This window comes from Crinia signifera, chromosome 1 (assembly GCF_055691185.1).
Source record: "Crinia signifera chromosome 1, ASM5569118v1, whole genome shotgun sequence".
Taxonomy (NCBI): domain Eukaryota; kingdom Metazoa; phylum Chordata; class Amphibia; order Anura; family Myobatrachidae; genus Crinia; species Crinia signifera.
Window position 1 is genome coordinate 338,697,893 of NC_139217.1, and position 110,451 is coordinate 338,808,343.

The 110,451-nt window shown below is 43.0% G+C and overlaps 3 protein-coding genes across 3 annotated transcripts; 2 read left to right on the plus strand and 1 right to left on the minus strand.

The window, feature by feature from the left end:
* Positions 1-11,188: 11,188 nt before the first annotated feature.
* On the minus strand, positions 11,189-36,050 carry PLBD2 (phospholipase B domain containing 2). Its single transcript, XM_083145767.1, has 12 exons — positions 35,824-36,050; positions 31,072-31,165; positions 29,200-29,358; positions 26,618-26,718; positions 19,917-20,131; positions 19,083-19,177; positions 15,261-15,421; positions 14,794-14,889; positions 14,043-14,114; positions 13,714-13,866; positions 13,414-13,576; positions 11,189-11,733 (listed from the first exon to the last, which is right to left on the minus strand). Exons 1-12 carry the CDS (start codon positions 36,033-36,035, stop codon positions 11,566-11,568), a joined length of 1,689 nt encoding a protein of 562 aa, XP_083001893.1. The 5' UTR covers positions 36,036-36,050; the 3' UTR covers positions 11,189-11,565.
* Positions 36,051-36,299: 249 nt separating this feature from the next.
* Positions 36,300-90,576, plus strand: SLC8B1 (solute carrier family 8 member B1). The gene is made up of 17 exons (XM_083145759.1): positions 36,300-36,476; positions 40,630-40,687; positions 47,243-47,372; positions 62,894-63,046; positions 65,427-65,479; positions 72,772-72,829; positions 74,790-74,895; positions 75,065-75,232; positions 76,261-76,368; positions 78,519-78,575; positions 82,313-82,443; positions 82,528-82,669; positions 83,394-83,515; positions 83,665-83,818; positions 86,137-86,217; positions 87,387-87,451; positions 90,044-90,576. Exons 3-17 carry the CDS (start codon positions 47,244-47,246, stop codon positions 90,239-90,241), a joined length of 1,725 nt encoding a protein of 574 aa, XP_083001885.1. The 5' UTR covers positions 36,300-36,476; positions 40,630-40,687; position 47,243; the 3' UTR covers positions 90,242-90,576.
* Positions 90,577-94,911: 4,335 nt separating this feature from the next.
* FICD (FIC domain protein adenylyltransferase) lies at positions 94,912-103,735 on the plus strand. Its single transcript, XM_083145778.1, has 3 exons — positions 94,912-95,324; positions 95,737-96,067; positions 99,275-103,735. Exons 1-3 carry the CDS (start codon positions 95,307-95,309, stop codon positions 100,339-100,341), a joined length of 1,416 nt encoding a protein of 471 aa, XP_083001904.1. The 5' UTR covers positions 94,912-95,306; the 3' UTR covers positions 100,342-103,735.
* Positions 103,736-110,451: the final 6,716 nt, after the last annotated feature.

Below are 110,451 nucleotides of genomic sequence, written 5' to 3' on the forward strand. Positions count from 1 at the left end.
CTGAGCGGTACCAGGCAGAAGATCTCCTTTACCCTATTGCTGGTGTTATAAGGGCTCATGGGACAGAACTGACTAATCTGCAGTAACAGCAAGGTTCCAATGGAAGAGCTAAGGTCACACTTGGATTGCAGCAGGTAATTACATAAGAGTGTGTGTGTGTGTGTGTGTGTGTGTGTGTGTGTGTGTGTGTGTGTGTGTGTGTGTGTGTGTGTGTGTGTGTGTGTGTGTGTGTGTGTGTGTGTGTGTGTGTGTGTGTGTGTGTGTGTGTGTCTGGACTAACATCAATTTGTGATTTTATTTTGCCTAGGGTAAATTCAGTTTGGGGAACATCCTTAAGTAATGGGAGCTATCTCAGCTATTCAATTGTTTTGCCTATTGGGCAAGTGCTTCTGCTCACAACCTCCTGAGGTGACAAGCAGAAAAGCATGAAGTTGTGCTTGTGAACACACAATCTGCAGTTTCTGCAGCATGCCCAATAGTTCAAACCGGTACTTGTTTCCTAGAACGGCCACAACGATTTAGATCGTTGTGGTCGTAAGATAAAAAATCGGATCGATCGCGTCGCATACGATGCGACCGATCCGATCGACCGATTTTTCAGCCGATTTTTTTTTTTTCACCTGATTATTTTAGTGGGCTAGACCCCACGATAGACGTGAACCCGAAGCTTGGCGAGCGCAGCGAGCCCGCGAGGGGCGGCGGTGCGCGTCCTCCGACCTTTTCATTCCCCTACTATCCACTAGGGCGTGGAGTGAGAATAGAATAGTGTGGCGAGCGCAGCGAGCCACCGAGCCTGAAGCGTGGCGAGCGCAGCGAGCCCCGCGAGGGGACGCGTATAACTTCACAGGTATACGCGTCCGCTCGCCACGCTTCGGGCTCGGTGGCTCGCTACGCTCGCCACACTATTATATTCTCACTCCACGCCCTAGTGGATAGTAGGGGAATGAAAAGGTCGGAGGACGCGCACCGCCGCCCCTCGCGGGCTCGCTGCGCTCGCCACGCTTCGGGTTGACGTCTATCGTGGGGTCATGGCGGGCACATAAAAAATGTGAAATGGGTCATATTTGGCCATTTCACCTTTTTTATCATTTTACCCTATGTGAGATGGACTTAATCAAGTCCATCTCATCTTGTGCCATTATAATGGCACAAGACCGACGCGATCCTCCCGATTTCAATGTTAAAAAAATTTTTAACATTGAAGTCTATGGAAAAATCGGGTCAATCGGTCGGTCGCATCGCGGCCGATTTTAATTGGTCGCGACCGACCGATCGACCCGATTTCTGTCAATCAAAGTGAAAAAATTGTAAAAAATCGGCCACATCGTGAGGATCGTGTCCCTTAATTAAGAGCCACGATCACTCACGATTGTGGCCGTTCTAGGAAACAAGTACCTTCAAACCTGCTTAGTCACTTTATGTGGCTAAACCTGACCCATTTGAGGCAAAACAAGCAGCCATTAGTGAAAAATCAAAACAAGCAAATGGCTCTAGCCCATTATTTGTGAGCACACAAAAACAAATTGAATTATCCCCCAGAGTACATTTTAACCCCTTACCGACACAGCCTGTTTTTGCCTTCCTGACAGAGCCCTTTTTTTCAAATCTGACATGTATCACTTTATGTGGGAATAACTTTTTATTGCTTTTACTTATCCCAGTGATTTTGAGATTGTTTTCTCGTGACACATTGTACTTTAAGTTAGTGGTAAATTTTGGTCGATACAGTTTTTTTTGTGAAAAATACCAAAATGTCGTAAAAAAATTGAACATTTTGCAATTTGCAAAATGTTAAATTTTCTGCTTGTGAGACAAATAATCATACCACTCAAAATAGTTAATAACTAACATAGACCATATGTATACTTTATTATTACATCATTATTTCAACCTCCTTTAATTTTTTTGGACACTAGGGGGCAGCAGAGTCAAAATTTTACACATAACACAGTAAACGCTGCTTTTGGCTGTTCACGTTTGAACAGCCAATCGCAGCGATCGCCGATGGCATCGCTGCCCCCCCTGGGCAATGAGGGAAGATGTCTGCTGTCAGGGACAGCAGACATCGTCCCTCTGTCACCGCGTCTATAGACGCGGTGACAGTTTAAAAACATGACGTACATTTATGCCATGTGTCGAGAAGTACATCCCGACCATGACGTAAATGTACGTCAAATGTCGGGAAGGGGTTAAAGGAAATGTCACATGCACTGTTTTTTTGTAACTTAAATCAAAAAATATATATTAAAATGTATAAAAGACAAAGTACACCTGCTAGGGCAGCACGGACGGTGTTATGGTTAGCATTACTACCACACAGCACTGAGGTCATGGGTTTGATTCCCACCATGGTCCCAACGGTGTGGAGTTTATATATTCTCCCCTTACAGGGTGGAACAGAGTTCCAACACCTCTAATGGTGAGGCATAACTAGTTCAACCTCCACATTAGCCCTGCACAGTAATTCTAACACAAAAGCATTATAGGATACCAAAAATCCCATCAGAGTCCCTAGCACTGCCTAAAGGTCCCCATACATTAGTCCGACTTGTCCTCGGGACAAGTCGGACCCGATTTCCCCTGCAGCTCCCCGGGAGGGAGGACACACGATTAGGCACTTGATGTGCCAAGGTTTGTATATGATAAATCACATAGATTTATCATATGCAGTCCCCGGGGAGCTGCAGGAGGAGGAAGCCGGGCAGGGGCAGCAGCGGGAGGGGGAACCAGGCAGGAGGAAGCTGTTGCGGTGAGGTGACAGTGGGAACAGGGAGAACGTGGGATAGATAAATATGAGAACAGATGTACAAGTCAATAAAAAGCTTTGGGTTGAAAGGGTACAGAACACTAAACAAAAACTTTGAATTCTGTTAAAATGTTCTTTGTTCCCTCATAATGCCCAGTGTGGTCACATTAAACATGTCAATGTTACACAGCAGACCATGACATATCATTATACATATATGCAGTTCCGGAAGTGAACATGTACAAAGAGCAGAGTAACATTACCAAAAGTATCAAAGTAGAACAAAAAGAGGCATGGAGACATTAGTCGCATAAAAAAAAAATGACCTTTTAGAATCTTGCTTTCCCTTCAAGATCAGACATGTAGAATTGCTGACATAGTCCTCCGGGACAAAAAGGTTTTCCATTTTCAAGAAAATGACTAAAGAGTGTTACTCAAAAATGTGACAAGCAATGTTCACATGATTTCTAGAATAGAACAGTAAATAATATCTTTAAATAGGACTTTATCCAAGACCCATGGACAGATATGATTTCTGTGGAGGTGTCGAGGGTGGATGAGAAGTAGGGTGAGAAAAGTTCCCCTCAAAATGCTTTAGTGCAGGGGTGTCCAAACTTTTTGCGATGAGGGACAGTTTTGATGGTGAAAATGTGGGAGGCCGACCATTCAGTCTGACAATCTTTGAATCATTAAATCGCATCAGAATGGTCCCCCAGCCTACCCCTTCACTGTATATTCCCTAGACTGCCCCTTCCTTCTCTGTATTTCCTAGTGTTCATTCTAGCACCCACTATCTTTGAAAATCCATGCAGTTCCTCTTCCCTGCCTGGGGTGTCCCGGTCTGCTGTGGTGCTTCTAGCACAGTGTGGTCTGTATATCAGCATTGATATGCAAACCAGACCTGTGCTAGAAACCCCACAGCAGACAGCGACAACCCAGACAGGGAAGAGAAACTGCATGGATTGTCAAAGATAGCGGGTGCTAGAATGAACACTATTTCCTCCAGCTTGCCCCCCATTCACTGTATGTCCCCCACTCTGCCCCTTCACTGTATATATTTCCCTGCATGTCCCCCAGCCTGCTCCTCCTTCACTGTATGTTCCCTACTCTGCACCCATTCACTCTGTCCCCCCTTCTCTGAAGGTCCATCACTGCCTTCATTCACTGGATATCCCAAAGCCTGTCCAACAGTCTGCCCCCCCCCCCCTTCTCTGAATGTCCATCACTGCTTCCATTCACTGTATGTCACCCAGTCTGACCCTCCTTCACTGTATGTCCCCCACTCTGCCCCCCTGCCTTCCCCATCCCTTCCCTGTATGTTTCCCAGCCCCTTGTGTGAGCCAGAAGATGGAGAGGCAAAGCAGGAACTGCAAAGACAGGAGATGCTTGTGCTCCAACTGCCACCCTCCTCCATGTTACGGGAGCAAGCTTCCCCCTTGCAGCACCCCCTCCCCACACACTGCTGTCACTGATTATGGAGGAGGGTGATATACAATTGCAGCTGCAGGGGTTGGATGCATACCTCACCCGAAAAACACCAAACACATCTCACTGTGGCGGCCGGCACCTCCTCACTGCTGCAGACAGCAAGATAAAGGCATGCTTGCCGGGGCCCCACCTTTAGTGCTGTGTGTCCCGCATATCAGATGGCTGGAGACTGCGGGCCAACGGAAATGACAGCACGGGCCGCAATTGGCCCCTGGGCTGGACTTTGGGTATGCCTGCTTTAATGTATACCTGTATTTCTATGTCCTACAGGCAAGTCTGCTATGAAACAGAAGAATACTGCAAATGCAAAAAAAGCCTAATTCTTTCAATAGTGGGAATACTCTTGGTCACCAGCGCACTCACAGATTGCAGCCAGCCAGCCAGACCCCTTCCCCCGCACTTCCAGCCAGAAATGAACCTGGTGTGCTCTAGTAGCATGGAAAATAGTACTGCAGTCAGTGGTCATCTCTTGGGCTCAGGGATGCTCCAGTCATGAAATCAGGGTGTCCGTTCCAGGACAAATTAATGTAAATGAAAAGAGTAATAAAAAGTATACGTTAAAAACTTACCCAGCTTATATCATGGGTTGATTGATACAATCTGAGAAGTAGGATCCATTAGGGACATCACAATCAGAGTGCAATGGTGAACAGGCAGAATTAAAGACAATAAATTAGTAACAATACGAAGAGGAGATCCTAGAGAAATGTAAATTGAGAAAATACCTATATACAGAATAAAAAAAGTTGAGGCTGTTGGGAACAATCAGGCCTGGTGAAAGGGATACTAGGGTTACAGTTGTACCTAAATAGGCAGTGTAATTTTTGATGAAGAATAATCTCCACCAGGTTACACAGAATCCGGCGCTCAATAAAAATGTCAAATATATAATTAAATGCGCCAGAAGGTAATTCTGAATCATTCGTAAATCCTCTAACCAACTGCTGCATACATCCAGTGAGTTAACCTGGACTCACAGAGAAGAAAGACAGAACAAATACAATTGGATGTTAATGCGCTGTTGGGAGAGTACTTGCTGATTGTGTCTGCTGAGAAGAAAGGAGTTCGGACACTGCTGTAAATGTAGCAATTTTATAATAAAAATGAACAAAAAAAATATTCACAGAAAATTACAATACATATAATTATTTAAAAAATTGCATAAAGTATAAAATATAATACGTGTAACAGCCAATAAATGATGTAAATATCTGGATGATTATTCCATATAGAAAGGGAAATTCAATGGGGATCTCCTGTTGTTAATTATGCACCTGGTATCAGTGCTTTGATTTGCGGCAAATGAATAGAAATATATGCAAGTCCAAATATATAGTTTAGATGAATTGCAGACAGCCCGTCCTTCTTAGCATGTGAGCAAAACACGCAGATATTCTGTATATTGAAAGGGGCTGAGTTGCAGTATGTGAATCAGAACATGGACCTTGTGTCCACACTAACAATGTCAGTTGTGGTCAATATGCTCACTTACTGAGAGTTGAGTCCCGTCCTGGGTGAGCGGGATAAGGTGTTTGGTCCGTCGGCTGTTTGTAATGGTGAAAAGCCGGTAAATACCTTTGGTTTATAAGCTCGTTTCTAGGAGCCGCCACGCTCACGTTCCAGGGACCGGGCAGTGAGTCTTTCTGAAGTCGCTTGTGTCCGGTGCTCAGAAGCACTTCAGGGTAGACGCTCTGTGTATAGCGTAATGCAGCAGAGTTTGTTCAAACAGACAGGAGAACCACCATGAAGCAGGATTTTGCGTCAACGCGTTTCGTAACCCTTTGTGTACGGGGAACTTTTTCAAGACAGATACCACCTCCTGGTCTGGAGGCTATTTAAAGGCTGAGATAGCACACATGATTCTAAATTATCCAATTATTGGCTTAAATGCAATTGGGAAAAATTATTACATATAAAAATCAATCTACAGAGCAGTGTGTCCGATAATTATAATCCTGTACATCATTAACAATTCTATTTCTTTTTTTATTTAATTTCATAAATGGTGAAGTGACGTGGCACATATTTAATGAGATCCAAGTCTAAATACCACTCAATTAGTACACCTAATTCCTATCCATAAGTTATAGGGTCAGCAAGACTACTGGAATCATTTTAGACAGAGAGAGTAGCGTAACAGAGAAAATATACAATATTCAATGATGGTGGGAACATATTTGTATAATTGATTGCAATATATTCAGTTCAGATTTAAATATAGGGAAATGATTTATATTTTGGAATGTCTTGGTAAGAAAACATTTTGTATCAACTACAACCTACAACAGAAAGAAGAAAGAGAAAGATAGATAGATATATTTATATAGATAGTGAGAGATATATCTATATAGATAGTGAGAGATATATCTCTATCTATCTAGAAGTCGAACGGTCTCGCACTCTGGACGAGACAGGCCAACCACCGGGGTGCCTTCCTGAGTAAGGTATAACAATGGCTTTGGATCCACAACTGTGGAATCACGAGGCGTCTCTCGCTCTCTCTCTCTGCGTCTCTCTCTCGGATCTCATTAAATGTGCCACGTCACTTCACCATTTATGAAATAAATAAAAAAACAAATAGAATGGTTAATGATGTACAGGATTATAATTATCGGACACACTGAATAATCTTTCCCAATTGCATTTAAGCCAATAATTGGATAATTTAGAATCATGTGTGCTATCTCAGCCTTTAAATAGCCTCCAGACCAGGAGGTGGTATCTGTCTTGAAAAAGTTCCCCGTACACAAAGGGTTACGAGACGCGTTGACGCAAAATCCTGCTTCATGGTGGTTCTCCTGTCTGTTTGAACAAACTCTGCTGCATTACGCTATACACAGAGCGTCTACCCTGAAGTGCTTCTGAGCACCGGACACAAGCGACTTCAGAAAGACTCACTGCCCGGTCCCTGGAACGTGAGCGTGGCGGCTCCTAGAAACGAGCTTATAAACCAAAGGTATTTACCGGCTTTTCACCATTACAAACAGCCGACGGACCAAACACCTTATCCCGCTCACCCAGGACGGGACTCAACTCTCAGTAAGTGAGCATATTGACCACAACTGACATTGTTAGTGTGGACACAAGGTCCATGTTCTGATTCACATACTGCAACTCAGCCCCTTTCAATATACAGAATATCTGCGTGTTTTGCTCACATGCTAAGAAGGACGGGCTGTCTGCAATTCATCTAAAATATATATTTGGACTTACATATATTTCTATTCATTTGCCGCAAATCAAAGCACTGATACCAGGTGCATAATTAACAACAGGAGACCCCCATTGAATTTCCCTTTCTATATGAATAATCATCCAGATATTTACATCATTTATTGGCTCTTACACTTACTATATTTTATACAATTTTTTAAATAATTATATGTATTGTAATTTTCTGTGTATATTTTTTTGTTCATTTTTATTATAATGATTGCTACATTTACAGCAGTGTCCGAAATCATTTCTTCTCAGCAGACACAATCAGCAATTACTCTCCCAACAGTGCATTAACATCCAATTGTATTTGTTCTTACAGTTGTACCTGGCACCAACTAGGAGGGGCCCCAGTCACTGACTAGACAGACCAGTCGAGGTTCTGGATGCCGCAGTAGCCTCCTAAATTAAGTTTAATCTTTTTTAAATCGGTGCAGCAGCGTAACATTATGAAATCACACACAGCTAAATTCAGTGAAGCCGCAAAGGTGAGCAGCAGAAGACAGAAGGTCAGTGGGGCAGGAGCCCAAGAGACACTGTGGGTGCACTGCTGAAGCCAGAGAAGAAAAAGGGGATTGAGTTTGGGTTGGGGGCGTTAAGGTATTAAAATAAAAAAATAAAAGCTTGTGAGATCAAATGCGTTATTTGCTCCCACACACAGCCAGATTATCATTCCAACCAGCCAGATTGTTGGCTGGATCAAAATTGTTCTGATGTATGGCCAGCCTAAGACTGTAGGGAAAAAATTTACACTATTCATTACTACAACGAAGACTCAGTCTGAAGTCCTTTAAGAGTCACTTCAGGATGCTTAAAAAAAAAAAAAAAACATTCACAGACCACAATGATTCAGTCATTAAATGGAGACTTAAAATCACAATTTTTATTTTATTTACAAGCCTGCATGTTGCAAAAAACACTTTCAAAACCATAACATTTCATTTATTGAAACAAAAGCACAGTCTGTATGTAAAAAAAAGACAAGCAAGTATTGCCCAACTTTAGCAGCTTCAAAAACATACATTGCATAGATATGCAGCCCAGAGGCTGGACAGTGGACAGATGATGTAAGTACCTGTATCTTTTACGGGATTGCATTTTTTTTTTTTTGTGTGTGCAGAAAACAATGTGACCTTGTTTCCCAGGCCGGCAATGATTTGATAAGACTCGGTTCTTTCAACAGACAATAGGAATTCTCATATACAGTAAAAAGTTACCCATTTAGGAAATTAGTGTGCAGCATATGGAAACTTAATCAAATAATCTCTTATATGTAATCAAGATATTACCTACAAGAATAAGAAACTAAAACAGGTATAACCAAGCGCAGGGCACTAGTGATGGTCCCAGCTTCCGTTTATAAGGGATACTCAGCCCTCAGAAACACAAAAAACATACACACCAAGTAAACGGCGCTAATGGACCACACTATTTAGTATTCAAAAATGTACAAATTTATTAAAAATACATAATACAATTTAAACAATACCACCGGCCGGTAGAGCTACCAAAAACTGTGCACAGTAATTTCTGACCATAAAAATGATAAAATAAAAGAAAAAAAGGGGGGTAAGACTTCTTTCTTTAGGCTGCAGCATATAGAAAAATATCAATGTTCCATTATTATTAATCTGGGATTGCCGATTTATGCTAAGGCATATAATGGTTTTTGAGGCTAGATGGCTTTATTTCTCTCCTATTATGTCCACTTTAAACAGTCCCAGAAATCTTAAGAAACACTTTGGTGAACTTTGTTATTAGATATATTTAGCAAGCGTGTTAGTCATTCACACATACAGGCTTATTAGCCTTTAGAATTGCTCCAAACCGCAAGTGTTCAGCCAATCAAGCAAAGCAGCGTTTTCTTGAAAAAATAAATGATACTTATGCTTCCAAGCGAGTGCTTTCAAGCGAGTGCAGCACTTCAATGCCCACTATGGGGTGGGGGTTCGCTGACCTGAAGCGGGTCCCCAGCTGTTGGTCTTCCCTATGGTACAGCTTCTCTCTGGGACTCACAGCTCCGTCAGCTCCGTCAGTTCTCCCCGGCTCACGTGGTAATACTTGTTTGCGGAAGTCAAAGTGACGTTGGATGACGCGTTTCCCCGCCTGTTCCTAGTCAGCGGCTTCATCAGATGCTGACTAGGAACAGGCGGGGAAACGCGTCATCCAACGTCACTTTGACTTCCGCAAACAAGTATTACCACGTGAGCCGGGGAGAACTGACGGAGCTGACGGAGCTGTGAGTCCCAGAGAGAAGCTGTACCATAGGGAAGACCAACAGCTGGGGACCCGCTTCAGGTCAGCGAACCCCCACCCCATAGTGGGCATTGAAGTGCTGCACTCGCTTGAAAGCACTCGCTTGGAAGCATAAGTATCATTTATTTTTTCAAGAAAACGCTGCTTTGCTTGATTGGCTGAACACTTGCGGTTTGGAGCAATTCTAAAGGCTAATAAGCCTGTATGTGTGAATGACTAACACGCTTGCTAAATATATCTAATAACAAAGTTCACCAAAGTGTTTCTTAAGATTTCTGGGACTGTTTAAAGTGGACATAATAGGAGAGAAATAAAGCCATCTAGCCTCAAAAACCATTATATGCCTTAGCATAAATCGGCAATCCCAGATTAATAATAATGGAACATTGATATTTTTCTATATGCTGCAGCCTAAAGAAAGAAGTCTTACCCCCCTTTTTTTCTTTTATTTTATCATTTTTATGGTCAGAAATTACTGTGCACAGTTTTTGGTAGCTCTACCGGCCGGTGGTATTGTTTAAATTGTATTATGTATTTTTAATAAATTTGTACATTTTTGAATACTAAATAGTGTGGTCCATTAGCGCCGTTTACTTGGTGTGTAAGAATAAGAAACTACCCAACACAACAAACTATGATGACTACTTGTAACCTATAAAAAGTGCTAATGTAAAATGAGCCCCATTAATAGGCGGGATACTCCATAATTCACCAAGAATCAATGACACCACTGGAGGAACAAGTCCAGCTTAATTGCTTACGTCACTAAGTGCCTTAATAAAACACCCAGAACTCCAGATTTCCACAACATAGGAGAACTGAATGAGTCATTAGAACACATTTCAAAAACCAAAGCACTCCCCCTCCAGGACATCTCTTCTGCCTGGTACCAATGCTACACCTAACTGAAGTCTTTAAAGCAACTACTTCAGCCCTGATCACTGCAATTGTAAAGATAGGCTGTTTTTGGAGTGCAATAGCCACAACAGTTACCCTATGTTGTTGCTGTTACCTACAACAACTATGCTACAAGGGACACCCTATAAGCAAGGCTTCCTCCCTATCCCAACATTAAGTTTCTAGGAGTTTTGTTATTTTTTTTTTTTTTTTCAGAGAAAGAATGTGTGCAACTTTTTTTAAAAATGTTCCCCCCACTTTAAATTTTAAGCATTAGCTATTTGCATCTATACGTCATATTAGTACTAAGTTAGCCACAATTTGCTGTATTTAGCATGGTCTTGCAGCCTACATATAATAGTGTCCCCCCTCATCCCATTTGGAACAGCTCAGTTCTCCCATAATAATAAACCTTTGACACTGTGGCTTTAAATCCTCCAAATAGAAACCATGTTAAAGGTCCTATGCTACAGAACGTGCCATGTGTACTCAAGTACCATAAAAGTGCCAAATACAGTGAACAGAACCTCAGTACTATTACTGGGAATGGGGGGAATTTACTAAAAATTATATATAGAGTGGAAATGCTCTTTAAATGTTTTTATTGCAGGATAGTGATACTGTTCAGTGTCTTCAGCTACTGAGTGAATTGCCTCACTCTATACCAAGTTATTCATGAGCCACCACACACATTAACAAGTTATCTTTTAGCTCAAATTGCTAGCGCTAGGTTACCACACAGGCAAAATTAGTAGATGCTTGATTGCACACAAACCTCGATAGCGGTGTCAATTAACGTCATGCGCAATCATTTCCCTTTATCTAGTTAGTTCATCTCTTTTAAAAGCGTTCAAAATCACACAAATACCTTCGGCAAAACCATGGCCAAACACTGGAAACCATATTGAGATGGTCAATTGATACCACACTCCAGTCCATACTCCAGCACAAATATCAGCACCCTAATCCCAGCGGACAACAATGGGATTGAAATTCCAGAGGTCAGGGTGACCCATGTGCATGAGGTCGGTAAAAGGTGATGTGCTCCATTGAAATGGGGGAACCTGATCCCATGTAGGACCATTAACAGCCAACATTATATGACGCTTGGCAAATTCATAGCTAGTGACCTGTTGAGAGAAATTTAAAAAAGTTCATTGTAGTCTCCGCCGGAAATTACCACCATGTCAAATGTACAGATTAGGAATTTACACTATTGGTCTCAAGTTTGGAATATCTCCTTTTCATTGTAAACAAGTCAAGCCTGCTGAATGATCAAGATAGTACAAAGTGACAGAAGTAAAAAAAAAGTAAACTTTGGCAAAGACTGAAAAATAATGTCAATTTCAGAAAAGACATGTGACATTCTCTGTAGAAAGCATTAGTTATGCAGACACTAGGGTTTCCTGGTTACTGCTGGGGTGCGTTAGTACAGATACTGCCAATTACAGCAACTGTCAATTCCCCAATACCGATTCTCATTTTTGAATGGCAGACTAACACCCCTTTGCATTCCAGGAAAGTTGCAATTGTTTCAGTGCCATCTAGGAGGAGTGTACATAACTGACATAGGGGCAGATTTATTGGTACTTGTGTAGTATTACGGCTCCCACGATGGGCATCGTATAAGAAAAAAAAAATCGCATCGCATGCGATTTTTCACAAAAATCATTGACATATGTTAAAATCATGTTAAATGCACCCCAAAGGGCATTTGTTACTGTACCACCCCCACTATGAACGCCAACCCGAAGCGTGGCGAGCGCAGCGAGGCCGCGAGGGGCGGCAGTACGCGTCCTACGACCTTTTCATACCCCCACTATCCACGTCGGCGTAGAGTTGAGAATAGAAAGTGTGGCGAGCGCAGCGAGCCAGAAGCGCGGCGAGGGGAAACGGATAGCTGTGAATCCCGCGAGGGGACACGGATACCTGTGAAGTGGCTTTCACACTTTCTATTCTCAACTCCACGCCTGAAAAGGAGTTGTCTCAGTGATGTGAATAGGACACAAGCAGAATCTGCTGATTAAATGAGTATAGGGCATGTCAAAATGCCGAGTGTGACTGGTCCTGTATCTGCAATATGGTAGGTTACCAGGAAAAGCATTTCATATACATAAAAGGCCACCATTGCACACAGAATATACGCATGCTGCATATTTTAATCAGCAGAGTCTGCTTGTGTCCTATTAACCCTTGAATGCCAAGTGAATTGGTGTGAAAATTGCAAAGCAAACATTTATAATAATGACCTGTAATGTTTACCTTATATAGGAAATAGAATTTTTTTTTTTTTTTGCACAACACTTTTTATTAAATTTATATAACAAGTGTGAGCAATGCTGGCATATTTAGCCGATATTTTGTGTATCTCTCAGAGGAAAAAAAAATAAAAAAAGCATGATGTCCAAAGTTAGTAAATGTGGTCACGACTAGGTACAACCACAAGGGCCGCTCAGTGTCAAATTAGAAAAAGTAAAAGAAGTAAAAAGCTTGGGATTGCTACCAGGCAATCCCAGGAGAAAGCACTGGTGCGGGGTTATAGGGGAAAGGAGCCAGGCATGATGGGAAGCCTCAAAAGCTTTGAAGAATTGGTGCCCGGTCCTCTGGATCCGCCTACAACCCCGATATTAGCATGTGGGACAGAGGAACCCTGAAGAAGAACAGCAAAAAACATTTATATCAGGATTTCTTTGGTTGTAAATGTATTCCCAAAAACCATTGCATGGTATTATTGGTTGAACAGTTCCAATATCAGAACGTCTGTATTTTGTTTAAGAGTAAACTTTTAATTATTTTTAACCACTGCTCACCTTCATATCTGTGCCTCCATGTTGCCTCTGTCGCATTGCTCCAAATGGGTAAGTACCATTAGATGGGTTAAGGTCAGACCGAGCAGAGATAGCATTCTCCCCATTTTGCTTGGGATTACAGCTTGCACAGCGTGAGAGGGGGTCATGAAGGAAGTTATTGTATCTGAAACATAAAAAGGGCCATCAACATTCTCAGTAGTAGCTGTACTAAGTGATACACCACTGAAAGTCATAGGTGTACTTTATAAAAACAAAATATGTCACTAACTGCATAACAAGAGTTCAAAGGTTACATCTCACCTCATGAGCTTTACCATGGACGATAAATCCTGCACTAATGTCTGATTCCTGCGGAATATCAGGGCCCGGGGTGTTTTGGAATAACTAAACCAGTCTCCATATTGTTCCACAAGTTCAGGATGTCCACTTGCATTAAAAATCTCTGGGAAGTACCTACAAGAAGTGACCAGTCCAGAATAAAAATACAATGTCTGTTTCCTCTGCTTTATTAAGTTTCTCACTGAACCATGCTAGCACTAAATATATACTCCGAAGAGGCAGAACTAAATACCTTCCTTGGGCATACTTTGTGTGAACCAAAACACAATTACATGGCAGCAAATACTTACGGAACATTGTAACTGGCCCAGTATCCCGTTTGGTAAAGAAGATCAGATTTATCCTCTGCAATCACCATGCCTCTATAAAACAACAGAATGAATGCAAGAAAAATAAAAATTAAATCTTAGAGAAAGTACCTTCCAGCTTGAAGGCATAAAAAAAAATTAAAAAAAATTATTTCATGGGTTCGTTTTAAGCTTCCTGGATGGAGTAGTAGAAATAGTCACTCTTGTCTGAATAAACAGCCATAGCAAATTAACAAAGCAAAAAAAAAAATGGACAAAACCATGTGCACTGCAGGTGGGGCAGATGTAACATGTACAGAGAGAATTAGATTTGGTTGGGGTTTTACAGCAAAGTGAAATCTATATTGCAGTGTAAATATAAAGCAGTGAGTATTTTCCCTGCACATTACATCTGACGCCCCCCCCCCACATGGTTTTGTCCATTTGAGAAGCAATTTATCCTTTGCGAGTGAACCAGACTAAGGGCCACAGTGCAATGATCGTAAACATTTTAGTTCACAACGCATTGTATGTAATTCAAATCAATGTTTTTGTTAAAAAAAAAAAAATTCAACTAAAAGTTCAAAGTGTATAGCTCGAAACGCACCTAGCACACACCTCACCGTGCAAGCACCCTTAAACCTCCAAGAGACATACAAGGGGCAAGTGACAATAGACCAAGGAAGTGTTGCATCAGGATACTTGTTGCTTAAAAAAAAAAAAAGCAAAAACAAACCAACCAACAGTAACTCACGGAATCTGTTCTAGAACGGTGAGAAGTCCACTGGGTATCTCTGTTGATCCAGCATGAAATTTATTGTAATCCACTATCATCCACTGGTTATTGTATCTAAAAGAAGGATTTACATAAAAGATTGACAGTCTGAACTAAAAATAATAATAGCTCCAGTTTGGATATAGCAGGAAACTATGTTCAGGACTCTCCCTTGCAGGAGAACTTAAGTTTCCAGAACTTAACCTGGAGAGGTTGGGTGAAAGCTTAAGACTTCTCCCTTCTTTGGCAATAGGACTGACTGATGCAAAGGGATAGTTAATGCTAGTCACTTCACTTGTATGGAAAAAAAAAACGGGAATAGTAAAGGGCTGTTAGAGTACACATTTTCGTTCTACAATTAATCATTAGGAAAATAAAAATGTAAGCAAAAAAATACATCTTTGCATTTAATTAAAAGTAAGTCTAGTTACATATGCCTTTCTTACGTTCCACTATTAAACTTCTTGAAGGTATCCACCCAATCCTGTCCTCCTGTGGCCAATCTGTTTGCTACAATGTTTCGCAGCCACTCCATGACAGAGTTCTGTGGCTGAATGTGCTTCCAGAGATCTGGATTGTTGTTCCCAATTGTGGTCTCTAACGTAACCTGCAAAAAGGGGACATGTTATACATCTTTTGTACGAGGTTTGTGATCAGTAAAGCCAGCATAAAAGGCAAACACAAAAATAAACTCTTCTGAAAATCATGCTTTGAAAACAATGGAGGACCCAGCGTAAAGCCACTAGACCAGTGGTCTCCAACCTTTTTATGGGGACTGAGCTACTCAAGACAAAATAAACTGTCTGAAGCGTTAAAAAAAAAAAATCTGCATAATCATTGAAAAATGCCCTTTACGCATTATGCCACACACTGTAATGCCCCTGACACATTATGCCACATACCGTAATGCCCAAGACACAATATAACACACACTGCAATGTCCAATATCCTGCATGCATTCCTTCCAAAACTGGAGGTAGAGGAGAAGGAACATCGGTGTGTGCCGAAGGCACGTGCCCGAAATTAGGGTGCATGACTATTGTGGTACTCCTGTGAGGCCACATCTCTGAATAGACGCTGTGCCATATATGCACATGCCACCAGCAGTGCCAGTTACACAATTCCCCCAATACCCACAGGTATGCTATAAACACAATGCCCTCCAGCATTGCCAGATAAAAAAATGCCTGCCCGATTGTGGTGCCATTCTAAATAAATACTCGATCGGTACTCTGTGCACGCGCCAAAAAAAATGGGTGTAGCCACATGCGGTGAGGCCAATGAAAGTGGGGGTGTGATACACATACACCCCCAATAGTGCAGAGCCAGATATACAAATGCCCACATAGTGCCAGATATGCCCCCATTGTGCCAGCAGCAGCACAACTCATTGTTGCTCCTGCTGCTGTCGGGGGGAGGAGAGTCCGGTGTCCCCCTGCTGGCTGGCCTGGTGGTCTCTCCTCCTCCGCCGCCACTTCCCTTCTGAGGGTAGAAGAGCACAGCACATGGCGCATCTCTCCTTTCCCTCACTTCCCTGTGACTGGGTCATCAGAAAATCAAAGCACGTGGGCTGGCCTGTGAGCTTGGATTAATTGATTCACAGGGATACACAGTGAGGGGCAGGAGAGACATGCAATGTGCTCGCCTCTCCTCAGAAAGGAAGCAGTGGCGGGCGGCTGCAGTGATCAAGCACCCGGATCGCTGCCGTGGGTGACCACTGCTCTATGCCACTAGCATTAACAAGCAGGAATCTCTCTTCTCTGCCATGTGTCATATCTCCACCTCATCTAGGTTTTCTATTGATGTCAAATTGAATTCCATGCCAACATACAGTTGTAATGCCATTTATAAGAGCACCATATTATCCTAGCAAGTGCAAAGAATTACTACTGGGTTTATCAACTTACTGTATGCGGTTTTATAGTGCCAGGATTATTGTTTACATGCTTCTAAAAAGATATTTATATGAATCAGCCCTTATGCTCAACATTACTATATGTGTTTATTCCTGGCTTAGACTAAAGGCCCCCATACACTATGCGATTTGGGTACGATTTCACCCGATTCAGATGAATTGGGCTGTGAAAATCGGCCCAAATCGCATGTTTAGACATCCCGTCCTACCCGATGCGTGGTCCCGTGCACATTGGATCGGAGTCGAGCAGTCAGACCGGCTGCACATAAGATTTCCTAAATCTTATGTGCAGCCTCTGGGCTGGGGACACTGCACATAAGATTTCCTAAATCTTAAGTGCAGCCTCTGGGCTGGGGACACTGCGAGGGCAGTGAGAGGCGGGCAGTACCAGCAAGAGGGGGATGCCGGAGAGCCGGGTAGGGTCAGTGGCGGCAGATGTTGGGGATCTGCCGGGAGAGAGCCGGGCATGGTAAGCTGTCAAAAAGGCAGCAGGCGCGGGGGGGGGGGGGGGGGGGGGGAGGGGGGGGCTGGAGAGCCAGGCAGGGGACACAGAGGCAGAGAGCGGGGGGCCGTCTGTGAACCGGCAAGGGAATTGAGGGAGCTGGGCAGGAAGATCAGGGACTAGTCTCTGAGTCTGCAAGGAAAAAAAAACAATACAAATGAATGGGCAGCCAGTTATTGATTTGTATTGTTTTTTGTTTCTTGCAGACTCAGAGACTAGTCCCTGATCTTCCTGCCCAGCTCCCTCATTTCCGTCGCCGGTTCACCAACGGCCCGCGCGCGCGTTGCCTCTGTCCCCTGCCCGGCTCTCCAACCCTCCCCCCGCCTGCTGCCTTTTTGACAGCTTACCATGCCTGGCAGCTCCCCAGCATCTGCCGCCGCATATGATAAACCGCATGGCGATTTATCATATGCAAAACTTGGCTTAATACATCTGCCCCTATGTGCTTTCCATTGTCCCTGGGTAGGAGAACTTTCCTTTATCCCCAGTGGAAAACAGGGGAAAGGTCAATTAGTCGGCCAAGGCACTGCATATACTGCAAAAATACTGTACACTGTACAATTATCTGGGAGTTTCCCCAATACAAGGGAAATAGGCCAGATAGATGTATAGGGCACTTGTGTAGTTTCACGGCGCCAGCATGGCACCGTGCGTCTGAGTCCCCTTGCGGGCTCGGTGGCTCGCCACGCTATCTAAAATCAACTCCATGCCAACGTGAATAGTGGGGGTATGAACTATCCACGTTGGCATGGAGTTAAGTTACTTTATTTTAGATAGTTTGGCGAGCGTACCCAACCCGGAAGTTTGCGCCGTGAAACTACACAAGAACCATGTATAGTGTATACCCAGCTTTAGAACACATTCGCTACAAAGTACTCAATCACAATGAATATACAACACCTCAACATTGCCTAAATGTCAGGTTCTGTTCAGTCTGAACAAGTTACCTGATGTGCAGTACCAAACTAGAGATACCCAAAATCTTTTGCTTTACAGAGTTTCCCATCTAATGTGGCATGACACTTGAACCAAACTAGCTACCTGTGTGAAACTACACAAGAACCATGTATAGTGTATACCCAGCTTTAGAACACATTCGCTACAAAGTACTCAATCACAATGAATATACAACACCTCAACATTGCCTAAATGTCAGGTTCTGTTCAGTCTGAACAAGTTACCTGATGTGCAGTACCAAACTAGAGATACCCAAAATCTTTTGCTTTACAGAGTTTCCCATCTAATGTGGCATGACACTTGAACCAAACTAGCTACCTGTGAACCTGCAAAAATGTATCTTTCCAATGACCAATAACTAACCACTTTAGTTAGGATTGGATTATAATCTGCATGTAATAATGCCTGTCCAAGACTTATAAATCTTGAAACGGACAAAAAAAAAAAAAAAAAAACACTGTTGGCCAGACACGGTACTGTAGTCGAATCGGTTTGAGAAACAAATTTGACTGAACATTTTTGTCCATTTCCATGGATTTGTGAGCAAATTGCTGATTGTCCTGTGTTCCCATGCATAACCAGATTTTTGGTCCAATCAACCAACTAGTTGGTGGTTGGATGAAAATTGGTCTAACGAATGACCAGCATATCCTGCAACAAGGGCGGAGCTTCAGTAGAATGCGTATGTTCTGCTTATAATACAGGAGGTATTAGCGGGGTCTTAGTGACAGGTGAATGTCCACTGATTAGACAATATTAATGGATAGGATATTCAAGTAAATAAAATTATATTCATTTAAGCTACATATGGAGGTCAGTGCTAAGCAAATTCATACATAGTTTGCAGTGTGAAGATTACTTTTCTGGTATGGGTTGAAGGCCACAGATACTCACTAAACCACTGCTCAGCTGGTAGAAGTCATCACCAGAGAAGATGGCACCTGGGTAGGAGGAGAATGTCTGTACCCAGCCTGGTATCACAGTGCCCCCTGAGGACACAGATTAAGAAGACAAATACCCAATTAAAATAAAGTAGAAAAATAAACAAAAAAGTCCAACAAATCACAAACCCTTAGAGCAGGCATGTCCAAACTATGGCCCTCCAGCTGTTGTGAAACTAAAAGCCCCATCATGCTTTGCCACAGTTTTGCTATTAGGGAATGCTAAAACTATGGCAAAGCATGATGGGATGTGTAGTTTTACAGCTGGAGGGTCACAATTTGGACATGCCTGCCTTAAGGTGCCCACACACTAGAACGATTTTTTGGCCGATAAATCGGCCGATATATCGTACGATATTTACCGATAATCGGTCGAAAAATCGACCGATATCGGTCCGATGCGCGCTCCCGTGGATCTTTAGCTGAATCTTCTGATCTTACGTGCTTCACAAAAGATCAGAAGATTTAACAAAATATCCATAGGAACGCACACAGGATCTTAAGAAAAATCTTTGGTAAAGACAAGCGCTTGCCTGAAATCTTTGGTCCAGGGCGGACACAAGATTTGAAGGCTAATTTATGCGCACATCTTAAGATCGCAGATCTTTCTAGTGTGTGGGCATCTTTAGAGTAACACAACAGACAACCCCTAGTATTCCAACACCCACCAAAGTACTAGAGCTATCCTGCACCCTCCATACATGCAGCACATAGGGGTAATTATTGGTAAACTCAAAAGGAACAGCTGAGGAAAAAAAAAAAAAAAAAAAAAAAGTAATTTCTTCACCATTGGGAGATGTACGGAAGGGAAGGGTATACTTCTTGATTATACGTAGCATGGATTGGTAGGTGTTCCAAGTAACATGTGACACCAAGAGGTCTTTATTGCTTGGTAGAAGCTTAATGAGTGCTGAGCAAGACCCCGAACCAAGCTTTGTCGGAGCTTCTGAATTGTTGAGAGCAGCTTCCAGATCTTCTAAGTCACCCCCAAGCTGAAAGAGTCTGTACAGCAAAAAAATAAAAATTAAAAATAAATAAAAATATATCACACACATTTCGGATAACCAGCAGGATACAAACAGACCAAAGGTTACACTCAAGCATTGCTTACAAATATAGAACATTGTGTAGAGCGCTACTAACTTTGCAGAACCATCCAGAAATACAGTATGATAACACAAGGTGGCTTAGCTAGAAGTTTTAATTATAAATTCGTACAGGCTGGTATGGGTCATTGGGTCAGTCAAATTAAGGTCAACATGAATTGGGTCAACCACTGAAGGTTGACACAGAAAGTGGTCGACATGCCTAAGGTCAACACAAGAGTTAGGTCCACAGTGGTTTTTTCAACATTGACACTGTATCGGTGCACAGCGTGCGCTTGTCATGTTACTCTATTCTCCTTTAACACCCCCTAGTGGATGGTAGGGAATGAACTATCGCCTGCCAGCACATGTTGGCTCCAAAAACAATACCTCTGAAAGACCCATGTTGGCCCTTTGACTGTCGATCGAATGCTTGTGTCAACCTCTTACATGTGTGGACCCAATGTATATTGACCTTAAATTTTAATTATTTTTTTTTAAATACGGAGTTATGGTAGAATTACTATGGTTAACTCCTTTTCCTGGAGGTCCACAGGAGTCACATTGGGGTGTGCTGGTAGGTTGTGTCCAGAGCACCAACAGTTAAACTTTTAGTCCATGGATGCTCCGGTCCACCTCTTGCACTCAGTGTTGTAAATAAGCCCAAGGCAGGTGCCGGAAGACCGAATGACTCAAGAACACATTCTGTCACACGCACACAAAATTTACAACTGAGAATAAGTGAACCCAAAAGGCCAGGTGAGTTCAGGGTGGGCGTCCTGTGGACCTAGAGGAAAAGGAGTTAACCATGGTAAGTCTACCATAACGCAGTATTTCCTCTGCAGGGTCCACAGGAGTCACAATGGGAATGTTCCAAAGCAGTTATTTAAGGGAGGGAATGCTTGAGGGGAGAGAGGAGAACTCTGCACCTGAAAGAAGCATCCCAAGAAGCAAAGGCATAAAAATCGAAGGAAAGTATTTATTGATAACCAAGTGGTAGCTTTGCAGAGCTGTTCTGCCGAAGCTCTGCGGTGTGCTGCTCATGAAGGCCCTACTGACTGTGTAGAGTGGGCCGAAATGGAATCTGGAACTAGGAGTTACTCTCTTGTATAAGCTTCGAAGATTGTCATGCAAAGCCATCGAGCCAGCGTTTGTTTTGTAGCTGGCCATCCACGCTTGTAAAAGCCAAAAAGGACAAAACAGGGAATTTGTATGTCTAATAGATGTAGTGCGTTCTACATACATTTTGAGAGCCCGTACCACATCTATGGAGGAATCCCCAGCAGAGACGCTAGATGACAGAAAGGCTGGAATCACAATTTCCTCATTGAGGTGAAACTGATGCTGTGTACACACGGGTCTATATGATTGCTGGGGATATATTGCTAGCAATATATCCCCAGCAATCATATTGCTAGTGTCTCCTTTTCATCAGCGATGAAAAGGAGACACTGCTACGGGGCGGAGGCGGAGCGCAGCAGCAGGTGACGGGAGGGAGCAGCGTCGCAGGGCATGGGAGAACAGCGCTGATTTCTCCGGCGCTGACCTCCTGCCCGGCGATCGCTGGGGGAAGCCGCTGGTCGCAGGAGCATGCTCCTGCGACCAGCGACCATGAAGGGCTGGCCGCAGGAGCGTGCTCCCAGCCATCTATCGCCGGCTGCACATGAAGTCACTGGCAATATGGTGGCTGAGCGACCATTTTGCCAGCGATTTCATACATAATTGCACCCGTGTGTACGCACCTTTAGACACTACTTTAGGGAGATAGGGCGGTTCTACGGACAAGAAAGGGCTACGGTGATGAAAAATAAGGAATGGTGAACGGCAGGACAGAGCACTTAGATCAGAAACGCTACGTGCCAAAGCAATAGCCATAATAAACACTGTTTTAACAGTTAACAATTTACGATCAGCATCCTGCAGAGGCTCAAATGGAGGACCTTGCAATGCTATAAGTACTACACTTATGTGCAGGACAGGTGCCGGACGGCTCCCCGACAGTCGGGATTCCAACAGTCAATACTCCGACTGCTCCCTCGTGGGGGTCCACGACCACCATAGAGGGAGAATAACATAGGTGGCGAGCGCAGCTCGCCACCGTGCCCGCAGCATGGCGAGCGCAGCGAGCCCGCAAGGGGCTTCATTGCGCTCCCCACGCTGTGCAGTCGGGATTCCGACATCTGAGTAATGACTGTCGGAATCCCGACTGCCGGGTAATTATACCACACCCGTGCAGGACGGCCTAAAAGTACGCATCCGGCAAACAAGCAACTCTGCATTGAAACCAAAGAGACCAACACGAAACTTTGAGAGGATAAACGTAAGCCTAAATCCAAGCCGAACCGAAGAAACTCTAGAAGTCTGGAAACTGAACACTCGCAAATTATAAGCACAGTAGTGCACATCTGAAAATAGGCATGCCATACTCTAATATATGTGAGAAGAAACTGGTTTTGTTGCCTTAATTAAAGTCTGAACCACTGCTGAAAAGAAAACACAGTTAGCACTTAAGATGGATGACTCAAGAGCCAAGCAGTCAAAGCCAGATCTGGGTGTAGCAGGGCCCCTGAGACAGTAAGTCTGGCCGTAGAGTCAGTGGGAATGGATAGTCTACCGCGAGAGGCAGCAGATCTGCTTACCAATAGCGCCTGGGCCAAGCTGGCTCAATGAGAATTTGTTCTCCATCCTGCTTGAACTTGCGCAGGACTCTTGGTATTAGGGAGAAGGGGGGAAAAAAAGATACACTAGGTGAAAGGTCTACTGTATCGCTAGAGCATCGACAAAGGTCGCCAGGGAGTCTCTTGTCCTTGCTCCGGAGGTGGGAAGCTTGGTGTTGTGCCACAAGGAACACGTCTGGTAGACCCCATTTATCTACCATAAGCTGGAAGACTTCCGGATGAAGAGCCCAATCCCCCTGCATGGATATCATTCATTCTGTGGAAATCGGCTACCCAGCTGAGGACTCCTGGGATGAATATCGCGGAAATCGCCGGATGATGTACAATGAGTGTGCTCTCCACCATAACCCCTAGACTATGAGTTTTGCCTTGGTGATTTAAGTAGGCCACCACCGTAGCTTTGTCGGAATGAATCTGGACAAGACAGCTGTGAGGAACGTTCTGTGCCAACGTGAGAGCTCTGAAAATGGCACAGCTCTAACACGTTGATTGAAAGGGCGCTTTCCTAATGGGTTCAACGACCCTGAAACGTATGTCGACCTGTCACTGTGCCCCAGCAGCAAAGACTAATGTCTATGGTGAGGAGTACCCAGTTCGAAATCCAGAATGGGTAACACTTGTCGAGAGTCAACAGGCATAGCCACCACAGGAGGGACATCTGAACTGCTGGTGGAAGGACCATGGACTGAATCATGTGCTGTTGTCCACTCCATTTGGATAGTAGACACAGAAGACACAGAGTGGAACTGATCATATTGAAGGAATTTTCCTACGAATGGATTTGTAACACATCATGGGCCAAATGTAATAGGGTGAGAGTTTCAGAAAGCGAAAGATTTTTGGAGAGTTTTCCCATGTTTTTTAAAGCAGCAATCAACCTGGCAAAAATGAATGAAACTAACAGAGGAGGTGTATAAAATTTTTTATGTTTTTTAATAAATATTTTTGTTACCACATGTTTATATCAATATCTGTCGATTTGATGACCTTTTGATATAAAACCTGTAGGTGGTGGTTCATACTAAGCGCTCTCTATTACGGTCTACCCAATAAAAAAATATATATACATATTTTTGCCAAAATAACCTCAATGCTTCGTTTTCTTAGACTTGCTGAATACAACATTTTTGGCGCTTGTCACCCACAAACCAGCAATGGTTATGGAGGAAGCAAAAAAAAAAAAAAGGGAAATATTTAGACTCACTACCATGCCAGATTTGGAAGTGGAAGTAGAAGAGCAAGAGCAAAGCTCAACATACAACTGAGGACCATGTATTAAATAAACTTTAGAAAAAGTTTCTGCAACATTGCACTCACTGGGTAGAGGATACGGTGCAGTGATTAGCATTGTTTGTTCACATGAGGTGGCTATGGGTTCAATTCCAACCAGTGAACTGTATGTGTGGAAAGTTTTTAAGTTATCAACATGTTGGTGTATTTTCTCCGAGTGCTCCCACATATCAGACACCTAGAGCACTATTTGTGTGTGAATATTTTTGTAGGTCAAAATTAAAGCCCTTTGTTTCCAAAACTGTGCTAAAAGTCTGCTTAACGTTCACATTAATAAGGGTTATTAAGTAATTTTTTTTTTTTTATTGAATTCAATCTACGATGGGTTTCTAGGGCTAAAACACTAATTTACTAACACTTATTTTACTATTAGTAAATATTTGTTCAAGCCCTGGAAGTCCAAAACCGATTAAGGTAAATTTTGATATTGATCTGAAATATACAAAAGAAAAGAAATAAAAATTTACTTAACCCCTTCACGACATATGACGTATATATACGTCATATGGCCGTTGCGGGGGAATCAAGCCAGCTCACGGAGTGAGCTGGCTTGAAAGAGAGCAGGTAATGGCTGTATATTACAGCCAGGTCCCTGCTCTCACGGCCACGAGCGGCGAGTTCGCCGATCGTGGCCGTTTAACCCTTTAAGCACCGCGGGCAAAGCGCCCGCAGTGCTTAAATAGCTGATCGGAGGGGGGGCGCCCCCCTCCGGCGCCGATCGGGGCCCCCCGCAGCGAGATCGGAGGGTGCCGATCGGTTGCCATGGTAGCCAGGGGTCTAATGTAGACCCCTGTGCTGGCCGTATATGCATACCTATTACATCCTGCCTCAGGCAGGATGTAATAGGAAGTGCATAAAATCACTACGTTCAGCCATAGAGCTCTATGGCTGAACCTAGTACAGGCGATCGCGCCCCCTAGTGGTCAAGTACACTAGGGGGCCTTGTAGTAAAAGTAAAAAAAAAAAAAAAAAAAAAAGTTTAAAAATAAAAAAATATTAAAAGTTCAAATCACCCCCCTTTCCCCATTTCCCAAATAAAAATAAAAAATAAATAAAAAAAATAAACATATTTGGTATCGCCGCGTTCCTAAAAGTCCGATCTATTAAAATATAACATTAGTTATCCCGCACGGTTAAAGGCGTAAACGGAAAATAATCCCCAACGCCAAAACTACGTTTTTTGGTCGCATCGCGTACCCAAAAAAAAATAACTAAAAGAGATCAGAAAGTCGCCCATATCCCATAATGGTATTAATTAAAAAGTACACTTCAGCCCGCAAAAAATGAGCCCTCACCCAGGTCCGTAGGTGGAAAAATAAAAAAGTTATAAGCCGCAGAACATGGCGACGCAACGCAAATTAGAAAAACCGTAAAAGTTGCGATTTTTTTTTTTAGTGGTAAAACATAACGAAAACTATATAAGTTTGGTATCGCCAGAATCGTAACGACCCATAGAATAAAGATAACCCATCATTTTAAACGAACTATGAACTCCAAAAAAACCGTAACCAGCGCAAAATTGTGCAATGGCGGTTTTTTTTTTTTTTACCCCACATTGAATTATTTCCTGATTCCCCAGAATATTATACGGTATAGTAAATGGTACCATTACAAAGTACAACTTGTCCCGCAAAAAAAAAGCCCTCATGTGTCTATATAGCCGGAAAATTAAAAAAGTTACGCTTATTTGAACGCAAGGAGGAAAAAAAAAAAAAAAAAATACCTTAAAAGGCAATGTCGTGAAGGGGTTAAAATGAAAAAAATAAAATAAAAACCATTATATAGAACTTTTGTAAATATACCCCCAGAACAGTTACTTTTAATTTAAAAAAGTCTACACAATGAACTCTGTGTGGCGGCAGATCACTACAGTCATGGGGAAAAGTACATAGCTCATGTAAATGGAGAAGAAAAAAAAATAAAGTGTTTAGAAACTATTATATGCTCATCGTTGCTAGCGCACATTCTCTGCAGAGACTTGCTTAGAACAAAGCCAATGAAGAGGAACCTTTGAACTCCCTGTAGAAAGGTTAGTGAGTGCTAGTTGATCTTTTCTAGGAAAGTCATTTAGCTTCAACAGTTCTGCTAAACTTTTTAAAAGGGATTCTGCTAGACATAAAGAACAGTATACTGTAAATGTCCAACTCAACACAATTTCCTTAGGACAGCATCATATATATTCATACCCTCCAACATGACCCATTCTATTAGGTACAAAATGCTCTGCTTATGGACTTCTTCCTTCATTTAGGATTGCCTTCACCTTTGCTGGAACACCGTCATCATCACTGAACTAGTTAAAGACAGGTGATGACTGCAATTATCAATAAAGAAAGAAGTTCAGAAACAGTGCATTTTGTACCTAATGGAACCGGTCATGTTGGAGGGTAGGTATATTATTATAAGCAGGAAAACAAACGCTAGTGCAAACTTACAGGAAGCCAAAGGGACTGAGTGTGAACTTCTTTTGGGGAAAGGAGATGCGGCCACCATAGCTGTCCTCTAGGCCCTTTAGCTGCAGCAGTGCAAGTCGAACCTGAAACCATGTACAAATCTAGTCATTACCAAATACAACCTTAAGGTGCCCACACACTAGAACTATTTTTTGGCCGATTTGCGATAAATCAGCCGATATATAGCACGATATTTACCGATAATCGGTCGAAAACGCCCGATATCGGTCCGATGCGCGCTCCCGTGGATCTTTAGCTGAATCTTCTGATCTTACGTGCTGCACAAAAGATCAGAAGATTTATCAAAAGATCCATAGGAATGCACACGGGATCTTAAGAAAAATCTTTGGTAAAGATGTGCGCTTGCCTGAAATCTTTGGTCCAGGGTGGACCAAAGATTTGAAGGCTAATTTATGCGCACATCTTAAGATCGCAGATCTTTCGAGTGTGTGGGCACCTTAAGACTAAGCTCAGCGAGTTGTAACAAGGAATTACAATAATTATGTTTTTTTTTTTAGCAGATTATGGTCATCACAAAAAAAAAAAAAAGCCTATACAGTATGGTGGATTTTAGGGAAGTGAATAATAATAAGCTCATTTCCTTCTCAAACTCTATAACAAGGAATAGTGTCCAAAAAAGAGAGAAACATTATTTGAGTAGACTTGGCAGCTGTTTTTAGTGTCACTGCTAGATGATCAATAGAAGAACCCAAGGATCCACAGGCAGAGCATTTAATCACGAAGATCCATGCAAATCTATGAATTGGGCTTTTTCAGCAGCAGCCTTGCATAGAAAAGAATATTAAATTTAAGAAAAAAAATAAAAATACAAATACAAGTCTTCAGTGCTCTCATACCGAGGAAATAAATGGCTTCACAGACTACATACATTTTCTTAACAGGTGCTTATAGAAGACTACAGAAAAAGAAATGCTAACTATTCCAAAACCTAAGAAAAACTCCAGTCTGGTATCTGGTATAGACTGACTCATTATAGACAGTCATATGGACAACCACTATTGGTTGACAGTCAAAAGATCGACACACAATAGGTCAACATGCATTTTTATAGTAAATTTTCAGCCGACAGGCAGTATTTCATGCCCTACCAACCACTGGGGCCTGGAGGGAGACTAAAATAGTGTGCCGAGCACGAAGCATGGCAATCACAGTGATCCATGCAAGGGGACGGGGTACATTTAGACAGTGTCCATGTCGACATAGACACCCTAAAAACAATAAAAACTAATGTCGACCTTTTACCTGTCGACCTTGTGACCCTGTCAATCATGAGTCAGTCTATGATTTATACCATAACCCTCCAGTCTACTGTTTAATCTAAAATAGGTGATCTCATTTTCTGGGAGTGGTTTCAGGCTCCCTTATGGAAGGTTGTGTAATTAATACTCTTCATTCTCTTAAAAGAAGCAGTCACGGCCATTAATTTCATATTATCCACACAGTACACACCTTTATGGTTAAACTACACAGTTTATGCATGAGCGTTAATAGCGTCCAGACACATTTACTACTGAAAAGTCAAAATCCATTGTAGAGCTGTGGATTATGAAGGATTTACTTATGGAAAGCTGTGATGTTGTCTATGATCTGTGTACACACCTCAAGCTTTATATCTGTCCAACCTTGATGGTTGAAACAAAACATGGTAATGTAATGGGAGCAAATGATAAGAGCTTTTTGGCCTCCTTCCAAGTCAAAATAAAATGGGCACTACTTGCTGGGTACCAGGATTGGACATCACAATGATATTACACTTGCTTGACCTTGGTAACCTGGCCGTCAATTTCTGCCTCACAATCTTCCTGATGCTGCTGTTAGACAGGGCTCTGTAACATACACCCTATGACCATCAGACAACTAAACCTGCACTACCATTCCCAGGAGCAGGGGGACCATTTCTCAAATCTGGTACAGTCCCACCAAATTCAGGACGTAGTACTTCCCTACCATAACACTCGCCCGAAACATTATACCCAATACCCTATCCTCTCACTTGCCATAATCCCAGAGCCAAATATATTTACCCATACCACTAAACTAACCCCAATACCCTCACACCTAACGAAAATATATAACCATTTATAACCATTTTGCTGTAAACATTCACTATGTGCATCGCTATGGAATCCAGTGTTCCATATTAACACCCGGGATATGCACCTCGGCCAGCCTGCCACTCTGCTCCCTGCATATACTTACCCCTTCATGACATGGTCTTCCATCCAGGACTAAAAAAAAATTGCCTACTGAAGTGGGAGCAGTTGGAGATGCAGCTTCCACTGCACATGCATGCTAAAGACAGATTATATAATACTAATAATATTAAAGCATTGTAGAGGAGTAGAGGGGTAGTTCCCCCCAAATGCCCACTCCTCTGACAAGGAAATTATCCTATTGGCTATTGCGGCCATAGAGTTTGGAGAAGGAAATTCTAGTGGAAATGATGCAATTCTAGGGCAATGTCAGAATGATATGAATGCAATGCTATTGTTAACATTTTACTTTATGTGATCAACATTCTCCCTCACATATCCACACCTTACCTGGTGCCAGTACTCCTGGTCTTCACTTTTCTCCATCTGTTCCTGCATCCAGGCAAGGTTAGCCTGCAGGTAATTCCTCAACTTTTCACAGTATGGAGTTTTATACTTATAAGGGCCACAGTAATCAACCATTGTATTCATCCAGTGCATGTAGATAAGCTGCATAATAACAATTAATCATTGTTTAAAAAAAGGAGACAATAATACATATATACACATTATACTTTTTAACTTTGCAAAATCCTGGAGTGATATGTTGTGAATTATACCAATCAGTCTCTACCTGCCAATATAAATATATATATTTGTTTTTTTGTTTACTAGGCTGGGTACACACTAGCAGATGTACCTGCAGAACAATGTGTTCACCCAGCTGAGCTGTCAATTGCCACCGGCATTCGTGTGGGTGTAATGGATTTCACATATACACAGCACAATGAAATATGTTTAAATGTATTGGCCATTGGCTGTGCTGCACACAATATGTCTGAAGGACGCCATTCACAGACATATCATTGATATACACTGGCCCATCAATTGATCAGCCAATATTTCTGCCAGTTTGTACCTAGATTTAAAGTCTCTCCTATTATTTCCTAGTTAGTGAAAATCAGCTACAAGTCGGTGCAGTGATGGATGAAAATGCTCTAAGGTTCATGGTGGGAAATGAAACAAGGTGGACGTGGATTGAGAATTTATTTACTCATCTATCCTTTCTCACAGAGTAATGTACTTTTTAATCCTTGGCCCAGTCTAATTACATACACCAGTGCATGTCATGTGTATTGCTTTTTCATGTTATTAGGTATAATTTGCTCTTGCATTTACCTGCAATATTGTAGACATTGGAGATATACAGGCTATTGACTGTAGCAGGGCACCAGAAGCCATATAGTGTGTGACAGGAGGAGGAGGGAAAGCCTGGCAGCTGTGCTAGCTAAATTACCATTTGTATCACATGTGCCATTTCTATTGTGTAAGGTGTGATAGGTGTTGCTGGTAATGTAACAGAAAAATGCAGTGACTGGTAAGATAGTTAGCTGGCAGCCCAAGGTATTTATTTAGGTCATCAAGTGATCTAGCATATAATTAGTTTAAAACTCCTACAGCATGTACAATGGATTTCCACAGCACTACACTGACTGACAATTGTGAAATTTGTGGGTGGGACACAGTACGGTCTAGTTAACGACAGTGGTATGGCGTCATAGTACGGAGATTGCCATTTCAGGGTGCTGACTGCAAAAGGCTGCTGGATGATTTATGCTACCAGCTACCCTGTCCATGTGAGCATATTATTGTGGTGTGATTTTTTTTTTGTTTAATGTATATAGTCTAGTCTTCATGAGTGAATTGAATCCTACCAAGGGTAACCACCGTACCAGCTAAGGGTGGCATCCTCACATTGTGTATTTTGTAAAAGGTCCCCAAGCAATTTTTGGATAATAAACATGTCTGATCCAACATTGGCAAAACTCAAAACCACCCCCTTAGTAATAATGGTGTACAGTTTCTTAAAATCCAATGCACTGAACTGAGTTTTTTGTACTGTATATTTTTCTGGTAATGCAAGCCAGTTATTACATCAGGAGCCTGTATCCAGAATGATCTGTTCCCAAACACTAACCATGGGACCACCTGGGCACAACTGGTGGTATATTACTGGCAGGGTCTGTGAAAACCAAATCCAGAATCGCACAGGAGATACTGCATAGCTTTAGGTAATATGTGCTGGAACACAATCACCCACTGCTGCGAGCCTCAGTGCGAAGCCATGTGGTTATTAGTCACCAGGAGATGTGCTGTCATACATGGTAAACAAAGATATTTCAACATAAGCAACACAAGGAGCACAATGATCTCTACACTTACCCGCTGAGAAACAGCAGCTTCAGCCACCCCTGCAGCGTAAGCCTGGATGCTGTCATTATAATTTTTATTGCTCTCCAGTTCCAGAACAGCCCACCTGAAAACAAAACACTTATATCATCTGCAGAATCTCATAGCAAACAATGTTATAAAGAGGAATATAACCACTGGGTGCACTGACCATGTTGTTACAATATGGAGAAGTAAAAAAAAGGGACCTACACACTGTCGTCCTATGATCCAGATAACACCCAAGACCCATGCTGCTTTATTGTGATCTCTTACATATTGGTCGTCTCTTATATGTCCGGTAAGCATTGGACAGATTCGGACAAAAACAAAACTAATGCGAGGTTGCTTGATTGGGTTCAGATTAGGTTCATGGCCACTAAAACCACCAATCATGACCATGGGGGTCCCGGGGGCCCAAAAATGGTACCCACCACTATACAAAGTGGGTCAGCGAAGCATTACATAGAGGGGATAGAGGAAATGTTGTTAGATCCAGGAGCCGACCACAGAGAGGTGTATGCCGGGCACACTATGGGCATGGGGAGCATGTTCAGGGTTCCGCTGGACAGATTGGATGAGAACTTCGAAGAGTGATTGGAGTGGCCAGGACCTCTGTACAATGTCAAGTTGGTCTACACCGGGCAGACCTCTGGCATGTTCTGGGCCTTCTACTAGATGGATTTTAATGGAAAGGTCACATACAAATGGTCTGGGATGCCTAACTAAGTGCTTGGGCTCCTGGTGTGACTTCTACCCAAAGATGCACAGAAAAAAAAAATACACACACAAAATACACAAATTCCAAAAATAAACAAATTCCAAAACTTCCACAAAAAAAATAAAAAAAATTTACAAAATGCTACAGATACATAAAAATAAAAAGCACCCCCAAAAATTTTTGTAAATTTTTTTTATAAAATAAAAAACAGGATTGCTACTCCTGAAAGTCTGGGGATTATGGCTACAATCAAAACCCCATCAACAAAAATGACACTAGGCAGCCACCTCCTGGGTCAGTTGGAAGAGCTGTCAATCTTAAAACAAGAGAAGGATAAAATTCAACTAATGCTAATTCCAAAACCAAACCTGAGCAACGCCAGGTACCTCAGCTAGTAAATAAAGCGGACACTTGTTAAAAATGCCTTCTAGCATATAAAAATAACTTTTCTTTGATTAAATGTATTTGGTTTAATCTACAAGAGATTAGGTAATCTGCCTTTTTTAAGGTTAGATTGAGGCCCATAACGTGCATCAGGTTGGAAATAGGTTTTAAATAGGGCCCTTTAAACCTTCTTACCAGTGGGTTGGGATCATTTGGTCTACAGCATGATGGTCGACAGTCATTAGGTCAACATGGATCTAGGTCGACATGTTTCTAGGTCGAAAGGTCATTAGTTCGACAATGTCTAGGTCGACATGGGGTTTTTCACTGTTTTTTGACCTGGATGTCAACAGTCAACATGGACACAGTTTAAAGTGCACCGCATCCCATTGCATCACTGGCTATGCATCGGGCACGGTGCCTCGCTACACTATTTTATTCTCCCACCATGCCCTAGTGGATGGTAGGGCATGAAATACCGCCTGTTGGCACGTCGGCTCAAAAAACAGTGAAAAACCCCATGTCGACCTAGACCCATGTCGACCAAATGACCGTATCCCCTTACCAGTCTATATAGCAAACAAGGGCCTCAGTCAAAAAGGTACAGTATAGTAAAGCCTAGCCCTCATGCATGCTGCCCTGTCTTTATGCAATAAAATGGTATACACATGACACTAATAGCTGCCATTGACAATCTACAGATGTATCCATATTCATCTATACTCAAAGCCATACAAGGTGAGCTATACACGAGAACTCCATGTGACTCAGTACCACTGGGCATCTTTTCTTTGCTACATTTCTGTCAACGCATCTAATTTGCAAAATGTGCGGCAAACAATGTGTGAATGCCACGGTATCTGCTAAGAAATTTAACTTAACCGCGTTTTTCTGGAATACAGGTAGGTCAATGTTGGCTATATAGTTCAGCGGGTCCCAATGAAGTCACTGAACAATATTGTTCATCAAGTGTGCACTGAACACGTTTGTCTGGGAGTTCAGGGAGAAATACTGCCAATATTACTCAGAGCATATTGGCTAGTGTGTATGGGGCTTTACTCAGTTTTGCAAATAAGACACTATTTAACAGAAAAATGTGCAAAAAAAAACATGCCCAGTGCTATCATGTTAGAAGAGGTGTTTAATGCGAAAGGAGGCTAGATGTACACATCTGTACAATGAGTAGGCAGTGCAGTGATGGGCTATTAAGGGGAAACTGATAGATGAACTATTGCCTCAGAGTCCTACATTTATTTTACTGCTGCTTTAGCACAGAGGGACTGCTGGGTCATCAAAATCACACTGCTCTGCCAACCCACACACTTCCTGTTCCCTTAATTCCTGTCTCATAGCAGCTTCATCGCTCCCAGTGGCAGGGATTCTACTACTGTGTAGTAAGGATAGGATATCAAATCAATGTTTCACAGGTAGATGTGATATTCAGTGTTCACTGTACACTAACTGTTAAGGCACCCATACACTATGCAATTTGGGCACGATTTCACCCGATTCGGATGAATCAGGCCGTGAAATCGGCCCAAATCGCACTTGTAAGACATACCGTTGATCTGATGCACGGTCCTGTACGCATCGGATCGGTAGGTTGGACGGGCTGCACATAAAATTTGCTAAGTCTTATGTGCAGCCCGGCAGCGGGCGGGGACGCCGGCTAATAAAGAGCAGAGCAAGGGGGGGCTGCATAGGGAGCCAGGCAGGAGGAAGCTGTTGTGGTGAGGGGACATCGGAATCAGGGCACCAGCAGGGAGAACTTGAAGACGCTGGCTGCCGGGAGGAACAGATAACTTGAAAAAAAAAAAAAAATTGCCCATACAGATTACTAGGAAGCTATTGATTGGCTGAGACCTCTCTCTCTTGTTTTTTCCCCCAAGTTATCTGTTCCTCCCGGCTCCCGCCCGGCAGCCAGCGTCTTCAAGTTCTCCCTGCCCATCGCCCTGCTCCCGCTGTCACCTCACCGCAACAGCTTCCTCCTGCCCGGCTCCCTCTGCAGCCTCCCTCTGCTCGGCTCTCTATTAGCCGGCATCCCCCGCCCGCTGCCGCCCCCCCTCAGCTCCCCGAGGACTGCATATGATAAATCCATGCGATTTATCATATGCAAACCTTGACACATCAAGTGCCTAATCGTGTGGCCCCCTCCCGGGGAGCTGCAGGTCCGACTTGTCCCTAGGACAAGTAGGAATAGTGTATGGGGACATTAATAGTCCAATGTTTATAGTTATCTAACTCTTGCACAGTTACTGGTCTGAGTGTTGCCTTTGTTGCCAAGTCCCGAAGCTCAAACAAAACAGCCACTTTCAAGTACTGTGGAAACACTTCAAGTGTTAAGTGCCCTCTTGAAAGCAAACATCCTGTGTGATGCAAAGTCCTGTTTCAGCTGAAGGCAAAATTAGACTGCCAAGATCAGAAAGCCTCCTGCAAATGTTGTCCACATCTTGGTCCAGATGTACTAAGCTTCAAAAAATGGAGAGCGATAAACAGCCAATCAGCTCCTACCTGCCATGTCACAGGCTATGTTTGAAAAATGTCAGGCAGGAGCTGGTTGGTTGTTTATCACTCTCCATTTTATCACTTTTGAAGCTTAGTGCATCTGGCCCCGTATGTTTATCTGCAAACAATGAAGTTTAGTAGCCATTAATTTTTCTAACATTGGTGTAGCTGTATTAAGCCTGGTAAAGTGATAAAGTACAAGGTGATCATGCATCAGCCAACCAGCTATGTTTGAAAATTGACATTAAGGAGTTTATTGGCTGGTGCATAATCACCTTCCATTTAGTCTGAATTCATCTGCCCCATTGTTGGTTAAGATCCAATAGTAACATCCATGTTAAGCCATCAATGACCCAATGCAATAAGCTTATAAATGCAGTTTTCTGAGGTTTGCCTACATGCCGCATATACCGTATGCACCGAGCCCTGGAATACGATCGATTCCAGAGCTTGGATATAATTGGCAACGCCAACTTTAGAAGGTGTTGCCCTATCGAAGTCTATGGGTTATTATTACACCTCACCACTGAGAAGGAACCAATCTGATCCGTCCCACACCACCCTCAGCATTTGACACATATGCAGATAGGACTTTGGGTCATCACAGAGGACAGCAATTACCACAAGAGCTGTCTGTTTTGATTTTCTTCGTGCATACAGCATTAATAAACGCCACTATGCATGCAATGATTGATATAGCCCACTCAATGCACCACCTAACCACAGCCTGCAATTTTTCAAATATCCTGTAACATGACAGTGGAGTTTGTACTTTATCTCCTCCCACTTTATCTCTTTACAATATAGTTCGTACATATATCCCATGGTTTTCTGCCATGCAGAATGTGTCACACCAATTACCCGTTCTACCAATTGACTCAGAGCTCACAACTACATACCCTCCATCATGCTTGCCTGTAGCTAGTACCTACCTCAGACCTTTTAGTGATCCCCAGTGCTCTATTTACCAGGCACTACCCATAGCCATAATCGAATCCTCCCTTATCCTACACACAGCTTCCTCAGTCCCACCACTCACCATGTACACACAGATTTACGCTCGTCTCCCCACCCCCGGCTTCATACACTGTCCCAAAACCCATAGCTCGGAGATCAGTGCGCCGAGCCTCTCTCACCCATGCTCCTGGATGCCGTCTTTCAGCACAGCCCAAGCCACGGCATCTGCCCTCTTCTCCGACACTGTACTGAGTTTCCCTGTCTGCGCGTCCAGAATGACCGACACCAGGGAACTCTGAGCTCGACCCGCTACGGGCAGCAATAGCACAAGCAGCAACCAGCATGACGGAGCAGCCATCTCGCTGATCACGTGAGGCAGTGTGACGGTCATGTGACTAACTTTTCTTGTCAACACCTGGGTGGGCGGAGTCAGTGATTAACCTGTTAATGTCCCATTCTATGGTCTCCAGCAGCCACACACTAGGCAGCTGCTTGTGATACAGCTGAGACAATATATTTGCATGTTGTACACTTCCTGGCGGTAACACGCATGACAGCAGCCCATCTTTTCCACTCATAGAGGAACGCCCCAGCCGCGTGCACTTTAATTGTAGTCACGCCCATTCCCCCCCCTTTTAACGTGCAGTGGGCGTGGCTTTCGTGATTCTTTCTGCCCTGAGTACAGCATTGCGGTCAGCTGATCGGTGTGAACACACATTTCCCGGAGTAACTTGCCGTAGGTGTCACTCTCAGGCATGATCCCAGCTGCCAGGTAGTGCTTGACCTAACCAGAGAGAGTGCACACAGAGGATCGCACCCCGGCAGCCTAGAGGTAAGGCATATCCGCTGACCTGCTCACCTAATGCTTTTAGGATCTTTTTTAGAATCATCGTCCTATGAGAAGTTTCGGGCTAGTTTTGTGCCAAGTGTTACATTGTTTCTGCACCAATGGTTTAGATATTAATCTGTTAATGAGTGTGTAATAAGAACAGAGTCCCAAAAAAATAGAGATTATGGCTTGTAGTGGACTAATAATACTTCTATTTATGCATCCCAATTGGTATGTTCTTTGGATGCTCTCATGTGATGTTTGATAAGGTGCGTACACACGTACAGATTTTTCTGTCCAATCTAGCTGGTGGGAGCAAAAACCTGGAAATGTATGGGAGCAAATGACAATCAAAAAATTATTCCCAAACGCTTGAAAACAGACACTGATCAGTCAGACAAATTGTTTTAAATCATTCTGATATAACAAATTTATCAAAGAAAATATATATATATATATATATTTTTTTTTTTTTTTTTTTTCTGTTTTCCTTCATTTGGGTGGAAATTTTGGATTGTCATATGCTCCCATACATTTCCAGGTTTTTGTTCCCACCAGATAGATTGGACATATAAATCTCTACGTGTGTATACACCTATAATCAACACATCAAAGCAAATAATTTTAAACTGCAATCCTAATGCTACCCATACACTTGTGCAATCAGATTTGATGCGACATCGCAGTGCGATGTCCATCGAACCCGATCGCATCTTGCGGTGCTAAAGTGCCCCCTTTGCAGTACCCGATGTCTCATTCCATCTTGAGATGGCACATCAGGTACTAGCAGAGGGCGGCGTTATGTAGCGCAAGAGCAAATGGGTGGCGGGGGTCACTCTGTGGTGGCGGCAGAATTGTTTAAACACTGGGCAGCCCTCTGATTGGCTGCTATCTCAGCCAATCAGAGTGCTGCCCAGTGTTTTAAACACTTCTGCCGCCATCGCTGACAGACCCCCGCCGCAATTGGATACAGCCACAAGTGTTTCTATAATGGGTGTAGTGTGCAGGGGAGTCCACACTGCACCCTTATATAGTGTTCATTCTAGCACCCTGCATCTTCCAAAACCCATGCAGTTCCTCTTTCCTGCCTGGGGTCTCATGCTGATATGTAGAACACACCTGTGCTAGAAGCACCACTGTGGAGAGCCACACCCTACGCAGGGAAGAGAAATGGCATGGGTTTTGAAAGATGCAGGGTGCCAACATGAAAACTATTCTACTTACTGCGGAGGTGACTCTGCACTGCAGACACAAATCGCTCATACCACTTTTACACCAAAACTGCAGGGTCGCACCCGGGATTTTGGACCCCGATGCGAACCGGCAGTTGTTCCCTTTTACGCCGGGTGGGCGACACTAGTAAAGTTGGGCTCTGAGTCGGCGCTTAGAGATGACCTCATCTACAAGCGCGGGAAACCTGCCGACCGACACACTGGGGGCAAGCAGAGCACCAAGGTAAGCTGCTGGGCTGCCCCCAGCCTCCATCCATGATGTGAAGGGATGCCGCACACAGGCATCCATTCACCTCCTCCCAGCCTCTGCTGCTGTCTGCATAGTACCGCAGGCAGCAGTACGCAGCCCCTGCCCAACTGCAGGACGCTGTGGTCCAGAGGTTGGGCCTCCCTGATTGGTGTAACTGGGTCTCTGGGTCGGGTTACCCATTTACACGGCCCCCGACTCTGCGGAAGCCCCGTGTCTGGCCCTGAACATTTGCCGGATCGGACATCGGGGAACAGGACCCGGGTTATTTTTTATTTTTTTTACACCAAGCCCCGGCCACGACTAGAGCGGCAAAAACCCGAGACGTGGCTCTGGTGTAAAAGGGATATCAGAAAATGGCTGCTACAGTGCATTTGCTTCGGAGATGTCCCTGGAAACAAGGTGCGAGCATCTGAGTTCACTATAGAGATGATGGAATTAGGGCACTGGACTGTTCTGTTAACAAACATCACACTGTGTCATTTATTTCTGAACACCCCTCTATAGCTTTTGTGATTGTACCCACCATCCAGTGGTTCCCAAACAGTGTGCCGGGGCACCCCACACTTGTAAGGTTGCCTTAGGTTGGTGGTCTAGGACCAATTCAAATTGTTTATGGTAATAAAGGAGGAAATATAAACACAATCTACTTCATTTTATATATATATTTTTTCCCCTAAATTTATTTTGGCCTAGGGTAGCCCTGAAAGAAATTCAGATACTCTAGGGCACCATGAGTCAAAAAAGTTTGTGAACCAGTGCATTAGCGAGATTCTAGCAGTTGTCCCGTGCGTGTATATTGAGCAAGAGAGCGGGACATTGTGTACATTAAGCAGGACAGTCCTAATCATGACCACATGATGATCACCAGACAGAGACCAGCTAACGACGTGGTTGGCTGTACATCCCTAGTATTAAAATTGCATTTCTATTTGAAACCGTTATGCAGTTTTTGTACTTTTAAATATTGAGGGAGATACTGGGGCTTATAATGTATGGGTTCTACATGGCATTGGCTGAACCTCCTCCACTTGTCATAATAGGCCCATGAATGTTTCCTGCTCCAAGCCCTTTAGGCCGGTTTCACACACTCCGGCTCCTGCCGGACGGTGATATCCCGCACGGCCAGGGAGCCGTGCCGCACACATTAGTTGTGAATGGACACTATTGTGTCCATTCACGCGGGACGGCCACGGCCCGGCTGCACGGCTGCAGCCGGAACCCGCCACTGGAAGGGACGGCTGCCGGGCTGTGGCCATCCCCTCCATGATAAACTAGTGTGTGCGGCACGGCTCCCTGGCCGTGCGGGATTTCACCGTCCGGCAGGAGCCGGAGTGTGTGAAACCAGCCTTAGGCCCTTAATCCGGCCCTGTTTATTATATAGAATAGATAAAGAATAGCTCCTCATGGCCTAAAATAAAACATTACTATTGCTGCCTGAATTAATTATGATCCATGTACTTTATAATGTTGCTTCCAAACTGTATATTTATACTTCATTGTTACTTAAATCTGCTTCTTTCTTTGTAACATGTAATCCACTCTGAAAATTGCTATTTCATATAGTAAAAAAATCTATGGATGGAGCTGTTGACTCTCTGTGGATCACCCAACTCACAATAAATGAAGCTTCAGTGATTCAGGCTACTTATTTGCCAGACAGCCAAACAGGATCTGCCTATGTCTGTAATCAGAAGATCTTTAGTTGCTCCCCAGCTATTAAGTATCCGACCAAGCTGGAGCTTAACACATTGGCCCATATTCAGATCTGATCGCAGTACAAATTTGTTCTCAAATTCGGCAAAACCATGTGCACTGGAGGTGGGGCAGATGTAACATGTGCAGAGAGAGGTAAATTTGGGTGGGGTGTGTTAAAACTGATATCTAAATTGCAGTGTGAAAATAATGCAGCCTGTATTTACACTGCACAGAAACAAAACTCACACAAATGTAACTCTCTCTTTACATGTTACATCTGCCCCACCTGCAGTGCACATGGTTTTGCCCATTTTGAGAACAAATTTGCACTGCGATCAGATCTGAATAAGGGCCATAGTTTGTTGGGACAACTGGAATTATGTTTTATTATTATTACTTACACATATGAGCTATACATGTTTACTTTGGATTACATCATACAGAGATAGGATGTGTATGGATCATTAGGTCGACTAAATTAAGGTCAACATGCATTAGGTCAACCACTGAAGGTCGACAGGGTCATTAGGTTGACCTTAGGAAGGTCGACAGACAAAAAGTCAGCATGGGTTTTTCACGTTTTTTTTTTCTTTTTTTGTCCCAAATGTAGACCTGGACATCAAAGAAGTGCACTGCTTCCCCTGGCATGGCTCGCTACTCTCACCATGCTTCGGGCACTATTATATTCTCCCTCCAAAGCTTTTTATCTCAGGATGGCCTCATGCTTGTGTACTGTAGACACATGCGCAGTCTGATTATCCCCCAGCCTGCAAATTTGCAGCTGTGCAATCGGGTCTGAATTACCCCTTTCGGTCTGGAGCCTGGTCTTTTCATGTTGGATGGTCTAATTTTGTTGTGTTTGCATAAAAAATGGTTACACGCCTGTGGGTGATTTCGTGATCTTTCCTTAAAGTATGCACAATATTTAGCTTTTTCTTCAATGTATTAATTTCCACAGTAACTTTCTTATCTTTTGTAGGTTATATTGGATTCTGCTGCACTCTATTTACCAGACGCTTCTAAGCAAACTGACAGTCGTAAGTAGATATCTGTGTGTGTTCTGCTGATGCGTGGAGAAATCTTGAACAAATAGCTACAGTCCTTTTTTTTTTCTTTTTTTCGAATCAGTGATTTTTGCAAATTCCTTTTAAAATAGAAGATTGATATAAGAGAAAATATGCTACTTTTGCCCACTTTTAAATTGAAGTTATACCATGTTCTTATACCATGACTGTTTCTATGGAGCGTAGGCAACGTTAAGGTAATCTAAACTGTATTTACCACTGTTCCTGTATTTAGTAAACTAATCTGTTACTTACAGTAATGCTGCACATAAGATTTGTCGCATCGCACAGCATTCGTGTATTATACATCGTATGCTAAAGGGCCGCATACAGTGTATTTTATTCAGTCCAGCCACCAGGCAGTTGCCGAGGTATCACATGTGAGGCTGCATGCGATGCCTTGGATTAGTGTATGGGGGTCTTAAGAAGCCCTTGTTTCATGATTATTAATTTTTTTATGTTCATCATTTGGATGTAATTGATAATCCAATGCAATGATGTCAAGGCCGAAACTAGGTTTTCTGGCGCCCAGGGCAAGCTAGTCATTTGGTCTGCCCCCCCCCCCCCCCCCCCAAAAAAAAAGAACCTACAACAAAAAAGAACCTACAAAAAACATTAACATTAACTCTTCCTCTGCACCCGGCGGCGTCGGCGTCATGCAACTAAAGTAGGATCTTATTGCCCATTTAAGTCCACTCAGTCACTGAGTCAGTCTGCGCACCCCTGCTAGTTACGGCTATTTACTTATATATTTTTTTAGACTTCTTTCCTTTCTTAATACAGATAGATGATAGAAGTCATTTTCATAATTACCCATGTACTGTAGAGGTAAAACCAGCATTTGGCATTTTTACACTAGGGGACTGATACATCGATGTTGGAAAACTTGATTTCACAGAGGAGCGATTTTCAGTGGTTGTGATCACAGAGAGGTTTTATTCGTAAAGTGATTGACAAAGACCATTTAGGGGAAGTAGCTGGGGAGTTCCCGCAGAAACTTTGGGGTGTCACGGCCATTTCTGGGGCATGTCACAGTTTATGACTGCGATACAATATGCAATTATAATGTCTTCAACATCTTAGTTCATGCAATCATAGAGTTAATCAGTTGGTTGATGTTTGCCCAATAGTTGTGTCCAGGGGTGGTTTGGACATAGGCTGCACAGGGAAGATCCCTGGTGGGCTATCACACCTCCAGGGCCACTTATAGTTTCCAATCCGCCTCTGGTTGTCTTTGTATGCAAGCAGCAGGTCAGGGACACTGGCTTTTTGAGTCAACTGGTGGAGGCTGCGGCATTAGCATATTTTTGCAATTGATGTGCACAGAGTATGTGGAATAGTAAGCGCAATAAATTTGAGGAAGTGTGGCCTACTACAACTGAAAAGGAGGTACACCACCTCCTAGGTATACTGGAAACAAACAAATTTAGTTGTAGCCTGGCGCAACTTCTTCAAAAAGATATTTAAACCACCATATAATTTAAACAGGGGTTTATTGGATTAAAAACAAGCAAACAAATATATTTGATACAGAATACAAACAAAATCTTGTGGACATCGGACTTGGATCGACAATTTTCGAGGATAATTATACAATTTATCTCACCATCAACCGATGCTGCGGTGGGCTATTACTTCAGACGAAGTCTCTGCGGCACCACCGCAGAAGGCTTGGTTCTTTGGATGAGATCCTCAGATCAAGGTGCAGGTGCAATGAAAGTGCGATCCCAATAAAGTGTCCAAGTGTCCAGGTAAAGTGCAAAAAAGCAGATGATTGCACTAGAATCCAATGATGTGTCCTTAAAAAAAGCTGACCCTGCTTTTAAGGACACATCATTGGATTCTACTTAGTTTGCTTGTTTTTAATCCAATAAACCCCTGTTTAAATTATATGGTGGTTTAAATATCTTTTTGAAGAAGTTGCGCCAGGCTACAACTAAATTTGTTTGTTTCCAATATTTTTGCAATTGATTAAGGTAATGCCAGCAATAGGCTTGGAATAGGTTAAACATCCAAGGCAGTGTGTAATCCTTGGGAAGCATGTGACTCGGGGATCCGATAAGGATGCAGGGGATGGCAGGGTTAGCTGGGTTATTAGTGGCAGGAAAGGGAGGAGTCTTCCCCTCTTTCCTGAGGATTTTCCCGCCCTCCCTTCCCTTTCGGTGGGGTGGGTGTTAATCGCGTTGGCTGATAGGCGGGTTAATCAATTTAGCCTTCATTATGTGTTTATGGCCTTTGCTGGATCACGGCTCAGGGACAGCGACCCCACCCCGACGGGTGGGTAGTCAATGCAGTAGGGCGAGTGGATACCTGCTTGTTGGGGTAGGTTTGATTAAGTTTGCAGGATGTGGGGTGGAGCTTAGCTAATTAGCCGCTCTTTCTTGGCCACCATTATTTAATTAGTTATTAAGAAATTAATTTAGCTTAAAGTTCGATAAATAAATCCGCTAACAATTTCTGCCAAACCTAAGTCTCCAAGTCTTTATTTCAGGTTTAGTTATATAAGTTAAGAAATGTGAAATGTTGTACATGCTAGAGGAACACATAAGAGGCTAGGATGTTTAAAGCCCAAAGACAGGAAATAGAGTAAGCACTGATGATAAATCGGGTGTGGTATAGGGTTCCGACAGTCGGTATCCCGACAGTCATTAGCCCGACGTCGGGATCCCGTCTGGCCGGACTCAGACAGCATGGCGGGCGCAACAAAGTCCCTTGCAGGCTCGCTGGGCTCGCCACGCTGTGGGCACAGTCGCTTGCTACGCTCGCCACCTATTTTAATCTCCCTCTATGGGGGTCATGGACCCCCACGAGGGAGAATAGCCAGTGGCCGTCGGGAACCTGTCTGTCTGTGTTTTAACAGTAGGGATCCCGACGTCTGGTAAATGAATGTCGGGACCCCGTCCAGCACCCGATAAATCCACACTTCACTTTAGTTATACCCTTTAACACTATGGTTGGCATACTATTCCCTATCCAATTATGTCAAGTGGGGAAAAAATACATGGGGTCTGTGAAAACTTATATATATTTTTGTGGCACTTTATTTTTAAGTACTTATTTTCTGTGATTTTGTTTCTCCTATGAGCCCCAAACCCATATAAGTGCCAGCCATGCGCCTAGTCTTTGTCATACTTGCCTACTTTTGAAAACTAGTTTCAGGGAGATTATAGTTGGTAGTAGAATGTTGCACAGCGCCCCATTGAGGGGGCGTGTCATGCTCCACCCATAGGTTGTGTCTAGTTCCATATATGGAGAGATTGTGAAAAGATATTGTAAACGTGGCCCCTAGAAGCGTGGGTGTGTACTGCTACATCTGAGAGGAATTTTTTAAAATGACTTATCCAAATGTAGATGAGCCCCAAAGCAGTTAGTAAGAGCTACTATACTTGGTAAAGTGCTGGGAAATGGCGCTGATAATTCACTGTAAATGTATCTATCTCATTTTCCTTATTTCCCAAAAATGTAACAGTGTAATGTGGGCTAGGTGAAATGAGGGAGATTGCTAGACTAATGAGGGAGAGAGGGAGATTGCTGTTATTTCAGGGAGTCTCCTGCAGAATGCAGGAGGGTAGGCAAATATGGTCTTTGTCAATCCATCAATTAGATACGTTCTGAAAAACAGTCTGGGAAACCGTGCTAATCACATGAAATGATTGCACAACAGGCACCTAGTCTAATCTGTGTACAATTGTACTCCTAGCAAATCTACATACTACATTGTGCTAAAGGTTAGTTAAACTTTGGTGTGTAGGCTGCACCTGACTAGAAATTGACCAATTTTGTTGTAAAAGAGCACTTTAAATATTAGCACTCTGCTGTTTGCTCTCTCCAGCACAGCAACCGTGATGTAGCCATGCTTGGAATGTGCAGTGTGTGCTACACTCTACTGTAGCTTTTGGCTTTCAAGAGCTAGCTATTATTCTTGGCACATCTAGGTGAGTGTCTGAGCGAACTCAGTCAAGTAGTGCCATTGAAAGCTACTGGAAAAAATAAAATAAAAACCGCTTTAAGTGCAACAATAAGAACATTTATATACATACAAATACAAAGCACATTTTGGGGGGATTTTCACATTTCCATGTGGATCTGTCCCACAAAAGTAGGCATGTCCCTATTTTAAGTGGATCGTTACTAAAAACTGAATGTGGGTTTTCATTTATGTATGGCTCGCACGTTTTGTGGCAAGCCTGTATATTTTGTAGTTAGTGAGTAACCTTCTGTCTACACACATTCACGACTATTGAACGCATGGTGGGTGTTGTATAATATATCTACAATGTCTAGGTAGACAGTCAAAAAGTCACTAGGTAAAAAGTCAACAGTGGTTAAGGTAGACCGGTACCAAAGTCGACACAAGTAAAAAGGTAAACAAAAATGGTCTCCATCAGCTTTTTGTGTTTATTAGGCTCCATCTTGTATATTCTATGTTATGTGACAACTTTCACACTTCAAGCAAGGTGGCTCGTTGTGCTCCACATGGATAGTAAATAAAGCGAATGTTAAAAAACAAGAAAAACATTGTCAACCATTGTTGTCGACTTTTTGTACCTGTCAATCTTAAGCACTGTTGACCTGCACGTTCCACAGGTTGGAGTCAACATTAAATGCCCCCATAAACTGCAAAACAACTGGACATTGCTGACCTAATGCTGTATCTGGTTATGTGTGATTAGAAAGCGATAGACCTCAAAACTTTCGATATAAATATGTATGTAGTTTTGTATAATGATTTAGGGCTTTAAAAAGTGATAAAGTGGAGAGTGATAAACAACCAGCCAATCACCTTCTACCTGTAATTTTTCAAACTCTGGGGGAGATTCTCTAAGCTAAAAATGCGTTAAGCATCCCCCGCCGGGTTACCACGGCGGGGGGCATTGCCAGAAAAATCTTGCGATGCCCCATAGAAGCCAATGGGCTTCTACCGCATCCCACCGCCGCCCCGCACGGACCCCCCCTGCCCTGCATCGCCCCCTCACCTGTGTCAGGGCAGCACAGTACTGTGCTGCCCGGACCTGTGACCTCCTCCCTGCACTGATCCTCTTCCGGGTGCAGGGAGGAGGAGAGCCCGGTGCAGCAGCAGCACTGGGTGTGGGAGGGAGGGGGGAGCCGCCGGGACCTGCTGGGACCCGGCGACTCTCACCGCAAAGGACAGCTCTTAACGCAAGAGCTGTCCTTTGCTATAATTATCGCATATGTTAGAACATATGCAATAATTATAAATGCGAAGGGGGGGGCGGAGATTCTTAGAGAATCTCCCCCCAATCTGTAACATGGCAGGTAGGAGCTGATTGGCTGGATGTTTATCACTTTTTGAACCTTGATACATCTGGCCCTTAAAATATACTTTTTTTTTTTTTTTCTTTACCATAAATTATAAACAAATGCAAAAAGTTCCATTCAACAAATATCTTACTAGGACCTTTTTATGGGGGTAGTCAGGGCTGGGAGTACAGACGTGGACAGAGTTTCCCTGGAAAGTGGCTATTTGTTGCAGTGTGTAGTTTATTTATTTATTTATTAACAGTTTCTTATATAGCGCAGCAGATTCCATTGCGCTACCGTGATAAAACAAACTGGGTAACAACAGACAGACTTGGAGGTAAAAGGGCCCTGCTGCAAGCTTACAATCTATAGGGATATAGGAGGGAAACACAATGACAGGCATCAGTAATAGCATAGCAGTCCCACCAAGTTACAAGTCCAGAAGGGAAGTTATATAATACATAGGTGCCTCAGAGGGTTATGCGTGTAGAACTTAAATATGATAGGCTTGCCTGAAGAGGTGAATTTTCAAGGAACACTTGAAAGTTTGGAGACTAGTGGAGAATGTAGTTGGTTGAAGTATTGACTAGTTTGCTGAGAAGCCAAAAGGTGCATACACACGGTGAGATTTTGGCTTTGTACAATTTTGACTATAGCATGTATTCAATCCCTGGCCCAAATTTTCCAGGGGAAAACATGGCTGAGGTTTGCTTTTTCAGTATTCCATCACAAGCATTTTTACCCATGCCTTTTCACTTTTTTGGAGTTGTGAAATGGCATGGGCTAAAATAGGCGAAACCGGCTGCAAATTCGGCAAAACCGTGTGAATTTGCTGCAATCTCGCCGATGCATGTGGTTTTCGCCAATGCTGGATTTTTCACCCAGGCGAAAAATCGGCTCAGAGATTGACTAGGCAGATCTCATTTGCTCAAAAGATGTTTAGTTTTTCACCTGGTGAATATTTTGGCTGGGATTGTATATGTGCCTATACGATTTCCCTTGAACTCCCCGGTACCTTGAATGAACAGTTTATCTTTCTTGTGGCTTGCTCTGTCCTAGTGACACATTTCGGGTGTGACTGCTGCTTATTGATGCTTTTACTTCCCCTTGTCTCACATGACCTTACTCCAGGAACTGACAGTTGATATATTACACAGTATCTGTGCAGCACGCTCTCTACACATTAATAGGAAACCTGGGGTCAGTACAGTATGTATTGGATTTCTCTGGATAGAAAGTTAACTTTTTGGGTTCTTAAACATTTAGGATGCCCCTGGCTCTTCCACAATGGCTTCTGACTACCACTTCTGTAAGTCACAGAGATATCAACCACCTGCTATTCTTGGCACTTCCAACTTCAGAGAGCGATGCAAACTATACTACAGAGGAAGTTGATGTGAGTATAAATATCCTCATTCATATGTCTCAGTATGTATTCATACTATAATATGTTTGTTTTGTTTGTATTGTTTTATTGCATTGTCCCTGTTGGTTAGTGCTGCTCTGTTTTTTCATTAAAGCAATTTGAATACAGTGGAATTTCACAGTTCAAAGATTGCTTGTGTCCTGCTGTATGCATACAATATGCTTCTGCTTGTCATGGACTGAAGATCCAACCAGTTAATTATGTTGAAGCTCTAGTTTACCTTATTTTGTGGAGCAGTGCAGAAATTAGGTCTCCTTGTGGACTGAGAGGAAGATTAAAGTGTAGGCGTGAGTTAACAAAAGTTGTTAAACTCGCACATTTTACCTTATATGCACTCGTCCGAGATTCACACAATTCAAATAAGCTGTGAACACACTGGAACGGCCACCAATCAATCCAACGTAACTGACTATTTCTCTTGAGCCCAGAACCAGCCATATTGCGCATATACACACTGCAATCTGTGTATATCTTTGTAATTTGGTTTGCAAATAAGCACCAGATCCCTAGCAATATCGCTAGGTTTGATGTGCAGCACATTAAACTCTGACGTTCCAGCATGTGAACATGGCAGGGTACACACTGAGTGATGTACGCGGTATGTCGGTCTGATCCACCCGATTGGATGTCCTATCCCTCAGTGTGTACCCAGCTTGAATTACAATTCTTTATACTCTTGTGAAATGTGTACAAAAATTTTACCTGCGAAAATAGCATTTAAAAGAAAAGACTTTCCTCGCCCACAAATAGTGACAATGTCATTAGCAGAATCATATCCAAGACTTTTAGTAGGCATAAGGACAGTACTGTGCCTTTTGAAAAGGTGTTTGGCTGATTTGTTAATTTTCCCAAAAAGTTAAATGTAAAAAGGTTACAAAGGTTTTTAACCCAAAAGTTGAAAAAAAGGTGATTTTGGAGGTAATTTGAGATCACTTTATTTCTTTTAGATTATAAAATTATTTTTCATTTCACCCTTTAGTGCCAACGTTGCTGTGAGCGATCCTCAAAATATCCGCTAAAAATGCCAGCATCGCTCACAGCAACTACTTAGTGTGTGTGTGTGTGTATATGTGTATGTGTATGTGTGTATATATATATATATATATATATATATATATATATATCATACATACATACATACATACATACATACATACATACATACATACATACATGGTTAATATCTACGTATTCATATTTAGTATATTGTGGCATTTAGGCCAATCACCGTTTTGTTATAGTGGTGATAAGTGGTTTTTTCATGTTTTCCGCTTTATTATTGTTGTTGTTTGTTGCCTAGCAATGCTCTGCCCTCCGGCAGTTATATGGAGCGTCACAGTCCCGGCGGCCATCTTGTGACTGGCGTTTGTGTGCCTGGGGAAGGATTGGCGGAAGTGCAGCTGCGAGGCTGGCGCTTCCGGCGGTCTGTACGCAGCACACTCGCTGTCTGAGTAAGCCGGGGGACATAGGGAGACGCATCCATAACTGCTAGCTGGACCCGAGGGACGCCCGCAGCCATGAGTGTCTTGAGAGGCAACCTGGCGTTGTGGGACGCTCCCGTTTCCGGCAGGTGAGTGCAGACTTTGCTTGATTGGGGCGGGGGGTGGGGAGGGATGGGGGTGTGCTTCTGTGTATATATTGCCATTTGTTTTATATCTCTGTGTGTGCTGTGTCCATCCCTGACGACGGGGGGTAACCCCGAAACCGTTGGAATAAAGGACCTTTTAATTGCAGTCTGCTGAGTGCCGCTTCCATCCTTCCCTGTACCTGTTTGCCCTTTCCTAAGGATTTGGACATACAATTGAGGGCACCGCAGCATTTATCCTTTTAAGGTAATTCATCAGCATTACATATATTGAGTGCCGGATTCAGTCCATATGTTTGGTCTTCGCAGTGGTTCAAGCTGTTAATTCCCATCAAGGCACCTGTCTTTTAAATCTACAAGCAGTATCCACACCTGCTCACCGTTACATCCACCTGTGCACCATCTCCTACCCCTGTTTGTGACGACTTGCTTACAGGCCTTGCAAATATGACTTCAGCAAGCCAAGAGCTTGATATGGCAGTGGAATTCCTGCAGATGGAAGTTATGGACAGTCTCAGTCTCTCTGACTCCGATGCAGAGGCCATACTTTCTAAAAGGAGTATGAAAGACAATGCCATTCCTGAAGTGCCTGAAGCGCTGTTTAAACAACTACTTCGCTTGAAGCAGAGGGAGTGTGATTTCCAATACCATGCAATAAGCCTGTCTGATTACTATAGGAGTAAAATGATTCCCCGGGGGTTCCGGGTTAAAAACACACCGACCATCGGTCGACACAATGCCACCTTTTGTCGCCGATGGATATCGGTGTTGAACAAATGCTCCATGGACCTCCTCTTATTGGTTATAGAGGAGTCCACACGAGAAGAACAGGCTTATCAGCAGAAAGTTGAACAATTTGAGAAAATACACACCCCACGTCTGTCGTCTGATACCAGCAACAAATGGCTAGACAAATTACAAGCAGAGATGGACACTTACAGAGCTAACCTCATTGCATTCAAACAGGATAAGCTAAAGAAGGTTCAACTTGACTATGACCAGAAACGGGTCTACGAGTGGCTTAATCCCAACAGGCCACAGGGCAGACCCCGACCATATCAGAAACGTGGGGCAAGGGCCACAGGTAACAGACAACCAGGTAATACCAGTGACTCCACAAGTGGAACAGACTCTGGGCCCTCCAATGCTGGCCGTGGTAAATTCCCTTTAGGGACCCAAACCCGGGCTATGTATTCCAGGGATCCTTTGGCAGAACTGGAAGGAGGACTAGACGCTCAGGCCAAAACCTCAGGCAGGAGAGGCAAAGGCTCTCAGAAGAGCAAAAAACCCTAGTCTTTAATTTGTCATCAGCCACACTTACTGAGGTGGAAACCCAAGTATTGGCAAAAGGACTTTCTTTCATTCCTACCCGTAGAGGGGATCCTTTCCAATGGAAAGTTGATACCTTTAAGCTGAATAGGGCCCTCCGGCTGAAAGATTATTTTGGCAGACAACCGCCAAATGCCAATCAGGTTGAATCCACCTCTGACATACCCCTCAAACTCAAGAAATTGGCTCCAAGATCCAAGTTTGACCCCATTTCAAGTAACCCCACGATCAAAACCTTCACACGCCTTATGGACCAACAAATTGAGTTGCTACAGTCTCCTGCTCCTTCTATGCATCACAATTTGACGAGGGCTGAAAAAGATGCATTGGATTCCCTGTCAGCCCGCAAGGATATTATCATTCGCAGTGCTGACAAGGGCGGGGCTGTGGTGGTCCTGGCCCTTGAGGACTACCAGAAGGAATGTGATCGATTACTAAGTGACACTGAGACCTATGGCCACTTAGATAGAGACCCCACTTGGGGTTTTAAGGTCGAACTTGATTCCATCTTGAGTAAAGCAGTGAGGGATGGTGACATTACACAAGATTTGAAGAATGCCCTTACAGTGGATTTCCCAGTGACTCCGCTGTTCTACTCCATACCTAAGATACATAAGGGCCTCAAGGATCCCCCTGGTCGCCCTATAGTGTCGGCCAGGGGATCCTTGTATCACCCTATTTCTGTATTTTTAGATTGTTATTTGAATCCCTGTGTCCAAGCTTTACCAGCATATCTCAAGGACACTACATCTTTATTGGTGATTCTGAGGGACTTACATCTTACCTGTGATTTGTCTGCCCTGACGTGTCTTTGCACTGCTGATGTGTCCAGCCTCTACACCTGTATCCCTCATGATGCAGGTGTGGAGGCTGTCAGATGTTTGCTCGAAGACAACCCCCTATACAGTGGACCACCATTGGATCTGTTTATTAGATTGCTATCCCTGGTTCTCACCAGGAATTATTTTCTGTATAATGGTCAATTTTTCATTCAACAACTGGGCGTGGCTATGGGGTCGGCAGTGGCCCCGGCCTACGCCAATACTTTCATGTATAAAATTGAGCAGGGGTTGTTTTTCCAGGGCAACACTTTACGTGATGGTATATCATTGTACTATCGTTACATTGATGACCTTTTGATTTTTTGGTCTAAAGAGCCTGTTGAGTTGGAAGCTCTACTTTCTTCTCATAATGATAGTGGCAGTGTTATACAGCTTACATCACACATTGACGCTACTAATGTCCAATTTTTGGACATTGACATTTTTCTGTCTGAAGGTCAGTTAAAAACAGCCTTGTATAGAAAGAGCACTGACAGAAACACTTTGTTGAGACATAACAGCTCTCATCCCTTGCCCCTACGCAAGGGGTTGCCGTATTCGCAACTCCTGCGTGTCAGGCGCATCACATCTGAAGAATGCCAGGTACCCCGGGCGTTGGATGACATGGTGGACAAATTTGTCCAGCGTGGATATCCACGCTCCTCCCTGATACCCATTAGGGACAAAGTTCTGGCCACTCCCAGAAATAATACTCTAGTGGTTAAACCCAAATCCACAACTGATACATCTGTTGGTAAGATCCCATGGGTCAACCGATTTTCCTGGGACAGCAATACCACCACAGCTCAGGCCAAGAAGTGGTGGCCTGTAGTATCCACTGATCCTGACCTGCCACTTTTACGTAACACTCGTCTCATGCCCAGCTACTCCAGGCAGTCTAATTTTAAGGATCGCCTGGTGAAGTTGGACATCACGGGCTGGGATAAAAAGGTGCCTACTCATTTTTTAACCAGGAAGAATGGGTGTTTCAGATGTTTGGGATGTATTACATGCCGTACAATGATCATTGGGTCTGAGTTTAAACATCCTCATACCCAAAAAATGTTCCAAATCAAATTCCCATTAACATGCAGTTCCACATATGTTATATATCTTCTCACGTGTCCATGTGGTTTGTCCTATGTGGGGAAGACCCAGCGCCAGTTTAAGGAGCGCATGGCCCTTCATAGGACAGCCATCAATCAGGCCCTACAGACTGGGCATAGTGACCAACCATTGGCCCGTCACTGTCTCTCTCTAAAACACTCTGTCAATCAGATAAAATCTCTTATAATTGACCAAATCCCCAAAAACCTTAGGGGGGGTAACAGAAACAAACAGTTACTGCAGTGTGAGAGTAGATGGATCTTCAACTTGGGCACGTTGGCCCCGGGAGGCCTTAATGAGACACTGGGGCTCCAGTGTTTTTTGTGAAACTGCATAGTGGTGATACTGTATTTGATTAATATCCCTTTGGTCACATGTCTCGGCACATATGTACTGCGGTGCTCTCTCTTGTGCAGCTTCAGACTTTTTGATTCTTATGTCATTAATATGTGTGACTATATCTGCCTGGCATGACTCACGGTGGTGTCGACTTGTTTTTTTGAGTTGATTCCATTGTGTGCCATGTCAATATCCTATGGGTTATGCTATTCCATGTGTATGCATTGGATTATGTTCTGTCAGTTTTTCTGCTTATTTTTATTGTGGTGGTTAATATCTACGTATTCATATTTAGTATATTGTGGCATTTAGGCCAATCACCGTTTTGTTATAGTGGTGATAAGTGGTTTTTTCATGTTTTCCGCTTTATTATTGTTGTTGTTTGTTGCCTAGCAATGCTCTGCCCTCCGGCAGTTATATGGAGCGTCACAGTCCCGGCGGCCATCTTGTGACTGGCGTTTGTGTGCCTGGGGAAGGATTGGCGGAAGTGCAGCTGCGAGGCTGGCGCTTCCGGCGGTCTGTACGCAGCACACTCGCTGTCTGAGTAAGCCGGGGGACATAGGGAGACGCATCCATAACTGCTAGCTGGACCCGAGGGACGCCCGCAGCCATGAGTGTCTTGAGAGGCAACCTGGCGTTGTGGGACGCTCCCGTTTCCGGCAGGTGAGTGCAGACTTTGCTTGATTGGGGCGGGGGGTGGGGAGGGATGGGGGTGTGCTTCTGTGTATATATTGCCATTTGTTTTATATCTCTGTGTGTGCTGTGTCCATCCCTGACGACGGGGGGTAACCCCGAAACCGTTGGAATAAAGGACCTTTTAATTGCAGTCTGCTGAGTGCCGCTTCCATCCTTCCCTGTACCTGTTTGCCCTTTCCTAAGGATTTGGACATACAATTGAGGGCACCGCAGCATTTATCCTTTTAAGGTAATTCATCAGCATTACATATATTGAGTGCCGGATTCAGTCCATACATACATACATACATACATATATATACATACAGTGGTCGAAGTGGGGCGGTATACGGGGGTATGGCATACCCCCACTTTAATCTGAAGATAAAAAAAAAAGTTTTTTTTCCCCCTCAGGATGCTCTCTGATCACTCAGCAGCACATATTGTGCTTTTGTAATACCCCTGTACAACGGGGCAGTCTGGCAGGGGACGTTGATGGACAGGGGGGTGTCCGAAGGTGCGCACTATATTCACTCTTTACTTTTCCATACCCCCACTTCAAAATTTCCATACCCCCACTTCAAAATTTCCACTTCGACCACTGTATATATATATATATTACAGCCAAGTCAATTAATTGAAGTTTAATTAAATATTGCACCCAAAAAACGCTGTGAGCGGCGCTGGCATTTTTAGCAGTTATTTTGAGGATCTCACAGCAATGTTGGGACTCAAAGGGTTAAATACTTTAAATTTGGGGTACTTTGCCATGTTTTTGTCACCCCCAATATGACATAATGATATAACTAATGGCCCAATTAAGCTTATAGAAAACTTCCAAATCCCTAATTAGTCTTTATAGGGGTGTACAAGAGGTTCTAAGGCTAGTGCTGATCTATTTTTACCTTAAAGTTTTTTCTCTACCCCTTTTAGGAGGGTGCAGGCAAATTTACTCTGGAAAAAAAAAAAGCTTCTTTGGGATTGAATTGCAAATGTGATTAGCAATGCGAGTTTACTTTTCCTCACATGACCAAACTTGCACCTAATTAATTCCTCCCCACCATAAGGCTTTTAATAAAGTCTCACTTTTTTATCTCTTTAACTAGGTGACCACATGAAAACCACCCCTGCTGCCACAGTTAATTAGGTCAAGTTGTTGCAAAACAAAAGTGACAGGGGGCACACTGAGCATTAACCCCTTCCTGACAGAGCCAGTTTTTGCGTTCCTGACAGAGCCCTTTTTTTCAAATCTGACATGTCTCACTTAAGTGGGGATAACTTTTTTTTGCTTTTACTTATCCCAGTGATTTTGAGATTGTTTTTTCGTGACACATTGTACTTCAAATTAGTGGTAAATTTGGGTCGATACAGTCTGTGTTTTTTTGTGAAAAATACCAAAATATCGTGAAAAAATGGAAAATTTAGCGATTTGCAAAATGTTAAATTTTCTGCTTGTGAGACAAATAATCATACCACTCAAAATAGTGAATAACTAACATAGACCATATGTCTACTTTATGTTGACATCATTATTTCAACTTCCTTTTAATTTTTTGGGACACTAGGAGGCTTACAATATGAATAGCAAATTCTCAAATTTTCAAGAAAATTTCAAACACTGATTTTTTTAGGGACCAGTTCAGTTCTGATGTGACTTTGAGGGACTTGTATGTGAGACACCCCCATAAATGATGCCATTTCAAAAACTGCACCCCTCACAGTATTCAAAACAGCATTTTGGAAGTTTGTTAACCCTTTAGGTGTTTCACAGGAATTAAAACAAAGTGTAGGTGAAATTTCAAAATTTCTTTTTTTTTGCAGATTTGCAATTTTAATACATTTTTCTAAGGAACACAGTACATTTTACTAGAGAAATGTGACTGAAAATTGATTCCCCCAATTCTTTTGTTTTCATAAATATCCTATATGTGGCCCTAGTGTGCACGGTGACCAAACCACAGGCTTCATAATAGAAGGAGCACCTACTTGATTTTGGAGCCTCCTTTTTATGAGATTATTTTTTAGGCACCATGTAGGTTTCTAGGCACCATAAGATGCTAAAAGTTAGGAACCCCCCCACAAGTGACCCCATTTTGCAAACTACACCCCTCAGGGAATTCATCTAGGGGTATAGTGTACATTTCAAACCCCCAGGGGTTTCACCAATTGTGGTACAACTGGGCAGTGAAAATGAAAAATTATTTTTTTTACACAAAAATACAGTTCTGGCTCCAAATTTGTCATTTTCAGAAGGTATGAATGAGACAAAGCACCCCAAAATCTGTGCCCCAATTTCTCCCGAGTACGGCAATGCCTCACATGTGACCAAAAAATACCAGTTGGGTGCATGGCAGGACTCAGAAGGGAAGGAGTGATTTTTGGATTTTGCAGCTCAGATTCTGGTGGAATTTTGGTGGGTGCTATGTCGCATTAGCAAGACCCCCCAAGCACCAATACAGTGGAACCCCCCCACAAGTCACCCCATTTTGAAAACTACACCCCTCAGGGAATTCATCTAGGGGTATAGTGTACATTTCAAACCCCCAGGGGTTTCACCAATTTTGATACAAGTGGGCAGTGAAAATGAAAAATTACATTTTTTTACACAAAAATGCAGTTCTGGCTCAAAATTTTTCATTTTCAGAAGGTATGAAGGAGAAAAAGCACCCCAAAATCTGTGCCCCAATTTCTCCCGAGTACGGCAATGCCTCACATGTGACCAAAAAATACCAGTTGGGTGCATGGCAGGACTCAGAAGGGAAGGAGTGATTTTTGGATTTTGCAGCACAGATTCTGGTGGAATGAATGGTGGGTGCTATGTTGCACCAATACAGTGGAACCCCCCCACAAGTCACCCCATTTTGCAAAGTACACCCCTCAGGGAATTCATCTAGGGGTATAGTGTACATTTCAAACCCCCAGGGGTTTCACCAATTTTGATACAAGTGGGCAGTGAAAATGAAAAATTACATTTTTTTACACAAAAATGCAGTTCTGGCTCAAAATTTTTCATTTTCAGAAGGTATGAAGGAGAAAAAGCACCCCAAAATATGTGCCCCAATTTCTCCCGAGTACGGAAATGCCTCACATGTGACCAAAAAATACCAGTTGGGTGCATGGCAGGACTCAGAACGGAAGGAGTGATTTTTGGATTTTGCGGCTCAGATTCTGGTGGAATTTTGGTGGGTGCTATGTCGCATTAGCAAGACCCCCCAAGCACCAATACAGTGGAACCCCCCCACAAGTCACCCCATTTTGAAAACTACACCCCTCAGGGAATTCATCTAGGGGTATAGTGTACATTTCAAACCCCCAGGGGTTTCACCAATTTTGATACAAGTGGGCAGTGAAAATGAAAAATTACATTTTTTACACAAAAATGCAGTTCTGGCTCGAAATTTTTCATTTTCAGAAGGTATGAAGGAGAAAAAGCACCCCAAAATCTGTGCCCCAATTTCTCCCGAGTACGGCAATGCCTCACATGTGACCAAAAAATACCAGTTGGGTGCATGGCAGGACTCAGAACGGAAGGAGTGATTTTTGGATTTTGCAGCTCAGATTCTGGTGGAATTTTGGTGGGTGCTATGTCGCATTAGCAAGACCCCCCAAGCACCAATACAGTGGAACCCCCCCACAAGTCACCCCATTTTGAAAACTACACCCCTCAGGGAATTCATCTAGGGGTATAGTGTACATTTCAAACCCCCAGGGGTTTCACCAATTTTGATACAAGTGGGCAGTGAAAATGAAAAATTACATTTTTTTACACAAAAATGCAGTTCTGGCTCAAAATTTTTCATTTTCAGAAGGTATGAAGGAGAAAAAGCACCCCAAAATCTGTGCCCCAATTTCTCCCGAGTACGGAAATGCCTCACATGTGACCAAAAAATACCAGTTGGGTGCATGGCAGGACTCAGAACGGAAGGAGTGATTTTTGGATTTTGCAGCACAGATTTTGGTGGAATGAATGGTGGGTGCTATGTTGCACCAATACAGTGGAACCCCCCCACAAGTCACCCCATTTTGCAAAGTACACCCCTCAGGGAATTCATCTAGGGGTATAGTGTACATTTCAAACCCCCAGGGGTTTCACCAATTTTGATACAAGTGGGCAGTGAAAATGAAAAATTACATTTTTTTTACACAAAAATGCAGTTCTGGCTCAAAATTTTTCATTTTCAGAAGGTATGAAGGAGACAAAGCACCCCAAAATCTGTGCCCCAATTTCTCCCGAGTACGGCAATGCCTCACATGTGACCAAAAAATACCATTTGGGTGCATGGCAGGACTCAGAAGGGAAGGAGTGATTTTTGGATTTTGCAGCTCAGATTCTGGTGGAATTTTGGTGGGTGCTATGTCGCATTAGCAAGACCCCCCAAGCACCAATACAGTGGAACCCCCCCACAAGTGACCCCATTTTGCAAACTACACCCCTCAGGGAATTCATCTAGGGGTATAGTGTACATTTCAAACCCCCAGGGGTTTCACCAATTTTGATACAAGTGGGCAGTGAACATGAAAAATTACATTTTTTACACAAAAATGCAGTTCTGGCTCAAAATTTTTCATTTTCAGAAGGTATGAAGGAGAAAAAGCACCCCAAAATCTGTGCCCCAATTTCTCCCGAGTACGGCAATGCCTCACATGTGACCAAAAAATACCAGTTGGGTGCATGGCAGGACTCAGAAGGGAAGGAGTGATTTTTGGATTTTGCAGCACAGATTCTGGTGGAATGAATGGTGGGTGCTATGTTGCACCAATACAGTGGAACCCCCCCACAAGTCACCCCATTTTGCAAAGTACACCCCTCAGGGAATTCATCTAGGGGTATAGTGTACATTTCAAACCCCCAGGGGTTTCACCAATTTTGATACAAGTGGGCAGTGAAAATGAAAAATTACATTTTTTTACACAAAAATGCAGTTCTGGCTCAAAATTTTTCATTTTCAGAAGGAATGAAGGAGACAAAGCACCCCAAAATCTGTGCCCCAATTTCTCCCGAGTACGGCAATGCCTCATGTGTGACCAAAAAGTGGCAGGACTCAGAAGGGAAGGAGTGATATTTGGATTTTGCAGCACAAATTCTGGTGGAATGATGGTGGGTGCTATGTCGCATTAGCAAGACCCCCAAAGCACCAATACAGTGGAACCCCTCCACAAGTGACCCCATTTTGCAAACTACACCCCTCAGGGAATTCATCTAGGGGTATAGTGTACATTTCAAACCCCCAGGGGTTTCACCAATTTTGATAAAACTGGGCAGTGAACATGAAAAATTACATTTTTTTACACAAAAATGCAGTTCTGGCTCAAAATTTTTCATTTTCACAAGGAATGAAGGAGACAAAGCACCCCAAAATCTGTGCCCCAATTTCTCCCGAGTACGGCAATGCCTCACATGTGACCAAAAAATACCAGTTGGGTGCATGGCAGGACTCAGAAGGGAAGGAGTGATTTTTGGATTTTGCGGCTCAGATTCTGGTGGAATGAATGGTGGGTGCTATGTGGCATTAGCAAGACCCCCGAAGCACAGTGAAATTATGAACCTAATATTCCATAGATGTGTGGTATATTTTAAAACACTCCTTTATACATAGGCCGGGTTTGTCGGGGCAAGTGTCACACTGGAAAATAGTTTGCTTTCTTATTCCCTTTTTATAGCAAACTTTGCACCTTTTTTGTGTCCTGCCCTTTTTTCCAGTGGAGGGGATTTCATCAGGAAAATGCTGCCCTGGTACAATACGGGGGCCAGTACTAGAAGTACTGGGGCCCTCTGCCTGCTGGTTCCCAAATATTAGGCCCTTTATGACTTCCTCTTGAAAGTGCATAAATGTCCCCCTCTGGCCGGTAGAACGGAATAGCACGTAAGCGTTATACAGTGCCATCTGGATGATATACACGGCCACCTTCTTGTACCAGATTTTTGTTTTCCGCAGGGCACTGTACGGCTTCAGTACCTGATCTGAAAGATCCACTCCGCCCATGTACCTATTGTAATCCAGGATACAATTAGGTTTTGAGGTGTGGGTACTGGTACCTCGTACAGGGACGGAGGTGGTACTGTCTCCGTGAATTGTTGTCAGTATAAGGACATCCCTCTTGTCCTTATATTTGACCAACAACATATTTTCGTTGCATATTCCCCTGCTTTCACCCCTTCTCATTACTTGGGCAATGTGCGTTTTTGGGAGGCCTCTTTGGTTCTTGCGCACAGTACCGCAAGCTGCTGTACCTCTTGAACCAAGGGCCTTAAACAGGGGGATGCTAGTGTAAAAGTTATCCACATAGAGGTGATAACCTTTATCCAGGAAGGGGTGCACTAAATCCCAGACAATTTTCCCACTAACACCTACGAGGGAGGGGGGGCATTCTGGCGGTTGAATTCTTGAATCCTTCCCTTCATAAACCCTAAACCTGTGGGTGTACCCTGAGGTGCTTTCACACAGTTTATACATTTTTATGCCATACCTTGCCCTCTTACTGGGAAGGTACTGGCGGAATTGAACCCTTCCTTTAAAATGTATAAGGGACTCGTCGATACAAATACATTTTTCAGGGATGTACACCTCTTCAAATTTGGCACTGAAATGATCAATGACCGGCCTGACTTTGAATAGCCGGTCAAAGGTGGGATCATCTCTGGGTGGGCACTGTGCATTATCGGTGTAATGTATAAATTTAAGAATTGTCTCAAATCGAGTCCGGGGCATGGCCATACGGTAAAATGGAGTACTGTACAGAACATCTGTACTCCAATATTGCCTAATTTCTGGCTTTTTTACTATGCCCATATGAAACACCAGACCCCAAAACGTCATCATCTCTACTGCATCTACAGGGGTCCACCTAGCAAATGATGACGTGGGGTTTTGAGCAATAAACTGCTGGGCATATAAATTAGTTTGGTCCACCATTAAATTTATAAAATCATCAGAGAAAAATAATTTGAAAAAGTCAATTTCTCTGAGACCTGTGGAATCAAATTGGATTCCTGGCATGGCCAAAAACTCAGGAACCTGGGGCTCAAAATTGTCTGGTGGTGGGGTCCATACTAGATCAATTATTGGGGGGGGAATCTCAGCTGATCTACGGGGGCGTCTTTGAGGGGGTCCCTCATCACCAGAGGAGGAAGAGGAGCTTAAGACGAATCCTTCAAATTCCCCGCTTGCATCACTGCCTGTGTCAGAGTCAGAGGCAAGCATGGCATATGCCTCCTCCACTGAATACATTCTCCTGGATGACTGGGAGGACATTTGGGAGGACATTTGGGATGCCATTTTTATTTTTGTGTTACTGGTAGTGAAATGTTTCAACACGTGTATAGTGTAGGGGGGGGGGTACAAACTTTATTTCAATCCGGGGGGTATGTAGTGTGTAGTGTGTATGTGGTGCAGAAAAAAAAAAATACTTTATACCAATAAAAAAAAAAAAAAATGAAGGGGTTAAAAATAAAAAATTGAAGGGGTTAAAAAAAAAAAAAAAAGGTCCTGCGCCAAAAATTGAGCACAGATGTTGGTCAGTAACGTCTGTCACTGAACAGCGCTCAAAGGCAACAGGAATCTGATCAAAAAAAAAAAAAAAATTGATCAACCCTGTGCCGAAAAAGCTGATCAGTGATGTACGTCACTGATCGGCGCACAGTGGCCACAGGACACCCACAAAATCAGTGTGTGTAAAAAAAAAATTCAAAAAAGACCCCACAGCACTCACAAAAAAAAAAAAAAGGTGATCAGTGATGCGACACTGATTACCAGTGAGGGACAGCAGGTGCACAACCTTTGGTGCAACTGACAGTGCAACTGGCAGCAACTGACAGGTATATATATAAAAAAAAAACCTCTGCGCCCCCAAAAAGTTGCTGATCAGCACAGATATACTGATCAGCACAAAAGGGGGGGTAGCAGACACAAAATATACACTCTCTATCACTCTCTGTCACTATCTCTCTCTATCTCTCTATCTCTCACTATCTCTCACTATCTATCACTCTAGGACACTGCAGCAGCAGCACTGACAGTTATATGTATAAAAAAAAAACTGCACCCCCAAAAAGGGGGGGTAGCAGACACAAAATATACACTCTCTATCACTCTCTGTCACTATCTCTCTCTATCTCTCTATCTCTCACTATCTATCACTATCTATCACTCTATGACACTGCAGCAGCAGCACTGACAGTTATATATATAAAATAAAACCCCTGCACCCCCAAAAAGGGGGGGTAGCAGACACAAATCTCTCTATCTCTCTACCTCTCACTATCTATCACTATCTATCACTGTATGACACTGCAGCAGCAGCACTGACAGTTATTTATATATAGAAAACCCCTGCACCCCCAAAAAGGGGGGGTAGCAGACACAAAATATAGCTCTCTCTGTCACTATCTCTCTATCTCTCTCTATCTCTCTCTATCTCTCTATCACACTGCAGCAGCAGCAGGAAGTCTCAGGAAGTCAGATCCAGGAAGCGTCCAGCACGCTACAAGCAGTGATAAGGTGATCAGGTAAGGTATTTGCAAGGATCAGGTAAGTATTAGCAAGGATCAGGTCGGTATTCACGGCAGGCAGGCACGGTGACCGTTCTGCACGCTATTCCAGACCGGAATGGCGTCTGCAGCGCAGTCACCGTCAGTTTAAATGTCGCGCCTTGGCTGTGATTGGTCCGTGGGTCCCACGGACCAATCACAGCCTTGGGGGCAGGTGGGGTGAGGGTGGGGTGAGGTGTCATCGTCACCGATGACCCCCTCATGCCCCCTGACGCCCGGCGGTGATTGACACCTGTGTTACCGAGCGTCTGATTCGCTGGTAACACAGGAAAACGCTGTGAATGGCTGTTCACACTGAACAGCCAATCACAGCGATCGCCGACGGGGGGGGCGGCATCGCAGCCCCCCCTGGGCATGCAGGGACATGTCTGCTGTCAGGGACAGCAGACATCGTCCCTCTGTCACTGCGTCTCGAGACGCAGTGACAGTTTAAAGTCATGACGTACATTTATGCCATGTGTCGGGAAGTACCTCCCGGCCATGACGTAAATGTACGTCAAATGTCGGGAAGGGGTTAAAATAGGATAACAGCTAAAAAGTTTTTTTAGTTGAAAGGGGAAAGGAGATGCACTTTTGGTCTTATGAGACTACTACGTTCCTCTGCTACCAATGTATGTAGGAGAGTTGTTAACGCCAAAATTTGCAATAGACAGACTATATCAACACACTGGTGAAAAAACAAAACCAACCTAAAAACAATATTCTTAAATTCACATTTTAAAACACTAGTTCCATTAACATGGAGGGTAAAAATTGAATGTTTAAAAACCTTATGCATAGGAGTCTGAATTAGCAGTGTATTGAACTAGTCGGTTGTATTCTGCAAAGAGATTGAAAGTAATTACCGCTTCCAAAAATGTAAGTCCAAAATAATGAAAATGAAGAGATACCAAATGGGTAGATATTGTCCTGCAACTGCCTGCAGTCATTCCAAAATATTTGGTGAGTGTTCTGTATTGGGACTTTCATGGAGCCGGATAGAAGTTTCTTGTGATTAAATAAATATTATTGTGCCACTGTTTTTCACTGTAGTAAGAATCAGGAACATACAAACATTAAGAGGTGTTTTATTTTTAATTTTCTGCAGTGTCAACATGTGGGGACGTTAAATTCCTCCCTTCGCTGTGGCTTCATCAGGAACACTTCAGATTGCAATGCCACGGGCGGATACATCGGTTACCTGGATGTGGCCTTCTGCTCATTTTCTCCAAAGCTATTTCCCCTCGCTATCTTCTTGTATGTGAGTATATGTCTGTATGGCAGTCAGGCATGCGATACCGAATGATAAGCTAGTACATTTTGTGCCACCAATGCAATTTACAGTGACCATTCTAGCAAGTAGTATAGCAGGATAAGTAACATACCACAATGCATGACTGAACAGAGGGGAGGAGAAATCTGTGTACACCATTATTCTATTGGCTGGTTAAGTAATCCTTATGCAAATGACCCACGTGGTGCATTTGATAGTTACTAAGTGAATCTAGCCTCCATGGAGAGTCATTTAGGAGGTGTTGGAGCATTTTCTCTCTGATCCCTTTCCTGTTTTATAAAATCGCTATCTGAAAAAAATTGGACTGATGTATTAAGCCTGGTAAAGTGGTAATATACCAGCCAATCAACTCTTAACTGTCATTTTTCAAATACAGCCGATTGTGCATTATAACTACTTTATTACTTTACAAGGCTTATAACATCCACCCCAGTGTTCTCAGAGCTGAGGAGGACTCTTCAAACAACTCACTGAATAGTTATATTTGTATATTAAGGCATTTTCAAGTTCCGTTACACCACAATACATAGCAGCTCAACTGCAAATAGGAAAGGTATCAACATGGGCAAAAAAAAACTGTTTAGAAACTCTGTAATCCAAGGCCTTCCTGGTATCTCAAGACACCATCTGACTGGAGCCAGTGATGCCATGTAGTAAGTGGAATGATGAAGGCACATCTCATTAGCTCTCCTTGAGTGATGCAAGTTGTGTTCACGTTTTTAAACCTTTTGGACTGAATCTTTTTCATTGCAAATGGGCTACAGGATTAACAGGAGACAGACCCCTTGCTAGGTTTTAAGATTATTATGATAAGGAATTTTGGAAGGGACCAAGTTAATCCTTTTAAAGTGGCCTAATAATGGATATGTTTTTGTGACCAGCTGTGGCACCATGTAGATGTAATTACATACAATCAATGGACACTGGAATAGGATAAAAACAAGTATTTGGTCAGTGAGACTAAAGGTGCTCACACACTAGAACGATTTTTTGGGCCAATTTCCAATAAATCGTCCGATGTTTACCGATAATCGGTAGAAAATCGGCTGATTTTTGTCCGATGCGCGCTCCCGTGGATCTTTAGCTGAATCTTCTGATCTTACATGCTGCACAAAAGATCAGAAGATTTAACAAAAGATCCATAGGAACGCACACGGGATCTTAAGAAAAATCTTTGGTAAAGATGTGCGCTTGCCTGAAATCTTTTGTCCATGACAGAAAAAAGATTTCAAGGCTAATTTATGCGCACATCTTACGATCGCAGATCTTTCTAGTGTGTGGGCACCTTTAAGGTGCCCACACACTAGAAAGATCTGCCGATTTTCGGCCAATTATCGGTAAAAATCGTACGATATATCGGCCGATTTATCGAAAATCGGACAATCGGCCAAAAAATCGTTCTAGTGTGTGGGCACCTTAAGAATGGGCTGTACATATACTGGTATATTTTTATTGTATATGATGTGCGTGGGGTGGCGTTAACAATTGGGGGGGCCATTTCACACTTCAGGGTGCCTATTTGGCCTTTGTGGGCCATTTTAACATTGTTCCCTATGGAAAATCAGGTCAATTAGGACATTTAACATTGTTCCCTATGGGAAATCGCGGTAATCGCGTCGATCGCATGCGTTTTTTTGGTCGCATGCGATGCGACCGACGCAATTTTTTTACCTTACGATGCATAAGATCAAAATCGTGGGCGCCCTTCTAGGTAAAGAGTACCTAAGACTGCACCTTTACCTAGTGGGCAATGACCTTTAAGCACTTTTCAATGGACGGAGTCCCCCTGGAGTTCCAACATCTTCCACCTTGCGGAGTTCTTGTCTGCTCCTTCCCCACTAATATTAGCCAGGCTATGGGGCTTGGGTTATGACATGGTGAACTGCCATTGGTTTGCCATAGCTCTCTTGAATTTCAGAGATGCCACCAATAGTGAACCAATTACAGCACCATTTTCAAATAGGCCACACTGCTATTGTGCATGTACGTTAGTGGTGGGAACCCCACCAGTACTGCCCCAGGGCAACTGCCAAACTCTACAGTAATTGCAGATAGAGGGCTAGATTCTCTAAGCTTCAAAAGTGATAAAATGGAGAGTGATAAACAGCCAGCCAATCAGCTCCTACCTGACATGTCACAGACTGTGTTTGAAAAATGTCAAATGATTGGCTGGCTGTTTATCACTCTCCATTTTATCACTTTTGAAGCTTAGAGAATCTGGCCCAGAGACTGGATACGCCAGGAACCAGACCAACTGCCACAACCTGTGCCAGATCCCTCTGCATGCGACCCCAATAGTTGTTACTATTATGTAGTGTATGTGATCTGGTCTTCTTTCCCCGGACAGGCACTGTGGCTCCTCTACCTCTTTGTTATTCTTGCAGTGACTGCAGAAAAGTTGTAAGTATTCTATTTTTTTTCTATACAATACACACTACACAGGCAGACTTTGCATGGCTCCCACATTATGTAGACTTTTATATTTCTATATGGTTTTATCTTCTCAATTGAACAGGTGAAGGTTTATTTTAACTGTTTTAGATGTAGATCATCACTCTATAGTTTGATTTCCCTTTAAAGTTGCATCCGGTATGAACCAGTGAACAGGGCCGGCGCTACCCGCTCAGCAGAGGATGCAAAGCAGGGAGGCGCCAGACTGGAGGCGCTTCTCCCCCCCCCCCCCCCCCTGCTGCTGTGCCTGTGCACTAATGCTGCCGCTGCTCCTGTCATACTGTGGGCAGTGGCGCCGTCAGACTGAAGCTGCTATAGGGGGAGATTCTCTAAACAAGGAATGCGGTAAAAACCCCGTTATCGGGACGCTGTAAGCATCCCCCGCCGGGTTAATGCAGCGCGGGGCATCGCCAGAAAAATCTGGCAATGGGCTTCTACCGCATCCCTCCGCCGCCCCGCGCCGACCCCCCGCCGCCCCGCATCGCCCCCTCACCTGTGTCCGGGCAGCACATCGCTGTGCTGCCCGGACCTGTGACCTCCTCCCTGCACTGATCCTCTTCCGGGTGCAGGGAGGAGGAGAGCCCGGCGCAGCAGCAGCAGCGCCAGGTGTGTGAGGGAGGGGGGAGCCGCCGGGACCTGCTGGGACCCGGCGACTCCCACCGCAAAGGACAGCTCTTAACGCAAGAGCTGTCCTTTGCCTTAATTATCGCATATGTTACAACATATGCGATAATTAAGTATGCGAAGGGGGGCGGAGATTCTTAGAGAATCTCCCCCTCAGTCTTTCAACTTGGTTCCTGTCCTGTCCCTACATGGAAACATCACATGAAGGTGGGAATCCTCCGTATACACTGACAGCCTGAAACTCAGTCCGCACAGGCTGTCAGTCAGATTTCTGTTCCTGATTCTACGTGAAGAACTATTCTCCTTGCACTCCCCCTTGACATGCTGGTGAGTCCACCCACTCCAAATGCTGATAGGGAGCCTCTGCTTCTCTTCTGTGTACGTGTGTGTGTGTGTGTGTGTGTGTGTGTGTGTGTGTGTGTGTGTGTGTGTGTGTGCTTTCCAATATACAGTATATATCATACATTTATAGGATTATACAAAAATAATTTGGCAACATCCCCCATTGGTTGTTTCATGTACTGGAGGAACATAATTGGGGAACAGATGTACTAAAGTCTGGAGAACAGATAGGAGAGAGAGAAAGTTGCGGCTAATGTTACAGGCTGTAGAGGAAACATGACAGTTAGGAGTGCTCTCCACTTATACCTTCTCCAGGCGTTAGTACATCTGCCCAGTAATCATCCCACACTCTGGTTACCCCTGCACCATATGGATAAGCTGCATGGTTTTCTTGAAAAAGGTCTGAATACAAATTTGTCCTGCGAACAGGTCTGAATTTTTCCTTTGTTACGTGAAGGCATCCTCACAATCTAATATATACGCTAAATGTAAAAGTTTGGTCACTTCTGGTAAAATTGCATGCATATCTGATTGTGATAATCTATTCTCTCATAGACCATCTCTGATTTGGTAAGAAATCTCCAGGTTTTTTAATGCGGCAATCATTTATACCGCACTCTAGACCCGGGTTATTGCCGTGTTCTTGCTGCCCCAACACGGGTCAAGGTGCGGTCTGAAAAGGCCACCACGGGTAGAACAACACGGATGTTCAACCCTGGTAATGACCAGGGTTGAACACGGCTATGACCCGTGTCAAGTGCAGTGTGAACGGGTGCCTGGGTTGAGCGACCCGTGTCCCGTTCACAGTATGGAGGAGGCAGCACTGTCAGCTCCAAGTACTGCCTACTCCCGAGCTTCCGATTACGCGCCGCCGCCCAGCTCCGCCCCATGTGATGTCACCGACTCGGCAATATGCCGTGTCGGTGTCGGAACTTTCAGACCGCATTGCCGTGTTGCTCTGGGGATGGGACCCGTGTCCTAATCCCGTGTGCGACACGGCATTTGCGGTCTGAAAGTAGTATAACACTGCAAACCAGTTTGATTTTGCAGTGTAAATGATTGCTGCTTTAAAAAAACTGGAGATTTCTTCCCAAATCTCTCACTTTCTGAATCTCTCATCCTATTAAATCTCACCCTACATTTCTACACATTTTCATGTGGATTAACTATCTATCTGCCTAGTTTTAAAAGCTTCAGAAATGTAAATTGTCTGTGTTGTGCGAATGTTTGTGCATTTTCAGTCACTACCTAATGTACTAATGTTGGTACTAACATGCCTAGGCAGCTGTGATTTCTCAGACTATCGGCTTTCTAATCACTGCTACCACCCAGAACAGAATAGAGACCATCACTGGAGCCATTGCAAAGTCTTCAGCAACTGCGTACACATGCCCAGTAGGAACCTCGACTCCCGAGTATGATGCAATCCCATGGGGATACCACTGTACACCCACTGGGATTTTAGACCTATCACTTAGTTTTGTTTGGACCCCTCAGAGAGTAATTAGAAAATTATGAACTAATCGGTCTGTTTCCAAGTTGGCCCTCAGTTTACAGGGTAGTCAGGGACTGGTTGTTTTTTTTATCAACAGAGTCCAGTTTTAAATGAGAGAAATTGACCAGTGCTGCCATTTCTAAACCGCTTGCACCGATCATAAGATTGAAAATAACAATGTTGACATTCAGAACGTTGACAGTAAAAATGTTGATAGATGGGCAACATGTTGACATTTTTCAGAATCAGAAACGTCCCCCAAGACTGATGTGGCGAGATTCTAGCATGTTGACATTTCCATCACGGTTAATGTCGACATTGACTGGTGACATTCTCATGTTTATCTATTGACTGTTGGTATGTTGTACCCAACCCCTAGAGTAGTATTATAACTTGATGGTAGCCTAAGTAAATGCTGTTTATTATGGCTTTAGAAGTCTAAGGGCCAGATGTATCAAGCTTCAAAAAGTGATAAAATTAGGAGTGATAAACAGCCAGCCAATCAGCTCCTTCCTGACATGTCACAGGCTGGGTTTGAAAAATTACAGGTAGGAGCTGGTTGTTTATCACTCTCCACTTTATCACTTTTTTAAAGCTTGATAAATCTGGCCCCATATCATCTTTGTTATACTTCGACCCTTTCTACTGTTTAACTTCAATAACTATCGCTTCTTTTTGCAAAGTATTGTGCCAGCAATTATTGATTTTATTCTGGGTAAACCTTCATTCTCCATTCAGTTGTATTTGCTGTAAAACCAGTTTCTACAGCCTAGGAGTCTGGATCATTAAGTGATTCCTGTATGAATTAAACAATTATTATAACATAGACTAGAATACCATTCTAATTTAAGGTCTATTTAATATCCAATGGGTTTTTGACAACTGTAGCATACTCTCCTCACCAGGATACAACGTGAAAATACGAATCTCTAATATGGAAATAATCGACTAGATGGAGATCCAATTAGTGGCGAAGAAACTGATGTTTTTAATCCTTTTTTCCAAATTTATTCGACTTGGACACCCCAAAAAATAAGCATTTTCTTCTTAACACACGGATTTAGTGGTTACTGTGTGTTTTCATTAGCAGCAGCCCAATTTCCGCTCAAAATGGGTTTGCTTTCACCTGCCTGATGCTAATTGGATAGCCCCCATCGAAGCAATTACCTGAGGTCATTCGGATATGTTGTAGCAGCTCACTACTATAATAGAGACCAGCACATGTTATTTCCAGAGAATTGTTGTAAACTTTAATGGAAGATTATATGTCTCTATGCCAAACTACTGCCTGGGTTATATGTGCCAGCCCTGCACATGAAATTGGCTGCATTCTACATGAATACGTTGCAATTGGGAGGGTGCCAAACTTATGTCTGTGCTATTCAGTGGAAGAATGGGCAAGAGAAAAGTCTAAAATGACTTTGAATGTGGCGACACTGCTGAGGTTTTTTCCCACAATAGCACTGTGCTTGTATGTGGAATGGGCTTCCACCCAAATAACATCTAGCCAACAGTAGCCCTGTGGTTACAAACACAATAAGGAACCAACAGAGCCTGACATGACATGTATAGAGTAATGGAGGGGACACCGAAAGGCAACTAAAAATAAATGACAAAATTGGCACTAAAACAATCCTTACGATGTACAGCTGGTCATACCTTTATTACGGAAGTGTCAACCAATAGCAAAGCAGAGTTTCACTTCTGTCATTGAAAACACGAACTTGCAGTAGACCGAGATGCATACACTGGGCATAACAAGGATCAAAATGTTTATTTGGCAGGTTAATTATTATTAGGGCTGTAGTTTATATGAAAGCCCTTATTATCTTCCTTTTCTTGTTTTTTACTCATTTATGTAAATTTACTAGTTGCTTACAAAAACATAAAATGCCAGCAATGGGAAGAAACTATTGTGTAGATAGCATTCATTCTAGCGCACTGCACCTTTCAAAATCCATTCATTTCTTACCTTCCTGAGGTGTCACTATATACTGTTATGCTTCTTGCACAGTCTATATTCTATATCAATACAGACCAGACTGTAAGATGCATCACAGCAGACTGTGACACCCCAGGCAAGAAAGTGGAACTGGATTGGCTTTTAAAGGTGCAAGGTGCTAGTATGAACATTGGTAGAAATGATGAAATATTTACCACTCTACTTATTATTATTATTATTATTATTATTATTATTTTTTTAACATTGGCAAAACTGCATAGTGTAACCAATCAATGTATTAATCAATAGGAGTGCCACTTTAGTAATTTTAGATTGTTGTAATGCCAACGTGGAAAGCTGTTGGGTCCTAGTGCACGGCAGCAAAGTTGCTCTGGTAACCGACAGCAGGAAATGTGTCTCTAACACTAAGAGCCAGCCAGGGACCCAATAGCATCTCAGGACTGGACCACAATAGCTCTCTCTCTGACTGGGATACGTGCCTGCTACTAGCTTATGTTATTTTGGTGTCTCCTGGCAAAGTCCGCAAAACTCTAGTAACACCACCACTGTCCCAGATACAGTAGACATCCTGTTTAGACCATTTGAAATTTCTGACCCTTTCAATGACTTTTGCGAGCAGAGCTGACTGCTTGCTGTCACAGCTCGCACGGTCAGTATTCAACTGACCCCATGCACATGCCATTCCCACCTCGCTTGGTCTTTGCAGCGGTGTGGCAATGGCGTGTGCGGCCGCTAAAACAGCGAGGCTTGTGGCTAAATGCAGCAGGTTCCCTGCATTAGCTGCGAGTTTCGCTGTTTGGGGGAATTGTCGCCGTCATTTGACAGCGAAGGTTCCCCCGGTATATTGAATAGGGTGAGCTGCCGACGTGGGGGTTAAACGGCAAGGGACATGGGGATCTTCAGGATCCTATTCAGCGGTCCCAGGAGTGCATTGCGTGAGTGCGTGGGCGCACCGGTGACGTCACCTCTGTGGATGCCGGGGGACACTGTGGACATCTTGGGACCATCGGGGCACCAACAGGGGACCAGGTAAGTATTAAAAAACAAAAGTATTCCAAAAACCGTAAATATCCCTTATCCAAAATTCTCGTCCCAAGCATTTCGGATAAGGGATACTCGACCTGTACTATAAAAAGGTGTACACACGGGGCACTAGCTGGGAGATTTTGAATAAGCGATTTTTGTTTAGTAAAAATGTGTATGGGGTTTAAGCTTGCTGCCATCCCCAGCAGCAGCCCGCGTGTACATTCAATTTCACACTGAAGCATTAAGACAAAATATTCTTGCCTGCAGTGTCTATTTGGCTGGGCAATAGCATCGCTATCGCCTGCTGTGTACACACTGGGTGATTCAGGCAAACCTTCTAAGCGATTTTGATGATGTAGTCAAAATCGCTTAGAAAGAATCGCCGTGTGTGCATCCCTTAAGGATTATCATCTTTGTGGATCCAACTTTATCTAATTTGTGCTTTTTTGTAACCTAGGGGCAGAGGTATTAATCTGCCCCTAATGTTTTTTAAATAACGGGTCCCGCTTCCCCTGCATAATGTGGAGAAACAGGCACCCGTAGTGGCCGAATGTGTTAACCAGTGTTAACCAGCACTGATAAGGACAGCCATTATTCCCAGCATTAATGACTTCCCTTATTGGTGCCCCCAGCATCCCTGCGATCTCAGTTTCCCCCCAGCTGGCTGTAATGGGCATACGCGAGATCTCGCTATTACCGCAAGATCTCCAGTGCAGCCGGGAGCCAGCAGCAGGGGATAGGACAACGCTAGTACTGGGCCACTAATTACTGGGAGGGATTGCAGGGTACATACATTAAAAAAACGTAACCCCTCCCCGGTTAATACGCTGGTTAATACATCTGCCCCATGGAGTGTAGTATGATGAATATTGGCAATTACAAGATCAGTTGAATGTGACGGCAACATTATTCAGGTAGGCTGTAGCTTTTAAATAAGATTGTTGGCATTATGGTTCTAAAGGCTCATACACACTAGAAATTCTTTCTAAAGGTGGCCATACATCAGAAAGATATTGTACCCAATCATACAATCTCAATTGATTGTAAGATGGATTGTATGCAGATTGTGCGCACATCTTGTGTACACAAATCATACAATCAATCATCAGATGGATTGTATGACTGATTGTATGATGGATTGTATGCAGATTGTGTGCACATCTTGTATACACAATCATACAGCAGATGGATTGTATGACTGATTGTAAGATGGATTGTGTGTAGATTGTGTGTCCAAAAACCACCAAGGACTGCCGGGGTTTTCAAGGGAAATTGTACACAATCATGAGCGCAATCGATCTTAAGATCGATCTTTCTGATGTATGGCCAGCTTAACCTGGCTGGTTGGAATGAAAATCTGGAAATCTCTGAGGCCCATACACACTAGAAATATTGTCACCAATCTCATTCAGAAAGGGGCTTCTGAAAGATACTGATGGCAATATCTTCTAGTGTGTATGCCTAATATATTTAACAATGCAGTGATTAATGATCTCCATGGGCGATAGGGAAAACACCTACCCAAAATAGCTTAGCACACATCTCTACGTGTGTACTCCACTTTTGTACACAAAGAAGCAATTTCAGCTTAATTTCTGCTGTCTGGTATAAACAAAAATAGAACCACTTACCTTTTTTTTTTTTTTTTTTTTGCATATTCTTATGCATCAAAATGCTGACACGTGATTGGCTGATTAACATATTTGTGGTCATTGGCTGATTAACATATTTGTGGTCATGGATTGTGTGTGTTTTTAAGCACTTCTATTAAACTTTTTATTTCTTTTTCAGCTTTTGTCCCAATTTATCTGCAATCTCCCGAACACTTAGACTATCCCACAATGTGGCAGTATCCTTTCTAAATATTCGAATGCTTCACTGGACTGTTATGAATAGCTTATACTAATAGCTTAACCTTTTGGTGTAGTATATGTTGCTGATTACAAGTGCTGATCTATAATAGTAGAATATAGTGTAATGTAGCCAAGGCATTAGATAATTTAAAGAAAATAAGCCAATATACCCCCACTCCATTCTTACTATCCCCTCTACAGGTTGAGTATCCCGTATAGGAATATCCGTTATCCGAATTATTCCGAAAACCATACATTCCAGACGCTGCTGCTATCACACGGCGGGGAGGAGAGAGACCCGAACGGAGGAGGGAGCAGCAGCAGAAGGGAATCCTTCTGCCGCTGATCTCCACTGACCTCCTGCTCAGTGCCAGGGGAAGTCGCTGGTCGCAGGAGCATGCTCCAGCGACCATTAGGGAGTGCACACGGGAGCGCGCAGCTGGTGATTTATCGCCAGCAGCACTCCAAATCACTGGCAATATGGTCGCTCAGCGACCATATTGCCAGCGATTTCAGCCAATATTGCCCCCGTGTGTATTCACCTTTACTGGGGACATCTGTAACAGCACTACTGAGGGAATGATATGTAACTGGCACTATATATGTACAATACAATGATTGCTTGGCATTTAAATTCAGTGCCTGAGATTGTACACAAACTTTGTTTCATGTTTTGAAACCTTGTTTTATGCACAAATAAAATCTATTTGTGTTTTATTTCATGTGTTTGATGTATATGTACAACATAAATGCAAGATACCTCAAAATACATCATTGAAATATAAAAATATTCCGAAATACGGAATAGTCCGTTATCCAAAATTCTCCTGGTCCCGAGCATTTTGGATAAGGGATACTCAACCTGTATTACCAACAAGTATGCAATGTACACTCACACATACTTTACTATACTGTACCCCCAACCCTTTGTCACATGACTGTACTTCTCATTCAGGGCGGGATGTATTAATATACATCGCCGCGATGCCGCCGCATATGTACTAACATATGCGGCTGGCATCGCGATGCGGTGACGGAGGCCCCCCCGCGCGATACCTGGAATGTGGTGTGCGGGGGGTCTCCGTCACCTCCCTGCCCCCTCCTGCATCCCTCACGCCGGGGACAGCTAAGCAAGCTGTCCCCGGAGCCGCCTCCTCCCCCCTGCAGCCGGAAGGACGTCCTAGGGGGAGGAAGGTGTTACCTTCCGGGTCCAGGAGGACCTGGACCAGGTAAGAGAGGGAGGGGGAGAGGGGGGTCGGCGGGTTTTTCGGCGGAGGCATCGGGCCCATAGGCTTCTATAGGGTATCGCCACCCAAAGGTGGTGATACCCTACACTGCGGTGACGTGGCGGCCGGGTAATAGTACATAGGAAAATGCGGTAAAACGGGGGTTTTACCACATTTTCCCGTTAGTACATCCTGCCCCCAATGTTAAAACCCTCTGTCCCAATCTATATTCCAGAAAAAAACAACCCTGCTGCCTGTATGATAAGTCCTGATGCCTCCCAGGAAAAGATTGGCTCTGATGGGATCATAAGCTGGCATCATCTATGTGCAAATTGCTCAACTACTAAATACACTGACTTGAAAAGCAGCTTTTTTTTCAATGCATAAAGCCAGGTTTTAGTAGTGTTGATTTCCATACATTGGGGCAGATGTATTAAGCCTGGTGAAGAGATAAAGGTGATAACGCACCAGCCATTCAACTCCCAACTGACATTTTCAAACATAGCTGATTGGTGCATTGTCACCTTCTACTTTATCTCTTCTCCAGGCGTAATACATCTGCCCCAGTGTGAGATGTTGGGGCATAGGGAGATGCACCACTATGAATCGGACAGCTTGCCTCTGCCTTAGTGGATATATAATGCATTATTGGAGGTGCTGGATCTGAGACCCTAGGTTGATGAGTATGTATAGTTTAGGAAAATAACTTTCCTTAACGGCCGGCTTCCATGGTGTCACCTTTTTGGCCTTTGGGAATGGTGCCCCTGATGTATTCAGCGCTGTGGCTGCTTTCTCTGACTCCAGGACTGCGGGATTGGCTATCGGTGCACTCTTTGGTATGTTTGATGGTAACCATAAAACTATGTAAGAAAATCCAAAGTGAATAACTCCTAGATACAGACACGTTAGTGACTCTACAATGTCTGCAAATTAGAAAGTGATAAATGTCCCCCCTGTATGTATTATTATAAAGTAATTTGTAGCTTTCTTTATTGCCTATCCCAGGTGCAGGTATATTTGTCACCACCGTGGTGGCTGGAGGCATCACACTGGTGAAACCTTTCACAGCAGCTTCTCGTCCCTTCCTAAGAGATATTGTGTTTTACATGTCTGCCATCTTCCTCACATTTTACGTGCTCTATCGAGGATATGTGGACTTGCCAGATGTTTTAGGTACGTGGTCATTCTGCTATCCCCATCATTCCCTTTCCAGCCACCTGTTCCTACATTGTTCCAAATGCATCCATGTTCATTTCAGTAATTTCTAAATTGGCAATCTAGTCAGTCACTGCTAATCCATGCTTGTATATATAACTGGCAACTGATTCATGTAGACTGCACTGGTTTATGCTACTAATAACTAATATTAATGGTACTCTTTACCTAAAATGGTGATGCGACCGACGCGATTACCGCGATTTTACATAGGGAACAATGTTAAATGGCCCACAGAGCCCAAATAGCCACCCTCAAGTGTGAAATGGCCCCCCCAATTGTTAAGCCACCCCACGATCAACGTCAACCCGAAGCGTGGCGAGCGCAACAACCTTTTCATATCCCCACTATCCACGTCGGCGTGGAGTTGAGAATAGAAAGTGTGGCGAGCCCGAAGCGTGGCGAGCGTACCGAGCCCCGCGAGGGGACGCGGATACCTGTGGAGCCCGCGAGGGGACGCGGATACATGTGAAGGTATCCGCGGGGCTCGCTGCGCTCGCCAAGCTTCGGGCTCGGTGGCTCACTGCGCTCGCCACACTTTCTATTCTCCACGCTGACGTGGATAGTGGGGGTATGAAAAGGTCGGAGGACGCGTACCGCCGCCCCTCGCGGGCTCGCTGCGCTTGCCACGCTTCTGGTTGATCGTGGGGTGGCTTAACAATTGGGGGGGGGCCATTTCACACTTGAGGGTGGCTATTTGGGCTCTGTGGGCCATTTAACATTGTTCCCTATGTAAAATCGCGGTAATCGCGTCGGTCGGTCGCATCGCATGCAATTTTTTACCTTGCGATGCCCAAGATCCAAATCTTGGGCGCCGTTCTAGGTAAAGAGTACCATATTAACTAATAAAAACTTTTTATTACCTAGCACCAGGCTCCACTTTGTTTAGCGTTAAACATTTTCCTTTTTTTTTTTTTTTGCTTAATTCATATGATTTGTGTATTCTGTTCCATAACTTACTTATTTCCATATTGATTTGCTCATAGTGTATTTGCTGCTTTACTTGGCTTATGTTCTTGTGGTCGTCCTCTCCACCTGGGTGTATCAGAGGATGCGTTATCGGCTTTTGGCTGCCCCCAGCTTAGATGAACCAGGTAAAGCATTTGTTCTTGTTTTTTCTATCTGTAACTGTACAACTCTGTGTAGAACCGTGGCACTATAGAACATTTGTGACATTATATTAACGTGATGCAGTGGGCAAAAACAGATTTATGATGGAAGTTTCTGATCCCTATAGTAACCATCAAATACCTCAATGTTCTAGCGATCTTTGAGTACAGACTCCTTTTTTTTATCGGTCACTATTTGGTGAAATGTACACGTATAGCTGCTAACATGTCATATTAAAAAAAGAGCATGCTAGAACTGGATCATACATGACGATAGGGTAGGTACAGAAATTGTAATAGAATTATTTACCATTTTGCGCATTAACATCTATATTGGGGGTATTCAGTCCCAGCCAATATTTCCAACAGGCTGAAATATATGTTTATGCAGATTCAGCTTTATAAAAAGTCGAATCTGCAGTGTCAAAATGGCTACTGGATTGTCTAATCCACATTTATTTTTCCCAATTCACGGACTTTGCCACTGTTGAAGTCTTATCAGACAGTCGATAACAGACTGTAAAAAACATGAAAATAAGCAGCGCTAAAACAATTAAAGATTAGTTAATCTATTACAAAGACATTTATTAAGTTCATTAAAATGACTGGATAGCCAGCTTGAAAAAAGAAAACAGATAAAATGAATATATCACAATTTCATGGCCCCCATTAACCGTAGAGTTTGAGGTGTCCTGGAGAATGCGTTTTTAAGGGCCCATGGATAGTAAAGTGGATCCCCAAATGGTCATCCAGAGGTAGAATGGAAAGGTGCAGATATTGCCAGGAGTGGCCCAAGATGGCACAAATAACCAACTCCTACTGCAGTTCCTTGGTGTAATTACATCTTCATACCTCCAGTGACAACATCAATGATGGTTTGACTCTTGTTGGTAAATGGCAAATGGTCCAAGTGGGACTGATACGGTCTGCAATCCAGGAACACTGTGGGGGGGGGGGGTATAGCGGCTGGGCCCTATTCAATGCTGTCTTTACTGACCGCATTGTAGAGGGTTCACGGCTAACGGCCGTGGATTGTTGTGATTCTGGCAGAAGATCTACAATCCACAACCGTTTTAGCAGCCACGCCCCCTTTTCGCCGATCGGCAGGAGGGACATTGAATTCTGCCGGCCGATTCGCTGTCGAGCAAACTACAAAGGAGCCAGGATCACGGCTGTCAGGAGGGATCGACAGCCGTGATCCTGGATTGCATACCCCCCTTCGTGTCAGAACAGTCTAGAGTCTAGGGGTTCCCAAACTTTTTTGAATCACAGCACCCTAGAGCAGTGGTTCCCAACAGTGCATGTTTTGCAGGTCTCCACACAGAATCACAGGTGAGATAATTAGCTCCACCTGTGGATCTTTTCAAATGGGCCTGAATAATGAGTGCATCTGCCGGGTGACCTGTAAAACGTGCACTGTTGGGGGTAGTTGAGGACCAGGGTTGGGAACCACTGCCCTAGAGCATCAAAATGTTTTCAAGACACCCCTAGCTCAAATGTTTCTTATTGAGAAATTCAGGGAAAAATATAAAAGTAAGTACATTGTGTTTATATGTCAGTTATGTGGTGAGCGACAGGATTTGCTCCTGTTTGTCCACATATGTTATGATTGGCAGCCACTAGCACTGCTTTTGCCTGTTACATTGAACATAACTAATATATGAATTGATCCTGGTTCACCAACCCAAGGCACCCCTGTAAGTGTCCTGAGGCACCCCAGGCTGCCTAGGCACACAGGGCCTTATTCTAGTTCACTCTTTCTGACAAAATACTTCTTAGATGGACAAAACCATATGCACTGCAGGGGGGCAGATGTAAAATGTGCAAAGAGAATTAGATTTGGGTGAGTTATTTTTTTTCTGTGCAGGGTAAATACTGGTTGCTTTATTTTTACACTGCCATATAGATCTCACTTTGAAGTAAAACCCCACCCAAATCTAATTCTCTCTGCACAAGTAACATCTGCCCCACCTGCAGTGCACATGGTTTTGTCCATCGAAGAAGGATTTTGTCAGCGTGAACTAGAATAACCCCCACAGTTTGGGAACCACTGGTCTAGACACAAAATGTTATTTTCCTCATGACTAAATGTTTTTTTCTTCTTTTTTTTTTTTTTATAAATATATTTCTCTTAGATCTTATAACAGACTCTGAAGAAAACCCAGTACACACCCCTCAAGACTCTGAATATGGTATGTCCCACTCCCTACATGGATCCTCTGCAATGCAAGTAGCTCACACTTCATAGCTACTGAACTCTGCAGCATTCAGTGTTCGGCACATTTAGACAGCACATGTTGCTTAATAATTCATAATCCAATGGTAATAAAATGCTTAATTGACCAGTAATCCTTTAGTCCAGGTGTTCCCAATCTTTTTCTAATCACGGCACCCTAGAGTATCAGAATTTTTCCACGGCACCCCATGGCCCAAAAAAATATATATCATATTAAGTAGATTGTGTTTATATGTGCTTCTTAGGTTCAGTTATGTGGTAAAGGGCAGGATTTGGTTCTGATTGTACACATTGTATGATTAGCAGCCACCAGCACTGGTCTTGTCCAGAAATAATTGATCATAAATAATTTGAATTGGTCCTGGACGACCAACCCGAGGCACCCCAGGGAGCCTAGGCGCACAGTTTGGGAACCACTGCTTTAGTCCATATAAACCCATTGAAGATTAATTTTAAGTTTCAAAAGTAGACCCTTATTTAGAGCCAAGTTGTGCATAAAAGAGTATAATAGAACAGTTTTTTGTTGGTTTTTTTTATAATTTTTTTATTAAAGCACTGCATTGCAAGGGTGCAATCACAATTGTTTGTCCAGTACAATAAAGTTTCAGCAAAAGTAATATGATTTTTTTTTAAAGTACCTTTCAATTAACCCCTTACCGACGCAGCATGTTTTTGCCTTCCTGACAGAGGCCTTTATTTCAAATCTGACAGGTATCACTTAAGTGGGGATAACCTTTTTTTGCTTTTACTTATCCCAGTGATTTTGAGATTGTTTTCTCATGACACATTGTACTTTAAGTTAGTGCTAAATTTTGGTTGATACAGTTTTTTTTTTTTTTTTTGAAAAATGCCAAAATGTCGTAAAAAAATTGAACATTTTGCAAAATGTTACATTTTCTGCTTGTGAGACAAATAATCATACCACTCAAAATAGTTAATAACTAACAAAGACCATATCTATACTTTATTATTACATCATTATTTCAACCTGCTTTTAATTTTTTTGGACACTAGGGGGCAGCAGAGTCAAAATTATGCACATCACACAGTAAACGCTGCTTTTGGCTGTTCACGTTTGAACAGCCAATCGCAGCGATCGCCCATGGCGGGGGGCATCGCTGCCCCCCCTGGGCAATGAGGGAAGATGTCTGCTGTCAGGGACAGCAGACATCGTCCCTCTGTCACCGTGTCTCTAGACGCGGTGACACTTTGAAGTCATGACGTACATTTACGTCATGTGTCGGGAAGTACATCCCGACCATGACGTAAATGTACGTCAAATGTCGGGAAGGGGTTAATACTTCTAGAAAATAAAATAATGTAATAAATAAACATTAAAGCCGTTTTCAGTGGAGCAATTAATTTTCTTTCCAATTAACATACCTTTTTTATTTATATTGTTTTTAAAAATTGAATATATTTTTGCATTTAATGTCAAAGCTTCCCTGTCCTCAGAAGGTGGCACATATAAAATCTTGGCGTTCCCATAAGGATTCTCTTCCACTTCCCTTTGTACCTCCACATACTTGTGGTGTGACCCTTCTCCCCCAAGTACCCATTTCCAATTACTATGTATCAGCATCTCACACTTGCTATACTTCATGTTTCCCAGCAACTGCTGCTTCAAGCTTCTGCTTCCAATTTATATGCAAATGTAGTTCGCATTCCGATTACAGCTATTTCACCATAGGCAAATGCATTTAGACATAGTAACCAAAGCACGTGTAGTATTTGTCATTTTTCTATTATAAAGCTTTTCTGTTTGCTATGTTATCTAGGGTTTGTGCCTAGACTTTTAAAATGAATATTATTTTTAACCACTATATCAATTATGTTTAAATTATTCAGAGTATTTTTGTTAGATCATTTGAGATATAAATATAGTTGTATAGAAAAATAAAATCTAATTTATTTGGGTACTTGTGTAGTAGCCGGGCGCCCAATTTACATTCATACGGTTGCGGAATGAAATCTCTTTGCATCCCATGTCCCGTTTTAGTGCCATGCGATGCGATCCCAGTAGTTTATATGCATACAGTACTGATAGATGTTTGTCAGTTACCGTATCTATGCTTTGTGAATAAGCTTAAGCTACGCAAATAGCATAGTCAGTCAGAACTTGCGTAAGAGCTGTGAATGTGTTCCTTAAACCCCCCCCCCCCCCCCCACTATCCACGCCACCCCGAACCGTGGCGAGCGGCGGCGGAACGCGTCCTCCCGACCTTTTCATACCCCCACTATCCATGTCGGCGTGGAGTTGATTTTATATAGTGAGGCAAGCGGAAGTGGATTACTTTACATGTACTCCGCGTCCCCTCGCTGTGCTCGTCATGCTTCGGGCTCGGTGGCTAGCTTCGCTCGCCACACTATATGAAATCAACTCCACACCGACGTGGATAATGGGGGTATGAAAAGGTCGGGAGGACGCATTCAGATGCCCCTCGCGGTGCTCGCTGCGCTTGCCACGCTTCGGGGTGGCGTGGATAGTGGGGTAATGCTGCGCGCTGATAAGGCTTAGAGGTGGCTTGGATAGTGGAGGGGGTGTGTGTGTATAAATTATAGTACAGGTAATGCATCATTTAACAGGCGGGAAAAGAGCAGTGAATAAATTACTTGGTAACATCGCATCGCACGCATCATATTACACTAAAACGGGTACTGCGATGCAATGTTCTTACGGAGAATACCACACTAAGCAAAGTGCTTAGTGGGCGCCCGGGTAATACAGAAGTACTTTTATTTGTTATACGGACTTCTCCCATGGAGAATTCCTGACATGGGGGCATGTTATTTGAGTAGCTCTACCTTGTAGTGCAAGGCCTTTTGGGGTTGTTAGTTTTTTTTTGTTTGTTTTTTATTCAGTAAAATATGCCTCATTATAAAGATAGAGAGTGGGCCTCCGCTGGAGGGGGCAGGGCGAATAGCATATTTTCTCTATCTAATAATGGCATATGCACATCTCACCATCTTCAGCACTCCAGACTGGAGAAAAAGACACCTCACCAGTTTGCATATCAATGTTTCAGTGGGTCAACATCCTGATGACGGTGGCAAAGTGTCTTTCTCACCAGTCCGGAGTGCCGCAGATAGTGATAGATATATATATATAATCTCATGAGACTGGACATTGCTGTAGTTTGTTTGACCAAGCAGCTGACAAAAGCTGTGTATCTGCAGTAAAACGTGTCAGGTGAGACCTGCATTTGACCAGAGGCATTGTGCTAAGGATCTCTATTGGGACATTGCTTACACTTGGGGATTTCTACAGTTACATAATCAGTAACGGATCATACAGGCTGTTATGCATTACCACATGGTTATTACTATGTGTACTTGGTAATAGACATACCTGTATTGAGGAAGTATGTTTAAATATTTACCCTGCTTCCTCTTTATTGTAATTCCTCCTGTTAAGTTCTGTGGACATATTTAAAAGTGACCATTGGTGTGGACTATAAATCCATCAAATTCATGTAATCTTTTTGAGCCAATGTCCTAGCAGCTGTTCAGTGAGCGTTCTCCTTGCTGAAACATGAGCTGTTTCCAATCTCATTCATAGAAATGGGTTACTAAGCACCTAGAAGAAATGAAATTTACAGACTTCTAAAAGGGTGAAAAGAAACTATATACAGTATTGGGAAGCTGTGTGTATGTGTGAGGGATACTATTTATCTCCTTATTTCTCCTCCCCAGGAGATGAGTATCAGCCATTACTGCCTCTGCAGCATACTACCTGGCAGATACTCCTGGAGCAGCTGAATCCAGTGGACTCAAGGAAATGGAGACAAAAACATTGGCCCTGGAAAGTCTTGAAAGTAGTAAAAGTGAGCGAGGGCTGGGAAGGGGGTTGTGAGAAATCTCTTATGTTCTTAGCATGTACAATGGCATAATCCATTTCCTGCCTCCAGGTTCCTGTGGAAATGCTGCTGCTTCTCACTGTTCCCATAATGGACCCAGACAAGGAGGATCGCAACTGGCAGAGGCCCTTGAATTGCCTTCATGTGATCACCAGTCCTCTCCTCTGTGTGTTTTGTCTGCATGCTGGAACATGTAAGTACCGGCCACATAATGGGGGTCATTCTGATGTATTCGGGCAGGGCCAAATTCGGCCCCATTCCGATGGTTGATGGACTGCGCATGCACGCAGTCTTTTGTGCACATGTGCAAGTCCACTGTGCGAACTGCTGCGGCAATTTACAATGTCACCCAGCAATTCGCACGGAGCGGTGTGGTTGAGCGTGCGGCGGGGAGGACTGGTGTCACCCATGGGAATGCCTAGCGTTCCATGGGCGTTCCCATGGGATTGTGGGCGGGAGCATGGGTGCCAGGGGCGGGCGTCTGACATGACATCAGCCGCCCACCCTGTCTTCATCTGGGAGCTTGCAAATATGTCAGTCTGCAGTGACTTATATTTCCGTGCCCTGGAGAAATCATTAATCAAATAATTTCTCCTGCTGCGGGCATATGTGAGGGATGTGTCTTTGTGATACAGCCCCTTGCATGGTTGCGAGAGGATACAGCAGTGGCAGGCTCTCTGGGACTCTGTAAGCTGCTAGCTAACAAGAATCAGGCCCAAGGTCACCTTTCCGCCATTTTCCATAGGGGTGACTGTGCTGTATGACTCCTATTAAACTTTCCCCTGCAGCAGTGCTATCTGTAACCATAACTTGTTCATTATAATTACTTTTCTGTGTTGTTTCTCCATTTGTGATCATTGAAAGTTCTGTATGCCATTTATTGTAGAGCCTAATGTGTTTGCTTTCTGACCTCGCAGATGGACTGTACGCCATTCAGGGAGTGTTTCCAGTTTGGGCTGTTCTGCTGCTGATTGGGACCCCTTTGGCAATCATTGTTTTCTTTACCACCACGAATGATCAGCCCCCCAGATATCATTGTGTAAGAGTCTATATGAGAGCGAGTTTTATTTATAACCCCTTCCATCTCGGCTAAGCTATGTCCTTCAGATAGTTCAGCACCATGTATATACTTCTGTGCCAGCATTGCCCATTGTGCTTACTCCTGCCTGTCCTCGATCTCCCCTGCAGCTCTTCTCCTTCATGGGATTCATTGTCAGCGCTCTCTGGATCAGTGCCGCGGCATCTGAAGTTGTTAACCTGTTGCGCACTTTTGGTGTTATCTTCCGGCTGAGTAATACAGTGCTTGGTCTGACCTTGCTTGCCTGGGGGAACAGTATTGGAGGTGAATAAAAAGCACATGCTGTATGTAATGCTCACTATTATTTACTGGACATTAGCCTAATATTCTATACAATGTAGGACTATTCAAGTAATGTCCCAACCTGGGTCTATATCCACCTATTTATGTAGATTTATAGATCTATCTCAAACAAGGTATGGACATCACTCTGAATAATAGACATCACACACCAGTAGGTCTCATGTCAACGTTTTAGGGCTTATGCCTATATATATTTTCATGAATTGGGAGTGTTTATAAATATAATTTTATTATGGAGAGAGAAAAGTGTGTCTTATTGCAGTGCACCACAGAGAAATAATTATACACTAAAATATAACTTTTAATTAATCATTGTTAAGACTGTGAAATATTTTAAAACAACATACAAACATCAAAAAAAGGACAGTGAGACAAAGTGCTTGTTTAAAACAGCACATGCGGGCATATCATGTGTGTGATAAATGTCTCTAATATTGTCAAATAGGCGCCTCTTGACCTTATTCAAATTGTTTGTCCCTGCTGGGACCTGAAATATTAGTCACTCTGTAAGAGAAGGGCTAATCAAGCCCAATTAATGCAACAATGTCAGTATCAAATATAGGTGTACCAGCAGTTGGGATACCACAGCCCCTTGCTGTATTAATTAAACAGTGTTCTATTCACAGTAAGACAAAGTTGCAGACTTATCAAGATGAAAACTGTGTGAGTGATTGTAACAGATAAATCTGTCAGATATCCGTCGGAGGCAGATTGCCTACACAGTTATTCATCCTGGGGATCTGACATAGATATTGGCTGCCAAATAGTAACTGTTACATTAAAGAGTGTTAACTCTGCGTGGTGCGGCCGCAACCACTATATATCTGTCTTGGCAGCAATACTGAATGTCAGAGATGGTAACAGCGGTGTTTAGCACGTGCCGATGAGTGCTGATAGCTTCAGCATAGACGGGCACCGATGTAACCGGAGACCTGCAATAGGGATTGAGGTTAATACATTACAGCCCTGACAAGGGCTAAATACATTGGAGCGCCGTTAAAGTATAATTGGACACACACACACACACACAAGTGACCCGCACGGCTGGTACATATATAAATATATGCAGCTTTCACCAACTACAGCAGGTTGCCATGTTAGGAGGGAGGGTCTTGTGTAACTAAACAAGCAGAGCAGATGGACTGCAGTGAATGTGTTTACTTATATGCACTGTGACGATTGGTGGATGCCTACATGTGGGCATGGCTTAAACTATCAGAGAAATAAAAATGTGGTAACTTTGGGCCAGATGCACTAAGCACCAAAAGTGATAAACAGCCAGCCAATCAGCTCCTACCTGCCATGTTACAGGCTGGGACAAATGTCAGACAGGAGCTGATTGGTTGTTAATCATTCTCCATTTTATCACTTTTGAAGCCTAGTGCATCTGGCCCATTGTCTTTTCAACCTTCTTCAGATGATATTCATACATTATCTTGAAGATGTGGGAAGAGCTTTAGCTGTGATTGTTGAGAATGGAATTTGAGACTGAGGGGTAGATGTATGAAATAGTGATAAGGGGGGGGGGGACTGGTACTTCATCACCGGCCAATCAGCTCCTGATTGTTTTAAGTTACAGGCTGCGTTTAAAAAGGAACAGTGTGGAGCTGATTGGCCAGTGATAAAGAACCAGCAACTTTATCACTTCTCCTCCATTATCACCGTCATGCATCTACCCCTCAAAACCTTAAATATTTGTGTAGAATATTTGTTGATGTTGTTGATCTTAAAGCTATATGGTAATTAAGTGCTGAATGTTACCAAATGTATTCTGACAAATATAGACACAGACATTATAATCTGAAACCTATGCTCCTGATGTCGAGAGGGAAATTTATGAAGAAGGGAGTTCTATTTCACATGGGATGTTGCTATAGGCAACCAATCAGAATACACTTCTTTATTTATTTAGCACCTTCTAGAAGATAATCGTATCTGATTGCCCATAGCAACATCCCATGTGAATTAAAATTCCCATCTTAGTAAATTCCCCCCCTAGAGTTTACAAGTGTGTGGATTTTAAGGAAATCCTAGACATTTAAGTGCTGCTCAACACAACCTTTCCAGCTGTTGTGGAACTACATATCCCAACATTCCTTGACACATTTTTAGTATTTCCTAATAGGAAAATCATGGGCAGGCATGCAGGGATGTGGTTTTACAGCAGCTGGAGGGCCACATGCTCAGGACCTCTGAAATACATTTAGTACACCTTTAAAGTAAGGATGCAGCATCACCTGCCCATTGCTGTACTCATAAACGATCCTTTTCTCTTGCAGATTTTGTATCCGACCTCACATTGGCCCATCAAGGCTATCCTCGCATGGCATTCTCTGCCTGTTTTGGTGGCATCATCTTCAGTATCCTTTTTATGTAGCTTCCTGCAAAGCATCATTTAAATTATCTAGTACTTGGAATGCAGCGCTAGCCTATAAATGTCATCTTATAAGTATAAGAGAACGTAAAATTGTCTACATTTACCCAGTGGTCACTTCCCTATTTGTGTAACAAATACTTTTGTGTTGTGATCCAATTTGTGTTTTTTGTTTATTAGCTGAAAGAAAAACTGATTTTTATAGCAAATACCAGAATAAATGAAATTAAGTTTAATGGTTTTTCATTATATTCGATCACATTTGGTGATTTTTCTCAAATTTTTAGGAGCTGTTCTCTTCAAATGGCATCGGGGTTATTCAGACCTAATCCCTGTTGTGCAAATTCACACAGAGACCAATTAATGAATGACTGTACATTTAATTGGATCACAGTACGCATGCACAATGCCAAACGGCAACAAAATTCAGCCATATTTTGTTTTCGAATCTCAAGCCAGCTGGTGTTTGGGGAGGATGGTAACTGGCAGTTATCTGGGAGTGTCAGGGAAACCACATGCGTGCCGAAGCGTTTTAAGGGAGGGTGTGTGACATCGGCTCTGGCCTTGATCCGCCTGTTTCTTTGCCACAGAGAAGGTTCTAGGTCAGTGGTTCCCAACCCTGGTCAAGTACCCCCAACAGTACACGTTTTCCTGGTCACCCGGCACTTGCATTAATTATTCAGGCACATTTTAAAAGATCCACAGGTGGAGCTAATTATAACACTTGTGATTCTGTGTGGAGACCTGCAAAACATGCACTGTTGGGGGTACTTGAGGACCAGGGTTGGGAACCACTGTTCTAGGTTATACATAGACCGGAAATATAATTCTTTAGTGATTGAGTTGTATATGGATTTGCAGCTAGCCCCTGATCTGCGTGATTTGTGCAAGGCATTTGCAGCTTTGCACAGGGCGGGTTTTCTCTCTGGATGGGTGGCGGCTATCTAAACACAGGGCCCTACAATTTCACAGTGATCAGGTTTGAATCGGACCTATAGTTCTATAGCCTAACACAATACATACTAATATTAAGCGAGCCTAATGTTCTGGATTTTGACAGGAAAATGTACATGTTAATCTACAATGTTCCACTATATCTTGCTGTAAATGTTGCACACATACTTATAATGTTGTTTTTCCTTGATCTGGCCACAGATGTGCTAATTGGAGTTGGTCTGGGGTGTCTACTGCAAATGGGTCCATCTAAGACTGTGTTACAGGTTAGTTGTTGTGACCCATCAATGTAATTCTTTGCTATAACTATAAACCTATGCTTAGCCTGACATGGTGTATAGAATGTGTAATGTTACCAAGGCCTACTCTTCTTGCAAGCTCTATCCGTCCATTCCCTTCATTTTATATGGCTATAGACTTCATCTAGCTTCTGGTTCAGGGGGGTTATATTCATGAAGAGGTCAGAATTGAGTTGTATATAAATAAGAGGAGCAAAATAAAAATGTTTAGGCTGGGAACATAGCAGTAGTTCAAAATCTTCAATAGCAAAAGAGCACACTCCAATACAATAATATGGGCTGATTCTAGGCTGGTAGCTAAGCAAAAAAGACCACGTAACTTGGTGCCAGGGTAAATCATGTTCAAATGCACGGGGTGCAAATACATTTACGGTACTTTGCATGCTAGGTAAATACTGTCTGCTTTGGTATGTAGCTCACATATGCTGGACCACTTTAGTTTAACACTGTAAATTAGACTTTTGGGTGATGCTCTCTCAGATCCAAAACTATACATATTTACCATGTACAATTCAAATTGTTTTTTCCAAGGTGCACAAAAATGCAGACTGGTTGAAATCCAATCAGATCCACACAACACCTCCCTAGAACAACATTTCCTAAATCAGATTTTACTGGTAGCTATTTTGCACATGTCTGATGGGGAAATCCCATTAAATGTTCTGGATAACCCCCTTGTCATGACTTCTAAATTAAAATTGAGTCAACATTTTACCATACATTTTACCATATATTTTAAAACAAACTTTTCAACATGGGGAGGCTTCTCAAATCTTCACATTTTTACAACTGGAATTCAATGGTTCTTCTTACAATAGCTCAGCTTATTTATCCTTTAAAACACAAACCCTTGTCTCACCTGGAAGCCACCGCTGCATTTCCTGTAGTTGGGGGGCTTAGTCTTTTTCATTGATTCAAGCCCAACACCATGTAAGTGCATCCCTGCAGGGGATTGGAACAACCTTCTGGACAATTCAATAGGGGTGCAATTTCTTCATGTTTATACATTTCTTAGGACCTCTGTGAAACACTCCTCTCTGCATATATAGTTATTGCAAAGTTAAACATGTTCCTTCCCTAACTATTGACAATCTTCTTAAGATGCTGGAATTCTAGAACTTTCCCTGTGGCAAAATTTACAATGTATCTTAGTTTTTTTCATAGATCTTATTTTTATTCCTCCAGAGGATTCCAAATCGGCATTCGAGAAACTCCTAAATGCCCCAAATGTAATCAGCCCTGAGCAGACTTATTTCACTGTCTCTGGTCTTGCCCGGTTATTGAAACATTCTTGAGAACTATCTGGCGCTTTGCCATGGAGCACAGTTAATTATGTTCTACTCAGCCCAGAATGAGCAATATTCGGTTTATTGGCCTCAGATATCAGAAATTGCTTCTATCGGTTTTGTTAGCAGCCCGTAAATCCATATTACAATTCTGTCTCCCCAACGCCTGATTTATCTCAGGAAAATGTTTTTTATTTTTCAAATGGGCAGGTTGGGGGCATCGCTCCAAAAAAGAGGTTTGTACCCAAAAAATACGTGATAGTTTTAAGGAGGTCTTATAGTATTTTATCAGAAAAGCAATTTAATAATCCTCCAATATCATTGTGATTGTGTGAAAATAACTTTTGGCATTATTATATTGTTGTTGCATGTTTACGAGACTATGCTCTTTTGTAACTTTTTGGGGCCATTATTCCATTTTGAATCTTTTGATGAATACTAGTATTGTATTATTTTATGACTGTCACTTGCTAAAGGTTCAATAAAAAAAATTAGGGAAAATAAAATCCCAGCCTAGCCATTCTCACCATGTTTGGGTTGGAACCAGGGAATCGAACTTGTCCAACATGTTGGATTCCCCGGACCCTAGAAAAGGTAAGTGTCCCAACACAGGCTAAGTGTATGAGCTCCTTTTACTTGCTCTTTTTTTGGTGTACTCCCAGCTAATTTTTCAATTTAATAATTTTCTAAAAATTAATTGCAAACATTGTTTTGCCAAAGTAATTATTACTTTGCTTATTTTTTATATTACTTTGCTTATTTTTAGATATTCAGATTAGAATGTCATGATTTCCAGTAATAACTGCAGTTGTGGAAGTCTTATCAGTGGCTCCAAAGGTGCCACGTGGAAAATGTAGGGGTGCCCTGGGTTGGTGGTCCAGGATCAATTCAAATTGATTAATTGGCAAAACTAGTCCAGCAATCCTGTCCCTCTTCGTATAACAATCTAAGGATCACATATAATAATTTACTTAATATATTATTTTCTGACTTTTAAAAAAAATCTTTTGGCCTAGGCACCGTGAAAGAAGTTTTGACACCATGATTCCCAAAAATTTGTGAACCACTGTGTGAGGGGAAAAATCTTATCTAATATAAATGTGACTAGTACTATTAAGAAAAACATCTGTAGGAATGCCATAGCTTAATGAATTGAAGGGGAATGGCATAATTTAAAATAGGCACAGCATATACACTGTTGTGCAGATCTGATTGGCAGCATTAATATATATGGTTTGTCTTATTAAAACCTTTCCCCTCATGTCTTTTTCAGTTGGAATCACAAGGTCTTTTGCTATGGATCCTGGCTGGTGGACTTGGAATCAGTCTGGTTTTCTCGCTAATAACTGTGCCCTTACAGTGCTTTCACCTGCGCCGTGGCTACGGTTTTGCCCTGATCTTCATCTATGTTCTCTTCCTAATTGTGGCCCTTTTAACTGAATTTGGCGTCATCAGACTGGAAAACTCATGACACTGGTAAAAGACTCTAGGAAAGGACACTCAGCAATAATGTTATGGGATGTTGCCACCTTTCTTCCACCTCTTTCCTAAAGCCCTTTACGGCTTAATGGCTGCTTCACTGTCTCAGGGTTTTTTGTTATACTGTTTTTTGTTTTAAGACCTAAAATGGTTTTACAAATAGTTGTTTTAAAAGGGAAAATTAATGCGTTTTTTTTATTATTTTTTTTATAAAAATATATTTTAAAACGGTAATGTCCTGTTGACTTGGATTGTATTTTTGAATTTTACTGTAATTAGTCTAACCATAACAAATTATGGGCTACAGAATAAACAATATAAGAACTATTTTGTATTGCAATTATTGTTTTATTATGTGTATTCTTAATCAAAAATGTTATGCCACAATGAGAAATGCAGCAACATTTGAGATTTAATATATCCATTTATCTCTATTTTATCATACATTCAGTGCTAAATTGCCATCCACCTCTTAATGATTGTAACACTGTTTTGCATTGCGATACCATAATAATTGTTTAATTAGCAGACTAGCTTTCAAAGCTTTTGCTTCGAGGGGGCTTATTAGTTTTTCCCTGTTTCTCTTGCCATTCTCTATATTTCAATTTTGTTATTTCCTGTTCCTCCTAAAGCTGGGTTTGCATTAAGGCAGTGGTTCCCAAACTGTGTACCATGGCACATGCAGGGGTGCCCCGGGTTAGTGGTCCAGGACCAACTCAAATTATTAATGGTTAATTATTTGTGAGCAAAACCAGTGCTGGTGGCTGCCAATCATAAAATGTGTACAAACAGAAGCAAATCCTGCCCTTTACCACATAACTGACCCTAAGAATCGCATATATAACCAATCTAATTTTTTATTTTATTTTTGGCCTAGGGGTGGCGTGAAAAAAATTCTGATACTCTAGGGTGCTGTGATTCTAAATAGATTGGGAACCCCTGCATTAAGGGTTAGACTGAGGGGCGGGAGAGATTAAGGTTAAGATGTGGGAGGGGACGTTTAGGGGTAGGGAGAAAATACTGGGCTGTGTTGGGATTGTGGGATATGCAAACACATACTAACATTATGGTGGAGGCTTTAATAATTGGGGATACACACACACACACACACACACACACACACACACACACACACACAGTACACCACCTACCCACACACCGCACACTACACACACATATGTACGTAGCGCACTTCACACACTTACACATTGGACAGATAACACGCACGCACACACATACATAACACACCACATGCAGTACAACACACTCACATACACTACAGCACACACCCAAATACAGTACAACACACACACTTAAACATTGCACAGATACACACACACATATATACATAGCGCACCTCACACACTTACACATTGGACAGATACATACAACTCATACACATAAAACACCACATTCACTACAACACACACCCAAAAACAGTACAATACACACAAACACACAGAACATACACACTTGAACATTGCAAAGCTACAGAAACACACAGAGTATTCACACTTAAACATTGCACAGATACACATAGCACACTACACACACATACATAGCGCACCTTACACATTGGACAGATACACACAGCAAACACACAACACATACCCACATTCAATACAACACCACACAAAAACAGTACAACACACACACTTAAACATTGCACAGATATGCAAACACACAACACATACATTTAAACAATACTCGGCACACTACACACACATACTGTTTATATGTAGTGCACCCAGGGCCACCGAGAGGGGGGGAGCGGGTACTAATTACCTGGCCCAGACTTGCTGGAGGGGCTTGGCGGGGGGGGCCAAAATTTAACCAGGGCCCGGCGTACGTCTCAGCGGCCCTGAATGCACCACATACACACACATAACGCACCACTCACAGTACAACACCCACATACACTACAACACAACGAAAAACAGTACAACACAAACACACACTTAACCATTGCACAGATACACACAGCACAGTACAAACACACATATATGTAGCGCACCTCACACACTTACACATTAGACCGATACATACAACCCAACACATACACCAGCATACAGCATTGTTCTACACCTGAGGATGACTTAATAATCAACAATTTAGTTTGGAATTGTCTCATTGGGTGGATGGGGGAGTGTAATACTTCCTGTAGGTGCCCAATATAACATCCTGTACATAAGATTAATTTGTGCCATATATGTATCAGAAAATGTCATTTTTATTAAAGCGATTCATAGTGGTATAACATGGGGACCAGTGGTGGATTTCCCACTATGCACGTGCCTCGGGATGCCACCTTCTGCACTCAGGGCCGGAAACAAAAATCTTGGTGCCCGATACACTGATATCTCTGGAGCCCCCACAACCCCGCCCCCTTGTTAAGCATATTCTTACTTCATTACATATTGAATTTTTTTTTTTTATTATTACAAAAAACATTTATAATCACTATGCAATATAATCAAAATCTGATGCACACAGTGGAGCATAATAGCATCAGCACTTAGATTTTACATTGCATAGGGAATGTTTATCTGTGTTTTTTTTATATCATAGATGAAATTGAATGAGTGACAGTACTTTCACACTTTTACCAACGCACCTCCCTGGTACTGCAGGTGACGCTATCCAGGCTCCAAGTTCCAGTCTATGCTGCCTGTGTTTCTCCTGCAGTATTGCTCTGCCTAGGTGAATAGACCATCACCACTGCAGGGACAGAAAAATGAAGGGCAGGTGGTAGGGGGCAGCATTGTGCTGTGCATAGGGTTATGTCACTAAACTCAGTAGTATAGGGAGCTGGACAAGGGGCTTACCAGAGAGAAGTATGAGAAAGTTCCTTCCCAGGAAACCAGGCAGACAAGTGAGAGGCGCTTTGATAAACCATTATTTATTACCAGTTATTTATATAGCGCACACATATTCCGCAGCGCTTTACAGAGGATATTTGAACATTCACATCAGTCCCTGCCCCATTGGAGCTTACAATCTATATCCCCTACCACATGTACACGCACACACATTCATTTTAGGGTTCATTTTGTTGGGAGCAGTTAACCTACCAGTATATTTTTGGATTGTGCGAGGAAACTGGAGTACCCGGAAGAAACCCACGCAAGCACGGGGAGAATATACAAACTACACAGTTAGTGCAAATCGAACCCATGACCTCAGTGCTGTGAGGCATGAATGCTAACCATTACACTGACCATTGCTATGTGCCGCAGCCATGCTTGTAGCCCCTAAATCCCTCAAAACTTTGTGTACCCTTTGACCTCCCTATTGCCGGCCCTGCCTGCACTGAAGCCCCTGAAGAGGCTGTAGGTTGCATTTTGTGTGCATGAGATGTTGGGGATACCTGGCTACTTTACATCTGCCTGGAGGCTACAGCTTTAAGACAAGGGCAGAGCTAGAGCCAAAAGTGACACTATAATGATGTCTATACAGAGCTGGTTCTGCAGCAGCTATGGTCAGCTGCAGCATTCCTGTCATTTTCCACTTTTAAACTATTTAAATACATCAGCGCACATGGAGAGCCCAAACAAGTGATACCCCTTTCACACTAGAAAACACATGCAAGCCGGGTACAAAATCCCAGGTGCGACCCAGCTTGCAATCTCTTTCACACTAGCCGCTGTACCCGGCATAAAGCCAGGCGGGTGATGTAATCGGGAGGTGGGACCGGGGCTGCGCTTGGAGATGTCAGCAACTTCTAGCGGTGCCTTTATAGTGCAGTGAATGAGACCCAGGTCAGGTTGACCCGGGTTACCCATTCACACTGCCCCTGGACCCACGAGCGACCTGGGTACAACCCTGGTCAAGGCCCGGTTTGAAATCCCGGAACGTTGGACCCGGGACAATCTTTCAGGATGGTAGTGGCTAGTTTCCTTTCGTCATAAGGACCTGGGGAGGAGAGAGGGCGGGAAGAGGAGGAGCAAGGTCGGAACAAGGGACCCAAACGGACCCTTGCTTCGCTCGCCACGCTCCTTGCTTCGCTCGCCATGCTTCAGGCACGAAGGGCTTATTCTTTCACTATCCATGGCACCACTGGTTGCCTTTAGTAACCAGGTGGTAAGCTGAGCGAGCCACCGTGCCCGAAGCATTGCAAGAATCCATTTGGGTCCCTTGTACCGACATTGCGTCTCCTCTTCCCCAGGTCTTTATGGCTAAGGGAAACTAGTCACAACCCTTTCACACTGACCAATTTCCCGGGTTGCTGACTGTGCAATAACCAGGGAAATATTTGTCAATGTGAAAGTTATACCTCCCAACATGACCCTCTCCAGGAGGGATACACTGCTCTGTTTCTGGACTTCTTTCTTAATGTATGATTGCCATCACCTGTTTTAATCAGGTTAATTAATAAGAAAGGTGTTTCAACATAGGTGATGGGAATCATACATTAAGAGGGAAGTGCAGGAGCAGAGCAATGTCCCTCCTGGAGAGGGTCATGTTAGGAGGTAGGTATGGAAAACAAAGTGATATGAGTCACACTGATCAGTCAGACCTTCCGTTCCCTCCTATCTAGAAATGATGATAGAGAAAAAACGATTGCCGTTACGTTATCCAATCACATGTCACCACGCTCTGCATTAAAATAAGCGTCTATAGAGTTTACGAATTGCTCTGTGTCCGCGCTGTCCGCCATTTTGAAGCCTTCTGTATAGACGTCAAATACGTACTTGTGGCACCAAACATGTCCACCTGACTCGCGCTGTTACTCAGCAGCTGGAGACACTTGAGCACTCCCGTGTTTGTCCGGCCCCTAGTGTCTGCTGTTGGGTATGGGTAGCGCTAAGCGCAGAGGATAGGCTGATGTTAACTGTTATAGAAATGAGTCACATTAGGTCCTCCAATAGCATGAGACAGAGCGTTGCGGGGGTGCTGGCTGTGAGTGTGTAGACTAGACTAGAGTGACAACTAGCAGGAAGAAGGAGCCGGTGGTAACTTCCCTGGAGTGCGGGGACGCACTGCTGCTTTCACGGGGTACATGGCAGTAGTGTCACAGAGCCGCTGTAAGGGCAGTCACGGTAATTCCCGCACCAGCCATGTGCTGTGGAGGACTGGTACGTTGCTGATGGGACATTTGGGGGGTAACAGTAATGGCTGGGTTGTTATTTATATAACAGGGGCAGAGTTTAACCAGATTCCTGCCGCGGACTGCTTATATGCTATATAATAGTGCGAATTAAATTTAATTTTTACTTTTACATATTAGTACATTCCAAACATAGGGAATGGTGTATGCCTTACAGCAGACCGTATGTAGTCTGGTTACAGCTACTGTACCTGTAGCCCAGGGCATGCTGGGACTTATGTTTCTCCAACAGCTGGTTTGCCACATTTGTTACCAGTGTATTACAATGATATTCCCTTGGCAGTGCATATGCTATAGTGAAGTGTTGTCTTCTTTAAATTACGTTTTGTTTTACAATGTAGAAAGTATATTGTGCATAATGATGATTATTACTTTTCCAGGTTCGAGGAAATCTTCAGGATGATCCTGCTTCAGGTGCTTGGAGTTGGATGAGTGACACTTCAATGGCAGTGACAGAATTTCAATGGCCACCACTGGGTGCTCGGTACGGTCTGCGTGCCGCACTGGTGGTGTTGTCTGGGTCACTTTTGGTGGTCCTCTTACCCCTCAGTGGGTTGGACGAACAGTATAGAGCTGCTATAAAGGTTTTGCTGCAGTTTAATCTCTGGGGAGGTGATGAGCGGATTCATAAATACACTGGACAAACTACAGGTCTTGCTGTTGCTTCAACTGCGATCGAACTTTTGGTGTTTAAACAGAAACCATCACCAGGTAAGAGGACATTTTCTTTTTTTGGTAAATAATATTACTAAAAGTAGCCTGATGTAAGGCAGAAACCAGTATCCTAACAATTAGCATATTCCAAGAAAAGTAGAATATTATTGTCTGTAATTTTACCACTGGTAGCAACATCTAAAGGTGGCCATACATCGGAAAGACATTGCACACAATCATACAATCTCAATGCATTGTAAGATGGATTGTGTGCACATCGTGTGTACACAATCATACAATCACCCGGCCCCGGGAGATTGGAGGATTGGTCCTCCGATTTGACGTGCTGCACGTCATATCAGCAGGGTTCGCAAATACTCGCTATAGCGAGTATTTTACCCACTTTTGAGCACCAGGGACTCATTTTTTATGAATGACTGGGTCCCCTGGGACTCGCTCCGCCCATTTCGGCGTGCACGTCGTGTTAATATGTGTGACAAGGGTGGAGGGATCCGTTTCCCCCTCAGTTGTGATACGACTGTGGAGAAGACACAGCGTGACGGCCGCTTCACACATCTGCTGGGCGCAAAAATGAAAGGGTCCCTGTCACCGCAGAGTCATAGGCAGCAGTGCACGGAAGCCGCGTAAGCTGGCTCCTGCACTGCGCCTCAACAGACGGCTGGAGCCAACACCAGAAGCAGCTGCTCAGCAGGGGAACAGAGCTGCAGCTGGTATGAGGACGGAGCACGAGGAACTGAAAACAGCATTGGGGGCCAGAACCAAGGAGGTGTGACAGTGAGGACGGAGCAGACCTGGGCAGGAAGTAGAGGTAAGAGGGGTGCGTGGTCCATTTAGCAGGCTGCTTGGCTGTGTCATGTAAGGGAATTTATTGCTAGCAGGACTCGGGCTTCAGACTTCCCTCCTCCTCTCCTACCTGGCTGTGCTGCTCTCTTTGTGTGTCACTGTCACCTCCTCCAGGCTCTGAGTGCTGGCTGTTATTGGCCCGCTTGTCCCCTCCTCCCCTCACTGCACGGCTAGCAGAGAGGCTGCAGCGCACCAATTACCTCTTAACAGGCAGAGCTGCCTGTAGGAGAGGAGCCTATAGACTCTGCTGGCATTTCACTCACCCTATCCCTCCTGTTCCTGCTGCCATTACTTTTAATTTTGCTCTAGAAACAAAAGACAGGGGCAGAATCCTGATTGCTGCAGCACAGGTGTCCCTATTCCGACATTATGCCTTTTTCTAGTATATGTGTATCTTGCTTTATGTGAGTGGGCAAATTGCCAATTGATTACCCCCCAACCCACAATTTTGGGGTGCCCAAATCCATGTTTGCTTACCAAAAAAAATAGGCTCAGGGTATATGCCATATGGAAGAGAGGAGGAGGCTTCTGTATGTGCCGTGCTGGGGATGGGGAGAGGAGGCTTTATTCTGTTGGGACCCAGAAAAGGTCAAGTAGGACCCCTTTTTTTGTAAGTGAGGGGTCCCAGGGACCCATCATTTTGGGGGGTTTTCGCGATCACTGATCAGTATGGATTGGGAGCAGATTGCATGTGCTTTTAAGTACATGCAATTTGTCTTTAGATGGCTCATACAACCAGAGTCATGTGACACTCCCTCCCTGACTAGCAGAGAAGAGAGGTGCATCTTCCGGGCGGCCTGTGGCAGTGAAGACACTGGGTTCGCAGGAGTTTCCAAGCGGCAGATGAGCGGGCAGGTGAAGAGAGCGGTAGACGTCCTTTTGCACAATTCTGTCACTACTCTCAAAACAGTTTTCAGAGGATTGCTTCATTTGGCTTTTTAATTAATGGCATAACACAGCAGATGAGAGGAGATTGGCAACCTGTAAATTAAAAAATAAAATGCATTTTTGGTACTCCTATCCTTTTGATCCTAGTAGGCCAGCCCCCTATTTAAATGCTGCTACAATCATGCAGCAGATGGATTGTATGACGGATTGTAAATACAGTGTGTCCAAAAACCACCAAGGACTGCCGGGGAGTAAAAGGGAAATTGGACACAATCATGGTTGTAAGACCGGTCTTTCTGATGTATGGCCACCTTAATAATGACCACTCCAGTGACCATAATATTGTTATTTTAAGATAAACTAGTGATAAATACTTGTGCAAGAGGTAAGCATACAGATAATACATGTTTTAAAATCTTGCCAATATTTAAGGCTTGATACAATGGTGTTTGTTTGGAAAATCTCATAAAGAATGGTATTTGATGACTGGACTTCACAGCAATGATTTCACTTTCGACAGGCCATACACTAGCCTAGACCAACTTTCATCCAACTAGTTGGTTGGACTGAAAATCTGGTACTGATGGGAGCAAATGACAATTAGCAATTTGCTCACAAAAGCAGGAAAATGGACAAAAAATATTCAGTCAAATTGTTTAAATCAAACAGATTCAAGTACAGCACTTTGTCTGAATGTCATTGAGATTTTTATTCCACCATCCAATTAGTTGGATGAAGTTGGTATAGTGTATAGACATATGCTGGAAAAGATTATACATTGTGCGTACTAGCATTAGCATAGCAGCTCAAGTGAAACAGATCATACAGTCATACATCTATGACGTACTATTTCTATTTTCAGTTATCATGAGTAAACAGGAATGTAGGACTGAGATTGTATGCACTTTCCACACAACATAGGCAATTAAGAGATGAAAATCTGGCACAGTGTTGTCACCTTGTGCTTCAGATTTAATATAGGCCTAACAGGTTTTTATGACCCTTAACTCTACACTCACTCACTCACAGCAAAGACAATGGAAAGGTGAAATAATATATATGAACAGCTGTTATGTAGAATTATAATTAAGCTCAGTAAGAAAATAGCTTGTTAAATGAATCTGGGCATGTATACAGCACTAACTAGTAATAGTGGTAGAATGGAATAAGATGACTGATGTAAGCAGGGAGTGTAACCCCATAGAGGGGATGTATGCAGGCTGTAACTGAGCCCACATATCTGGATTGCAGCAGTTTTGCTGCCGATGAGACAATCACATGACACAAATTGCTACGATGCTACCTGTGTGTGAACCTAAATGAGATTACAACGCAGCTGCCATTTTACCCCCAGTGACAACCTTTTATTGAAGAATTTGCTATTTAAATAAATGTTAATTAATTTCTCATAGGCTATTATAGGAAATTAATGTAGATACATAACAGTATCGATTTGTATAGTTTAAGTTGACGGCAAATAAAATAAGATAGTAATATATTTTACTATTTCAGATATAACTTATGAAGCTAAAGCTGCATTGAACCAAGCGCTAGAAATGAAGCGACAAGGCAAGAAGGACAAGGCACATAAATTGCTTCTCCATTCGCTGAAGATGGACCCAGATCAAGTGGATGCCCTTAATGAGCTTGGCATTCTACTAGAGGAAGAAAAGGACATCATACAGGCGGACTATCTGTATTCCAAAGCATTGATGATCTCTCCACACAATGAGAAAGCTCTGGTAAACAGAGATCGGACTTTACCCTTAGTTGAAGAAATTGATCAGCGGTATTTTAGTATCATTGACAGTAAGGTAAAGAAAGTGATGTCCATCCCAAAAGGTAACTCCGCTCTCCGCAGGGTCATGGAAGAGTCTTATTATCACCACATTTACCACACAGTAGCTATTGAAGGAAATACCCTTTCGCTCTCTGAAATTCGCCATATAATTGAGACGCGTTATGCTGTGCCAGGGAAGAGCCTTGAGGAACAAAATGAAGTCATTGGAATGCACGCTGCCATGAAATACGTCAATACCACCTTGGTGTCCCGCATAGGATCGGTGACCACCAATGATATATTGGAGATACACAGGAGAGTGCTGGGCTATGTGGACCCTATCGAAGCTGGACGATTTCGTTCAAACCAAGTGTTTGTAGGTCATCATATTCCACCACACCCTAGAGATGTGGACAAGCACATGCAAGAGTTTGTGCAGTGGCTTAATTCGGAGGATGCAATGAACTTACATCCTGTGGAATTTGCAGCCCTCGCTCATTATAAACTGGTCTATATCCACCCTTTTGTAGATGGTAATGGAAGGACTTCTCGTTTACTCATGAATCTTATCTTGATGCAGGCAGGATACCCACCAATTACTATCCGTAAGGAGCAGAGATCAGAATACTATCTTGTACTAGAACTTGCAAATGAAGGTGATGTGAGGCCTTTCATTAGATTTATTGCCAAATGTACAGAGACTACCTTAGACATGTTGCTGATAGCTACGGCAGAACATCCAGTAGGTCTCCCAGAGCCCAATTCTGAGTGCAAGCAAACTATTCTAGTGAAAACCTGAATGAGCACTCCTCACAAAGTATGGCCTTAGTTGTCTTGTGTACTTACACCTCATTGGCTGTTCCTCACAGCTACATGTCATTAATTTATTTGATACTTTTTTTTTTGCTGCTAGACTAACACAACACTGAATTTCATGTCTTGGGAGGAATGTGTTACAGTCCATAGGTTGACTGATTATGGTCATGTTGACCATTTGAAACTATCACACAAGATTTATTTAAGTTTGTCCAACTCATGCTCCATTCACATTTACCATCCATGTGGACTAGCATTGGGAATAGCATCTGCGCTTCCACTAATCATGGTAAAAAAAAAACTTGTTAACCTTGTGTCTACTATTTTTATGTTGACCTTTTCTACCTGTTGACCTTAGACACAGTTGACCTTTTGCATGTCTACCTATTGACATTTTATTGTAGATCTATTACAACACACCTGTGAAAGAGTTTAAATAAACTTAGCACAAGGAAGGATTCCAGACCTCCACTCAGAAGTGTGAAGAAACACAGTTTTTATTCCATGTGATAAGAAGACCGTAACAGCAGCTGTCCCAATATATATTTTATTTATATTGTGTGTGTGTGTGTGTGTGTGTGTGTGTTATTCACTCCATCGGAAATAGTCCTTGTAAGTAACCATTTTTCTGACAAATATTAAAACTAGGGTAGAATACTAATTACAAACCACATCGAACTAAATGCTGTTGCTCTAATCTAGTTTTATGGGGGTATGGACCATAGCATAAACAATGTCTAGGTCAGGAATGTCCAACCTGCGGCCCTCCAGCTGTTATGAAACTATACATCCCAGCATGCCTTGCTACAGTTTTGCTAATCGAGAATGCTAAAACTATGGCGAGGCAGGCTGGGATGTGTAGTTTCACAACAGCTGGAGGGCTGCAGGTTGGACATGCCTAGCCTAGGTCAACACCTAAGGTTTAAAAACAAAAAACTAAATTGTGTCAGTGGACCACCAATTAGTGTGGATCGCTTCACTCGGCGCAGTATACTGTTCCCAATCAAGTCCACATGGATATTAAAGTATATTAGTTCTATATTTCTTTAAAAGGTAACACTTTAAGAGGGTCCATGTGCCAATATAATCCCTATCCTAAATGGATAGGGATTATATACCTATAGACTAGGAAATCAATGCTTTTACTTTGTGGTTCACCTTGATTGAATCACCCACTAGGAGTAGCTATTGCAATGTGTGCAAATATATTTATTTTCATTCTATTATACAAAATAATCCTATTATAATATTCTAAGACAAGTTCCCACTGGTGTGAATAAGCAAATAGCTTTGTATACTACTTTTCATACTTGTAACTAAAAACTGATTAGGGGCCAGATGCGCTAAGCTAAGTGATAAAATGGAGAGTGATAAACAACCAACCAACCAATCAGCTCCTGTCTGACATTTTTCAAACACAGTCTGTGACATGGCAGGTAGGGTCTGATTGGCTGGCTGTTTATCACTCTCCATTTTATTACTTTTCATCTGGCCCTAGATCTGCATGATTGTTATATGTGCAAAGTGTGTTAATTGGTTGATATTTCAAAATTTACCTAGAAAGTGCACAATTATTTTTTTTCTTTGCCATATTTTATTTTAGTGACCTCAGCATGCAAATATTGTTCATGCTCCTACAAGTCCCTCTGGAATTGGCTTTTTCTATACCTTTGCTCTAAAGAATGTCCTGGAGTTAGGGAAATCGTGCACATATTGGAACTTCTTACTCCTCCTTACAGACTTAAATAGCTGGGTATGGTTCATTGGATAGTCACCAACTAGGTCGACAAGCAAGAAGATCGAAAGGGTCATTAGGTCGACACCAAACATAAGGTTGACATGGGGAAGGTCGATAGTCAAAAGGGTTGACATGGGGTTTTTCACTTATTTTTATTTTTTTTTAACCCGAATGTCGACATGGACATTGAAATGTAGCACCGCGTGCGTTTGCCATGCTTCGGGCACGGTGCCTCGCTAAGCTCGGCACAATATTTTATTCTCCCACTACACCTTAGTGGATGGTAGGGCATGAAATACCTACCGCCTGTCGGCTCAAAAAAAGTGAAAAACACCATGTCGCTCCTTTTCACTGTCGACCTTCCCCATGGTGATCCTGTCGACCTAATGCCTGTATAACAAATAGCTGCCAAGCATATTCCTTTGTGCTAACGGATATAGTTTTTGGTTAATATTTAGAGTCTGCATAAATAGCTGCTTAAAGTAATGGCTCCCACACTCAGCCCTTAAGGCATCCTAATAATTCAGGTTTTAAGAATATCCATCCTTCAGTACAAGTTATTCGTTATACGTAGAATATATCAGGAGTGCCTTAAAATATCCTGCCATAAAAGGATTGTTTCACAGATGTCGTTGGAGGAAGCCCCAATGTTCATATTGTATGGCATCTATTATAAGTAGACACTTCAACCACCACAAGTCCCACCAAGACACTAGGAAATCTCAGTCTACCACTGGAGACTCCGACCTAGTCACACCACCAAAAAAGTTAAGTTGTGGGAAACTGCCTATCACCACCCGCAATGGCAGCAGACTGACTGTCAATCACGGACAGTCTGCAACCAATTTGCTACAGACCTAGCATATCCATACTGCACATATTCCACACAGATTCTGCACATGCTCAAAGTACCAACATCGGTACTTGCGCTATGTGCCACACCTACAATCACATCTGAATTAGGCTCCATACTGATTATAGGGTTTTTAAGCAACATCAGCATTTGATCAAGCTTGTTAATTATTTGCATTTGTTACAAAGAAATCACCCAGATGCCCCAATGTTCATATTGTATGAGAATAATATGAATACAAGTCTTACTGTTCCTTGAGAAAAACAGTTGGCCGCAAGGAGGTTGTGTTGGGACAGATGCACCAGTGTCGTCAGATCCTGGAAAACCAAATCTGGCCAATGCTGACCTGATTTCTAGTGTTACATAATTTAGTGTGCATTGTTCCTGAAAACCGGCGGGCTAGCTGTCCAGTCCTATTGCAGCATGCTGTGGTAGGACCTGGCGGCTGCATAGGAGCGTGTGTGTGTATACTCCTTGCGGCCAAGCGGGTCCTACTGAATGCAACCCGCATGGCCAATTATGTATGACTGTTTAATACTAGAAATACTGTCAGCAAGGGCCCAGATTCTGTTCCACAGGATCCAGACACACTGCAGTGTGACCCCACACAGCCTCCTTGCAGCAAAGCAGGTCCCACTGAATGTGACCCGTTTGGCCGCTATTTGGGGCCCCAGGACTATTAGACAGACAGCACTTTTAATGGCATTAGATTTGTTATTGTAAGCAGTTTGCACTTGAGCTGTAGATGAATGTTAAAGTGTGCAAAATAAATTATTTTGGTATTGGTGTCTTGTTTAATTTGAAATGTACTAAAATCATATACCTATAAATTCTAAAAGACCGGAATTCTGACTGTGGGTTATTATTCTCCCACTGTTAAACCAAATGCTGCGAAAAACTGCAATATATTTCCCATAGTGAGGTATTTCGTTGGCCCCGTGCCTAAACTGGAATATCTTGTATGGAATTCAACTAATTCTGCATTAACTGCAGAATTAATGGGGTTTTTCTCTATGAAAATCGCAGATTTTGACAGTTCTGTCTGCCATTGGGTATTCACGCACTGTCATTTGGATTGCCCTGCCTGCTATACTCTGCAGACAGCAGCATAGGAGGTGAATGGATGCCTGTGTGCGGCATCCATTTACCTACTGGAGGATGGCGGGAGGGGGGGGGGTGTGCATGGGGGCAGCCCAGCAGCTTACCTTGTTGCTGGGATGCCCCCAGCACAGCGATCGGTGTTTCAGTCTACACTGCGGGTGGGCAGTGTAGACAGTGTAAATCTCAGATCCACGATAGGACATATAAGGAAGATGAATAGATGGGCGTACCCCCACTCACGGTAAGTAGGGCGGTGTACAGACACGTAGCGGTTTCTTTGTCCTGGTCGTTTGTCTTTTTCTTCCCTTTTTTTTCCCCCCTTTTTCTTTTTACGGTTTTCTTCTTTTTTACTTCTTTTTTACTTTTTCTATCGGGAATTTCTCCACTCAGTGAATGATGTATGGAATAAAAATGAGAAGTCCAGGTTAATACATAGGCCGGTAGGATTATATAACACCCCGTGCAGTTTGAAGACTGAAAGTGGTCGTACCTTACTCACCCAAGAGTAGAGCAAGATACTTTTATAAAGGTATCTTTTTGATGTAGCTAATTTATCTCAGACAAGAAATGAATAGTGCGTACCGCACTTACGTGAAGAAATGATGGTTATGTGCCCGTAGCGTGTTCTTGTATAGGTTCCGATGTCACCGTCGGGACCGATATTTTCTCACAGTAGTAGTGTGATTAAAGTGAAATAAAAAATAAAGTGATATTAGTGCCTGGGTAATAATTAATTTCAACTATACCTCTATAAAGAGCAGCTAAGTATGAGTGCCTTTAAAATGGATAGAGGTACTAGTGGCGTACCGTGACTCACACTGTGATGTGTGTAGAAATCCCCAAAAAGGTTTCTTTTAAGGAAGGAAAAGAACTTCACCGCCTGCAGTGTTTATATATATAAATTATATATATACCAATGAATGGGAGATGTGCGTACCAATACTTACACAGATGTAAGTATTTAAACCACCTATAATGGTTTCTTTTGTCCAGAGTGGTGGTCCATATGTGGCGATAATTTCCCAATAGAAGATTTTCTTTTATATTTTAAAAGGTTCTTTATTGTACAATATAAAAAATTAAAAAAAAATCCTCCATCCCAACAATGGAAGGATATACAGAAGTCCCAAATATAGCAGCAAAATGTCCACAGTAAACCAAAAATAAAATGAAAAATAATTTTAAAAAAATTGAAAAAAATAAAAAATATTTTTAAAAAATACATACAGTATATTCCAGAGTGCATCCAGAAAAATGAAGTAGGTGATGGCTGCTCACTCTCCACAGTACTCGTCGACGCGTTTCGGTGTCTAAGAACACCTTTTTCAAGACATGTCTGTGGAGGGTGAGTGACCATCTTTTATACCTAGAGCAGCCTATCATGTTTGACAGGAAGTGAAATTTCTCAGTATACTTCCTGTTAGGTATAATTACTTTATAAACGTTTAAGAAATACTATTTAAAAAATTTTCATTAATATGAACAAAGGTAATGTACCATAAATGATTATAAAACGTATATAAAAGTCCAAATTCCTGTATATTTAGAACAGACGTATCAACGGTCGCCATGACAACAAGTGTGTTGCTTCCGGGGCAGATTGCAAACTCCCGGCTGGAATAATCCCAGATGTCCCCCGAACATCCCCTCTTCTCCCACTATCTCCATCAGCATTGGTGAAACCGAGATCACGTCCACCGACCAAACGCGCTGCCTCGGTGTCATCATTGACTCCTCCCTCTCTTTCACCCCCCACATTCGTGCTCTCTCACAGTCTTGCCGCTTTCACCTACGCAACATCTCACGCATCAGACCATTCCTCTCCACTGACGCGACCAAAATTCTCATTCACTCTCTTGTCATCTCCCGCCTTGACTACTGCAACATCCTTCTTTCTGGGCTACCTCTCACCCGCCTCGCACCTCTCCAATCCATTCTTAACGCTGCTGCTAGGCTCATCTTCCTCTCCCGCCGCTCTACCTCCACCTCCCCCCTCTGTTAATCTCTTCACTGGCTCCCCATTCCTTTCCGAGTTCTCTTTAAACTCCTTACCACCACCTACAAGGCTCTCTCCTCCTCCACAGCTCCCTACCTCTCTTCACTGATCTCTATCCACACTCCCTCCCGTCCTCTTCGCTCCATCGCTGACTGACCTCTCACCTAATCACCTCCTCCCACTCCCGTGTCCAAGATTTCTCTGGCGCTGCCCCCCTGCACTGGAACAACCTCCCGCCACCCATCAGGCTATCTGATTCCCTTACCTCCTTCAAGCGCTCCCTCAAAACCCACTTTTTTCGACTAGCCTATCCCTCCTCCTAACCTCTTTTGATCCTCCTATCCTGCCTCCGTTCCTACTTATTCTATTGTATTTCGTTCGTCCACCCACCTATTTTTAGTATGTTAACTCTTATGAGTAGGGCCCTCCTTCCTCACGTACTCACCCTACCTCATTACCTCACCTGTGCTCCTGTCCTGTTCTTCACTTCCTCTACTTCATCTTCAGTCTCCTTGACAATTTTGACACCTACTTCTGAACTGATGCTGATTTTAGTTCTACCAGCTATACCCCTATTTATACTGTATCTTTCAACACACCCTGTACGTTACCTTGTAATTTGTTTTTTTTTGTTTGCTATGTACGGCGCTGCGGACACTTTGCGGCGCCATATAAATAAACGTACTACTACTATGTCCAAACCGATTCCTTCCGATTCACCTACTGGAGGATGGCGGGGGCGGGGGGGGGTGCACGGGGGCAGCCCAGCAGCTTACCTTGTTGCTGGGATGCCCCCAGCACAGCGATCGGTGTTTCAGTCTACACTGCGGGTGGGCGGTGTAGACAGTGTAAATCTCAGATCCGACCTGGTTTGGATCCTTCTTCCAAATGCCGGGTCGGATCCGGGATTTTTGGTGTAAAAGGGGTATCAATAAGAATTAGATTCTGATTTGTCACATTACATGTGAAGTAGAATTCACATCTTCGTAAATTTCCCCCATTGGATCTGATTAGTGTTATGCAATCCCTTTGTTTCACAGCTAATAAGTTGTGATGTGTTTAAAGGCGTGGATAAGCTCCTGTCACCGAGCACTTGCTTACACTTGACTAACTATCAACTACTCTGAAATACTTTGTTCTCTACAGCATTAACTCATGATTATACTTAATATTTAACATTTTAATTAATTAGGTACTTGGACCCTAGTTAAGTATTGGTTCTAACTAGCATCAGACCTAGATGTTTCTCTACCTAACTGATCAATTCCCAAACCTAGTCATTTACATTTGATAAAAACATAGCGAAAGAAGTATCAAGCATTGTAAAGAGGAGACCAAAGAAGTTTCTACCTATAATTTTATAAAAATGTAATGTTACCAGAGTGGATTGGTTGCTAATGGCAACTTGTTCAAAATATATTGTGCCATTGACTGGGACACATGTCCTACCTCAAGAGGTTGAAAAGGCACAGGCAAGTGTAAGCTGGAGTCATATAGCCTATTGTCCCATTAAGTCCTCTGGCTTTGGTTTCTCCTTATTCATTCAATAGAGCCAGACCATGTCCATCTATGGAACACAAGGTTCTATGGCAGCGCTATTGAAGATGATGTGTGTTATTATTGTGGAAAAGATGTAATGAGTTATGAATAACGTATTGGATGATCTATTACAATAAATTCAGAAATATAATAAACTAATAAAAATGTAAGCAATGATTAAAATACATACGTAAAAAGGACACACTGATATACACTCTGCATGTTGGACCTGTATATGAAGTCATGGGATGGGAAAACAGTTGGATAGGTGAAATAAGTAAGTATTTTCCTTTTTGTCTTCCATCAGGCTTGACTAGCCCGATAGTGCAGCTGCTGTGATTAACCACACATATTGAGCGCCCCCAGGTGAACACCCCACACTGTGTACACCTAATCTCTTGTTTTTCATGTCCATCTATGGTCAGCACAACATTCTGACATTTTAGGTCTCCTACTTTAGGTGTATTCCTCTGGAATGCATGAACTGCAAGTCACAAACCAGTTCTGCCACAATACATTTTTATTGTGTTTGGGTACAGTGATGAGTTCTTTCACAGAACAGGTCTCCTCTGCCATTTAGAAACATTACCCAGTATAGATAGCAGTTTTTGAAATTACTTATGTACCAAACACTCTGTGAAAGTATCCTCAACTTCTGCAATGGCTAATGTAATCCAACATTTCTTTATAGGTTTCTATGGCCTGTTCAATGGCTGTATCCTTTTCCTGTTTTGCATTTTGCCAATACCTGGGATATCGGCTACATGAATTTAGGAAATGATCTTTTTCTTTTTCCTGAATATTACAAGTCTGTCCTAGCCTCTCTGTACACCTGCATCCAATGCATTTATTTTTGCCTCTCGCTGCCTGCTTTCTTTTGCTGCTCTTTTCCCTCTCTTCTGTATGTACTTTCCTGAGCATATCCATGCTTCCTTTGTAACTTTATTTCACCTAATAGATCCCATTTTATGTCTAAAGACAGGAATAGGGCTTACCAGATGTAACTGCAGAGGGCCATCACTAGCTGTATAAGCCACTGCGTGATGTCGTCGTCGTCCCCCAAGAAGGAGGAGAAGGAAAATTAGAACACACAGCTCATTCACATAGGGGTAAACAGTAATAACAATTGGAAAAAAAAAACAGCTGCCAGCCAAGTGTGTCATGAGAACACCCAATAGGATTTTACAGGTAACAAAAATACGCCTTTTCTCTTCCAACCATAGAGGGAGACAAGAATTCACACTGTGACATCCCAAAGCTGTTCCCCTAAGGGAGGGGACACTCCATAATGGTGCTAAAATAACACTTTGACAAAATCTCCATCAGCGGAAATGCAGATGTCCAAATAATAGAACTTGATAAAAGTAGGGGTAGAGCATCATGTGGCTGCCCTACAATGCTTCTCTACAGAGTTACAATGTTGAGCTGCCACGAAGTGTCCTTTGCCTATGTGGAATGCATCCACACCACAGACAGAACAGGTAGGTCAGCTTCAGAATAGGCCTGGCAGATAGTCAAACCGAACCATCTGGCCAAAGTGATTAGAGTACAAAGCCGTAACTGCACTAAACTGTATATGCAAAATACCGTTTACATATTTGAATAGACAACCTGTTACCAGTAGGACGTATAAATTTATCGGTGTATAAATCAAATTAATTTATATATGAGCCTAACGAGTAACAGAATATATCAAATACAACAAAATTTATTTAAATGGGGAAAAAAAAAATCTAATTCAATGTAATGATCATATAAACCAGGTCTCACAGCACCATGGGACAGACCATCAAAATTCTTATAGATTTGATACCTCTTAGCATTACTGACTGACAGCGCTGAGGTTATGGGTTTGCTTCCCACTATGGCCCTAACTATGTGGTGTTTGTATATTCTCCCCATGCTTGCGTGGGTTTCCTCCCACAAAACACTGGTAGGTTAATTGGCTCCCACAAGATTAAGATTTTATTACAATAAAAGTCTGAATCTGTATGTGGTAGGGAATATAGATTGTAAGCTCCACTGGTGCAGGGACTGATGTGAATGTTCAAATATTCTCTGTAAACTGATGCAGAATATGTGTACGCTAAATAAATGACATATATAAATAACTGTTTCTATATAAACAGCTGTTGCTCCATGTAATTTAACCAATTCACGAATGCAGTTTTAAATGAGTGGACGATAACGCACTTTTCATATAGGTAATGGCTCTGTACAGCTGATGTCACACACAGCAGCTGCGCCCGGCCTGCACCTGGCTTCACAGCTAGGCCGCACAGCTAGGGGGAAGCCAGTCATGTGTGAGTGGTTCACTGGGTAGAGAATCGCTTGCACTTTAGTGTTGTGCCCGGTGCTCACAGGATCCCACGCAGCCTAGAGCCGGGAGTTTTAGTTTTTCAAATACTTGCTATATTAGTCTGAATCTAGGTTAAGGCATTAGTGGGGGGAAGAGAAGGGTTAGGGTTAGCCTTGGTGTGGGAATTAGGCAGATCTCTGTCAGTATTCCCTCCTTCGGGATGCAGGCATAGCTATTCTTAGGAGAGAGCGAGATCAGCAGCCGGTGAGACTACAGTAAAGGACCCACCAGTAAAAGCTGGATTCTCCCCCCTGGCTGCCTAGTGTCCAGCTCCCTATTTTTTTTGTTAACGCAATACCAATGAATCATAAATCAAAGAAAAGCTGAACAATGCAACAGACATCTATACAGTGTGATACTACAGCAACATCATTTAGCCAACTGTAGTTTAATAAAACAGGAATGAAAACAATAGTAACATCACAAGAATCATATGGAATACAAACAACTAAAACAAAAAAGCATGTCTGCAGCAAAATGCAGTTACCTTAGTACTTTAGCACTAAC

Bases quoted from the DNA above. Each gene is read 5' to 3' on its own strand.
- PLBD2 (XM_083145767.1), bottom strand. From the start codon at position 36,035: ATGACCGTCACACTGCCTCACGTGATCAGCGAGATGGCTGCTCCGTCA. The intron at 15,422-19,082 runs GTGAGTATCTGT...CCCTTTTTGCAG, and splicing joins ACCAGCTGAGCAGTGGTTTA to GTTACGTTAGAGACCACAAT. The intron at 13,577-13,713 runs GTGAGATGTAAC...TTTATGTTTCAG, and splicing joins TCCATGGTAAAGCTCATGAG to ATACAATAACTTCCTTCATG.
- SLC8B1 (XM_083145759.1), top strand. From the start codon at position 47,244: ATGCCCCTGGCTCTTCCACAATGGCTTCTGACTACCACTTCTGTAAGT. The intron at 63,047-65,426 runs GTGAGTATATGT...TTCCCCGGACAG, and splicing joins CCCTCGCTATCTTCTTGTAT to GCACTGTGGCTCCTCTACCT. The intron at 65,480-72,771 runs GTAAGTATTCTA...TTTCTTTTTCAG, and splicing joins GCAGTGACTGCAGAAAAGTT to CTTTTGTCCCAATTTATCTG.
- FICD (XM_083145778.1), top strand. The intron at 96,068-99,274 runs GTAAGAGGACAT...TTACTATTTCAG, and splicing joins TAAACAGAAACCATCACCAG to ATATAACTTATGAAGCTAAA.